The following is a 143,021-nucleotide window of genomic DNA, read 5'->3' as shown; positions in this document are numbered from 1 at the left end:
TGGGGGGGGGGGGGATGGAATGGCTTCGTTGTTGCCTAGTTAACCCTTGAGCTTTGGCCAAAGACTCAACCCCCCCAGCCCTGGGTCAGCAAAGTTGTTAAGTCGTTATTCTTGTTCCAAATCACTTTCTGCTTTGGCTCCTGGCCCCAAGCAAAGTTCTCTAACGAAACAGACGGAAATTACGTTTTGCACAAAACAGCTAGCTCAGGTTGACTGAGATGGCAAAAAGCCTGTCAACTTCAATGGGTGATGGAGGGGTGGAGAATTTCCATTACTTGCATGGGTAAAAAGCAAAGTTATCATTTGGGGCACCGAGAGAGGGGGTGGCAGTGATTTTATTTGTTTTACTTATTTCATCTGTATGCTTCTCCCCAGTCAGGAATCAAAGGGCACCAGATCCTACTTCGACACTCTAGTTATTATAACACCCTGGGTAACTGTAATGTGTACAATTCTGCACCTCAAAAGAGATAATAGAGTACTGGAAAAGATGCAGAAAAGGGGCAACTAGCGCCCTGTGGCGCAGAGTGGTAAAGCTGCAGTACCGCAGTCCGAACTCTCTGCTCACGACCTGAGTTCGATCCCGGCGGAAGCTGGGTTCAGGTAGCCGACTCAAGGTTGACTCAGCCTTCCATCCTTCTGAGGTCAGTCAAATGAGTCCCCAGCTTGCTGGGGGGGGGGGGAATGTAGATGACTGGGGAAGGCAATGGCAAACCACCCCGTAAAAAAGTCTGCCGTGAAAACCACCCCGCAAAAAAGTCTGCCGTTGTGATGTGACGTCACCCCAGAGTCGGAAACAACTGGTGCTTGCACAGGGGACTACCTTGACCTTTTTAGAATGTTTAAAGGGATGGAACCCTTTCCCTATGAGGAAAGGCTGAGACCTTCCCCTGATATTGCATCCTCCCAAGGCTTTTTTTGAGCAGGAACGCACAAGAACACAGTTCCGGCTGGCTTGGTATCAGGGGTGTGGCTTAATATGCAAATGAGTTCCTGCTGGGCTTTTTCTGCAAAAAAAAGCCCCTGTGCAAAACACTGGCGACGTCAGGGGTGTGGCCTAATGTGCTAATGAGGTCCCGCTAGGCGTTTTCTACAGAAAAAGCCCTACTCCTGGCTCTGGGATTCAGAGTTTGACTGCCCCTGGCCTGAACACGGAGGTTTCCCCCAGTCACCATGGCTAGTAGCCATGAACTGTCTTCTCCACATGTCAATCGAATCCCCTTTGAAAGCTGTTTATTCTTGGAGGCCATCACTAGATCCTCTGGCAGCAAATCCCATATTTGCATCACTCTGTGTCCAAGAAAGACCAAGGGCAGCAAAGTTTTAATTGCCGTGAATGATTTAAGCACCGGCTGAGCTTCTGAGGAACCACCTGAGCTGCCCAGAACGCAGGGCGGGGGAAATGGCACGTTTCTGAGATGCTGTTGCGACCTACCTTTGCCATGCGAGCTTTCGCACACCCCCTGCAGCTGGTCCAAGTCTTGTGCGTTTGCATGTAAATGGCATTTTCTGGGCTGGGGGCGCTCATCTCTATGTCCCCGCCTCCAATAGTTTCCCCTTCCGCCCCCCCTCCTCTGGAGTTGATGACTTTCGGCAACAAAAAAGAGATGCATAATGTTCTATCCAAACAGCCCAAAGTCATAAAATATAATTTAATTCCTCGAGGAGGGTGAGGTTGTAAGTGGTAATTATCACAAATGTTCTGCTATTTTTATGCTAACACACACTCTCTCTTTCTGGGCGTGTGTGTGTGTGTGTGTGTGTGTGAATGAGAGAAAAAGAGATAGAGAAATTGTCACTGCGGCAAAATATTCCTTTTTCTCACCAGCTTCAAAATGGAGGAGGTGGGGGGTGGGTGGGAGAGTATTCTGATACCCTGCGGGCCTCCAGACCCAGACGACAGATGAGTGGGTGAATCCACAGAGAGGGGGGAGTGAAATCTGGCTAGCCCCTGAGAAGTGGGAGATGAAGGAGGGACATTTCCCTGTGGACTTTCTCTTCTGAGCAGTTCTAAGACATTAAAGTGTTACATAAAAGTGGTCCATCTAGTTTAGCATCTTGTCTCACACAGTGGCCAACCAGTTCCCCTGGAGGGCCAACAACAGGGCAGAGAGGCTGAGGCCTTCATAAGAACACAAGAAGAGCCCTGCTGGATCAGACCAGGGGTTCATCTAGTCCAGCATTCTGTCTCACACAGTGGCCAACCAGTTCCCCTGGAGGGCCAACAACAGGGCATAGAGGCCAAGGCCTTCATAAGAACATAAGGAGAGCCCTGCTGGATTAGACCAGTGCTCCATCTAGTCCAGCCTCCTATCTCACACAGAGGCCAACCAGTTCCTCTGGAGGGCCAACAACAGGGCATAGAGGCCAAGGCCGTCATAAGAACATAAGAAGAGCCCTGCTGGATCAGGCCAGTGGTCCATCTAGTTCAGCCTCCTGTCTCACACAGTGGCCAACCAGTTCCTCTGGAGGACCAACAACAGGGCCTAGAGGCTGAGGCCTTCATAAGAACATCAGAAGAACCCTGCTGGATCAGACCAGTGGTCCATCTAGTCCAGCATCCTGTCTCACACAGAGGCCAACCAGTTCCTCTAGAGGGCCAGCAGCAGGGCAGAGAGGCTGAGGCCTTCATAAGAACATCAGAAGAACCCTGCTGGATCAGACCAGTGGTCCATCTAGTCCAGCATCCTGTCTCACACAGAGGCCAACCAGTTCCTCTGGAGGGCCAACAACAGGGCATAGAGGCCAAGGCCTTCATAAGAACATAAGAAGAGCCCTGCTGGATCAGACCAGTGGTCCATCTAGTCCAGCATCCTGTCTCACACAGTGGCCAACCAGTTCCTCTGGAGGACCAACAACAGGGCCTAGAGGCTGAGGCCTTCATAAGAACATCAGAAGAACCCTGCTGGATCAGACCAGTGGTCCATCTAGTCCAGCATCCTGTCTCACACAGAGGCCAACCAGTTCCTCTGGAGGGCCAACAACAGGGCATAGAGGCTGAGGCCTTCATAAGAACATAAGGAGAGCCCTGCTGGATTAGACCAGTGGTCCATCTAGTCCAGCCTCCTATCTCACACAGAGGCCAACCAGTTCCTCTGGAGGACCAACAACAGGGCCTAGAGGCTGAGGCCTTCATAAGAACATCAGAAGAGCCCTGCTGAATCAGATCAGTGGTCCATGTAGTCCAGCATCCTGTCTCACACAGGAGCCAACTAGCTCCTTTGGCGGGCCAACGACAGGACAAAGAAGCCAAGGCCTTCCCCTGATAAGAAGTGTTATGTACTGAATTTACTGCTTTGCGATAGCTTTCGCGGGCATCCAGGCTACCACAGGAAACGCTTTAGACTCAGATAGATGTGAACTCTGAACTGCAACCTATGAGTGGTCTTGGTGCGAAACTTGCCTACCGTGATTTGGTATGGGAATCCTGTGTGTGTGTGTGTGTTTCTGTTGCATGAATATAAGCGGGGTCTCAGCCCTGCCATGTTGCCTTAGTATGTTGTAGCTAATAAAGTATGTTCCTGGTTGAACTCCTACGTGTTGAACCCAGTATTTAACAAGAACATAAGAAGAGCCCTGCTGGATCAGACGAGGGGTCCATCTAGTCCAGCCTTCTGTCTCGCCCAGGGGCCAACCAGTTCCTCTGGAGGGCCAACAACAGGGCATAGAGGCTGAGGCCTTCCCCGAGGGTTGCCAATCCCCAGGTGAGGGAAGGGGATCCCCCGGTTTGGAAGCCTCCCTTCCGCTTCAGGGTCATCCTAAAGCGGGGGGGAGGGGAGGGAAATGTCTGCTGGGAACTCCGTTATTCCCTATGGAGATTTATTCCCATAGAAAATCATGGAGAATTGATCCGTGGATATCTGGGGCTCTGGGGGGGGCTGTTTTTTGAGGTAGAGGCACCAAATTTTCAGTACAGCATCTAGTGCCTCTCCTCAAAATATCCCCCAAGTTTCAAAACGATTGGACCAGGGGGTCCAGTTCTATGAGCCCCAAAAGAAGGTGCCCCTATCCTTCATTATTTCCTATGGAAGGAAGGCATTGAAGAGGTGTCCCTTCCCGGCTCCAACCCCAAAGTCTCCTGGCTCCACCCCCAAAGTCCCCAGATATTTCTTAAATTGGACTTGGCCACCCTACCTTCCCCTGATGCTGCCTTCTAGCTTTGGGATTTCGAGGCTTAGTGCCTTAGAATGTGGAAGTTCCCCCCCTAGTCCAAACCCATTCATTTCCTCCACGGCAACTGATCTCTGTCGCCTGGAGATCAACCATAACCCCAGGAGATCTCCAGCCACCAGCTGGAGGTTGGCAACCCTTGTTCAGCCCTTGTTGCCCTCCCCTCCAAGGGTCCCAAGAGGCCAAGTTGGAGAAAGGGGGGAGTGCCTCGTCGTGATCTTGTGTGCTCGTGGGCCCTCTTTGGGGACGAGGGATGGGGGGGGCGGAGGGAGGGGTGGGGGGAGATCGTGCTTCATCCTCATCAGGAAGGGGGGGGAAACTGTCAAAGCAAAAGTGGGGGTGTAATCTCCGCAGATATATATTTTTTTGCAATTTCAAAAATTCAAGGAAATATTATCTAATAGCGCTTAAGCCGAGACACGTGTGATCATACACACCACTTGTTGCCGTGACAACTGTGCATTCCGCCCTCCCCCCCCTACCCGTGCAAGCAGCGTCTCATAGAAGAGCTTATTTCAAAGTGGTTAAGAAAGTTTGCTGCTCAATACCTAGGGTTGCCAATCCCCAGGCGGGGGCAGGGGATCCCTTGGTCTGGAGGCCCTCCCCCCGATTCAGGGTCATCAAGAAGATGAAGAAGAAGATATTGGATTTATATCCCGCCCTCCACTCCAAAGAGTCTCAGAGCGGCTCACAATCTCCTTTACCTTCCTCCCCCCACAACAGACACCCTGTGAGGTAGATGAAGATATTGGATTTATATCGCGCCCTCCACTCCGAAGAGTCTCAGAGCGGCTCCCAATCTCCTTTATCTTCCTCCTCCACAACAGACACCCTGTGAGGTAGATGAAGATATTGTATTTATATCCCACCCTCCACTCCAAAGAGTCTCAGAGCGGCTCACAATCTCCTTTCCCTTCCTCCTCCACAACAGACACCCTGTGAGGTAGATGAAGATATTGGATTTATATCCCACCCTCCACTCCAAAGAGTCTCAGAGCGGCCTACAATCTCCTTTCCCTTCCTCCCCCACAACAGATACCCTGTGAGGTGGGTGGGGCTGAGAGGGCTCTCCCAGCAGCTGCCCTTTCAAGGACAACCTCTGCCAGAGCTATGGCTGACCCAAGGCCATTCCAGCAGGTGCAAGTGGAGGAGTGGGGAATCAAACCCGGTTCTCCCAGATAAGAGTCCGCACACTTAACCACTACACCAAACTGTCTCTCCAAGAAAGTGGCGGGGGGAGGGAAATGTCTGCTGGGCGCTCCATTATTCCCTATGGAGACCGATTCCCAAGGGGATAATAGAGAATTGATCCACAAGTATCTGGGGCTCTGGGCGGGGGGACTGTTTTTTTGAGATAGAGGCACCAGATCTGCAGCATAGCGTCCAATGCTTCTCCTCCAAGTTTCAACAGAATTGGACCAGAAGGCCCAATTCTGTGAGCTCCCAAGGTAGGTGCCCCTATCCTTCATTATTTCCAATGGAGGGAAGGCATTTAAAAGGTGTGCAGTCCCCTTAAATGTGATGGCCAGAACTCCCTTTGGAGTTCAGTCATGCTTGTCCCACCCTTGCTCCTGGCTCCACCCCCCCCCCCCAAACTCTCCTGGCTCCACCTCCAAAGGCCCCAGATATTTCTTGAATTGGCAGCCCTAACACACACACCCCTTTCCCAGTTGTGGGTGCAGTCTGGTCTTTCCATCATAAACATACGAAGCTGCCTTCTACTGAATCAGACCCTCAGTCCATCAAAGTCAGTATTGTCTACTCAGAGTGGCAGCGGCACGCCAGGGCCCTAAGCTGTGGTTTTTCACGCCTATTTCCCTGGACCCTTTTTAGTTGGAGATGCCAGGGATTGAACCTGGGACCTTCTGCTTACCAAGCAGATGCTCCACCCCTGAGCCACAGCCCCATTCATGGCTCTCCAGGGTCTCAAGTTGAGGTTTTTCACACCTATTTGCCTGACCCTTTTTAGTTGGAGATGCCGGGGATTGAACCTGGGACCTTCTGCTTACCAAGCAGATGCTCCACCCCTGAGCCACAGCCCCATTCATGGCTCTCCAGGGTCTCCAGCTGAGGTTTTTCACACCTATTTGCCTGGACCCTTTTTAGTTGGAGATGCCGGGGATTGAACCAGGGACCTTCTGCTTACCAAGCAGATGCTCCACCCCTGAGCCACAGCCCCATTCATGGCTCTCCAGGGTCTCCAGCTGAAGTTTTTCACACCTATTTGCCTGGACCCTTTTTAGTTGGAGATGCCGGGGATTGAACCAGGGACCTTCTGCTTACCAAGCAGATGCTCCACCCCTGAGCCACAGCCCCATTCATGGCTCTCCAGGGTCTCCAGCTGAGGTTTTTCACACCTATTTGCCTGGACCCTTTTTAGTTGGAGATGCCGGGGATTGAACCAGGGACCTTCTGCTTACCAAGCAGATGCTCCACCCCTGAGCCACAGCCCCATTCATGGCTCTCCAGGGTCTCCAGCTGAGGTTTTTCACACCTATTTGCCTGGACCCTTTTTAGTTGGAGATGCCGGGGATTGAACCAGGGACCTTCTGCTTACCAAGCAGATGCTCCACCCCTGAGCCACAGCCCCATTCATGGCTCTCCAGGGTCTCCAGCTGAGGTTTTTCACACCTATTTGCCTGGACCCTTTTTAGTTGGAGATGCCGGGGATTGAACCAGGGACCTTCTGCTTACCAAGCAGATGCTCCACCCCTGAGCCACAGCCCCATTCATGGCTCTCCAGGGTCTCCAGTTGAGGTTTTTCACACCTATTTGCCTGGACCCTTTTTAGTTGGAGATGCCGGGGATTGAACCAGGGACCTTCTGCTTACCAAGCAGATGCTCTACCCCTGAGCCACAGCCCCATTCATGGCTCTCCAGGGTCTCCAGCTGAAGTTTTTCACACCTATTTGCCTGACCCTTTTTAGTTGGAGATGCCAGGGATTGAACCTGGGACCTTCTGCTTACCAAGCAGATGCTCCACCCCTGAGCCACAGCCCCATTCATGGCTCTCCAGGGTCTCCAGCTGAGGTTTTTCACACCTATTTGCCTGGACCCTTTTTAGTTGGAGATGCTGGGGATTGAACCTGGAACCTTCTGCTTACCAAGCAGATGCTCCACCCCTGAGCCACAGCCCCATTCATGGCTCTCCAGGGTCTCCAGCTGAGGTTTTTCACACCTATTTGCCTGGACCCTTTTTAGTTGGAGATGCCAGGGATTGAACCTGGGACCTTCTGCTTACCAAGCAGATGCTCTACCCCTGAGCCACAGCCCTATTCATGGCTCTCCAGCTGAGGTTTTTCACAAATATTTGCCTGACCCTTTTTAGTTGGAGATGCCGGGGATTGAACCTGGAACCTTTTGCATACCAAGCAGATGCTCTACCCCTGAGCCACAGCCCCATTCATGGCTCTCCAGGGTCTCCAGGTGAGGTTTTTCACACCTATTTGCCTGGACCCTTTTTAGTTGGAGATGCCAGGGATTGAACCTGGGACCTTCTGCTTACCAAGCAGATGCTCTACCCCTGAGCAACAGCCCTATTCATGGCTCTCTAGCTGAGGTTTTTCACACCTATTTGCCTGACCCTTTTTAGTTGGAGATGCCGGGGATTGAACCTGGGACCTTCTGCTTACCAAGCAGATGCTCTACCCCTGAGCCACAGCCCCATTCATGGCTCTCCAGGGTCTCCAGCTGAGGTTTTTCACACCTATTTGCCTGACCCTTTTTCGTTGGAGATGCCGGGGATTGAACCTGGAACCTTCTGCTTACCAAGCAGATGCTCTACCACTGAGCCATCAGCCCCTCCTCCATCTCTACAGAGGCTTCAGCCTTACTCATCTCCAATCCTCATCTCTTCCAGGGCCTACCAGGCCTCCTTAGGGCTGTTCATTTCTGGATAAAAGCCCTTGACCTTTTTTAAAATCGCGCGACCTAATCCTGTATCTGTAACAGACTCAGCTGGCATTTCTCTCCAAGTGACTCATTTCTGACTGAACACAGCAAGAAGTCGGGGGGCAGAGCGAGCCACCAGCTGACGGATTACCATCCATCTCAGGACCCTCTGCGGTCACCCAAGCCGACGTGAAAGTAAAACCAGAGGTCACCGAGTGGATCCCCTGACGTAAAAGTGATCCACAGAAAGTAGAAAATGGGGGAATGGCCCACATAAATCGGAACGGGGAGACAGTGGAAATCACAGGGGAAATGATTCTCCAGAATTGTTTTCTTGATACGAAACAGCTTCCCCAGGCTGCTTTTAGCTCCTGTAATGAGAAAGGGAAGGTTGTGAAATTTAAAATGCCCCTTAGAAGGGGGAAAAGACAACCAGGGAAATGGTGATTAAAGGATTGGAACACTTTCCCTATGAAGAAAGGTTAAAACGCTTGGGGCTCTTTAGCTTGGAGAAACGTCGACTGCGGGGTGACATGATAGAGGTTTACAAGATTATGCATGGGATAGAGAAGGCAGAGAAAGAAGGACTTTTCTCCCTTTCTCACAGTACGAGAACTCGTGGACATTCCATGAAATTGCTAAGCAGTCGGGTTAGAACTGATAAAAGGAGGTACTTCTTCACCCAAAGGGTGATCAACACGTGGAATTCACTGCCACAGGAGGCGGTGGAGGCTACAAGCATAGACAGCTTCAAGAGGGGATTGGATAAGCATATGGAGCAGAGGTCCATCGGTGGCTATTAGCCACAGCGTATTGTTGGAACTCTCTGTCTGGGGCAGTGATGCTCTGTATTCTTGGTGCTTGGGGGTGGGGGGCAACAGTGGGAGGGCTTCTAGTGTTCTGGCCCCACTGGTGGACCTCCTGATGGCACTTGGGGTTTTTTGGCCACTGTGTGATACAGAGTGTTGGACTGGATAGGTCATCAGCCTGATCCAACATGGCTTCTCTTACGTTTTTATGGTGTTCTGGAGAGAATCCCTCCTTACCCCCTTAGATAGCAGGGGACATGAGGGATTTTCTGTTAGCCCATCCACATCATTTCTGTCGCATAATTTTCATCCAAGGAACGCTGGCTGGTAATTATAGTAATTTCCCCCTTCCTGATTTTTATCCTCACACCCAATGCTCCCTCTAAGCCAGGGTGCCAAACATGCGGCCCAGGGGCCGTATCAGCCCCCCAGAAAGCTCCTGTCAGGCTGGTGAGTGACTCACAGTTGTCTGCTTCCTTCTGCCTCTCTCTTGCTTCCTTCTGCATAACAGCTTGCTTTGCAAGGCTTGCTCAATCGTACAGGAGCTACAGAGCAAAGCCTCTATTTTCTCCATTGGCTGAGGCTCCTCCCTTGGGGAGGAAAGGGGGAGGAATGGCTTGCTCTGCCAGACTCTCTCAATCGCACAGCAGAGTTACTGAGTCAAGCCTCTCTTCCTTCTATTGGCTGAGGCTCCCCCCCCCCTCCTGGTCCCCTGAGGAAGGAAGGAAAGAGCCCGAGCTTCCTTGGCCCGGTTCCCTGAATCCCATGGGAGAAATACAAAGAAAGTACCTTTAAGACCAACATGCAGCCTGCTGGGTGACTTTGGGCCAGCCGCAGTTCTTTCAGAGCTGTTCTCTCAAGAGCAGTTCTTGAAGAGCTCTCTCAGCCGCACCAACCTCACAGGGTGTCTCTTGTGGGGAGAGGAAGGGAAGGAGATTGTAAGCCACTCTGAGATTCTGAGAGAATCCAGTTTCCTCCCCCTCTTTCTCAACCTCCTCCTTCTCCTAACTGATGATCAATGGAACTAGACCTTCCATGCCGAGACTACAGTTGAGAGCCGGTTTGGTGTGGTAGTTAAGTGTGCGAACTCTTATCTGGGAGAACCGGCTTTGATTCCCCACTCCTCCACTTGCAGCTGCTGGAATGGCCTTGGGTCAGCCATGGCTCTCACAGAGTTGTCCTTGAAAGGGCAGCTGCTGTGAGAGTTCTCTAACCCCACCTACCTCATGGGGTGTCTGTTGTGGGGAGAGAAGACATAGGAGATTGTAAGTCGCTCTGAGTCTGATTCAGAGAGAAGGGCAGGGTATAAATCTGCAGTCTTCTTCTAAAAGACTCAAATTACAACACCGAAAAGCTAAAAGCCCACCTCAAGAAAAACCAATGGTTTGAGGACCTCGGAACTCTATCGACATCTGAACGCATGGCGTACGGGCGGGAGTTGCATATAGACCTATTTTGAGATACTTGAAAATTATAGAAACGTGTAGCTCCAGCACCATTCTAGTTACAGTTTTGTCTTGCCTTTATGCATACCCCCCTCCCTTTAAATAAAATCTATTGGATTCTCCCCCCCCCTAGGGTTCCCAGTCCCCATGTGGGGGCAGGGGATCCCCCAGTTTGGAGACCCTCCCCCCGCTTCAGGGTCATCAGAAAGCGGGCGGAGGGGAGGGGAATGTCTGCTGGGAACTCTATTATTCCCTATGGAGACTTATTCCCATAGGAAATAATAGATAATTGATTCGTGGGTATCTGGGGCTCTGGGGGGGCTGTTTTTTGAGGTAGAGGCACCGAATTTCCAGTATAGCATCCAGCACCTCTCCCCAAAATAATTCCCAAGTTTCAAAAGGATTGGAATAGGGGGTCCAATTCTATGAGCCCCAAAAGAAGGTGCCCCTACCTTTCATTATTTCCTATGGAAGGAAGGCATTTAAAAAGGTGTGCAGTCCCTTTAAATGTGATGGCCAGAACTCCCTTTGGAGTCAATTATGCTTGTCACACCCTTGCTCCTGGCTCCATCCCCACTGTCTCCTGGCTCCACCCCCAAAGTCTCCTGGCTCCACCCCCAAAGTCCCCAGATATTTCTTGAATTGGACTTGGCAACCCTACACCCCCCCTTTTGTTCTTTTCATTCTGTTTTGTGGAAAGAGAGAATTTTTTAAACAACAGAAGCGGGCTAGGGGGCCTTGGGCCAGTCACACACCCTCTCTCACAGCACTGTTGTGAGGAGAAAACGAAGAAGCAGAGAACAACTTAGCACCTGGTGGTGGTGGTGGAAGGGCCCGATGTCACAGCTAACTGATGGTAACCCTGTAGTAGCGTTGCCAATCCCCAGGTGGGGGCAGGGGATCCCCCGGTTTGGAGGCCCTCCCCCCGCTTCAGGGTCATCAGAAAGCGGGGGGAAGGGAGGGAAATGTCTGCTGAAAACTCTATTATTCCCTATGGAGATTTATTCCCATAGAAAATTATGGAGAATTGATCCATGGGTATCTGGGGCTCTGGGGGGGGGGCTGTGTTTTTGGGTAGAGGCACCAAATTTTCAGTATAGCATCTAGTGCCTCTCCCCAAAGTACCCCCCGAGTTTCAAAAAGATTGGACCAGGGGGTCCAATTCTGTGAGCCCCAAATGAAGGTGCCCCTATCCATTATTTCCTATGGAAGGAAGGCATTGAAAAGGTGTGCCGTCCCTTTCAATGTGAGGGCCAGAACTCCCTTTGGAGTTCAATCATGCTTGTCACACCCTTGCTCCTGGCTCCACCCCCAAAGTCTCCTGGCTCCACCCCCAAAGTCCCCAGATATTTCTTGAATTGGACTTGGCAATCTTACCCTGTAGAGTATTCAAGGCAAGAGATGTCCAGAGGTGGCTTGCCATTGCCTGCTTCTGTGCGACAGCCCTGGTATTCCTTGGGGCTCTCCCATCCAAATACTAGCTGGGGCTGACTCTGCTTAGCTTCTGAGATCTGACAAGACTGTTAGAGCAGTTCCTCAGTGGAACAGGCTTCCTCGGGAGGTGGTGGGCTCTCCTGCCTTGGGGGTTTTTCAGCAGAGGCTAGACGGCCATCTGACAGCAATGCGGATCCGGTGACTTTAGGGGGAGGGGTTTGTGAGTTTCCTGCATTACGCAGGGGGTTGGACTGGATGACCCTGGAGGTCCCTTCCAACTCTATGATTCTAAGACTGGGCTAGCCTGGGCCATCCAGGGCAGAGGCTGCCAAACACAGTGTCTCTAACTCAGTGCTTGACCTGCCGAAGGTCAAGTTCTGTTTCAGGCATCTCTAGTGGGAAACAGGATGCTGGAGTCTAGATGGGCCTTTGGTTCTTGATTTCCTCTGGGTTCCTAAATTCTGGCTTTTGACTAAATACAAAATCCTCCTACTGGTCCAGAGGTCAAAAAGCTGGCTCTCTTGGCAGGGCCAATGCTGTTCTGTTCTGTTCCCCCAGGGTTGCAAGAAGAAGAATGGATTGGATTTATACCCCCACCCTTCTTTTGGAGTCTCAGAGCGGTTTACAACCTCCTTTCCCTTCCTCTCCTCACAACAGATACCCTGTGAGGGAAGTGGGGCTGAGAGATCCCTTCGAGAACAGCTCTGAGAGAACTTGCAACTGACCCAAGCTCACACCAGCGGCTGCACGTTGAAGAGTGGGGAATCAAACCCGGTTCTCCCAGATTAGAGTCCAGCTCTCTTAACAACTACACCAATCGGGCTTTCTAAGGGGACCTCAGCACTACCCTTATTTAAAGAACATTCACTGTGCCAAAAAACCCACAGTCCTTTGACCCAACAGGACCATAACATAACTTTTATGCTGTGCCTCTTGCTCTAAGCTCACCTGTACATATGCAGAGATGCTACCTGTGTGCCTTCTCAAGTGTCTCTCCAAAGCCACGTGGATTGTATAACCGCGCAGGTTTCATCGGCAGGCACTCTCTTCCACCTCCACCTTCCGTGCCTCTCCAGAGGACTCCAAGGTGACTCACGGCTCACTCTGGCAGCTGGGAATCTGATGTGCCCGCCTGCACCAAATTCTCCGGGCTCGGCCGATGGAAAAGCTCTTTGGAAAACAGAGAGCGTTCCTCCTCCGTGGAAAATCAAGATCGTCCATCAAAATGGGTGGGTGGGGTGGGATTGAGGCCAAGCCAAGCGGCAGTTCGGACAGGTGTTTATGACAAAGCCTGTGGCAGACGATCTTGATTCTTCAGCTTAGGGGCTCTACCGTTGAGGGGCTACAAGATGGGCAGCAACCCACAGGTACCAGTTCCTGACATCCTGGTACATCTGTTCTGAGAGCAAGCTGCACCTGTTGGATTCCTGCCTTTTAAGGTCAAGGTAGCCCCCTGCGCAAGCACCAAGTCGTCACCGACCCATGGGATGACATCACATCATGACGTTTTCCTGGCAGACTTTTTACAGGGCGGTTTGTCATGGCCTTCCCCAGTCATCTACACTCCCCCCCCCCCCGGCAAGCTGGGGGCTCCTTTTACTGACCTCAGAAGGATGGAAGGCTGAGTCAACCTCGAGCCGGCTACCTGAGCCCAGCTTCTGCTGGGATCGAACTCAGATCGTGAGCAGAGAGCTCGGACTGCAGTACTGCAGCTTTACCACTCTGCACCACAAATCTTGCCTTTTACACAGCTGTTAAAAGCACAGGGGCCCTACTGGAGGAAAAGGACCAACCCCAGAGAAGGCAGGGTGTTATATCGAGGGGAGCTGTGAATTAGCTAACATTCCATCACTGTAGTATTTTAACATGGTAAAAACCCTTTTAGTTTCACTTTTCGCTTGTGCTGTTGGCTGCTGACTGCAGGGGGTTACAGCCTAGCGGGGTACAGACCAGGCCTTGGTAATGTTCAAAAAAAACCTCTGCTCTCTTTTGGTTCTGGGTGGAGTTATTATAAAGGTAAAGAGAGAAAGAGGACAGAAGCACGTTGAAGACTAGCAGAATTTCTGGCAGGGTAGAGCCCCGTGGCGCAGCGCGCTAAAGCTGCAGTACTGCAGATCAAGCGCTCTGCTCACGACCTGAGTTCGATCCCAGGGGAAGCTGGTTCAGGTAGCCGGCTCCAGGTTGACTCAGCCTTCCATCCGTCCAAGGTCAGTAAATTGAGTACCCAGCTTGCTGGGGGGAAAGTGTAGATGATTGGGGAAGGCAATGGCAAACCACCGCATAAAAAGTCTGCCAAGAAAACGTCGTGATGTGATGTCACCCCAGAGTCAGAAATGACTGGTGCTTGCACAGGGGACTACCTTGACCTTTAGACTACCCTTGGCGCAGAGTGGTTAAGCGGCTGTACTGCAGTCCTAAGCTCTGCTCACGACCTGAGTTCGACCCCGATGGAAGCTGGGTTCAGGTAGCCGGCTCGAGGTTGACTCAGCCTTCCATCCTTCCGAGGTCAATCACCCAGCTTGCTGGGGAGAAAGGGTAGATGACTGCGGAAGGCAATGGCAAACCACCCCATAAAAAGTCTGCCAAGAAAACGTCGTGATGCGACGTCACCCCAGAGTCGGAAATGACTGGTGCTTGCACAGGGGACTGCCTTGACCTTTTTAGGAGCTTTCAAGAATCACTGCTTGCTTCTTCAGATACAGCGAGAACGTGTATCCATCTGTCCTTATATCTTAAAGAACGGAGCGATTTCAGATGCCGAATAGCAATACCAGGAAAAAATAAGCAAACTGTGTAGCACTATAATAGCGATTATATTGTCAGAACAACCAAGCCCTTAAAGGGAAATGTCCATATCCAATTAGAAATATGTGTCATCTTGTTGCATAAAGAGTCTCATTACAAAGGTGGTCTTCTTCCAGGACAACAGCAGGCAAATGGCAAGTGTGATTGAAGGAGGGGGGATCATGCAGAGAGGTTTTAAGCATAGAGAAACTGGCATCGGTAATGAGATAGGAAACCGAGGTCTGGATTCGTTCCAGGGGGATGCACCGTCGTGAACATCGTTACCCGTTGCAATTCAACAGTTTCTCTTCCTAAGCAGGAAGGGAGGGAGAGCAAAACCTCATCCTGCTCTCTATTAAGAGAGAACGCTGTACTGTGATGCCCACCGAAGTGGGTAAGTGTCAGGTCGTGTTTCATTGAAGTTGCATTGGCTTTCTGAATTTATTAATTACTGCTTACTAACATGAATGCCTAATAAATCTATATGCTACTAACCAAAGTGCCCGCATAGCACAAGGGGAGGGGGTGAGAACTGTTGTTACCAAAGTTCTAAGAAGTCAGGCGAGCCTTTGAAGTGCAGAATGCCCAGCCAGCTTCCCAGGCGCCTCCTGAACGGAGCAAGGCCATCACCGGGGGGGGGGGGGGGGGATGTAACCATCACTGAGAAAGATAAGCGGGCATGTGAAAGTGTTCCTTGCGGGGACATACTGTAGTTTTATTATGGGAAGTAGTTTAAAGCACTAATCCTTTGAAGTGTATCCATAAATGCCCATGGTTCAAGCAATGCGTTATTAGTTCCAATGAATCCATGTAGAGTGTAACATTGTAGTTATCAATAAAGTCAACTTAGGGCGTTTTCGCACTGACCTTAATCGGCAGCGACGTCCCTCTTAACCGTGCAGGATCTGCGCGGATTTCGCACCAATTGCTGCGGAGCACCCGGAAGAGCCACAAAGTCCCGCGGCTTTTGCGTCGCAAATGTAAAGTTGTTTTTCGGCGAAAACCATTTGCGACGCAAAAGCCGCGGGACCTTGCGGCTCTTCCGGGTGCTCCGCAGCAATTGGTGCGAAATCCGCGCAGATCCTGCACGGTGAAGAGGGACGTCGCTGCCGATTAAGGTCAGTGCGAAAACGCCCTTATTTTTTAATCAAAGACAAGTCTGATCATTTTGAAACTTCAACGAACCCTTTGCTGACAGTAAGCATGAGGCTGGCGTCGCTCCTCTGAGTGCGGGGGTGGTGGTGGGTGAGGTGGCCTGCTCACAGCCCCCACCGCCTAATTGCTGCCGTCAGCCAGTGAGCCAGCGACCACGGCAATTAGGCATTTGTCTTGGAGGCCGGGGTGGGGAGAGCCCAATTTGGTGTCCCCTGGCACCCTACGCAAATGCCTAATTTGCCTAGAGGGTGGGCTGGCCCTACAAGTGACTAACACAGGAGGAGAAGGAGGAAGAAGAAGAATTGGATTTATACTTTGCCCTTTATTCAGTCTCAGCTTACAATTTCCTTTTCCCTTCCTCGCCCCACAGCAGACACTCTGTGATGTAGGTGGGGCTGAGAGAGCTCTGAGAGAACTGTGACTGACCGAAGGTCACACCAGCAGCTGCATGTGGAGGCGTGGGGAATCAAACCCAGTTCTTCCGGATCAGAGTCCGCTGCTCTTAACCACTACACCAAACTGACTCTCGGGCACTTGATGTGCCGACCTATTTAGACACGGCGACGGACAGCTTCGGCATCTTGAAACTGAAGCTCTATGAACCGCGCAGAATGTGAGCGCTTCATGCGGACGGAATCCACTTTGCGCGTGACCCTGTGGTGTGGGCGCCTCCCTCTTGCCCCGTGGAAACTGCCTGCTCCCCTACCTCACCCATCCTGACCTTCACTGACCACGCCTGTCTCATCCTTCCCCTTTCTAGGGTCTCCGTTACCAAGGAGTTCGGGTGCGCCTGCCTGGTTTTCTGCCCATCTGCCATGAGCAACATAATATATTGTACCGAGATGCAGATGTGCTGGATTAAAGCCACAACTCTTTTTCTTGCGGGGGGGGAGGAAGATTTCTGTAATTCTGAAGCACGCCCTGAAGGATAACAAATACATAAAGTTAGCGGGAACATTGAGTGCTTCTACCTAGTAAATCACTGTCCTCCTTTTTTTGCATTTTGGGAAAGTCTTGTGTAAAAGGGGCGAGTGTGGGCATGTGCAGCTGTGAGTCCTTCAGGGTCCAGCCTGTCACCCTCAGTCTGTAGAACAGGGCATCCAACTCTTTGCCATGCCGGGACACAGGATCAGAAATCCAGATGTGTGCTGGGTGCATGCGGGGCTTGAATTCAGCGGGAGCTCACAGGAGCACAGCTCCTGAACCTTTCAGAGGGTTCCCCCTCCTCCTCCCCACTGACCTTGTCCATTGAATAGGAGGTGCAGCTGCATAACAATCCCTGGATTAGGAGAGCGGGCAGCCAGCCAGCCAGCCAGCCACCAGGGGCTTTGCCACGCCACCAGCAGCCCTCATTAAACCCTGGAGAAGCCCGCACCACCCTTTCTCCACTTCTTATGTGATTTGGGGCAGTGGGTGGCTTGCTGGTCATTTGACTATGGGGGGGGGGTGGCCAAGGAGAGCCCCGGGTGAGCGAAGCCTGCTTGGGCTGGCTGGATCTCTAGCTAGCCCAAGCAGGCCTCGCTCGCCCGGGGCTCTCCTTTCTTGCTCCGGGTTGCTTTTGGCTGGGGGGGGCGGCATACAATAATGAGTTATGCTAATGAGCTCCACCACCTATTTTTCTACAAAACGACCCCCAGTAGCATGAAATTGTCAAGAGGGTCTCTTGCCATGATTTTTCATTTGCTCGCTGGCCTTATGCTGCGCTGCTACCTCTTCTAGTAATGAAATGAAGCGTGCTTCTGTCTAGTCTCAGAGACAGTCAAGGTCAATAGTCTATCTACTGGGGATTATGTGTGTCTGGGAACGAACTTTGGCGGGAGCAGGGGTGGAATTCTAGCAGGAGCTCCTTTGCATATTAGGCCACACACCCCTGAGGTAGCTAATCCTCCAAGAGTTTACAAAGAAGAGCCTTGTAAGCTCTTAGAGGGTTGGCTATACTAGGAGGGCGTGGCCTCATAGGCAAAGGAGCGCCTGCTAGAATTCCACCCCTGGGTGGGAGGGACGGTTTGCTTGGCGCCATTTTATTCCAACGTGTAACCATCTGTTACCAGAGTGGAGGTTACCAGCATCGAGGCACTGCTGCTGAAGACGCAGATGCGCTGGGCAGGGCATATTTCTAGGATGGAATACCACCGCCTTCCCAAGATTGCCCTGTATGGCGAACTCTCCACCGGCCATCGAAATAGAGGGGCACCAAAGAAGAGGTACAAGGACTCCTTGAAGAAATCCCTTGGCACCTGTCGCATCAACCATCACCAGTGGTCTGACCTAGCCTCAGATCGCAAAGCATGGAGGCACACCATCCACCAGGCTGTCTCTTCCTTTGAGAACGCACGCATAGCTGGTCTTGAGGACAAAAGGAGATTGAGGAAGAATCGCCCTGCTACAGCACCAACCCCAAATCAGACTTTTCCCTGCAGCCACTGTGGCCGGACCTGCCTGTCCCTCATTGGTCTTGTCAGCCACCAGCGAGCCTGCAGCAGACGTGGACTATTGCACCCTTCTTAAATCTTCGTTCGTTCGCGAAGCCAAGCCAAGAGAGAGTAACCATCTGTGAGAAGGGTATAAGTGTAGGACAAGTGCCTGCCATTCTCAGTTTTCGCAAGAGCCGTCTTGCCCTAGGAAAGTCAGTATTTCAATAAAATCGTCTTTAACCGATGCCTGGTCTTGATAGCTGAACTGTCGGGGACTCGACAGAAATGCACTCCAGATAACAAGGGTTGCCAGCCTTCAGGTAGGGTCTGAAGGTCTCCATGGATTTCAGCTGATCCCTGGGTCAGTTCCTCTGGGGTAGGATTGCAAAGTCCAATTCAAGAAATAGACTTTGAGGTTGGAGCCAGGAGGCATTGGGGGTGGAACCAGGAGCAAGGTTAAGACAAGTGTAATTGAACTCCGAAGGGAGTTCTGGCCATCACATTTCAAGGGACCGCACATCTTTTAAATGCTTTCCCTCCACTGGAAATAATGAAGAAGAAGAAGATATTGGATTTATATCCCGCCCTCCACTCCAAAGAGTCTCAGAGTGGCTCACAATCTCCTTTCCCTTCCTCCCCCACAACAGACACCCTGTGAGGTAGATGAAGATATTGGATTTATAGCCCGCCCTCCACTCCGAAGAGTCTCAGAGCGGCTCACAATCTCCTTTACCTCCCTCCCCCACAACAGACACCCTGTGAGGTAGATGAAGATATTGGATTTATAGCCCGCCCTCCACTCCGAAGAGTCTCAGAGCGGCTCACAATCTCCTTTCCCTTCCTCCCCCACAACAGACACCCTGTGAGGTGGGTGGGGCTGGAGAGGGCTCTCACAGCAGCTGCCCTTTCAAGGACAACCTCTGCCAGAGCTATGGCTGACCCAAGGCCATGCTAGCAGGTGCAAGTGGAGGAGTGGGGAATCAAACCCGGTTCTCCCAGATAAGAGTCCGCATACTTAACCACTACACCAAACTGGCTCTCCAATGAAGGCTAGGGGCTCCTTCTTTGGGGGCTCATAGAATTGGACCCCCTAGTCCAATCCTCTTGAAACATGGAGGGTATTTTTGGGGAATGACACTGGATGCTATGAGGCAACTGTGGTGCCTCTGACTCAAAAAACAGCCCCTCCAGAGCCCCAGATACACACTGATCAATTCTCCGTTATATTCTATGGGAATCGGTCTCCATAGGGAATAGAGTTTCCATGTTCCCCAGACTTGGAAGAAATAGCAAGTTCAGAGGGCAGACTCTCTGGCAACACTTCTCTGCTAACCCTAACCGGGCTGCTTTAGTGATGATGTCACTTTCCAGGTCATGCTGGAAGTGATGTCATGGCATTGGCAGACACGGAAAAAAGGAAGTCCCTCCCCACAATCTTATGCTAGTTGGCAACCATAATTCCAGGTGCACATAGTTTGTTTTCAGCTCAGTCAGTTCCTCTTGGAAGAGAGCCACAGTGATGGGGCAGAGTCTTCATAATGCCCCAGTTTCAAGAGGAGATTGTTGGGGATTGAAACCTGAGCAGTTCATAAAACAAATAGCGAAAAAGTCCTCCGGTGATTTACAGGCTGCACCCTGGAACCAGTCAGGAGGCACACAGGTTGCACATTAGACACCCGTTACCAGATGTCCTCTTTTTAGAAGACATGCAGGGCATCTCCAAAAAAAGGGTCCAGGCAAATAGGTGTGAAAAACCTCAGCTTGAGACCCTGGAAAGCCGCTGCCAGTCTGAGAAGACAATACTGACTTTGATGGACCAAGGGTCTGATTCAGTAGAAGGCAGCTTCATATGTTCAAAGACCTGTGCTGATGTCAGGGGTGTGGTCTAATATGCAAATGAGCTCCCGCTGGGCTTTTCTGCAAAAAAAGCCCTGTGCAAAACAACAGCAAAGCCAGGGTGTGGCCTAATATGCAAATGAGTTCCTGCTGTGCTTATCCCCTCAAATAAAGCCTCATGCAAAACAATGGTGATATCAGGGGGTGTGGCCTAATATGCAAATAAGTTCCTGCTGAGCTTTTTCTACAAAAAAGGCCCTGAAGACATGTCCTCTTTTTTGGGTGTCCATCCTCTTTTGGGGTCTATTAAAAAGATTGATGGAAATGTCCTCTTTGTGGGTTAGAAATCTTCCTGGTTAGTAGGAAATGTCACAGCTTAAACAGGAGGGGTTTTTAAAATGACGTTTATCATAGTGATCGCTTGCTTGAAGCAGTCAGTCAGGAAATATGTCCTCTGTTTTGCTTTTCAAAATATGGAAACCCCAGAACCAGGGCAGGCCCTAGACCAGGGATGTCAAACATGTGGCCCTGGGGCTAAATCAGGCCCCCAGAGGGCTCCTATCAGGCCTCCAAGCAACCATCTGTTGTCCGTTTCCTTCTTTGTCTCTCTTGCTTCCTTCTGCATCACAGCTTCTTTTCCAAGGCTTGCTCAATCGCACAGGCGCTACAGAGCAAAGCCTCTATTTTCTCCATTGGCTGAGGCTCCTCGCTTGGGGAGGAAGGGGGGGGAGGGAGAGCTTGCTTTGCCAGGCTCTCTCAATCGCACAGCAAAGCTACCGAGCCAAGCCTCTCTTCCTTCTATTGGCTGAGGCTCCTCCTCCTTCTGGTCCCTTGAAGAAGGAAGGAAAGAGCCCGAGCTTCCTTTTCCCAGTTCCCTGGATCCCATGAGAGAGATACAAAGAAAGCATCTTTAAGACCAACGAATGTTAATGTTTAAAGAATGTTTTGTTTTAAGGTCTCATTTATGTCAGATCCGGCCCTCATAACAAATGAGCTTGACACCCCTGCCCTAGGCTGCCTGGCACCCTAGGCAAGGCTGACTTCTCCCCCCCACACACACACACCAATAACATCACTGAGTCATGGTGTGCACCCAATTTGGCACCCCCAGAAGGCCAGCGCCCTAGGCAATTTTCTTACTTTGCCTAGTGGAAGGCCAGAACTTAAAACTCAGAGTGGCATGTTCATAGTGGAGTCCAGAGCGCAGGCATCTCAGCCCAAGATCTTGAACTCCGAGCACCACTCGCTTGTCCAGACTGTAAATGTTTGCTAAATGTGTTTGCGTTTCAGCGCTTTCTTATAGGGAAGTCAAATCAGATCCATGACAAGATTAAACATCCTTAAAGAGCTTTTCCCCCTGAGGGAGTGTACTAATACACCCTTCTTCAGAAAGCAGGACGGGCAGAGTTTGGTGTCTTTCCAGTCTGTATAAGACTGTCTGTCCTTATATCTGGGCCAAGGATTGCCAAGGATTCACCTGATCCCAGTCGCTCTGCCTTCAGTCTTTATAGTAACAGCTTTATAGTCCTTGAAGTAGCCATCTTCCAGGTGGGGCATGGAGAGCCAGTCTGGTGTAGTGGTTAAGTGCGCGGACTCTTATCCGGGAGAACCGGGTTTGATTCCCCACTCGTCCACTTGCAGCTGCTGGAATGGCCTTGGGTCAGCCATAGCTCTAATAGAGAGCCAGTTTGGTGTAGTGGTGTAATGCACGGACTCTTATCTGGGAGAACCAAGTTTGATTCCCCGCTCCTCCACTTGCACCTGCTGGAATGGCCTTGGGTCAGCCAGAGCTCTAATAGAGAGCCAGTTTGGTGTAGCGGTGAAGTGCACAGACTCTTATCTGGGAGAACCAGGTTTGATTCCCCACTCCTCCACTTGCACCTGCTGCAATGGCCTTGGGTCAGCCAGAGCTCTAATAGAAAGCCAGTTTGGTGTAGTGGTGAAGTGCACAGACTCTTATCTGGGAGAACCGGGTTTGATTCCCCACTCCTCCACTTGCAGCTGCTGGAATGGCCTTGGGTCAGCCATAGCTCTCTTATCTGGGAGAACCGGGTTTGATTCCCCCACTCCTCCACTTGCAGCTGCTGGAATGGCCTTGGGTCAGCTGTAGCTCTTGTCCTTAAAAGGGCAGCTGCTGTGAGAGCCCTCTCAGCCTCACTCACCTCACAGGGTGTCTGTTGTGGAGGAGGAAGACAAAGGAGACTGTGAGTTGTTCTGAGACTCTGAGTGGAGGACGGAATATAAATCCAATGCCGTTGTCATTTTCTTCTTCTTCTTCGTCTACTTCTTCTTCTTCTGAAATGAAAACTGATCTCCAGGCTACAGAGATTGCTCCCGCAGAGGAAAGCACAGCTTCAGAAAGTTGACCATGTTGAAATGATAGCTCTTACTCCCTCTAAGCTGTGGAGTCTTGTGAGCAAAGATTCTGCTTCGTGAGTTACTGGCGTTAAACTTGTGAGCTACTGCATAGATTAGCTTGCTCTGGAGCCGTTTTCTCTGCGCTGAGACTAAAGTGTGTGAGCTGGAGGCTAAAAAACAGTGAGCTAGCTCACACTCACTCAGCTGAAAGGGAACACTGCTGCTGAGCCCCCTCCCCAAATGCTGCTTTCCCAGGCTCTACCCCCACCTACCCCAATCTCCAGGAATTTCCCAAGTCATAGTTGGCAACCCAAAGTCCTACCTTAAGCAGACTCACACCCTTCAAAGCCTGCTGCCCTCTAGGGACATAGAAGGGTATAATTTTGCTAAGAATGGTACAGTTAAAGTCGGGGTGTTGGGAGGTGTTGGGGAGGGACGGTGGCTCAGTGGTAGAGCATCTGCTTGGGAAGCAGAAGGTCCCAGGTTCAATCCCTGGCATGTCCAAAAAAGCGTACAGGCAAATAGGTGTGAAAAGCCTCAGCTTGAGACCCTGGAGAGCCGCTGCCAGTCTGAAAAGACAATACTGACTTTGATGGACCAAAGGTCTGATTCAGTATAAGGCAGCTTCATATGTTCAATAATATTTACCTTCCTGCTTGTGGAAAAGTTGATTTCTGTACATCAACAGTTGCTAAAAACACAACAGTGGGCAAGGTCAATTCCTCCCCCCCCCCAGTCAGTTGGCAATTCAAGGTCAAGTGCAAGGGTTGCCATTCTCCAGGTGGGCAGAAAAGGAAGGCCCAAGAACCTCTGTGACAAACCAGCCTCGAAATTATACCAAACTCAAAACAACAGTAAACAAATTCAGCACAACGTATGTTATAAATATCTGAGTAATGATCGAGTCATTTATTGTCTAAAATATTAAAGTAATTTATTATCTAATGTAATAAATAGAATGTCCAAAAAACCTAGACCCAAAGTCACGGAGGTTCTTGAACCTTCCTTTTCTGCGCACTTTCCTTGATTCTCTGCTTGGTTACACGCAATCCCCAGGTAGGAGCAGGGGATCCCCTCAACCGGGGATCCCCCTGTTTGGAGGCCCTTCCTCCATGACAAGGTCATCAGAAAGTAGGGGGATGGGAGGGAAATGTCTGCTGGGCACTCCATTATTCCCTATGGAGACTGATTCCCCTAGGAAATAATGCAGAACCTTTGGGTGAAGAAGTACTTCCTTTTATCCGTAACCCAACTTCTCAGCAATTCCATTGAATGCCCACGAGTTCTTGTATTGTGAGAAAGGGAGAAAGGTACTTCTTTCTCTACTTTCGCCATCCCATACATAATCTTGTCATCCTCTATCATGTCACCCTGCAGTCGACGTTTCTCCAGGCTAAAGAGCCCCAAGCGTTTTAACCTTTCTTTATAGGGAAAGTGTTCCAACCCTTTAATCATTCAGTTGCCCTTTTTTGGACATTTTCCAATGCTATATCGTTTTTGAGGTGCAGTGACCAGAATTGCACACGGTATTCCAAATGAGACCGCACCTTCGATTTATACAGGGGCATTACGATACTGGGTATAACAGCATAGAGACCAGAGTAGTCATTTTCTCAAGGGGAACAGAACAGAGCCAATTTGGTGTAGTGGTTAAGTGTGTGGACTCTTATCTGGGAGAACCGGGTTTAATTCCCCACTCCTCCACTTGCAGCTGCTGGAATGGCCTTGAGTTAGTCATAGCTATTGCAGGAGTTGTCCTTGAAAGGGCAGCTGCTGTGGGAGCCCTCTCAGCCCCACCCATCTCACAGGGTGTCTGTTGTGGGGGGAGAAGATAGAGAAGATTGTAAGCCGCTCTGAGACTCTGATTCAGAGAGAAGGGCGGGGTATAAATCTGCAGTCCTCTTTTTCTTCTTCTCTTCTCTGGAGAATCAGTTGTAATTCTGGGAGATCTCCAGTTTCCACCTCCAGTTCCCATCCTATCAGCCGCTCCCTTTTGTGTCAGCTTTTGTGCTGATTTTACTCTCTTGGTTTTACCGTCTGTTGATTCAAAATACTGAAGGCTGATTTGCTGTTTTTCTTTGTTTAATTTACTGGGGTTTTTTATATATATGATTTTTATTGTTCTATATTGTTAGTTGCCTTGGCAGGTTCTTGAGAGGACAGGATGTAAATCTTTTAAATAAGTAAATAAAGTCACTCCGGCAAGGGCGAATTCCAGCAGAGGGCCGTTGGGTGTTGCGTCATTCCTGTTGAAGGAAGGAACCGTCTTTTGCACTCATGCAGCGACCGACCAACTGAGGAGTAAATATAGCCTGAGATTGACTCCCAAGCAAATATACCTAGGGTTATAGGTAAAAGGTAAAGGTGCAAGCACCAGTTGTTTCTGACTCTGGGGTGATGTTGCTTTCACAAAGTTTTCACAGCAGACTTTTTACGGGGTGGTTTGCCATTGCCTTCCCCAGTCATCAGGGTTATAGGATAGGTCTGCAAATAATATTAGCCGTGAATTGAAACCTTCGGCTATAGAAAGCGTCCACTCCTATGGCGCAGAGTGGTAAGCTGCAGTACTGCAGTCCAAGCTCGGCTCACGGCCTGAGTTCGATCCCGGCGGAAGCTGGGTTCAGGTAGCTGGCTCAAGGTTGACTCAGCTTTCCATCCTTTCAAGGTCAGTAAAATGAGGACCCAGCTTGCTGGGGGGAAGGGGTAGATGACTGGGGAAGGCAATGGCAAACCACCCCGTAAAAAGTCTGCCGTGAAAACGTTCTGATGCAACGTCACCGCAGAGTCAGAGATATAGACAAGCTGGAACGGGTCCAGAGGAGGACAACGAAGACGGTGAGGGGTCTGGAGACCAAGTCCTATGAAGAAAGATTGAAGGAGCTGGGGATGTTTAGCCAGAAGAGGAGGCGGCTGAGGGGCGATAGGATCATCATCTTCAAGTACTTGAAGGACTATTATCTAAAGGATGGTGTGGAATTGTTTTTCTGTGGCCCCAGAAAGTAGGACCAGAACCAAGGGGTTGAAATTAAATCAAAAGAATTTCCAGCTCAACATTAGGAAGAACTTCCTGACCGTTAGAGTGATTCCTCAGTGGAACAGGCTTCCTCGGGAGGTGGTTAGAGTGATTCCTCAGTGGAACAGGCTCTCCTTCCTTGGAGGTTTTTCAACAGAGGCTAGATGGCCATCTGACAGCAATGAAGATCCTGTGAATTTAGGGGGAGGCTTTTGTGAGTTTCCTGCACTGTGCAGGGAGTTGGACTAGATGACCCTGGAGGTCCCCTTCCAACTCTATGATTCTGTGATCCTATGAGTCAGAAACGACCGGTGCTTTCACCTTTACCTTTAGTCCCTTTAAATGTGATGGTCAGAATTGCCTTTGGAGTTCAACCCTGCATGTCACACCCTTGCTCCTGGCTCCACCCCCCAAATCCCCAGCTATTTCCTGAATTGGACCTGGCAACCCTACTGGGTTACCCATCTGGAATTATTATCAGAGGTAGCCTCTGCTGAAAACAGGATGTTGAGCTCAGTGGTCCCTTGGTCTGATTTAGCAGGACTTTTCTGCGTTTGCATATCTTTATGACGGCAGCTTACATCTTCTTCCTGTTTTGATCCAAGCAGTTTTCTGGCAGATTTCTAATGCAGCCCAGTCCACGGCCTTGAGCTCTCTGAAGTATTTACGGTCTTCGAAAAAGACCTAGAGAAAGAGACTGTGTGGATTTGCTTCCCTGACAGACACACACATTTTTATTTTTTTTGCTCAAAGCAGTACAGGTCTAAATAAGACAGCACGGAACTCCTGGCTGGATGTTCTGTTAGGGTAAATATTTTTCCTCTTGCTGGAGAGGCTGGAAGCTGGCCACGGAGGCGGCCGAGTTGCCTCAACATTCCCAGAGTTTCATCTACAGAGGCCTCCCGTTCCTCCCTCCCGAGCCAGCCTAAACGTTCTGTAATGAATCGTGTCCGCCAAATTACAGGATTTTGTCACAGGCCCAAGACTCTCTTGGAAAGAGAGGTGAGATTCAGAGTTCCATCTTGTCTAGTGTCTTTTTTTTTTTTTAAATGCACATATACACAGCTTCTCTTAAATACAAAATAGATTCACTGGGGCGCTGCTGCCGTAGGGAATTTTTTAAAAAAACTAAATTGGCCATGGGGAGGAGAAAGTGGGCAAAGAGAACCTTTTCTCTCTCTCCTGAAAGACTAGAACTTGAGGGCATCCGATGAAATTTATGGGCAGCAGGTTCTGAATGGACAAAAGGAAATACAACTTTCCACAGAGAGTGATCCAAGTATGGAATTTACCGCCAGAGGATATAGCGATGGCCGCAGGAATAAGCAGCTTGAAAAGGGGATTAGGTAGACGCATGGAGAAGAAATCTATCAATGGTACTAGCCAGGGGTGGAATTCTAGCAGGAGCTCCTTTGCATATTACCCCTGATGTAGCCAATCCTCCAAGAGCTTACAAGGCTCTTTTTTGTTAGCTCTTGGAGGATTGGCTACATCAGGGGTAATATGCAAAGGAGCTGCTGCTAGAATTCCACCCCTGGTACTCGCCACATTGATTGAGGAAAATCTTCACTTTCAGATAGGGTTGCCAATCCCCAGGTGGGGGCAGGGGATCCCCCCGGTTTGGAGGCCCTCCCCCCACTTCAGGGTCGTCAGAAAGTGGGGGGAAGGGAGGGAAATGTCTGCTGGGAACTCTTTTATTCCCTGTGGAGATTTATTCCCATAGAAAACCATGGAGAATTGATCCGCGGGTATCTAGGGCTCTCAGGGGGCTGTTTTTTGGGGTAGAGGCACCAAATTTTCAGTATAGCATCTAGTGCCGCTCCCCAAAATATTCCCCAAGTTTAAAAAAGATTGCACCAGGAGGTCCAATTCTATGAGCCCCAAAGAAAGTGACCCTATCCTTCATTATTTCCTATGGAAGGAAGGAATTGAAAAGGTGTGCCGTCCCTTTAAATGTGATGGCCAGAACTCCCTTTGGAGTTCAATTATGCTTGTCACAGGCTTGATCTTGGCTCCACCCCTAATGTCTCCTGGCTCCACCCCCAAAGTCTCCTGGCTCCACCCCCAAAGTCCCCAGATATTTCTTGAATTGGGCTTGGCAACCCTGCTTTCAGAAGCACAGAGCTAGGAGGTAACATGACAGGAATGCCTTGGCCTCTATGCCTTTTGCCCAGCAGGGCTTTGGATTGTTTGTTGGCATTCTGATTGGCTATTCAGACTTTTAAGGCCCTACTTTGGCAGCATGGATTTGGGGGCGGACCCTGGAGACTGACAATGCTACTTCTAGGTGCACGTGTGACAGAGTTATTCCTGGAAGCAGAGCAGGCATCGTGAAGACACGCTGCTTTGCACAAGAGTGAAAATTTGTGCAAATCGACTTTTTTGCAAAATGTGTCGCTTTTCATGGCAAGGGTTAACACCAGGCCTCAGTTTCAGCAGGTGCTCACAAGAGCGCAGCTCCTGAACCTTTCTGATGCCCCCCTCCTCCTCCCCACCTACCTCGTCCACTGAATAGTAGGTGCAGCTGCATAACAATCCCTGGATTAGGAGAGCGGGCAGCCAGCCAGCTACTAGGGGCTTTGCCACACCCCCAGCAGCCCTCATTAAACTCTGGATAAGCCCACACCGCCCTTTCTCCACTTCTTATGTGATTTGGGGAGGTGGGTGGCTTGCTGGCCTTTTGACTGGAGGGGGGGGGGCAACAGCCGAGGAGACCCCCAGGTGAGTGAGGCCTGCTTGGGCTGGCTGGATCTCTAGCCAGCCCAAGCAGGCCTCGCTCACCCAAGGCTCTCCTTTCTTGCATCGGGTTGCTTTTGGCTGGGGGGAGCATCTACTAATTAGTTATGCTACTGAGCTCCACTACCTATTTTTCTACAAAACAACCCCTGGTTAACACAAATAAGAAACTTGTTATCAGCTGCCCCGAATGCACCCAAAGCTTGGTGAGTTCACTTTGAAACCGCAGCCGGGAAAAGCTCATCTTTATGTTGCAGGAATAGTAAACTGCATTGTTCAGCTGGACACTATCAAAAAGGTGATAGGATTGTAGTTCATTGCATCGTTTCTTGCATGTCTTATCTCATTTGTACTGCATTGTTTTCTAGATTTTGTAGTCCAGTTGTGTTATCTATGGTACGTCTTTCACTCGTTTTCTAATCTTACAATCTCCTTTAAGTCTCAGCAAGAAGGGCAGGTTGCGGGGGTCGTTTTGTAGAAAAATAGGTGGTGGCGCTCGTTAGCATAACTCATTAGCATATGCCACACCACCAAAGGCAACCTGATACAAGAAAGGAGAGCCCTGGGCTAGCGAGGCCTGCTCGGGCTGGCTAGAGATCAAGTCAGCCCAAGCAGGTCTCGCTCGCCTGCGGCTTTCCTGGACTGCATTCCCACTCCAGTCAAAAGACCAGCAAGCCACCCGCCATTCAAAATCACATAAGAAGTGGAGAAAGGGTGGTATGGGCTTCTCCAGGGGTTAATGAGGGCTGCGGGAGGCATGGCAAAGCCCCTGGTGGCTGGCTGGCTGCTCGCTCTCCTAATCCAGGGATTGTTATGCAGCTATACCTACTATTCAATGGGCAAGGTAGGTGGAGAGGAGGAGAGGGAACCCTTAGAAAGGTTCAGGAGCTGTGCTCCTGTGAGCTTCTGCTGAATTCAATGCCTGGAGGGTCGTAATTGTTATTTTAATTTATTGAACACACTCACCATTTAAGTAGGGTGGTCAGCTCTGGTTTGGGAAATACCTGGAGATTTTAGGAGTGGAGCTGGGGGAGGGCAGGCTGTGTGGAAGGGAGAGGCTTCGGCAGGGTACAATGCCATCGACTCCACCCTCCAAAGCAGCCATTTTCTCCAGGGGAACTGATCTTGGTTGTCTGGAGATCCCTTGTAATAATCGGAGATCTCTGGGTACCACCTGGAATCTGGCAATCCTAAACCCATCTCCCTGCAAACAGAGATTTCTCCACACGCCCTCACCAAACTACAATTCCCAGCAGGGTTTAAAAAAAAAATAGCAGGAATTTATTTGCATATTAGGCCACACCCTCCTGATGTAGCAAATCCTCCTAGAGCTTACAGTAGGCCTGTAAGAAGAGCCCTGTAGAAGAGCCACGTAGAATAAACATCAGATGTTTGAGAGCTGCAAGACATAAACGTCAGAGGTTTGAGAGCAAGAAGACGAAGGAAGGAAGGAAGGAAGGAAGGAAGGGAGGGAGGGAGGGAGGGAGGAAGGAAGGAAGGAAGGAAGGAAGGAAGGAAGGAAGGAAGGAAGGAAGGAAGGAAGGAAGGAAGGAAGGAAGGAAGGAAGGAAGGGAGGGAGGGAGGGAGGGAGGGAGGAAGGAAGGAAGATTGGGAGGGGATAGAGGGAGAAGTGGAAAGAAAGCAACTTTAACTTTAAATGTATTCTCCAAGCCAGCAGCTGGCTTGACTCGGAGAAGTGATTTAAAGAGACAAACGTCTTCTCCAAGCCAGCTGATGGGGCAGTGGGGGCTTCAAGAGCCACACAATATGTGTGAAAGAGCCACATGTGGCTCCCAACCCACAGTTTGGCCACTCCTGGCTAAACAGCATCCCTGAGGAGTGTTTATCCAGCCACTGCTTGTGAAGACTGCCAACGAAGGGGAGCTTGCCACCTCCCTAGGCAGCTGATTCCACCGCTGAACAAGTTTTACTGTTAAAAAAAATAATAAACTCTATTATCCAGTTGTTACAATTCTGCCAGTAATTTCAACCTATTATTGTGAGTCCTGCCCTTTGCTGCCAACAGAAACAGCTTCCTCCCCTCCTCTAAGCAACAGCCTTTTGGATCCTTCAAGAGAGCAAACTCTCTCTCTCAGCCACCCCCCCCCCCCACACACACACTTTCTCCAGACTGAACATTCTCAAGGACCTCAGCCTTTTCTCCTAGGGCTTGGTCTCCAGGCCCCTGATCTTTGGGGAGAGAGAAATGCAATCCAAACCTGTGTATAAGGGCTTTTTCTGAGCAGGAATGCACAGGAACACAGTTCCGGTTGGCTTGGTGTCAGGGGGTGTGGCCTAATATGCAAAGGAGTCCCTGCTGGGCTTTTTCTACCAAAAAAAAGACCTTTGTGAAACGATGGTGATGTCAGGGGGTGTGACCTAATATTCAGGGCTTTTTTTGAGCAGAAACGCACAGGAACACAGTTCCGACTGGCTTGGTGTCATGGGATGTGGCTTAATGTGCAAATGAGTTCCTGCCGGCCTTTTTCTAGGGAAAAAAAAAGCCCTGTGTGAAATAATGGGGATGTCAGCAGCGTGGCCTAATATGCAAATGAGTTCCTGCTGGGCTTTTCCTACAACCCCCCCCCCGGTGTATACTAATTCAGAAGTGCTGCTTCTGTGTCCAACAGAATCTGCTTCCAAATAAACGTTCAGCCTAAAGCATGCACTTAACACTAGTACTGAAATTAAGGGGACTTTATGTGTTTATTTAGATATTTATACCCTGATTTTCTCCCCGGTGAGTTCAAAAAGCTTACGGCGTCATTCTCCTCTCCTCCTCCATTTCCTCTTGCTCTCCTATTTCTGATATTCTGTTGCAGTTGTCCAGATATTTCTGAGGTTAAGTTATTTGGCCAGAAGAGTTTTCTGCTGGGTCATGCCCAGTTCCTGGTGTTTTCTTGATCATTTCACGAGCTTCCAGAATAAATATGCAGGCCAGCTGGGGAACGATGCATCTCCTGAGCAAAAGAGATTAAACTGGAGTCTGTGAGCTGCCTTCTCTCAAAGCCAACATTCTCCAGTTACCTTCGTGCCTCCAAAATTGACGTCCTGTCCTGAACTGTTTCTTGCAAGCCATTGGCAGGGGTGGGGGGTGGAACAGCCGTCAGTTTTCCTTTGACGTTGGTAATGTGCAATGTAGGGTTGCCAGCCTCCAGGTGGGGCCTGGAGATCTCCGGCTCTTACAACTGAACTCCAGCTGGCAGAGATCAGCTCCCCTGGAGAAAATGGGACAAATAAGGGAAAAGAACATGGAAAGGTCGAAGACTATCAGATAACCGTGTTTAAAACGTTTAAGCGACAAATGATATTACTCAAGGGTATCACCATATGATTTATATCATAGTAATTCATCAAATTACAATACTTCTTTATGAACATACATATAATGGCTGTATAATCATACAAACATTCATCAGGATAAATATTAAAGTGCAATTGACTCAATACAAGGTCCACTGACACAAACTATAATCATATTCGCACAATTGTGTACGTGAGTGCCAGAGTCTCTTTCCAGAATATTCAGTTGTGACACACTTCCGGTAAAAGTAGGCGTGTTTCGAAGGCGATTCTTCTGGAACCGCAGCTCAATTCATTGTGAGTATAATTCAGGTCAATTTCACAAGGCAAGAGTTCTCTTTCGTGGCCCGGTTTGCTGCAGTCTGGTGATGATTAAATAACCTGGAATCAGTGCTCTATATGTTGCGAACACCATATCTCTGGTCAAGTACTCTGAAGGAAATGGCTGCTTGGAAGGGTGGACTCTAGGGCATTGTGCCCTGCTGAGGCCCCTCCCCTCCCCTCCCCAAGCCCCGCCCTCTCCCAGATCCACCCAGGTATTTTCCAACACTGACCTGGCAACCCTAGTGCAAGATAGGGTTGCCAATCCCCAGGTGGGGGCAGGGGATCCCCTGGTTTGGAGACCCTCCCCCCGCTTCAGGGTCATCAGAAAGCGGGGGGAGGGGAGGGAAATGTCTGCTGGGAACTCCTTTTATTCCTTAGGGAGATTTATTCCCATAGAAAATCATGGAGAATTGATCTGCGGGTATCTGGGGCTCTGGGGGGGGGGCTGTTTTTCGGAGCAGAGGCACCAAATTTTCAGTATAGCATCTAGTGCCTCTCCCCAAAATACCCCCCCCAAATTTCAAAAAGATTGGACCAGGGGGTCCAATTCTATGAGCCCCAAATGAAGGTGCCCCTATCCTTCATGATTTCCTATGGAAGGAAGGAAATGAAAAGGTGTGCCGTCCCTTTAAATGTGATGGCCAGAACTCCCTTTGGAGTTCAATGATGTTTGTCACAGCCTTGATCTTGGCACCACCCCTAATGTCTCCTGGCTCCACCCCCAAAGTCCCCAGGTATTTCTTGAAGTGGACTTGGCAACCCTAGTGCAAGGTGCTGTACGTGAATGAATGAAACTGCTGCAGTCTCTGTCCCTAGAGGAACCCTAAGCAGGTCTAATCAAAACTCAGTCCTGTTTTGTTCAGTGGGACTTGCCCTCGGGAATGTGCGAGTAGGAGGCAGCCGCATAATTGAAACGGAACAAACAGGACGGGCGAAATAGATTTGCGTTGCCAATCCCCAGGTGGGGCCAGGGGATCCCCCGGTTTGGAGGCCCTGCCCCCACTTCACGGTCTTCAGAAAGAGGAGGGGGGGGAATGTCTTCTGACCACTGCATTATTCCCCTTGCAGACCAATTCCCATAGGATATAAGAGAGAATTGATCCCTGGGTATCTGGGGCTCTTGAGGGGGACTGCTTTTTGAGCTAGAGGTGCCAGATTTGCAGCTTAGCATCCTGTGCCTCTCCTCAAAATATCCTCCAAGTTTCAAAAGGATTAGACCAGGGGGTCCAATTTTATGAGCCCCCAAAGAAGGTGCCTCTATCCTTCATTATTTCCAAAGGAGGGAAGGCTTTTAAAAGGTGTGCGGTCCCTTTAAATGCGATGGCCAGAACTTCCTTTGGAGTTCAATTATGCTTGCCACAAGCTTACTCCTGGCTCCACCCCAATATCTCCTGGCTCCACCCCCCCAAAGTCTCCTGGAGATCAGCTCTCCTGGAGAAAATGGCTGCTTTGAAGAGTGGCATTGTACTGTGCTGAAGCCCCTCCCCTCCCCTTTCCAGGATCCACCCCCAAAGTCTCTAGGTATTTTCCAAACCAGAGATAGCAACCCTATTGCAAGCTTTTGTCCTCTACCACAGAGGTTGCCTGGAGACCTAAAGCAGGGAAAGAGAGTGCAAGAGCTGAGGGAGCCACTGGAAAGAGGGACGGAATTAAAGAGGGCAGCTCAGGGTTCCCCCTCAGTTTCATAGCTCCTGTAGGAGCTGTATTTACTAACCTTGGTGTCAAGGCAAAGGGAGTTGCATAACGAGGCAGACAGTGGTCAGCAGTGATTTATATGGTACAGGTGTGTTTCCTTCTCTCACTGGTACAAAAAATAATTCCCTAGCCCTTCCCTATGCTGGTCTTATGGGGACTGTTATTCCCAGCTTTTGTTTTTTTAAAAAAGTCTCCTTCTAGCATGGTCACGTTGCAAAGTGTATACATATGTATTTTATCTTTCTGTGGAAGGAAAATATTAAGAGTTTTAATAAATACGTGTGTGTGATACTTGTTCATGGCTAGTGGCTCTCAAACATCTGATGTTTATTCTGTGTGGCTCTTAATGTTAAGCAAGTTTGGCCGTTCTTGGTCTATTTGCTGATCAATAAACTGAAGATGCTACATGCTGTTTGTCACATCCACACGAGGCTGTGGCTTTGGTGGTAAACTTTCTCTCCTTTGTTCTCTTACTCAGAAGCCAAGTGAAGTGAAGCCCTTGAAGAAGGCAAGATAATAAGAGCTAGATCTAGGAAAGTTAGGCTGTTTGTTTGTTTTCTTCTGTGTAACCTTTCCCTAATTTTCTTTTCTTTTTTTTTAGTAAACTAGTTATTAGAACCTAATCACACCCATGTCTGTGGCTGCTTATTTCCACTGTGCAACATTACTCACTTTCTTAGCTGGTCTTTTCTCTTGTTGCTCTCTTGTTCTGCATGTGGATGTTGTTTGGCTCAAAAAGGTCGCTCATCCCTGGTCTAGGATTTCCCAGAAGAGCCTGGCAAACCTCAAATTCTGCCACCTCAGATTTTGGGTTGCCAAGTCTATGGAGCTTTGGGTACTGAGGACGGAGTTTTGGAGATTGATGGTGGAGCCTGCTTAGGGTTTCCAATCCCCAGGTGGAGGCAGGGGATCCCCTGGTTTGGAGACCCTCCCCCCGCTTCAGGGTCGTCAGAAAGCAGGGGGAGGGGAGGGAAATGTCTGCTGGGAACTCTGTTATTCCCTATGGAGATTTATTCCCATATAAAATCATGGAGAATTGATCTGCGGGTATCTGGGGCTCTGGGGGGGATGTTTTTGGGGGTAGATGCACCAAATTTTCAGTATAGCATCTAGTGCCTCTCCCCAAAATACCCCACAAGTTTCAAAAAGATTGAACCAGGGGGTCCAATTATATGAGCCCCAAAAGAAGGTGCCCCTATCCTTCATTATTTCCTATGGAAGGAAGGAATTGAAAAGGTGTGCTATCCATTTAAATGTGATGGCTGGAACTCCCTTGGAGTTCATTTATGCTTGTCACACCCTTGCTCCTGGCTCCGCCCCTAATGTCTCCTGGCTCCACCCCCAAAGTCTCTTGGCTCTACCCCCAAAATCCCCAGGTATTTCTTGAATTGGACTTGGCAACCCTAAGCCTGCTGGACTGGGGCAGGAGTAAACTGGGCATTGAATTTATTGGGGAAGTTCTTTGAGAAGGAAACCCCAGCCTACTTGAGCTTGTTGGTACCTTCAGAATTGTGACACGATGTGGTGGGCATAGTCCAAAAACAGCTGCTGTGGGAGGTGGAGTCAGCCACAAAATGGCTGCCCCAGGAGGTGGAAGCCAGCCACAAAATGGCTGCCCCAGGAGGTGGAGCCAGCCGCAAAATGGTTGCCCAAGGAGGTGAAAGCCAGCCACAAAATGGCTGCCCCAGGAGATGAAGCCAGCCACAAAATGGCTGCCACAGCTGACCTTCAGTCCCGCAGTGAAGATCCTTGCCCTGTGGTGGCAGCTCCTATTGAGGCAACATTTTTAAGAACCTGCAATCAAATCTCCAATGGCCACTGAGAAGTCTTGCTGGACAAAAGCCCCACTTGGCTCCACCCACTTTCTAATAACCCTTGGCGAGCACCACCAGGAAAGGTATGCGTGGTGCCAGGTACAAAATGGTTGCCCCAGGAGATGAAAGCCAGTCACAAAATGGCTGCCCCAGGATGTGGAGCCAGCCACAAAATGGCTGTTTGCAGGAGGTAGAGCCAGCCTCCAAAGCAGCCATTTTCTCTATGTGAATTGAACTCTTTTGTTTGGAGATTGGTTGTAATGGTTGATAACAGCAGGAGATTCCCAATGTAATGTCCCCCCTTGGCTGTGGGTTCCGGCACCTGTTCTTAGTACCATTCAGCAGAGACAAGCTGGCTCAAAACATCAGCCATTTATTTGCAAGGAGACAACTCCCACCACCAACAACTTCAGCTAGCATACAAAACTGGAAACTAAACACAGAGCTCCACTCAATAGTACCAAACTAAATCACACAGATATTAGGGGAAGAGGAGACTGTTCCATTACAGACAAACATATCTGCAATAAATATACCACCCCAGGCCCCACCTGGAAGCTGGCAACCCTACCAGAGTTAAATTCCATGCACGGAACTCCCAGAGCACATCAGTAGTCTTGGCCTGTTGGGGACGTGAGGACTTCATGATGTGTGAATAAGCAGTGCTCCCTTCAGCATGAATTGCGTTGTCAGGTCCAATTCAAGAAATATCTGGGGACTTCGGAGGTGGAGCCAGGAGACATTGGGGGTGGAGCCAGGAGCAAGGTTGTGACAAGCACCATTGAACTCCAAAGGGGGTTCTGGCCATCACATTTAAAGGGACAGCACACCTTTTAAATACCTTCCCTCCATTGGAAAAAAGGAAGGATAGAGGCACCTTCTTTTGGGGGCTCATAGACTTGGACCCCCCCCCGGTCCAATCCTTTTGAAACTTGGAGAGCGTTTTTGAGGAGAGACATCAGATGCTATGCGGAAAATATGGTGCCTCTACCTCAAAAAACACCCCCCAAGAGCCCCAGATACCAACAGATCAATTCTCCATTATTTCCTATGGGAAACAGTCTCCATAGGGAATAATGGTGTGCCCAGCAGACATTTCCCTTCCTCACCTCCTGCTTTTTGATGACCCTGAAGCAGGGGGGAGGGCCTCCAAACCGGGGGATCCCCTGCCCCCACCTGGGGATTGGCAACCCTAAGCAGGAAGGATGACGGGCCTTGGCTCACGATCAGTGTCCCCTCTAAGCTGAGTGAGTGTGAGCTAGCTTCACAGATTTTGAGCCTCCAGTTTACACTAGGGTTGCCAAGTCCAATTCAAGAAATATTTGGGGACTTTGGGGGTGGAGCCAGGAGACATTAGGGGTGGAGCCAAGATCAAGGCTGTGACAAACATCATTGAACTCCAAAGGGAGTTCTGGCCCTCACATTTAAAGGGACGGCACACCCTTTTCAATTCCTTCCTCCCATAGGAAATAATGGATAGGGGGCACCTTCTTTTGGGGCTCATAGAATTGGACCCCCTGGTCCAATCTTTTTGAAACTTGGGGGGTATTTTGGGGAGAGGCACTAGATGGTATACTGAAAATTTGGTGCCTCTACCCAAAAAACAGCCCTCCCAGAGCCCCAGATACCTGCAGATCAATTCTCCATGATTTTCTATGGGAATAAATCTCCATAGGGAATAATAGAGTTCCAGAGAGACATTTCCCTCCCCTCCCCCCGCTTTCTAATGACCCTGAAGCGGGGGCAGGGGTCTCCAAACCGGGGGATCCCCTGCCCCTACCTGGGGATTGGCAACCCTAGTTTACACATTTTTGTCTTAACTCAGGAAGGATGACCCCAGAGCACCACAATTGATGCAGGAGCTCACAACTTTAATGCCAGGAGCTCACAAAGTAGAATTTCTGCTCACAAGACTCTGCAGGGAACATTAGAGGGGGACATTGCTCACGATTTGCCTGAGGCTGTCGGCCAGGTCTGAACCAGGTGAGCCCTGCAGGACCTCCCCTCGACTAGCTCCTGAGGCCTTTTGCTTTTCTCCGTCTGTTGGAGAAAAGGAGTGTCCCCCAGAGGGTCATGCTGACGGAGGAGAGAGAGCAAACGAGCTTATCGCACCATACAGCAAATAAACGCTTTGATTCTGGCACCCGGCCCTGAGATTTTCCTCTTTTGGCTGCAGTCCTCAAAGAAAGAGGCTAATAAAACACCGGGCGGCTGAGTTGGACCCTGCAAAAGCGCTCCGGGGCTGCTGCTTGATTTTTGTCTGTTATGGGCCAGTTTGTGCCAGCCCTCTCCTCCCCTGTGAACAGTCTTGGGAAGGGCCGACCCTTCTTCCTGCACGTGACAGAACCGCACAGGTGTGTTTCGAAACAATCCTGAGCCGTTCTGACAGTGACCTATGGAATTTGGCCCAGGAAGCTGACTGCGGACAGCATAGCTTTCAGCAGTCTCCAGCTGGTTGTCGTTCGTAGCTCCGGGGCTTAATTTCTAGGGTGTCGACGGCTTCAAGGCGTTCCATCTCCCCTGCCTGCAGAGGCTTGGCTTGAACCCAGGAACAAAATGTCAGTCACCTACTGTACCAGCGTGGTGTAATGGTTAAGAGGGGGCAGTTTGGTGTAGTGGTTAAGAGTGGCACGCTGGGTGACCTTGGGTCAGTCACAGTTCTCTCGAGAGCAGTTCTCCCTCAGCCGTACTTACCTCACAGGCAATGTTCCCTCTAAGCTGTGCAGAGTCTTATGAGCAAAAACTCTACTTTGTGAGCCACTGGCATGAAAAATTGAGAGCTCCTGCATCAATTAGTGTGCTCTGGGGCTATTTTCCCCCGAGCTGAGACAAAAATGTGTGAGCTGGAGGCTAAGAATCTGTGAGCTAGCTCACGCTCACTCAGCTTGGAGGGAACATGGCTCACAGGGTGTCTGTTGTGGGGAGAGGAAGCTCTTTTGATTTAATTTCAACCTTTTGGTTCTGTCCTACCTTCTGGGGCCACAGAAAACAATTCCACCCTATCATCTATAGGTCAGCCCTTCAAGGACTTGAAGATGGCGATCCTATCACCTCTCAGCCGCCTCCTCTCCAGGCTAAACATCCCCAGCTCCTTCAACCTTTCCTCCTAGGACTTGGTCTCCAGACCCCTCACCATCTTCGTCGCCCTCCTCCGGACCCGTTCCGGCTTGTCTCGATCCTTCTTAAAATGGGGTGCCCAAAACTGAACACAAGACTCCAGGTGAGGTCTTACCAGAGCAGAGTAAAGCGATACCAACACATCGAGTGATCTGGACACTAGACTTCTGCGGATACAGCCCGAAAGTGCATGCACAAAAGGGTTAACTTAACCGAGAGAGCGGCTGGTGTCTTTTCCCTGGCATCGTTTTAATGGGCACCCAGCCGAGGGCTTCTTAGGGGCCAGCTGCAGAACCCCCGATGCCCACCTGCCTGGGGGGAAGCAAGGAGTAAATCATTCAGCTGCTGGAGAGGGGAGGGAGGGGGAGAGCCCCGGTGCCCCTCCCCTCCTCTCTCCCCCCCCCACCCCCTTCCCACCTCCTTTCCCCTCCCTCTGCCTACCTCCGCCGTCAGTTCCCCGCACAGGAGGCATGAGGTTTGCGCTCTGCCGTCTTCACTCGCTTCGCGCAGAGCCAGAAGTTGGCACAGGGCGCTTCTGCTGCTGCTAAGGGGCGAAGGGGGTCGCGGTGGGGCGCGCAGCCCGCCAAAGGAGGCCGATCCAGAGGGGGCTGAGGAAGGGAGACCCGGTGGGGCAGCCTTCTCCACCTCCCCAGCCAGAACAGAGCCGGAGACGTCCCCCCCTCCCCCAACCTTCTGCGAGTGGAAACGGGATTCCAGGATGGACCCCAAAGAGCGCAAGAAGATCCAGTTTTCGGTGCCCGCTCCCCCCAGCCAGCTGGACCCCAGGGCGGTGGAAATGGTAAGGGGAGGGGGGGTCCTCGAGGTCAAGGGATGGAGCTGGCTGCGAGGGGGCTGGTTTCTGCTGCAAGATCTTAGACTCTCGGGTGCAAAAGCAGCAGGCTTTTAACGTGTTGCATGCTTTGAAAAATATATATATATATAAGCTCAAGGGATACCTTGCACTCAGGCGCTTCAGTTCCTGCCGCACAGCGTGGAGAAAGCAACCAGGAGACCGACTTCCAGACTGCCAGGTTAAGACTGGGGAAGTCTTTAGAGGTCTCAGACACACAGGTTCTCTTATGCGGCGTCTCCCACGGCTGGAAGGCGAACTGTACGTTATTCATACAGCAGATTTGGAGAAACACGCGCGCCTCTGAAGAAGTGAAGTCCCGGGCGCTGCTGCAAACTTGGGAGCGCGCGCGCCAGAAATGCACGAATAGGGTTAGACAAGAGGGGGGGGGGGGGCGGTGGAGGAAAACGCGGACAGAGATTGTGGCGGCTTGAAAGGCCCGCGTGCAAGCCCTGAGGTGTGCGTTATTAGTGCTGTTGCCCACTCGCCCTCGAGTCCACAGATCCAATTGGGGTGACTTGTTTATTTTCTCACATGCATCTCTGTGCATTTTTTTCATGCCCACAGACGTTTCTATGTGCAGGGCCAAACTCTCCATAGTTTGCAGATGTGCAAACTCTCTCTCTCTCTCTCTCTCTCTCTCTCTCTCTCTCTCTCTCTCTCTCTCTCTCTCTCTCTCTCTCTCTCTCTATATATATATATATATATATATATATACACACACACACATACACATATACAGTGACTCTTTGTGCAAGTGTTATGTTCCAGGAGAGGTCTGGGGTATACAGCCTTGCTAAACCAAAGCAGTGTGGGCTTCTCAGCATTTGCCGGATAGATCAAGGATGGCAAAACTGCGGCTCTGTCTGGAGCTAGTGTGGCTCTTTCACACAGATTTTGTGGCTCTGGAAGCCCCCGCCACCCCATTGGCCTGCTTGGACAAGTCATTTCTCTCTTTAAAGCACTTCTCCAAGCCAAACCAGCTGGCAGCTTGGAGAATGCGTTTAAAGTTAAAGTCGCTTTCCGTCTCGACTTGCCTCTCTGTCTATTTGCCTTCGTTGCAGCTCTCAAACATCTGACGTTCGTGTCTTGTGGCTCTCAAACATCTGATGTTTATTCTAGGTGACTCTTGCGTTAAGCAAGTTTGGCCACCCCATCCTCTCTATAGGACGGCCCTTCAAGGACGACGGAGGTCAGCTCCCCTGGAGAAAAAGTGCCTTGTGCACTTTTCTCGCGTGCTTTCGGCGATTCTGTGCTCAGACCCGCAACAGCAAAGACCCCACATGCTGCTTGCTGAATTCAACTTCTTGAGCTGGGAGCTTTTTTGCTTCTGTATATAGAACCTCCCCCCCCCCCCCCCAAGAGGGGATGAGAGGAGAGGATTGCCAACTCCCGGAGGTTTGGGGAATGGAGGCTGGGGAGGACAGGGATCTCAGGGGGGTACAGCGTCATCAAGTCCAAGTATCCATTTTCTCCAAGGGGGCTGAGCTCTGTAGTCTGGAGATGAGCTGTAATGCCACTGGACCTCCAGGTCCTGCCTTGAGGCTGGCACTCCTAGAAATGGGCCACATCACTCACTCCAGAGGAAAAGAAACCATGATCCCATGAAGCTGTCTTATTCTGAATCAGACCCTCAGTCCATCCAGGTCAGAGGGGAGGGACGGTGGCTCAGTGGTAGAGCATCTGCTTGGGAAGCAGAAGGTCCCAGGTTCAATCCCTGGCATCTCCAAAAAAGGGTCCAGGCAAATAGGTGTGAAAAACCTCAGCTGGAGACCCTGGAGAGCCGCTGCCAGTCTGAGAAGACAATACTGACTTTGATGAACTGAGGGTCTGATTCAGTAGAAGGCAGCTTCATATGTTCATATGTCTAAGGGGAGGGACGGTGGCTCAGTGGGAGAGCATCTGCTTGGTAATCAGAAGGTCCCAGGTTCAATCCCTGGCACCTCCAACTAGAAAGGTGTGAAAAACCTAGTAGGTGTGAAAAACCTCAGCTTGAGACCCTGGAGAGCCGCTGCCAGTCTGAGTAGACAATACTGACTTTGATGGGCTGAGGGTCTGATTCAGTATAAAGCAGCTTCATATGTTCATATATGTTCAGTATTGTCTGCTCAGACTGGCAGCAGCTCTCCAGGGTCTCAGGCGGAGGTCACCTCCGACGCAATCCCTAGAACAGAGGTGGCCAAACTGTGGCTCGGGAGCCACGTGTGGCTCTTTCACACATATTGTGTGGCTCTTGAAACTCCCACTGCCCTATTGGCTGGCTTGGAGAAGGCATTTCTCTCTTTAAACCACTTCTCCAAGCCAAGCCAGCTGGCAGATTGGAGTATGCATTTAGAGTTAAAGTTGCTTTCTTTCCACCTCTCTCTCTCTCTCCCTCCTCCTACCCCATCTGTTTGCCTTCCTTCCTTCCTTGTCTCTCAAACATCTGATGTTCATGTTCAGACATCTGACATTTATTCTATGAGGCTCTTATGTTAAGCAAGTTTGGCCACCCCTGCCCTAGAACATAAGAGAAGCCATGTTGGATCAGGCCAATGGCCCATCCAGTCCAACACTCTGTGTCACACAGTGGCCAAAAAACCAGGCGCCATCAGGAGGTCCACCAGTGGAGCCAGAACACAAGAAGCCCTCCTACTGTTTGCCCCCCAAGCACCAAGAATTAGAGCATTACTTGCCTCAGACAGAGAGTTCCAACAATACGCTATGGCTAATAGCTACTGATGCACCTCTGCTCCAAATGTTTATCCAATCCCCTCTTGAAGCTGGCTATGCTGGCAGCCGCCGCCACCTCCCGTGGCAGTGAATTCTTGTGTTCCTCGCCCTTGGGTGAAGAAGGACTTCCTTTTATCTGTTCTAACCTGACTGCTCAGCAATTTCATGGAATGCCCATGAGTTCTTGTATTGTGAGAAAGGGAGAAAAGTACCTTTTAGCGGGAGATGCCGGGGACTGAACCGGGGACTTTCTGCGTGCCAAGCAGATGCTCCGCCAGTGAGCCGCAGTGCCTCCCCATTCATAGCAAATTATTTTGTAAGGCTTCTGCAGTTTTCGGTGTTGAGTTTGGGTTTCCCAGTGCAGACTGTATGTTTTTATTCTATGCAACATCAAAGTGTGGTCTAGTGGTTGGAATGTCAGTTTAGGAACTGAGAGATGAGGGATGCCAGCCTCCAGGCGGGACCTGGAGATCCACTGGCATTACAGCTCATCTCCTGGAATTACTACTCATCTCCAAACTGCAGAGATCAGTTCCTCTGGTAAAAATGGACACTGGAGGGCAGACTCTAGGGCCTTGTATCCCATTGGGGTCCCTGTCCTCTTCAGGCTCCACCCCCCCCAAACCTCCAGGAGTTTCCCAACCTGGATCGGGCAATCCTGCCCCCCCCCATCCCTCACCATTGGCTAGGGTACATGGCATCCCCACTCTGCCATGGAAGATGCCAAGGATTTGGGGGTGGATCCAGGAGAGGGCGGGACTTGCAGAAGGTAGGGGCCTCAGCGGCGCACAAGGCTGTAGAGTCCACCTTCCAAAGCAGCCCTTTTCTCCAGAGGAGCCGATCTCTGCCAGCTGGAGGTCATTTTTAAGAGCCAGGGATCTCCAGGCCACACCTGGAGGCTGGCAACCCTAGTTTAATCTCTCTCTCTCAAGAGCCAGTTTGGTGTAGTGGTTAAGTGTGCGGACTCTTATCTGGGAGAGCTGGGTTTGATTCCCCACTCCTCCACTTGCAGCTGCTGGAATGGCCTTGGGTCAGCCAGAGCTCTCTTATCTGGGAGAACCCAGTTTGATTCCCCACTCCTCCACTTGCACCTGCTGAAATGGCCTTGGGTCAGCCAGAACTCTCTTATCTGGGAGAACCGGGTTTGATTCCCCACTCCTCCACTTGCAGCTGCTGGAATGGCCTTGGGTCAGCCATAGCTCTCTTATCTGGGAGAACTGGGTTTGATTCCCCACTCCTCCACTTGCAGCTGCTGGAATGGCCTTGGGTCAGCCATAGCTCTCTTATCTGGGAGAACCGACTTTGATTCCCCACTCCTTCACTTGCAGCTGCTGGAATGGTCTTGGGTCAGCCAGAGCTCTCTTATCTGGGAGAACCGGGTTTGATTCCCCACTCCTCCACTTGCAGCTGCTGGAATGGCCTTGGGTCAGCCATAGTTCTCATATCTGGGAGAACCGGGCTTGATTCCCCACTCCTCCACTTGCAGCTGCCTGGAATGGCCTTGGGTCAGCCATAATTCTCGCAGAGCTGTCCTTAAAAGGCCAGCTGCTGTAAGAGCTCTCTCAGCCCCAATTACATGGGGGGGGAGTAAAGGAGATTGTGACTGCTCTGAGATTCGGAGAGTCAGATTATAGGGCGAAATATAAATCCAATATCATCATCTTCTTTTTCTTCTTCTCCTCCTTCTCTTCCTTCTCCTCCTCCTCCTCCTTCTCCTTCTCACAACCTAACCTACTTTACTGAGCTGTTGTAAAATGGAGGGGAAGGGAGAATGATATTGTCAGGCTTTGGCTCTCCACTGGGGAGGAAAGCAGGGTATAAATACCTGAATAAAGTAAATACAGGCCTAGCTGTAGACATTTTGTTAGACAGGCTGACGGCTGGTAGACTCAGCCCCCATCCCCACCCCCCAATATAAATAGCGATGTTCCAATACTGCTTCTCCACACTGGCTAGATCAAGAACAACATTATCTTCTTGAATATACAGCATCTTTTTTAAAACCTAGATAAACACAATTGACGTGTATTCGGTTGAGGCCTACGAAAGAAGAGCTGGGCCCTGCTAGTGAGATATTCCAGAGGAGCGGCTTTATTGGACTGGAACTGCAGAAGCAGCCGAGTCCTGTATAGCTTCAAAGGCCACACGGATTTATTGAGGCATAAACTTTCCCCTTTGTCCAACCCCTGAAGTGTTATCTTTCAGCTGGCAGACAGAGGTACATTGGCGCAGGGAGGGCACTGAAAGCAATGGCTCTCAAAGGCTGTGGAATGCTTCTTCCGTGTTACGCCGCTCACTGATACCCTCTTAAAGGCGGAATGGTCGTGTTCTTTAACAATTTCCCTCTGTGCTTTTTGCCTGTATATATGCCAACTAAAGATAATGCTTCACACATTGGATGAAGTAGGTGCTAGCCCAGAGGTGGCTCTTTCACACATATTCTGTGGCTCTCACCTTGTTGGCTGACTTGGAAAAGGCATTTCTCTCTTTAAGTCACCTCTCCAAGCTAAGTCAGCTGGCGGCTTGGAGAATGCATTTAAAATTAAAGTTGCTTTCTTTCCACCTCTCCTCCCCTCCTCCCCATCTTCCTTCCTTCTTTCCTTCCTTGTCCTGCAGCTCTCAAACATCTGACGCTCATGTCTTGTGGCTCTCAAACATCTGACATTCATGTCTTGTGGCTCTCAAACATCTGACATTCATGTCTTGTGGCTCTCAAACATCTGACATTCATGTCTTGCAGCCCTCAAACATCTGACATTCATGTCTTGCGGCTCTCAAACATCTGACGTTCATGTCTTGTGACTCTCAAACATCTGACATTCTTCATGTCTTGTAGCTCTCAAACATCTGACATTCATGTCTTGTGGCTCTCAAACTTCTGACATTCATGTCTTTTGGCTCTCAAACATCTGACATTCATGTCTTGTGGCTCTCAAACATCTGACGTTCATGTCTTGTGACTCTCAAACATCTGACATTCTTCATGTCTTGTAGCTCTCAAACATCTGACATTCATGTCTTTTGGCTCACAAACTTCTGACGTTCATGTCTTGCGGCTCTCAAACATCTGATGTTCATGTCTTGCAGCCCTCAAGCATCTGACGTTCATGTCTTGTGACTCTCAAACATCTGACATTCTTCATGTCTTGCGGCTCTCAAACATCTGACGTTCATGTCTTGTAGCTCTCCAACATCTGACGTTCATGTCTTTCGGCTCTCAAGCATCTGACATTCATGTCTTGCGGCTCTCAAACATCTGACATTCATGTCTTGCAGCTCTCAAACATCTGACGTTCATGTCTTGGGGCTCTCAAACATCTGATGTTCATGTCTTGCAGCTCTCAAACATCTGACGTTCATGTCTTGGGGCTCTCAAACATCTGACGTTCATGTCTTGCGGCTCTCAAACATCTGACGTTCATGTCTTGTAGCTCTCAAACATCTGACGTTCATGTCTTGGGGCTCTCAAACATCTGACGTTCATGTCTTGCGGCTCTCAAACATCTGACGTTCATGTCTTGGGGCTCTCAAACATCTGACGTTCATGTCTTGCGGCTCTCAAACATCTGACGTTCATGTCTTGTGGCTCTCAAACATCTGACGTCCATGTCTTGCGGCTCTCAAACATCTGACGTTCATGTCTTGCAGCTCTCAAACATCTGACGTTCATGTCTTTCGGCTCTCAAACATCTGACGTTCATGTCTTGTGGCTCTCAAACATGTGACGTTCATGTCTTGCGGCTCTCAAACATCTGACGTTCATGTCTTGCGGCTCTCCAACATCTGACGTTCATGTCTTGTGGCTCTCAAACATCTGACGTTCATGTCTTGGGCTCTCAAACATCTGACGTTCATGTCTTGCGGCTCTCAAACATCTGACGTTCATGTCTTGTGGCTCTTAGGTTAAGCAAGTTTGGCCACCCCTGAGCCCATAAACATTTACACTGTGACAGTGCCATCTTTATTTATATCGGCATCATTCAGATTTTATAATCCATTTTAAGGAAAGCTCCGCCCTTCTCCATCCATAGAAATCAATGTGCTAAGAAGGTGGCATCTTTGTTTCGAGGGGCACAGTGAGTGCCAAGGGATGCCAGCCTCAGGACTTTGGCCCAGGGCTCCAGAATCACTAAGTGCAAAACTGAGGCGGCCACCATTTTAAAAAACTTTTTAAAATGCCAGCGAGTGTGCACGTGCTCAGGATGCCAGCCTCCAGGTGGGACCTGGGGATCCTCTGGAATCACAGCTCATCTCCAGACTACCGAGATCAGTTCCCCTAGAGGACATTGATGCTTTGGAGGGTGAGCTCCGTGGCATTGTATTCTGTAAGGTCACAACCTTTCCGCAAATGCCACCCTTCCCTGGCTCCACCTCCCAAATCTCCAGGCATTTCCAAACCTGAAATTAGCAACTAGGTTTTATTCATATCACAGAGATTGTTTTTGTTGTTTGCATATATCCTCACAGTGATTCCCCTGTCGTTCTTATTTATTTATTTATTTATTTAAGATTTATATCCCGCCCTTCCCACAAGTGGCTCAGGGCGGCTTCCAATAGTAGATCCATCAAAATTACACATATAAAGGGATCCATATTTAAAACAGATAAAACAGATAAAACAGATAAAACCCTAGTTATTAATACACATCTTACTCTGCCTAGTTTGGGGATTAAAAAATGATTTTTAAAAAATAATAGATTGATATTAAACGTTAAAGCATATATATTGACCCATGGGTTGACTCCTACATAAGATAATAAAATTAATTGCAAAGGACGCATGAATATGAAACAAACTTTTCATGTCAGCCGATTTGTATCAAACATTAGGTTGCCTTAAAGAACTAAAGAAATCATATTAAAGTGTTCTAAATAAGTCGGCAACGCTGATTCAGGTCTGTGCACTTTTGGGGCCAAGAGACTGCATAGGCCGCTGTAAGCAATTATGGGGTACATTCGCTTGAAAAGGACCAACAGTAGGCAGTATCTTTAGAGCCTTTTTGGCAGCAATAAAGACAGACTTTGGTCCTGCTCTTAATGAATAGGGTTGCCAAGTCCAATTCAAGAAATATCTGGGGACTTTGGGGGTGGACCCAGGAGACTTTGGGGGTGGAGCCAGGAGAAATTAGGGGTGGAGCCAAGATCAAGGCTGTGACAAGCATAATTGAACTCCAAAGGGAGTTCTGGCCATCACATTTAAAAGGACGGCACACCTTTTCAATGCCTTCCTTCCATAGGAAACCATGAAGGATAGGGGCACCTTCTTTTGGGGCTCATAGAATTGGTCCAATCTTTTTGAAACTTCGAGGGTATTTTGGGGAGAGGCACTAGATGCTATGCTGAAAATTTGGTGCCTCTACCCCAAAAAACAGCCCCCCCAGAGCCCCAGATACCCGCAGATCAATTCTCCATGATTTTCTATGGGAATAAATCTCCACAGGGAATAACAGAGTTCCCAGCAGACATTTCCCTCCCCTCCCCCCGCTTTCTGACGACCCTGAAGCGGGGGGAGGGCCTCCAAACCAGGGGATCCCCTGCCCCCACCTGGGGATTGGCAACCCTATTAATGAAAAATAACTTACTCCTTATACATACTTGGTCTCATTGGTGCACAACTCAATTTATTGGAGAGCATTACGCCATACATAGAAGTGAAGGTTGGAACCTGATATATAAGTGGCTTGCTCCAAATGAAAAGAAATATATTGCAACAATGGGTGAGTGTTAAGAGTGTGTGCTCCCTGTAAAAAGCTATATTGTTTGGAGAATAAAGTTTTGGTTTCACCCTGGGTCTTTGAAATGTATCATATTAGTTCATAAACAACAACCTGTATTAGAGTTTAGTTAATTGTATTGTCACGGTAGGGTTGCCAAGTCCAATTCAAGAAATATCTGGGGACTTTGGGGGTGGAGCCAGGAGACATTGGGGCGGAGCCAGGAGCAAGGGTGTGACAAGCATAATTGAACTCCAAGGGAGTTCTGGCCATCACATTTAAAGGGACTGCACACCTTTTAAAATGCCTTCTTTCCATAGGAAATAATGAAGGATAGGGGCACCTTCTTTTGGGGCTCATAGAATTGGACTCCCTGGTCCAATCATTTTGAAACCTGGGGGGTATTTTGGGGAGAGGCACTAGATGCTATACTGAAAATTTTAAATTTTTTTAATTATTAACGGGTTTTTATAATGTTTAGATGTTTTTACTGTTAATTAAGTCTTATTACCTATTGTTGTATATGTATAGATGTTGTTAGCCGCCCTGAGCCGCCTCGGCGGGGAGGGTGGGATATAAATAAAATTTATTTTATTATTATTATTATTATTATTAAAATCTGGTGCCTCTATCTCAAAAAGCAGCCCCCCCAGAGCCCCTGATACCTCCAGATCAATTCCTCATTATACCATATGAGAATCGATCGCATAGGGAATAATGAAGTGCCCAGCGGACATTTCCTCCCCCCCCCCCCGTTTCTGGCGACTCTGAAGCGAGGGATTGGCGTCTCTACTCACAAGTTGCTGCCAACTTCTTCAAAGTAACATAGACACATAATCCCAAGAGGAATAATAACAACAACAATAATAATTTTATTTGTATCCCGCCCTCCCCGCCGAAGCAGGCTCAGGGCGGCTAACAGGACATGGTATACACCATGATTTACATAAAACAATTTTAAAATACAGTTAATAAATACATTTAAAAACAGTTACATAAAAATTTAAAACTACAATAAATTAAATTAAGGTGCTATATTCAATAGATGTGTTCCGATGGCTAGATGTCGCTTTCAGGGTTCCTTATAAGCTTGCAGAAAGAGGGTGGTTTTGCAAGCCCTGCGGAAATGATTAAAGTCTTTCAATCCGAGTCTGAAGCCTCCAGAGGTGGAAAGGCGCATGGTGGCAGTGGGGGCGGGGCTTCCCCCTGCTGGCCAGCTGACTGGGGGCGGGAAGGAGCCTGGGGGAGTGGGAGAACCCCCACTGGGGCCTGGGGACCGGCAAGCCTATTTCAAGGTGGTGCCTTTATGAAGTCTCAGTGTTTTATCCAATCTGTATGAAGAGTTTTGTGGCCAGCGACGGAGCTGAAGGCTTTGCTATGCTTCTATTGAAAGGAACTGGCTTGCTCCCGTGTAATATACAGCATAAGTGGAAGATATAATACTGATGAAGTGGGAAACACGAAACGCGTCAATTATATTATTAACCAGTTATTTGTAAGCTGTATCAGTTAATCACTATGGGCTCTGTTTATAAGGATTTAATTGTTTTTATGGTTGTCAATGTGAACTTTTGTGTTAAACATAGTAAGTATGAAGCATTTTTATAATTAAAAAGTATATAAACCTATTTCAAAAGTATTAAAAGGTTTTCAAAGATTTCAGGTTTTCACGGCTGGGTAACATCATTAGGGTTTGTAGAATCTTTCGGGCTCAAGTGCCATGTTCTACTGGAGAAAGTTTTCCTTCCAGACGTTTCGTTCTCAGCTGCGGAGAACATCCTCAGTGGCGTTGCAGCCGGAGCAGGCACTCTGACCTTCTTGGCTGCTGTGCAATGCTGCTGTCTCAATGCTGTCTCAATGCACAGCAGCCAAGAAGGGCTGAGCGCCTGCTCCGGCTGCAACGCCACTGAGGATGTTCTCCGCAGCTGAGAACGAAACGTCTGGAAGGAAAACTTTCTCCAGTAGAACACGGCACTTGATCCCGAAAGATTCTACAAACCCTAATATTAAAAGGTTTGGTAGTGTATTCATATCACAGAGATTGTTTTTGTTGTTTGCATAAATCTCCAGTTGGGAACAGGGGATTCCCCGGTTTGGAGGCCCTCCCCCGCTTCAGGGTCATCAGAAAGCAAGGGGATGGGAAACGTTTGCAGGGCACTCCATTATTCCCTATGGAGACTGCTTCCTATAGGATATCATGAAGAATTAATCCATGGGAATTTGGGGCTCGGAGGGAGGCTATTTTTTGAGATAGATGTACCAGATGTTCAGCATAGCATCCGGTGCCTCGCCTCAAAATACCCTCCACGTTTCAAAAAGATTGGACCAGGGGGTCCAATTCTGTGAGCCCCAAAAGAAGGTGCCCCTACCCTTCATTATTTCTAATAGAGGGAAGGCATTTAAAAGGTGTGCAGTCCCTTTAAATGCGATGGCCAGAACTCCCTTTGGAGTTCACCTATGCTTGTCATGTGATCAAGACTGTGATCAGGCAGGCAAAAAGGGACTATGAGGAGCATATTGCAAAAAACATAAAGACTAACAATAAAATTTTCTTCAAGGATATTAGAAGCAGGAAACCAGCCAGGGAGGCAGTGGGGCCCTTGGATGACCAAGGGGTAAAAGGATTACTGAAGGAGGATAGGGAAATGGCTGAGAAGCTGAATGCATTTTTTGCCTCCGTCTTCACTGTGGAAGATGAGAAGTGTTTGCCTGCTCCAGAACCACTTATATTGGAAGGGGTGTTAAAAGACCTGAGTCAGATTGAGGTGACAAAAGAGGAGGTTTTACAACTGATAGACGAATTAAAAACTAATACGTCACCAGGTCCGGATGGCATACATCCGAGAGTTCTGAAAGAACTCAAAGTTGAACTTGTGGATCTTCTGACAAAAATATATAATCTTTCATTGAAATCTGCCTCCGTTCCTGAGGACTGGAAGGTAGCAAATGTCACCCCCGTCTTTAAAAAGGGTTCCAGAGGAAATCCAGGAAATTACAGGCCAGTCAGTCTGACTTCAATACCGGGAAAGTTGGTAGAAATAATTATCAAGGACAGAATGAGTAGGCACACTGATGAACATGAGTTGTTGAGGAAGACTCAGCATGGGTTCTGTAAGGGAAGATCTTGCCTCACTAACCTGTTACAGTTCTTTGAGGGGGTGAACAAACATGTGGACAAAGGAGACCCAATAAATATTGTTTACCTTGACTTCCAGAAAGCTTTTGATAAAGTTTCTCATCAAAGGCTCCTTAGTAAGCTCAAGAGTCATGGAGTAAAAGGACAGGTCCCCTTGTGGATCAAAAACTGGCTAATTAATAGGAAGCAGAGAGTGAGTATAAATGGGCAGTCTTCGCAGTGGAGGACGGTAAGCAGTGGAGTGCCGCAGGGCTCAGTACTGGGTCCCATGCTCTTTAACTTGTTCATAAATGATTTGGAGTTGAGAGTAAGCAGTGAAGTGGCCAAGTTTGCAGATGACACTAAATTGTTCAGGGTAGTGAGAACCAGAGAGGATTGTGAGGAACTCCAAAGGGATCTGTTGAGGCTGGGTGAGTGGGCGTCAACGTGGCAGATGAGGTTCAATGTGGCCAAGTGCAAAATAATACACATTGGGGCCAAGAATCCCAGCTACAAATACAAGTTGATGGTGTGTGAACTGGCAGAGACTGACCAAGAGAGATATCTTGGGGTTGTGGTAGATAACTCACTGAAAATGGCAAGACAGTGTGCGATTGCAATAAAAAAGGCCAATGCCATGCTGGGAATTATTAGGAAGGGAATTGAAAACAAATCAGCCAGTATCATAATGCCCCTGTATAAATCGATGGTGCGGTCTCTTTTGGAATACTGTGTGCAATTCTGGTCACCGCACCTCAAAAAGGATATTATAGCATTGGAAAAAGTGCAGAAAAGGGCAACTAGAATGATTAAAGGGTTGGAACACTTTCCCTATGAAGAAAGATTAAAAAGCTTGGGGCTTTTTAGCTTGGAGAAATGTCGACTGCGGGGTGACATGATAGAGGTTTACAAGATAATGCATGGGATGGAGAAGGTAGAGAAAGAAGTCCTTTTCTTCCTTTCTCACAATACAAGAACTCGTGGGCATTCAATGAAATTGCTGAGCAGTCGGGTTAGAATGGATAAAAGGAGGTACTTCTTCACCCAAAGGCTGATTAACGTGTGGAATTCACTGCCACAGGAGGTGGCGGTGGCTACAAGCATAGCCAGCTTCAAGAGGGGGCTAGATAAAAATATGGAGCAGAGGTCCATTAGTGGCTATTAACCACAGTGTGTATATATATATATATATATGGGGGGGGGGTATTCAATCATTGAATTCAAGGCTTTACCTAGTGTATTGCAGCCTGAAGAAGGCGAATGAAATGGATAGTTACCTTGGCTGCTGTTGCTGTTTCAACCTTCTATTGTAATTCTGCCAATGTTGTTTTTCTGTCAATAACACAGTTCTTTTTCCCCTTTTGTTACAATACCACTTTTCTGGATAGCCATATTGTTTTCCGTGTTTTCTCCAGGGCAGCTGATCTCTGCTAGCTGCAACCTGCAACGGCAGTCGCAGAAGGAGTGTATTGCAGTTGTTTAGTCTTGGGGGTCAGAAAGGCCAAATAGATGGGTCTGGAGACATTTGAAAAGCCTGGTCTGAAAACACATGCATTGCCCACAAGAAGAGGAGAAAGAAAAAACCACTTTCCTTCTTATTCTTGTTTCAGATTCGCCGGCGGAGGCCAACCCCAGCTTTGCTGTTCCAGTTGTCCGAAACTTCATCTCCTGGTGAGTTTGGATTCTTCCTAAGAAGGCTGGAAGTGGGAAGGGGGGGAGGGGGCTTGATGTAAGGGAAGGGCCCTTCCTGGGCTGCCAATTTGAAATTTGGAATTCCTGGAGATTTGGGGGGTGGAGTCTGGTGAGGGTGGGGTTTGGGCAGGGGAAGGGTCTCTAATGCCACGGAGTCCGCTCTCCACAATGGCCGATTTCTCCAGGGGAACCGATCTCTGCAGACTGGAGATCAATTGCGATTCCAGGCTATTCCCAGGCACCACTTGGAGGTTGGTAAAGGGAGAGAGGTCACTTGTAGGATGAAGGCAGCACAACCAAAATTATAGTGACTGAAGAACTAAGAGTGCATTGAAACAAAATCCTACAAATATGTTCAACAGAGGACTAAATAGCAATAACAATTCCCCCAAAAGTTTCACAGTTCCATCAAAGTCCCAATGAACAGGTTGACTTGATTATTCGTGCTTCGACTCCTCTCCTAGCATAGGGTGCTCCAACCACATCTCTCAACCACTGCAAAGGACAGCAAAAACTCAAAAGTGTGAACTCCATACAAACAGGGATACATGACTCTAGCCAAAACCCCCTCGATGTATACTTACAAGGCAAAAGCTCAGGGAAAACACCAAAGTGTTTCTGCTACATCAATAAGTTGCAAAAAAGTTGCAAAACCCACAAGATTCTTTTTTCAGCGCGTCCGAAGACTGCACATAGCTATAAAACATAATCAGAAATCACTCAAAAAAAATAGTAGCAGTTAAAACTACTAAACCTAGAAAGGATGCTTAGTATACTAAGTGCGGTGGGCTCTGAGGAACAAGCATGCCGCTTTTGCTTTCCCGCGTCTGCAGAGACCAAGGAAGGCGAGAGCAGTGGGGTGGCATGTGCTCTCCTCATAGCCTGCCTTTCCTTACAAGGGAAGGCAGGGTCCAAGGAGAGCACATGCTGCCACGCAACCTTGCTGCTCTCGCCTTCCTGAGTCTGTGCAGACCCGGGAACGCGAAAGGGGCAGGGCAGGGGGAGGGCCCTAGGCGGTTGCCTCCTTGGCCTGCTTCAATGCACTGGCCCCGTTGGTTAGTTTGACTTTTCACAGTGTTTTCCAAATTTCCACTGGAGGTTTTTCTGCGCCTCTAAAGCAGCTTCGCTGCGGCTGGTTCCGGCTGCCTTTTCCACTTCCCTTTCCCCAGCTGATATCTCCTCAGCCAGAAGGGGGCGGTGCATCGTAGATAAGAACATAAGAGAAGCCCTGTTGGATCAGGCCAATGGCCCATCCGGTCCAACACTCTGTGTCACATAAGAACATAAGAGAAGCCATGTTGGATCAGGCCAATGGCCCATCCGGTCCAACACTCTGTGTCACATAAGAACATAAGAGAAGCCATGTTGGATCAGGCCAATGGCCCATCCGGTCCAACACTCTGTGTCACAGAAGAACATAAGAGAAGCCATGTTGGATCAGGCCAATGGCCCATCCGGTCCAACACTCTGTGTCACATAAGAACATAAGAGAAGCCATGTTGGATCAGGCCAATGGCCCATCCGGTCCAACACTCTGTGTCACAGAAGAACATAAGAGAAGCCATGTTGGATCAGGCCAATGGCCCATCCAGTCCAACACTCTGTGTCACATAAGAATATAAGAGAAGCCATGTTGGATCAGGCCAATGGCCCATCCGGTCCAACACTCTGTGTCACAGAAGAACATAAGAGAAGCCATGCTGGATCAGGCCAATGGCCCATCCGGTCCAACACTCTGTGTCACATAAGAACATAAGAGAAGCCATGTTGGATCAGGCCAATGGCCCATCCGGTCCAACACCCAGCCAAAAAACCCCAGGCGCCATCAGGAGGTCCACCAGTGGGGCCAGGACACTAGAAGCCCTCCTACTGTGCCCCCCCCCCAGCACCAAGAATACAGAGCATCACTGCCCCAGACAGAGAGTTCCAACAATACGCTGTGGCTAATAGCCACTGATGGACTTCTGCTCCAGATGTTTATTCAGATGAATTAGTCTTTTCTATTCACTCTGCCCTTTGACCCCATGACCCCATGACTAAGAGCCCTTTGAACCCTCCGCTTGTCCTTGACAGGTAGGCTCTGCCCTTGAAATTGCTGGTTCTACCCATGAGTGAGGGGGCCTTGGGCCAGGCTCCCCCCCCCCGAAGTGGAGGCCCATGCATTGGAAGATTTGTGCCTTCCACTCACAACCAAAGCCACCTCTGCTGCTTGCCAGCTGGCTTAATCTTTTTCAGAAGGATTATCCCTGGAGCTTGGTTTTCCATTCTCAAGAGTTACCTGGGAAGTAACAGTTTTCTTTTTGAAAAAGTTTTGTTCTTTAATACAGAAATTAATATCAGATTATAGAGATGAATAATAAGATTAAGGAAAATCTTGTCGGCTCACGGCTCGTTAAGATGCCTGCCTTACTTTTGGAGGCTCTCTGGAGCACAGGTGGGGTTGCCAACCCCAGGTGGGGGGGCAGGGGATCCCCTGGTTTGGAGGCCCTCCCCCCCGCTTCAGGATAATCACAAAGCAGGGGGTGGGGAGTGAAATGTCTGCTGGACACTCTATTATACCTTATGGAAACCGATTCCGATAGGGGATAACGGAGAATTGATCTGTGGGTATCTGGGGCTGCAGAGGGGCTGTTTTTTGAGGTAGAGGCGCCAACATTTCAGCATAACATCCAGTGCCTCTCCTCACAACACTCCCCAAGTTTCGAAAGGATTGGACCGGGGGGGGGGGTCCAATTCTATGAGCCCCCAAAGAAGGTGCCCCCTATCCTCCATTATTTCCTATGGAAGGAAAGCATTGAAAAGGAGTGTGGTCCCTTCAAATGTGATGGCCAGAACTCCCTTTGGAGTTCAATGGTGCTTGTCCTACCCTTGCTCCCGGCTCCACCTCTAAAGTCCCCAGATATTTCTTGAGTCGGACCTGACAACCCTAAGCAGGTTTCCCTCCCCCTAGGTTTCTAGCAGAACCTCTCTTCTCCTAGCTCTTGGTAGCTCCTTCCCCCAACAAAGACAGTGCTGTTGTGCCGGGAGCGGCATGAAGCATGGATGGAATCTCTTCTATTCCGTGGGCTGGTTGCCATCCAAGGAACATTCCCTCGCAAATCCTGCAGGGCCGTTTATGTGGCCATCAAATGTTCAGAGAAGGAACAGCGCATGTCCCACTGACTGGTTTCAGTGATTTCAGCTGACATTTTGTCTGGGGCTGGCCAGGTTACGAATTCCTTGAGAACTTAGCATGGCCTCCGTTTCTGAAATGAGGACAACTGCTATTCATCCACTCTCAGAAGTAATTTCTTCTCCTCCAGAAGTTCTACCTCAGTCCCCGGATGTTTTGTGGCTACCTCTACCCATGCTCAGAAGTAGACCCTTCTTGGTGCTTCTTTTTGGTGCACCTTTGAGGGCAGAGCCCCGGCATTGAATGCCAATGGTGAACTAAGAGGTGTGTCCCCCTGCGTAGCCAATCCCACCGGTGAAGAATGAGTGCCTCTCACTAGGTCAAGAAACCGGCAGCTGTGAGTTTCTTCTCCTTCTCCTTCTGGGGCCTTCTCTCCCGCACGATGCACAGCAGATCTAATAGGGCCCTTACTGAAAAGGAGCGAATGCTCCAATCCCGTCCATAAATCCAAGCAGATGAGTGGGTGGCCATTTGAGAAATAACTGTTGGGCGGCTGCTTTGCACAGCGAGCTGTTTGTGTGCGTGCAGCTCCTAGGGGTAATTTTTTTTTTTTTTTTGGAAGCGTGCTTTGAAATCCCTTCTTTGTACGGTTTGCAGAGGTGGTAGCATTCACATCCCCCCAAACACAGAGCTGTTCCTTCAACCCGTTTGCCATCTGGATCTGCTTGCCCCCCGTGCGGCTGTGGGGCAGAGCGGCTTGGCCAGATGAGCTGGGATGCAGCGGGGTCACCCACACAGGGCCGCTGCGGTGAAATAAAACTGGAGTGCAGCAGAACGTCAAAGGCCGACTTAAAAAAAAAAAAATCAGGTGGGTAGCTGTGTTGATCTGAAGCGGCTGTGTTGATCTGCAGCGGAACAGAATCTGAGTGAGGGTTGCCAATCTCCAGTTGGGGCAAAAGAACAGCGGCAGCACAATATATAGAATACAAAAATCACCAAGATATTGTGCAAAAACAAACACTCTTGACTAGCATGTACAAAATTAAGTAAATTATATTATCATATAATGAACAGCCTACAAAAGTGGGCATGCATTCGTACAGTAGAAATTAAAGACAAACAAGAGTCTCAAATGCAGTGTTACAGGGAGAACCCCACACAGTCTCTTAATTTTCCAAACAGAGTCCTGTGGAACTTTATTATTGAGTCCTAGTACTCTGTTTGGAAAATTAAGAGACTGTGTGGGGTCCTCCCTGTAATACTGTATTTGAGACTCTTGTTTGTCTTTAATATCTACTGGATGAATGCATGCCCACTTTTGTAGGCTGTTCATTGTATGATAATATAATTTACTTAATTTTGTATATACTAGTCAAGAGTGTATGTTTTTGCACAATATTTTGGTTATTTTTGTAATCTCCAGTTGGGGGGCAGGGGATCCCCCGCTTCGGAGGTGGGCAGGGGGGAGGGAGGGACATGTCTGCTGGGCGCTCCATTATATCCTGTGGAGACCTATTCTCATAGGGTATGGAGAATTGATCCGTTGTTTTCTGGGGGTCTGTTTTTTGAGGTGGAGGCACCGGATTTTCAGCATAGCATCTGGGGCCTCTCCGCAAAACATTCCCCAAGTTTCAAAAAGAAAAGAAGGAATCCTTATCCTTTATTATTGCCAAATGGAGGGAAGGCATTTAAAAGGCATGTGGTCCCTTTAAATGTGATGACCAGACCGTACAACATTTATTATAGGCAAATTATACAGATAAATATTCAAACAACGTTCCATTAATAGACTCAGTCCAGTCCTTGTAAATTCAATTCGCAATAATCCTATAGAATTCACAGCGCTCCTGTAGTTATCAATAGATTCCATACATGTAGTAATGTGCCATTTTTATAAATCCCATGAAAAATGTGCGATGGGACAGCCGGTATTCCAATTCCTGTTTCAATACTTTCCTCAGGCACGGGATTATAATACTCATGGGCAGGGGTGGAATTCTAGCAGGAGCTCCTTTGCATATTAGGCCACACCCCCTGGTGTAGCCATTCCTCCAAGAGCTTACAAGGTTCTAGCAGGAGCTCCTTTGCATCTTAGGCCACACCCCTGATGTAGCCAATCCTCCAAGAGCTTGCAAGGCTCTTTTTTGTAAGCTCTTGGAGGATTGGCTACATCAGGGGTGTGGCCTAATCTGCAAAGGAGCCCCTGCTAGAATTCTATCTCTGGACCCTGTACTAAGAGCCCTGTAAGCTCTTGGAGGATTGGCTCCATCAGGGGGTGTGGCCTAATCTGCAAAGGAACCCCTGCTAGAATTCTATCTCTGGACCCTGTACTAAGAGCCCTGTAAGCTCTTGGAGGATTGGCTACATCAGGGGTGTGGCCTAATCTGCAAAGGAACCCCTGCTAGAATTCTATCTCTGGACCCTGTACTAAGAGCCCTGTAAGCTCTTGGAGGATTGGCTCCATCAGGGGTGTGTGGCCTAATATGCAAAGGAACCCCTGCTAGAATTCTATCTCTGGACCCTGTACTAAGAGCCCTGTAAGCTCTTGGGGGATTGGCTACATCAGGGGTGTGTGGCCTAATATGCAAAGGAACCCCTGCTAGAATTCTGTCTCTGGACCCTGTACTAAGAGCCCTGTAAGCTCTTGGAGGATTGGCTCCATCAGGGGTGTGTGGCCTAATATGCAAAGGAACCCCTGCTAGAATTCTATCTCTGGACCCTGTACTAAGAGCCCTGTAAGCTCTTGGGGGATTGGCTACATCAGGGGTGTGTGGCCTAATATGCAAAGGAACCCCTGCTAGAATTCTATCTCTGGACCCTGTACTAAGAGCCCTGCAAGCTTTTGGAGGATTGGCTACATCAGGGGTGTGGCCTAATATGCAAAGGAACCCCTGCCAGAATTCTATCTCTGGACCCTGTACTAAGAGCCCTGCAAGCTTTTGGAGGATTGGCTACATCAGGGGTGTGGCCTGATATGCAAAGGAGCTCCTGCTAGAATTCCACCGCTGCTCATGGGAGTTGTTGACTGCTCTACACTCGCTATTTTAGTGTGCAAACGGCTTAAGGGACTGGAAAATGAACAAACTTCTGGGCTTCTTCCCTTCTCTTCCCTTTCAACAGGTTTGTGGTTTCTGTAATAAATGCTGTATTATTTTATAGTGATTTTGGTCACAGTAGCCTTTGGGTTTATGTTGCCAGTTTCCTAATTGTGACCTCTCTCATTGTACCCTTGGAGAAAATGGCTGCCTTAGAGGCTGGACTCTGTGGGGTTATACTCTGCTGAGGTCACTCCCCTCTCCTCCTCAGGCTCTACCCCCAAAATCTCCAGGTATTTCCCCATCTAGAGTTGACCACCCTAGACAGGGGTGGGATTCTAGCAGGAGCTCCTTTGCATATTAGGCCACACACCCCTGATGTAGCCAATCCTCCAGGAGCTTAAGAAAAACAGCCTTGCAAGCTCTGGGAGGATTGGCTACATCTGGGGTGTGTGGCCTAATATGTGGAGAGTTTTGCAGAGTTCTACAGAGTTCTAGAGGGGCATTCTTTAAAAACACGGGAGACAATGCCGGACTGTGGGAGCTGTCCAGGTTAGTTGCTTTGACTGACCATACGATCTTTTCTTTCCCTTGTTTCCTTGGCCGCCTTCCCTGCAGAAGATGAAGCGTCTCCGTACCAGGTTAGTACCTCGCAAAGCCTCTTAATGGTGGGCTAAAGGGGAGGGGGAAATGCATGAAAAAGGCTGTGTCTAGAGAGCAGATGTAAGCAGCTTTCGGTAGCCACATTCTCTCTGTAGGGCAGGAGTGACACTCTGTAGTGACACCCAGTGGCTTGGGGCCCACACGCGTTTCTTCGACAGGGCTCCTGTGGTTACCGTTCGGTGTAGTGGTTAAATGTGTGCACTCTTATCTGGAAGAACTGAGTATGATTCTCCATTCCTCTACATGCACCTGCTGGAGTCGCCTTGGGTCAGTCACAGTTCTTAGAAGAGCTGCTCTCTCAGGAGCAGTTCTCAGAGATCTCACAGCCCCACCTACCTCACAGGGTGCCTGTTGTGGGGAGGGGAAAGGAAAGGATTGTAAGCCCTTCTGAGACTCCAAGTGAAGGGCAGGGTATAAATCCAGTTGTTTCTTCTTCTTCTTCTTCTTCTTCTTCTTCTTCTTCTTCTTCTTCTTCTTCTTCTTCTTCTTCTTCTTCTTCTTCTTCTTCTTCTTCTTCTTCTTCTTCTTCTTCTTCTTCCCCAGTGTTACACCTGCCCCATACTCCCCCATACTGAGAGCCAGTTTGGTCTAGGGGTTAAGTGTGTGGACTCTTATCTGGAAGAACCGGATTTGATTCCCCAATCCTCCACTTGCAGCTGCTGGAATGGCCTTGGGTTAGCCATAGCTATCTCAGGAGTTGTCCTTGAAAGGACAGTTGCTGTGAGAGCGCTTTCAGCCTGACCCACCTCACGGGGTGTCTGTTGTGGGGGGAGAAGATATAGGAGATTGTAAGCCACTCTGAGTCTCTGATTCAGAGAGAAGGGCGGGGTATAAATCTGCCCCCACCTCACAGGGTGTCTGTTGTGAGGGGAGAAGATATAGGAGATTGTAAGCCGCTCTGAGTCTCTGATTCAGAGAGATGGGCAGGGTATAAATCTGCAATTCTTCTTCTTCTCCAGGAAAACTGGCAAAGCCGATGCTTGGTGGGGCTTTTAGTAATCTCCATTGGAGGAATGGATAAGCTACAAACCTCCCTGAGGTATAGTCCTCCTTTCAGGGACGGAAGTAAATGTGAGGCTGATTTCACACTCACCTTACGCCGCTCTCACGTCCGTCTTTTCCGTGCGGCATCCCCCCTATTTCCCACTATTTGCGTCGAGGCTGCAGCAAAGATCACGGTTTTCGCGCAGCAAACGGAAACTGGTTTTTAGCGGTTTTCTGTTTGCTGCACAAAAACTGTGACCTTTGCTGCAGCCCTGGGGCAAACAGTGGGAAATCGGGAGGACACCATGCTGAGAAGACGGAGATGAGAGTGGCGTCAGGGTGAGTGCGAAATCGGTCTGCGTCTGTTTGTTGAGGTTTATTGCAAATGCAGCTCTGTGATCGATAGAAGGAGTACCCCCGCAGGAGGGCATCTTGGGAACTGTTCTGTGAGGCACCTCTGAGTTTCTTTGAATACCACTGGAGAGAAAGGTGGGAAATAAACGATGTCCTCTGGACACCCGGTGCAGAATCTCAGTGCCTCAGGCCCAGGGCTAATTTTGTAGCAGGAGCTCCTTTGCTTACTAGGCCACATACCCCTAACGTAGCCAATACTCCAGGAGCTAACAGGGCTCTTCGTACAGGGCCTACTGTAAGCTCCAGGAGGATTGGCTACATCAGAGGGCATGGCCTAATATGCAAAGGAGCTCCTGCTATATAAATAAAAGCTCTGCTCAGGACCAATGCTCCCTCGAAGCTGCAGAGTCTTGTGAGCAAAAATGCTACTTTGTGAGCGACTGGCCTTAAAGTTGTGGGCTACTGCATCAATTAGTTTGCTCTGGAGCCATTTTTCCTGAGCAAAGACAAGAATGTGTGAGCCGGAAGCTAAAGAACTGTGAGCTAGCTCACACTAACTCAGCTTAGAGGGAACACTGCTCAGGATACTCCTCTAGAAGTCCTGCTCTGGCTTGGGCTCCTGTGCGTCTGGGAATTAAGCTTCGGCATGAAGATATGAAGCTGCCTTCTACTGAATCAGACCCTCTTTGGTCCATCCAAGTCAGTCTTGTCTACTCAGACTGGCAGCGGCTCTCCAGGGTCTCAAGCTGAGGTGTTTCCCAGCTGTTTGCCGGGACCCTTTTTAGTTGGAGATGCCGGGGATTGAACCCGGGACCTTCTGATTACCAACCAGACGTTCTACCATTGAGCCACCGTCCCTCCCCAAGGGAGCACCCCCAGAGCATGTCTGGTTGATTGTAGTGTCCTGTCATTGTCCTGTAGTGAAACCCTCAGAGGTGGCAAAATGAGTCACTGTTCCGAGCTTGTCATTTTCCAATCAGGAGCGGCACTCGCATCCGTGACTCATGGAAGAAACAAGGGGAGGGCAGTCTCTTTGGAAAGCAAACAATCCTTCCTTTAATGCACCCTTAAAAGCCAGCCTTTTTGCAGGGAGTCGAAGACTGAAAAGAGCCTGCAGTTTGAATTTAGAAAAGAAGTATGGATTCTTCACAAAGTGACTTGTAAATTTCATGCGTCTCCACGCCCCCCCCCCCCCCCCACCATCACCAAGTTTGTAGGCTTTGCCTTGAGATTAGCCAGTTTCAGTCTTCAGGCAGTGGGAAGGCTGATCCCCACCCCCGGGGTGTTATTTTATTTTATTTAGTAGATTTGTAGTCTGCCCTTCCCCATAATGGACTCAGGGCAAATCACAAGCACGATAAAACAATAAAGCAGTAAAATCCAACAATAAAATCAAAAACTATAAAACAATCAAATGATGCAGCATGGATGGTACAGCGTGTATTATAGGTTACAATACAGATATCCTAGGTGTCACAGATCAGAATTGTAGGCCCGATATCTAGCAGTCTTGAGTAGAGAGGTCTTCTAGATGAGGTCAGCAGTAAAGTTAACATTTCTTTTACTTACACCATTTATACCCTGCCTTTCTTCCAAATGGGGACCCAACGCGGCTTACGTTATTCTCACATTTTTCCTTTTTGTCTGCACCACAATGATCCAGCAAGGTGGGCTAAGGCTAAAATAGGGTGACTGGCCCGAGATCACCCAGCAAACTTCCATGGAGGAGTGGATAACTGAACCCAGCTCTCCTAGAACCTAGTCTGCCACTGGATAAATCAATAGTGCAGCCTCATTTGGAGTACTGTGTACAATTCTGGTTGCCACACCTCAAAAAAACATATTCTAGCATTTGAAAAAGTGCAGAAAAGGGCAACTTAGAATGATTAAAGGGTTGGAACACTTTCCCTATGAAGAAAGGTTAAAACGCTTGGGGCTCTTTAGCTTGGAGAAACGTCGACTGAGGGGGGTGACATGATAGAGGTTGACAAGATTATGCATGGGATAGAGACGGTAGAGAAAGAAGTCCTTTTCTTCCTTTCTCACAATATGAGAACTCATGGGCACTCAATGAAATCGCTGAGCAGTCGGGTTAGAATCGATATAAGGAAGTATTTCTTCACCCGAAGGATGATTAACACATGGAATTCACTGCCACAGGAGGTAGTGGCGGCTGCAAGCATAGACAGCTTCAAGAGGAGATTGGATCAACATATGGAGCAGAGGTCCATCAGTGGCTATTAGCCACAGCATATCGTTGGAACTCTGTTTGGGACAAGTGATCCTCTGTGCTCTTGGTGCTTGCGGGGGCAACAGTAGGAGGGCTTCTAGTGTCCTGGTCCCACTGGTGGACCTCCTGATGGTGCCTGTTTTTTTTGGCCACTGTGTGACACAGAGTGTTGAACTGGATGGGCCATTGGCCTGATCCAACATGGCTTCTCTTATGTTCTTCTGTGACACAAAGTGTTGGACTGGATGGGCCATTGGCCTGATCCAACATGGCTTCTCTTATGTTCTTATGTGACACAGAGTGTTGGACTGGATGGGCCATTGGCCTGATCCAACATGGCTTCTCTTATGTTCTTATGTGACACAGAGTGTTGGACTGGATGGGTCATTGGCCTGATCCAACATGGCTTCTTTCATGTTCTTATGACATTGTAGGCATTATAACACACATACGGGTAGTACCAACAGTCCATACCAGTACTCCAGAACCACTGAGTTTACCAGTCATAGCTGGCCTCACCCAACCAACTATCTCTGGGCTCCTTCCCACCCTCTGCATTCAAGCCCCACCCCTCTCCTCAAGGCATTCTCTCATTGGCGGTAGATAAGTCAGTCAGCATGGACTGACAGTTCCTCCTAAGGAAATCCACTTCCTGAGATCGCTTGTTCTTGAGCCACAACACAGGTTTCTGGAGCTCTACCAGCATTAGTAGTTGTTGGCAGGGCTGGATTAACAATTAGGCCAAGTAGGCACTTATCTATGAGCCCCCATGCCTTTAGGGGCCCTGGGCCAGCTCCCCCCCGGCCCCGTTTCCCCCCTGCTTGCAGCCCTCCCAGCCTGTACATGCAGCCAGCAACTGAGCTGCTCTTTGCCCAACTTGCCTGGTGTGACTTAGGGCTGCCAATCCCCAGGTGGAGGCAGGAGATCCCCCGGTTTGGAGGCCCTCACCCTGCTTCAGGGTCATTGGAAAGCAGGGTGAGGGGAAGGGAAATGTCTGCTGGGCACTCCATTATTCCCTATAGAGACCGATTTCTATTGGGTATAATAGAAAATTGGTCCATGGGGCTCTGGAGCAGCTGTTTTTTGAGGTAGAGGCCCCAAATTTTCAGCAGAGCATCTGGTGCCTCTTCTAAAAAAATCTCCCCGAGTTTCAAAATGATGGGACCAGGGGGTCCAATTCTATGAGCCCCAGACGAAGGTGCCCCTATCCTTCATTATTTCCAATGGAGGGGAGGCATTTAAAAGGAGCGTGGTCTCTTGAAATGTGATGGCCAGAACTCCCTCTGGAGTTCAACTGTGCTTGTCACACCCTTGCTCCTGGCTCCACCCCCAATGTCTCCTGGCTCCACTCCCAAAGTCTCCTGGCTCCACCCCCAAAGTCCCCAGATATTTCTTGAGTCGGACTTGGCAACCCCGGTGCAGCAGCTGCTGCTGGTGTCATCGCCAAGTTCGCCTCTCTCTGCCTCTCCCCACAGCTTTGTCAAAGGGGTTTTTGAGAAGGTGCCTGCAAGTTACAGCAGGGGCCATGAGCAGTGGGGCAGGCACTGAGATAATTTGCGAGGAGGCCTGCAAGATTTCGACTGCGTAGGGGCCTCCACGGGGTTTAATCCGGCACTGCAGTGGGAGACCTCCGCATTTGCCCTGACGCCAGCAATCCAAAGTGTCCGCTACACAGAGCCAAACTTGCTCACTCATGCCCCCCTTCCCACAAACATCTACCCCACCTGCAGAGCAGGTTGATTTCTGCCGGGCATTGTCCCCCAACTTCTCCTTGATCTCCAATCCTATTAAATTCCTCTGTAATGCCTGGCGAAATACTACCACGGAATGGGACCCTGAGGGGGGTAGCGAGTCGGGAGCCAGAGGCTTAGAGCCTTTGAGAGAGCCTGGCTGCATTTCAAGCTCTCCCCAGGACTTGTCTGTTGTTTTATCAGATTATCCTTTTAATTGGCCTGGGGAAACTTGCCTCCCCACTGCTAATTTCCCATTTGGCAGTTGCTTTAAAAAAAAAAAAAAAAGGTAACGTCCTTGGCAGAGGTCAGACAGAACAGAGAATGTTTCCCACCCACCCATCAGTCCAAAATAAGGATTTAAAGAAAAAGAGAGAGAACATAATCTGTATGATATAGGAATAAATCAGGGCTTTTTCTGTAGCAGGAACTCCTTTGCATAGTAGGCCACACACCCCTGATGTAGCTAATCCTCCAAGAGCTTACAGGGCTCTTCATACAGGGCCTGCCGTAAGCTCCAGGAGGATTGGCTACATCAGGGGTGTGTGGCCTAATAGGCAAAGGAGGTCCTGCTAGAATTCCTTACCGGGCTCTTAGTGCAGGGCCTGCTGTAAGCTCCAGGAGAACTGGCTACATCAGGGGTGTGTGGCCTAATAGGCAAAGGAGGTCCTGCTAGAATTCCTTACAGGGCTCTTCTCACAGGGCCTACTGGAAGCTCCAGGAGGATTGGCTACATCAGGGGATGTGGCCTAATAGGCAAAGGAGGTCCTGCTAGAATTCCTTACAGGGCTCTTCGTACAGGGCCTGCTGAGAGCTCCAGGAGGATTGGCTACATCAGGGGTGTGTGGCCTAATAGGCAAAGGAGGTCCTGCTAGAATTCCTTACAGGGCTCTTAGTACAGGGCCTACTGCAAGCTCCAGGAGGATTGGCTACATCAGGGGTGTGTGGCCTAATAGGCAAAGGAGGTCCTGCTAGAATTCCTTACAGGGCTCTTCGTACAGGGCCTGCTGTGAGCTCCAGGAGGATTGGCTACATCAGGGGTGTGTGGCCTAATAGGCAAAGGAGGTCATGCTAGAATTCCTTACAGGGCTCTTAGTACAGGGCCTGCTGTAAGCTCCAGGAGAACTGGCTACATCAGGGGTGTGTGCCTAATAGGCAAAGGAGGTCCTGCTAGAATTCCTTACAGGGCTCTTCGTACAGGGCCTGCTGAGAGCTCCAGGAGGATTGGCTACATCAGGGGTGTGTGGCCTAATATGCAAAGGAGGTCCTGCTAGAATTCCTTACAGGGCTCTTCTCACAGGGCCTACTGTAAGCTCCAGGAGGATTGGCTACATCAGGGGTGTGTGGCCTAATAGGCAAAGGAGGTCCTGCTAGAATTCCTTACAGGGCTCTTAGTACAGGGCCTACTGCAAGCTCCAGGAGGATTGGCTACATCAGGGGTGTGTGGCCTAACATGCAAAGGAGTTACCAAAAAAAAAGCCCCCTATAGGATCATAAAAACACAGAGTTGGAAGGGGCCCTTCAGGCCATCTAGTTCAGGGGTGGCCAGACTGTGACTCGGGAGCCGTAGGGGGCTCTTTCACACATTGTGGCTGCGATCCCACATGCTAGATAACGCCATTTCAATCCACTTCCACTTCCCTTGCCAACTGGATGTTACTGTGTGAGCTGGCAAAATCCAGTTTGAAACGGCACTGAAAGCGGATTGAAACTGCAGGATTTAGTACGTGTGATCGCAGCCGTTGTGTGTCTCTCGAAGCCCCCGCAGCCCCATCAGCGGCTTGGAGAAGGCATTTAAAGCTGCTTTCTTTCCACCTCGCCATCCCTCCCTCCCCCCCCCCAATCTATTTGCCTGCTTGCCTTCCTTCCTTCATGCGGCTCTCAAACATCTGACGCTCATTTCTTGCTGCTCTCAAAACATCTGACGTTTGTTCAATGCGGCTCTCCTGTTAGGCAAGTTTGGCCACTCCTGATCTAGTCCAATCCCCTGGACAATGCATTGTGGTCCAACCCCCTGATCAGCCTAGAGCAGGGGTCCTCAAACTACGGCCCGCGGGCCAGATGCGGCCCGCTGAGGACGTTTATGCGGCCCGCCGGATTATGGCAAAATCAGACCGGAAGTGACGTTCGACCTAATCTCGCGTTAGCAACGCACACTTCTGGCACTGGGCTGAGGCGGCCGAGACAGAGTGTGAGGTGATACCGAGGTGAGGTGAGTTCCCAGGCCGGGGTGTGTGGTGTGGGGAAGGCAGAGAGATGCAGAAGACGGAGAACTGACGGCCCGCGGCCTTGTACAGTAACGGCAGTCCGGCCCTCCAACAGTCTGAGGGACAGTGAACTGGCCCCCTATTTAAAAAGTTTGAGGACCCCTGGCCTAGAGCATCCCCGACGAGTGTTTGCTCAGCTGGCTGCTTAAAGACTGCCAGAGAGGGGGAGCTCACCACCTCCCTCGGTTAGCCGATCTTTTGCTGGAACCAGCTGCGTGACACAGATCGGTGCACAACACGCAAGCTTTGCGTTCTCCCGAATTTCTTTCAAACTAAAGAGGGCGATTCACGGCCTCCAAAAAATGTAACAAGATCTGGGGCGCTTAGCAGTGTTCCCTCTAAGCTGAGTTCGCGCGAGCTTGCTCACTGATTTTGAGCCTCCAGCTCAGACGTTTTTGTCTTAGCTCAGGAAGGATGACCCCAGAGCAGAATAATTTATGCAGGAGCTCACCACTTTAAGGCCAGGAGCTCACAAAGTAGAATTTTTGCTCATAAGACTCTGTAGCTTAGAGGGAACATTGGTGCTAATATGGGTGCCAACCTCCCGGTGGGACCTGGAAATCCTACGGCATTACAGCCAATGCCGGATTAAACCCTGTGGAGGCCCCTAAGCAGTCGAAATCTCGAGGGGGGGGGGTGTTGCAAATTGTCTCTGTTGGAATGCCCACCCTGCAGCCCCCCACAGCAGCCTGCAGGCAGCTTCTCCAAAGTCCTTTTGACAAAGCTGCAGGGGAGAGGCAGAGAGAGGCAAACTTGGCAGCTACGCCAGCAGCTGGACCAGGCAAGTCGGGCAAAGAGCGGCTCAGTCGCTGGCTGGGTGTGCAGGCTGGGAGGTCTGCGAGCAGGGAGAAAACCGGGAGGGGGAGGAGCCTGAGGCCCCTAAAGGCGTGGGGGCCCATAGGCCAGTGTCTACTTTGCCTAATTGTTAATTCGGCCCTGATTACAGCGCACCTTCAAATGACAGAGATCAGCTCCCTTGGTGCAAATGTGTCTGTTTAGGAGGCACTGTACCCCGCTGAGGTTCTGTGAGTCACTGTGGTAGGGTTGCCAATCCCCAGGTGGGGGCAGGGGATCCCCCGGTTTGGAGGTCCTCCTCCCGCTTCAGGGTCATCAGAAAGCGGGGGGAGGGGAGGGAAATGTCTGCTGGGAACTCTATTATTCCCTAGGGGGATTTATTCCCATAGAAAATCATGGAGAATTGATCCGCGGGTATCTGGGGCTCTGGGGGGCCTGTTTTTTGGGGTAGAGGCACCAAATTTTCAGTATAGCATCTAGTGCCTCTCCCCAAAATACCCACCAAGTTTCAAAAAGATTGGACCAGGGGGTCCAATTTTATGAGCCGCAAAAGAAGGTGCCCCTATCCTTCATGATTTCCTATGGAAGGAAGGAATTGAAAAGGTGTGCTGTCCCTTTAAATGTGATGGCCAGAACTCCCTTTGGAGTTCAATTATGCTTGTCACAGCCTTGATCTTGGCCCCACCCCTAATGTCTCCTGGCTCCACCCCCAAAGTCTCCTGGCTCCACCCCCAAAGTCCCCAGATATTTCTTGAATTGGACTTGGCAATCCTACTCTGTGGCATTGTACCGTGATGAGCTTCCTGTCCTCCCTAGGCTCCACCCTCAAATCTCCCGGAGTTTCCCAACCCGGATCTGGCAACCCTACCCCCTTGCTCTTCTGCCAGTGACCAAGAGGGACCTAGCAACCTCAGATGCAAAGCCAGAGTAGACCCATTAAGAAGAGACGGAGAACAGCTAACTTACCTATTAGCTAGTTGAAGGGTGCTTAATTTAATTACTCAGCCACCTTTTCAACCGACCCATTCCATAATTAACAGATTCTATTGAAGATGACTTGCGCGTTGCCAGAAGCCGCTGTCTATTTTTAGGCGTGGAAAGAAGTGTGAGAACTTGCAATTTAGCACACAAAAGCTAATGCGCTCATTGTTAAGAAGGGAACATGTCATTCCCTGTTCCTTTCCCTGCTCAAACGTTTTCCTCTTTATCCCCCATGAGAGCAGAAATGAACGAGCTCTCAAAAATCAAAAAGACATGGGCGTACTCAGTTCTTTGCCCCACCGACTGAAAGTTGAAGATGATGATGAAGAAGAAGATATTGGATTTATATCCCGCCCTCCACTCCGAAGAGTCTCAGAGCGGCTCACAATCTCCTTTCCCTTCCTCCCCCACAACAGACACCCTGTGAGGTAGATGAAGATATTGGATTTATATCCCGCCCTCCACTCCGAAGAGTCTCAGAGCGGCTCACAATCTCCTTTCCCTTCCTCCCCCACAACAGACACCCTGTGAGGTAGATGAAGATATTGGATTTATATCCCGCCCTCCACTCCAAAGAGTCTCAGAGAGGCTCACAATCTCCTTTACCTTCCTCCCCCACAACAGACACCCTGTGAGGTAGATGAAGATATTGGATTTATATCCTGCCCTCCACTCCGAAGAGTCTCAGAGCGGCTCACAATCTCCTTTCCCTTCCTCCCCCACAACAGATACCCTGTGAGGTGGATGAAGATACTGGATTTATATCCTGCCCTCCACTCCAAAGAGTCTCAGAGCGGCTTACAATCTCCTTTACCTTCCTCCCCCACAACAGATACCCTGTGAGGTAGATGAAGATACTGGATTTATATCCCGCCCTCCACTCCAAAGAGTCTCAGAGCGGCTCACAATCTCCTTTACCTTCCTCCCCCACAACAGATACCCTGTGAGGTAGATGAAGATACTGGATTTATATCCTGCCCTCCACTCCAAAGAGTCTCAGAGCGGCTCACAATCTCCTTTACCTTCCTCCCCCACAACAGATACCCTGTGAGGTAGATGAAGATACTAGATTTATATCCCGCCCTCCACTCCAAAGAGTCTCAGAGCGGCTCACAATCTCCTTTCCCTTCCTCCCCCACAACAGATACCCTGTGAGGTAGATGAAGATACTGGATTTATATCCTGCCCTCCACTCCAAAGAGTCTCAGAGCGGCTCACAATCTCCTTTACCTTCCTCCCCCACAACAGATACCCTGTGAGGTAGATGAAGATACTGGATTTATATCCTGCCCTCCACTCCAAAGAGTCTCAGAGCGGCTCACAATCTCCTTTACCTTCCTCCCCCACAACAGATACCCTGTGAGGTAGATGAAGATACTGGATTTATATCCTGCCCTCCACTCCAAAGAGTCTCAGAGCGGCTCACAATCTCCTTTACCTTCCTCCCCCACAACAGATACCCTGTGAGGTAGATGAAGATATTGGATTTATATCCTGCCCTCCACTCCGAAGAGTCTCAGAGCGGCTCACAATCTCCTTTACCTTCCTCCCCCACAACAGATACCCTGTGAGGTGGATGAAGATACTGGATTTATATCCTGCCCTCCACTCCAAAGAGTCTCAAAGCGGCTCACAATCTCCTTTACCTTCCTCTCCCACAACAGATACCCTGTGAGGTAGATGAAGATACTGGATTTATATCCTGCCCTCCACTCCAGAGTCTCAGAGCGGCTGTGTCACAGAAGAACATAAGAGAAGCCCTGTTGGATCAGGCCAGTGGCCCATCCAGTCCAACATTCTGTGTCACACAGTGGCCAAAAAACCAAGTGCCATCAGGAGGTCCATCATTGGGGCCAGGACACCAGAACCCCTCACCCTATTGCCCCTCCCAAGCACCAAGAATGGCATTACTATTATTATTATTAGTTTATTTATATTCTGCCCATTCCTCCATAGGGGGACATAGTGGAGTACAACATAAATAATAAAATCACAATAAAATCACAACAGCATGACAATAAGAACCAATTACAATATTCAGTGCAACAGAATGGTTCAGCAGGACAATATAATAAAATGGTGTAGCAGGACAGTACAGCAATTCAGCGCAGTAGGACAGTACAGTAGGGGATGCCGACCGATCTAATGGATAGATGCCCACTACCTCACTCGAAAACCTGGCAGAACAGCTTCCATTTTACAGGTCCTACGAAAGGCCAGCAAGCCAGGTAGTCAGGTTTTAGGGGCTGAATTTTGCTTCTAGCCTATTTTGAACCCAGGGTGGCAAGATTTAATAGATGAACTAATCAAAACTCTGTTTTGGTTGCCTCAGAAGAACGTGTCCCTTAACAAAATGGCAGATTTCCTCCCCCTCCACAACGTGTGAGTACTTAGCACTTACTGATGGTTTGTGCTTTCTTTAACAGCTACCCCCCCCCTTTTCTCCCACTTATTTGGGAGGGGGTGCCTCTCCTCAGGAGGTGCCCGCAAACACATACTCGCAAACGAAAGAAATGGTGCGCCTGGACTTCAAGGTGTTATTTTTATGGATATGGAAACGTGTGCTGACTTTAGGGATTCAGGGTTACCAATCCCCAGGTGAGGACGGGATCCTAGGTTTGGAGCCCTCCCCCACCCCCGAACACACACTTCAGTGTTAGCAGAAAGCAGGGCGGGGGGGGGGTGGAGGAAATGTCTGCTGGGCATTCCATTATACTCTATGGAGACCACTTCCTGTAGGGTATAATGGAGCGATCCATGGGTATCAGGGACTCTGAGGGGGCTGTTTTTTGAGGTAGAGGCACCAATTTTTCAGCACAGCATCTGATGCCTCTCCTCAAAACACCCCCCACCAAGATTCAAAAAGATTGGACCAAAGGGTCCAATTCTATGAGCCCTAAAAGAAAGTGCCCCCGTCCTTCATTATTTCCAAATGGAGGGAAGGCATTTAAAGGCACATGGTCTCTTTAGCCCAGGGGTATCAAACATGCAGCCTGAGGGGCAGATCAGGGCCCTGTAGGGGTCCTGTCAGGCCCGCAAGCAACTGATTGTCATCGGCTTCCTTCTCCCTCTCTCTTGCTTCCTTCTGTATCACAGCTTGCTCAATCACACAGCAGCTATGGAGCAAAGCCTCCATTTTCTCCATTGGCTGAGGCTCCTCCTTTGGGGAGAAAGAGGGGGGGGGGAGGGAGAGCTTGCTTTGCCAGGCTCTCTCAATTGCACAGCAGAGTTACTGAGCCAAGCCTCTCTTCCTTCTATAGCCTGAGGCTCATTAGAGCAAGAGTTGTCAGTTATCAGAGACAGTTAAATAAACGAAACATTTTCCTTTATAAAGTTTATATCATTATACCACAGTGTGTGTGTGTGTGTGTATATATATACATACACACACACACACACACACACATATACACACTGTGGTATAATGATATAAACTTTATAAAGGACAATAAATTTTTGGCCACTGTGTGACACAGAGTGTTGGACTGGATGGGCCATTGGCCTGATCCAACATGGCTTCTCTTATGTTCTTCTGTGACACAGAGTGTTGGACTGGATGGGCCACTGGCCTGATCCAACATGGCTTCTCTTATGTTCTTATGCGACACAGAGTGTTGGACTGGATGGGCCATTGGCCTGATCCAACATGGCTTCTCTTATGTTCTTCTGTGACACAGAGTGTTGGACTGGATGGGCCACTGGCCTGATCCAACAGGGCTTCTCTTATGTTCTTCTGTGAAACAGAGTGTTGGACTGGATGGGCCATTGGCCTGATCCAACATGGCTTCCCTTATGTTCTTATGTGACACAGAGTGTTGGACTGGATGGGCCATTGGCCTGATCCAACATGGCTTCTCTTATGTTCTTCTGTGACACAGAGTGTTGGACTGGATGGGCCATTGGCCTGATCCAACATGGCTTCCCTTATGTTCTTATGTGACACAGAGTGTTGGACTGGATGGGCCACTGGCCTGATCCAACATGGCTTCTCTTATGTTCTTATGTGACACAGAGTGTTGGACTGGAGGGGCCATTGGCCTGATCCAACATGGCTTCCCTTATGTTCTTATGTGACACAGAGTGTTGGACTGGATGGGCCATTGGCCTGATCCAACATGGCTTCTCTTATGTTCTTCTGTGACACAGAGTGTTGGACTGGATGGGCCATTGGCCTGATCCAACATGGCTTCCCTTATGTTCTTATGTGACACAGAGTGTTGGACTGGAGGGGCCATTGGCCTGATCCAACATGGCTTCCCTTATGTTCTTATGTGACACAGAGTGTTGGACTGGATGGGCCATTGGCCTGATCCAACATGGCTTCCCTTATGTTCTTATGTGACACAGAGTGTTGGACTGGATGGGCCACTGGCCTGATCCAACATGGCTTCTCTTATGTTCTTATGTGACACAGAGTGTTGGACTGGAGGGGCCATTGGCCTGATCCAACATGGCTTCCCTTATGTTCTTATGTGACACAGAGTGTTGGACTGGAGGGGCCATTGGCCTGATCCAACATGGCTTCCCTTATGTTCTTATGTGACACAGAGTGTTGGACTGGATGGGCCATTGGCCTGATCCAACATGGCTTCTCTTATGTTCTTATGTTCATTATCTGGCATTATTTTTTATGACACACATGGACTGGCCCCACAAAGTCCCATTTATGTCATATCTGGCCCTCATAATAAGAAGAAGATACTGGGTTTATATGCTCCCATATACTCTGAATCTCAGCGTCTCAGAGCAGTGATAATCTCCTTTCCCTCCCCCTCCCCCCCAAAAAACCAGACACCCTGTGAGAAATATTCCCTCTAAGCTGTGGAGTTTTGTGAGCAAAAACTCTGCTTTGTGAGATACTGGCATTAATGTTGTGAGCTACTGCATCAATTATTGTGCTCTGGGGTCATCCTTCCTGAGAGAAGACAAAAATGTGTGAGCCGGAGGCTAAAAAACTGAGCTAGCTCACACCAACTCAGCTCTAGAGGGAACACTGCCTGTGAGTTAGGTGTGGCTGAGAGAGCTCTCACAGAAGCTGCCCTTCCAAGGCTATTCCAGCAGCTGCAAGCGGAGGAGTGGGGAATCAACCCCCCCGGTTCTCCTAGATAAGAGTCAGCGCACTTAACCATTTCACCAAACTGGCTCTGAGTTCAACACCCCTGCTTTAAAGCCAGATCTCCCTTTGGAGTTCAGTTGCGCTTGTCACCCCCTTGCTCCTGGCTCCACCCCTAAAGTCCCCAGATATTCCTTGAGTTGGACCTGGCGATCCTATTCATCGATCAAGATGTCATAAGAACATAAGAGGAGCCATGTTGCATCAGGCCCATGGCCCATCCAGTCCAACACTCTGTGTCACACAGTGGCAAAAATTTTTATACATACACACACACTATGGCTAATAGCCACTGGTGGACCTCTGCTCCATATTTTTATCTAAACCCCTCTTGAAGGTGGCTATGCTTGTGGCCGCCACCACCTCCTGTGGCAGTGAATTCTTCACCCTTTGGGTGAAGAAGTACTTCCTTTTATCCGTTTTAACCTGGCTGCTCAGCAATTTCATCGAATGTCGTATTAATCAACAGTGGTTTCTTTCGTTGGGTTGCAGCACTTATTTGGAATCTGGCATTTCAGAAGCCACTTCCAAGGTGGAATGTGGAGGAGCAGCTGTTACCGAAAAAATAAGCAACCCATCCAGCATTATGCATGCGAAATCCACACTCACAAAAGAGCACTTTGGATGAAAGCCAGTCTCTTAATTTAACCAACTCTTCTGATTGCTTTCTTAATTTTTGTCACACTTCGAGTCACATCCCCCAACCTTCAGCTCCTCTGGGAAATCTTCAGAGACTTGGTCTGCCTTTGAACCACTAACTCTGTTTCCTCTCCTGTGTTTCTTTCTCCTTCCAGAGAGCTCTGGGTGAAGGCTATCACCTGAAGAACAAAAGGAACGCTCCCTGTGTCTACACACCCCCTTCTCTTAAAGGTAAGGGAGCCTGGCAAGGAGAAATGTTGAGATGTAACTGGAACTCTCCAGGGGTCACCTTTTGCAGGATTGGTTCTGCTTTATACTGGGCCAGGTAGCCACCCAAAACTGGCCAGAGCTTTTGTGGAGTTTAGGAAGCCCGATTGCTTATTCAGCAGGCAGCTTTTCCTTTTTACACAGGGAGTGATTAAAACGTGGGATTAAACAACAGAGAATGGAGTGTTGGCTAAGGCACAGACAGCTTTAAAAAGGGGATTCAAGATATATATATATATATATATATATATATATATTTGGAGGAGAGGTCTGGCTACCAACCATGGTGACTGAGGGGAACCTCCACGTTCAGAACTTCAGAGGCGCTGAGCCTCTGGATTCCAGAGCCAGGAGGTAGCATCAGGAGAAGGCCTGGGCCTCTGTCAGAAAGCCAGTTTGGTGTAGTAGTGAAGTGTGCGGACTCTTATCTGGGAGAACCGGGTTTGATTCCCCACTCTTCCACTTGCAGCTGCTGGAATGGCCTTGGGTCAGCCATAGCTCTCGCAGGAGTTGTCCTTGAAAGGGCAGATTCTGAGAAAGCTCTCTCAGCCCCACCCACCTCACAAGGTGTCTGTTGTGCGGGGAGAAGATAGAGGAGATTGTGAGCCACTCTGAGATTCGGAGTGGAGGGTGGGATATAAATCCAATATCTTTATCTACCTCACAGGATGTCTGTTGTGTGTGTGTGGGGGGGAGGAAGGTAAAGGAGATTGTGAGCCGCTCTGAGACTCTTCAGAGTGGAGGGCAGGATATAAATCCAATATCATCTTCTTCTGCGCTGTTGTTGGCCCTCCAGAGTAACTGGTTGGCTGCTGTGTGAGGCAGGATGAGGGACTAGATGGACAGCTGGTCTGAGACAGCAGGGTTCTTATTATGTTCTTATCATGGGAAGGCCTTGGCCTCTCCACCATGTTATTGGCCGACCAGAGGAACTGGTTGGCCCTGTGTGAGACAGGAGGGTGGAATAGATGGACCGCAGGGCTCTTCATGTTCTTATCAGGGGAAGACCTCAGCCTCGATGGCCTGTTGTTGGCTCTCCGGCAGAACAGGTTGGCCCATGTGGACTAGATGGACTGTTGGTCTGATGTTCTTATGAAGGCCTCGGCCTCTCTGCCCTGTTGGTGGCCCTCCAGAGGAACTGGTTGGCCCCTGTGTGAGACAGGATGCTGGACTAGATGGACCACTGGTCTGATCCAGCAGGGCTCTTCTGATGTTCTTATGAAGGCCTCAGCCTCTCTGCCCTGTTGTTGGCCCTCCAAAGGAACTGGTTGGCCACTGTGTGAGACAGGAGGCTGGACTAGATGGACCACTGGTCTGATCCAGCAGGGCTCTTCTGATGTTCTTATGAAGGCCTCAGCCTCTCTGCCCTGTTGGCGGCCCTCTAGAGGAACTGGTTGGCCACTGTGTGAGACAGGATGCTGGACTAGATGGACCACTGGTCGGATCCAGCAGGGCTCTTCTGATGTTTTTATGAAGGCCTCAGCCTTTCTGCCCTGTTGGTGGCCCTCTAGAGGAACTGGTTGGCCACTGTGTGAGACAGGATGCTGGACTAGATGGACCACTGGTCTGATCCAGCAGGGCTCTTCTGATGTTCTTATGAAGGCCTCAGCCTCTCTGCCCTGTTGGCGGCCCTCTAGAGGAACTGGTTGGCCACTGTGTGAGACAGGATACTGGACTAGATGGACCACTGGTCTGATCCAGCAGAGCTTTCCTTGCATTTTTATGAAGGCCTCTCTGCCCTGTTGTTGGCCCTCCAGAGGAACTGGCTGGCTGCTGTGTGAGGCAAAATGCTGGACTAGACGGACCCCTGGTGTGATTCAGCAGGGCTCTTCTGACGTTCTTAAGCAAATGCATGGTGACTGAACAGTTTCAGGCTTTGTTGGAGGAGATGGATCTTTTGGAACCATTTCAGTTCAGTTTTGGGATAACCTTCACTAGAAGGGACGTGGTGAACTGTAACCCTGCTGGATTCCTCCTGCTTAGGGCTGACTGGTTAGCGAAGGGAGAGTGGGGACCAGCTGTTCAGCCCTCTGGCCATTGTGCTGTGGCATCCTCAAGCATTATTTCTTTCTCCCCTGCCATTCAACACCTTCTGAAAGAGAATATCAAAAGCGAAAGAAAATGGCCAACTGTTTCCTTTTTTATTGTGTGAATTACTTGAGACAGTGAATGAGAGCATGAAGTAGGGTTGCCAAGTCCAATTCAAGAAATATCTGGGGACTTTGGGGGTGGAGCCAGGAGACTTTGGGGGTGGAGTCAGGAGCAAGGGTGTGACAAGCTCCAAAGGGAGTTCTGGGCATCACGTTTAAAGGGACCACATGCCTTTTAAATGCAGTATCCCTGAATGAAATGGCAGCTTTGAACATATGAACTTATGAAGCTGCCTTATACTGAATCAGACCCTCGGTCCATCAAAGTCAGTATTGTCTTCTCAGACTGGCAGCGGCTCTCCAGGGTCTCAAGCTGAGGTTTTTCACACCTATTTGCCTGGACCCTTTTTTGGAGATGCCAGGGATCGAACCTGGGACCTTCTGTTTCCCAAGCAGATGCTCTACTACTGAGCCACCGTCCCTTTGGAGGGGGAGACTCTTTGATACCATACCCAGGGCTTTTGGGGTAGAAAAGCCCTGCATGGACTAATTTGCATATCAGGCCACACCCTCTGACATCACCATTATTCCATACGGGGCTTTTTTGTTGAAAAAACCTAGCAGGAATTCATTTGCATATTAGGCCAAACACCCGATGGCACCTGATGGTTGCCAGATCCAGGTTGGGAAACTGCTGGAGATTTGGGGATGGAGCCTGGGAAGGGCAAGAGCTCAGTTGGGTCCAAGGCCACAGAGTCTGCCCTCCAAAGAAGCCACATTCTCCTGGGGAACTAATCTCTGTAGTCTGGAGATGAGCTGGAATTCCCAGGTCCATTCAGTGGACTCTCCTGTTTTGCTGTTGGCATTTTTAAGGAGAAAAGGTCATTTTAAAAAATATTGAGGAGAAGATGACTGCAGATTTATACCCTGCCCTTCTCTCTGAATCAGTCTCAGAGCAGCTTTACTTTCCTCAACAGACACCCTGTGAGGTGGGTGGGGCTGAGAGGGCTCTCACAGCAGCTGCCCTTTCAAGGACAACCTCTGCCAGAGCTATGGCTGACCCAAGGCCATTCCAGCAGCTTCAAGTGGATGAATGGGGAATCAAACCCGGTTCTCCCAGATAAGAGTCTGCACACTTAACCACTACACCAAACTGGCTCCTTGTTTAAACTCATTTTTCTGCAAAGCCATCTATGTCAGAATGGGATCTAGGCTAATTCATCTCAGCCTAAATCAGGGGAAGGCAGATAAACTGTTTCAAGGATGGCACCAGGATCTTGAATACATATTCTGTGCCTTGAAAGGAAATGCTTTTGAGGAAGAAGAAGAAAAAGAAGACCATAGATTTATATCCTGCCCTTCTCTCTGAATCAGAGTCTCAGAGCGGCTCACAATCTCCTCTATCTTCTCCCCCCACAACAGACACCCTGTGAGGTGGGTGGAGCTAAGAGATCTCTCACAGCAGCTGCCCTTTCAAGGACAACCTCTGCCAGAGCTATGGCTGACCCAAGGCCATTCCAGCAGCTGCAAGTAGAGGAGCGGGGAATCAAACCCGGTTCTCCCAGATAAGAGTTTGTGCACTTCACCACTACACCAGACTGGCGATAACTGGGGGAGCGTGACCCAGAGGCGAATGGCAGCTGCATGAGCCAGCAAGGCGCCTTTTAAAGGCAAGCTGCAACTCCCCTCCCTGACCCCAGAGACAAGCTAATCCCCTGTACCTTCTCAAGTTAGATCCTAGTAACAAAAGACGGGTCAGTTTATTCATTCAGGATTAAATCCTGGATAAGGGTTGTTTCTTTTCCTATTTACCAACATGACATTGTTACAGCAGCCCCTTTAACACCCCAAGAGTTATTGATGTGGCATTTGCGAAATCCTTGCTTGAAAAGAGGTCTGAGAAAGCCAATAACCAAAATAAATGTGAAGCTTTTCCCCCCCTCGTCAATCTTCTACCGTTATCTCCTCCAGAATTCCTCATTGTAGTACCTTCTCCTCCCACCCACTGTAGGTACAACTAATCCAGCTACCCACATGCATAACAGCCAAGTAAAAGAAGATAAAGGCAGTCCCCTGTGCAACTCTGGAGTGACGTCGCATCGTGACGTTTTCACGGCAGCCTTTTTTTTTTTTTATGGGGCGATTTGCCATTGCCTTCCTCAGTCATCTACACTTTCCCCTCAGCAAGACAAATACTCAGGAGAGCCAGTTTGGTGCAGTGGTTAAGTGTTAAGATAAGGTTCTCTTCTCTTATCTGAGAGAACCGGGTTTGATTCCCCACTCCTCCACTTGCAGCTGCTGGAATGGCCTTGGGTCAGCCATGGCTCTGGCAGACGTTGTCCTTGAAAGGGCAGCTGCTGTGAGAGATCTCTCAGCCCCACCCACCTCACAGCTGAGGATGAAAGAGGAAAGTGCAAAAGTAGGCTTGAAACTCAATATCAAAAAAACAAAGATCATGACATCTGGTCCCATCACTCCTTGGCAAATAAAAGGGGAAGACGTGGAAGTAGTGACAGACTTCACATTTCTGGGATCCAAGATCACTACAGATGGTGACTGTAGCCATGGAATTAAAAGACGTTTGCTCCTTGGGAGGACAGCTATGGCGAACCTGGGCAGTATAATAAAAAGTAGAGACATCACCCTGCCAACAAAAGTCCGTATAGTCAAAGCGATGGTATTCCCAGTAGTAATGTATGGCTGTGAGAGCTGGACCATAAGGAAGGCTGAGCGCAGAAGAATAGATGCTTGCGAGCTGTGGTGCTGGAGAAGAATCTTGAGAGTCCCTTGGACCACAAGAAGATCAGATCAGTCAGTCCTAAGGGAAATCAACCCAGACTGTTCCCTAGAAGGTCAGATGCTGAAGCTCAAATACTTTGGCCACCAAATGAGAAGGGAGAACTCTCTGGAGAAGACTCTTGAGAGTCCCTCGGACTGCAAGAAGATCCAATCAGTCAGTCCTCAGGGAAATCAACCCAGACTGTTCCCTAGAAGGTCAGATGCTGAAGCTGAAGCTCAAATACTTTGGCCACCAAATGAGAAGGGAGAACTCCCTGGAGAAGACTCTTGAGAGTCCCTTGGACCGCAAGAAGATCCAATCAGTCAGTCCTAAGAGAAATCAACCCAGACTGTTCCCTGGAAGGTCAGATGCTGAAGCTGAAGCTCAAATACTTTGGCCACCAAATGAGAAGGGAGAACTCTCTGGAGAAGACTCTTGAGAGTCCCTCGGACCGCAAGAAGATCCAATCAGTCAGTCCTCAGGGAAATCAACCCAGACTGTTCCCTAGAAGGTCAGATGCTGAAGCTGAAGCTCAAATACTTTGGCCACCAAATGAGAAGGGAGAACTCTCTGGAGAAGACTCTTGAGAGTCCCTCGGACCGCAAGAAGATCTAATCAGTCAGTCCTCAGGGAAATCAACTCAGACTGTTCCCTAGAAGGTCAGATGCTGAAGCTGAAGCTCAAATACTTTGGCCACCAAATGAGAAGGGAGCACTCACTGGAGAAGACCCTGATGCTGGGAAAGACAGAAGGCAAAAGAAGAAGGGGACGGCAAAAGATGAAATGGCTGGACAGCATTGCTGATGTGACTAACATGAATTCGAGCGGATTTCAGAGGATGATGGGAGACAGGAGGGCCTGGCGTGACTTGGTCCATGGAGTCGCAAAGAGTTGGACTCAACTGTGCGACTGAACAAAAAATAATGTCTCCAAGCTAGGGATGCCAGACCCCTGGTCTGGGCGGGGTTTGCCCTGATTTTGGGTACTTCAGCCCACCGCTGGCCAGCTGCCTAGCGGGGAAGACCTGCCCCCAAACAAAAGCGATGTCATCACATGGGGACATTGTGCAGTGATGTTTAGGAGCTGCAAGTAGGGGGTGATGTGACTGGCCTCTGCTTGCAACCCTGGAAAGCTGCTGCCAGTCTGAGCGTACCGATCTTGATGGGCCCAGGGCCTGATTCAGTAGAAGGCAACTTCTAGGGTTGCTAAGTCTCCCGCAGCCTCTGGCAAGCGACATCATCGTGCTGGTGACATCGTGTGCCGGCCGCTCTAGGACCTTCTGGAAAAACTCTATGTTTTTCCCAGATGCTCTAGCAATTTGGGAGGGAAAACTCTATGGTGCAATAGGTACCATAGAGTTTTCCCTCCCAAATTGCGAGAGCATCCGAGAAAACCATAAAGTTTTCCCGGATGCTCCTAGAGCGGCCAACACGCAATGTCACCGCCATGATGACGTCCCTGCGTGTGACGTCATTGCGCCGGCAATGTCAGGGGAGGATCGGAGGGCTGCGGGCTAGCAGGTTGGGAACATCCCGGGTAGGGGAGCCCCCGCTCGACCTGGGAACTTGACAGCCCTAGCGGCTTCACAAGTTCATGTGACAACCTCCTCCTGCCTCCTTCCCCCCCCCCCCCCGGGCTCCATGAAGAAAAGGAAGGAACGTTGATGCACAGCCAGAAAACGTGCCGAACTGATTTGAAAGGCAGAATTCCGGCTTTATAAGTGGGAAGTTCTGCTCTGCTCCCTTGCAAATGTGAACCCGAAATGCCACCCTCGCGGTAACCAGCTCTTCTCAGACCTGCATGGCACACCCTGGCTGCCGAATTTCTGCAGGCTGTCTTGGAACGCCAAAGGAATCGGTCCCTCCGGCGCTGAATGTGGATGTGTTAAGTGCCCCCTTCTTCCCACCCCACACTTTTATTTTTATATTTCCCACAAGCGGTTGACAACGCCATCTGTTTGAGAGCTAGCCGTTCTGCAGGAACACAGCTAACCCGGGGTGGGGCTGGGCTGGGTCGCGAGAGGGCGTGAATGCGCGTGGGCTGCTGCGTTCGCGTACCAGACTTTGCACCGCCGCACGTTAACCAAAGTCACTCCGGATTGAAAGAACCAAGATGCCAGGGAGATGAGCTGACTCACAGCCGTGCCTGCGCGTCAGCCTTCTCCCCAATTGTATCCTTACAACAACTATGGCCTGGATCCAAAAGAACAAAGCTACAGTTGCAGCTTCTGTTTCTCAAAGCGCAGTCCCCCATGCCAACGTGGTAAGCCACTTCTGAAACTTGTGGAAACCGGTGGAAGAGCTTTGCATGCAGGTTTGGTGTAGTGGTTAAGTGTGCAGACTTTTATCTGGGAGAACCGGGTTTGATTCCCCACTCCTCCACTTGCAGCTGCTGGAATGGCCTTGGGTCAGCCAGAGCTCTCTTATCTGGGAGAACCAGGTTTGATTCCCCTCTCCTCCACTTGCAGCTGCTGGAATGGCCTTGGGTCAGCCATAGCTCTAATAGAGAGCCAGTTTGGTGTAGTGGTGAAGTGCACAGACTCTTATCTGGGAGAACTGGGTTTGATTCCCCACTCCTCCACTTGCAGCTGCTGGAATGGCCTTGGAGTCAGCCATAGCTCTTGTAGGAGTTGTCCTTGAAAGGGCAGCTGCTATGAGAGCTCTCTCAGCCCCACCTACCTCACAGGGTGTCTGTTGTGGGGAGGGGGAGGTAAAGGAAATTGTGAGCTGCTCTGAGACTCTGAGATTCAGAGCATAGGATGGCGTATAAATCCAAAATCATCATCCCCTTCCCCTCCCTCCCTATTATCCTTCCTTCCAGCTCTCAAACCTCTGACATTCATGTCTTGTGACTCTGAAACATCTCACATTTATTCTATGCCGCTCTTAGGTTATGCAAGTTTGGCCACCCCGCACTAGGCTAAGACTTCCAGCTATATATTAAGGCAGGGGTGTCAAACATGCAGTTTGGGGGCCGAATTAGGCCCCCGGAGGGCTGCTATCAGGCCCCCGAACACCTGGCTGTCATCTGCTTTCTTCTCCCTATATCTTGCTTCCTTCTGCATCACGGTTTGCTTTGCAAGTCTTGCTCAATTGCACAGCAGAGCTACTGAGCCAAGCCTTTCTTCCTTCTATTGGCTGAGGCTCCCCCCCTCCCCTCCCAGTCCCCTGGGAAAGAAAGAAAAGAGCCAGAGCTTTCTTTGCCCAGTTCCCTGGATCCCATGGGAGAAAGACAAAGAAAGCATCTTTAAGACCAATGAGTGCTAACATTGTAAGCATGTTTTAAGTTTATATATATGTGTGTGTGTGTGTGTGTGTGTTTGTTTGTTTGTGTCTAGGCTTCCCAACCCTCCCGCCCTGGCGGGGGGACCCCAGGATTTCCAGCCTCTTCCCCCGCTCCCCAAAAAAATGGAAGCGGGGGGAGGGGGGAAACAGCGCCAAAGAGCGCGGCGAGCCGCCCCATCTCGGAGCGGGCGACGCCGCTGCACGGCTGCCGCCTCTTCTCTGCTCACCGTAGCTGCTCCTCCAAGATGGGCTCAGGCTGAGCCATCTTGGAGGAGCAGCTAAAATGAGGCTGAGGAGAGCCGGCAGCAGCGGCATCGCCCGCTCCGCTCCGCCTCTGAGGTAAAATCAGAGAAGGGGAGGGTGGAGGCAGGCCAGGAGCGTGGCGAGCCACGAATCTGGGTCCTTCTAGGACCCGGACTCGCGGCTCGCCACGCTCCTGGCCTGCCTCCACCCTCCCCTTCTCTGATTCTACCTCAGAGGCGGAGCGGGCGATGGCGCTGCGCTGCTGCCGCCTCTTCTCGGCTTCATTTTAGCTGCTCCTCCGAGATGGGCTCAGCCTGAGCCCATCTCGGAGGAGCAGCTAAAATGAAGCCGAGAAGAGGCGGCAGCAGCGCAGTGGCCGCCCGCTCCGAGATGGGGCGGCTCGCCACGCTCTTGGTGCCATTCCCCCCCCCAGCTCCACCCCAGTGTCTCCTGGCTCCACCCCCAAAGTCTCCTGGCTCCACCCCCAAAGTCCCCAGATATTTCTGAAATTGGACTTGGCAACCCTATTTGTGTCCTTTATAGCATTTATATCTGTGCTACCTAATCTTAAATAGGCACACACATGGCGCATCCCGACATGGTCCAGCCCAACAAGGTCTCATTTATGTCAGATCAGGCCCTCATAACAAATGAGTTCGACACCTCTGCATTAAGGTGTCTCAGCCTGCAGTCGTAGAACAGAATTTGAGTCCGGTAGCGCCTTAAAGACCGAGGATATTTCCCAGGGTGCCAGTTTTTGTGAGCCCTGCTCTGGATCTCCCAGGCTGGCCTGCTCTGCTCAGAAGCTAAGCAGGGCGGTCCCTGGTCCGTATTTGGATGGGAGACCACCAGGGGTAGAATTCTAGCAGGAGCTCCTTTGCATATTAGGCCACACACCCCTGATGCAGCCAATCCCCTGAGAGTTTACAAGGTTTTCTTTTGTAAGCTCTCGGAGGATTGGCTACGTCAGGGTTGTGTGGCCTAATATGCAAAGGAGCTCTTGCTAGAATTCCATCCCTGGAGACCACCCGAGAAGGCCAAGATCCCTACACGGAGTCAGGCCATGGCGAACCCCCTCCAAACGTCTCTTGCCGTGAAAAGTCCACAGGGTCACTATAAGTCAGCTGCGACTTCCCACCAGCAAGCTATTGTGACTCAAAGCGGATTGAATCGATAATCTGAAAATGTGAGCTTTGACTCACAAAAGCTTATCCCCTAGAAAATTTTTCTCGGTCTTTAAGGAGCTACTAGACTGGAATGCTATATTGATTTTAGAAAACCTTTGCATGTTCAGCAGCCAGGGGTGCATTATGGGGGGTGGGGTGGGCTTTCATCTCTGCCCCCCTTGAACAGTCGTTAACAGTAGGAGAGGGAAAATAGGGATACCTGTTAACAGGACTTCTTTTTTAGAAAAAGCCCAGCAGGAACTCATTTGCATATTGGGCCGCACCCCGTGACATCACCATTGTTTCACGCAGGGCTTTCTTACATGAAAAGCCCAGCAGGAACTCATTTGCATATTAGGCCACACCCTGACGTCACCATTGTTTTCACACGGCTTTCTTACAGGAAAAGCCCAGCAGGAACTCATTTGCATATTAGGCCACACCCCCTGACATCACCATTGTTTCACACAGGGCTTTCTTACAGGAAAAAGCCCAGCAGGAACTCATTTGCATATTAGGCCACACACCTCAACATCACCATTGTTTCACGCAGGGCTTTCTTACAGAAAAAGCTCAGCAGAAACTCATTTGCATATTAGGCCACACCCCCTGACATCACCATTGTTTCACGCAGAAATTTCTTACAGGAAAAGCCCAGCAGGAACTCATTTGCATATTTGGCCACACCCTGACACCACCATTGTTTCACACAGGGCTTTCTTACAGGAAAAGCCCAGCAGGAACTCATTTGCATATTAGGTCACACCCCCAACGTCACCATTGTTTCCCACAGGGCTTTCTTGTAGGAAAAGCCCAGCAGGAACTCATTTGCATATTAGGCCACACACCCCTGACATCACCATTGTTTCACACAGGGCTTTCTTGTAGAAAAAGCCCAGCAGGAACTCATTTGCATATTAGGCCACACACCCCGACATCAACATTGTTTCACACAGGGCTTTCTTGTAGAAAAAGCCCAGCCGGAACTCATATGGCCGCTTTGGAGGGTGGATTCTATGGCATTCTGTCCTGCCGAGGTAGTGGCTTTCCGAGTATAACTGACTAACTAGTGGTGTTGGAAAATTATTCCAGGTTTAATCCTTATCAGACCGCGGCCGGCCAGCCGCTTAAAGAGAACTGCTGCCTTGTGAAAAATTGACATATACTCATAATGAATTGAGCTGTGGTTCCAGAAAAACTAGCTTTTGTCGGACGAAAAGAATCGCCATCGAAACGTGTATTTTTACCGGAAACGTGTTACATATTGCATTTTCTGCATAAGAAACTCTGGCGCCTTTGAAATTAATTGTGTGCAAATTGTCATTCCCATGCCAGCGGACCTTGTATTTATATGCCTGTATGAAATTTTGTACAGTTCACAGAGCCATTGTTTGTATGTTGCAAAGAAGTAATTGTACACAGTTTTACTTCATGATTGTGAGTAATAGTTACGTTATAAAGCCTATGATGATACTTCTGAGAAACAGTAATTAGTGGTATAACTTTAATTCTCCAAACACGGTTTTCCTTTGGTCTTCTACCCTCCATGTTTTCTCCCCCCCACCACCACCTTTTTACAACCCTCTTGCTAAAGCAGTCCTGATAACTAGATCCACGGCTTTTTTTGTCGCAGGAACTTCTTTGCATATTAGGCCACCCCCACTCCCGATGTAGCCAATCCTCCAAGAGCTTACAGGGCTCTTCTTACAGGACCTACTGTCAGCTCCAGGAGGATTGGCTACATCAGAGGGGTGTGGCCTAATATGCAAAGGAGTTCCTGCTACAAAAAAAGCCCTGGCCAGATCTGCAAAAGAAAAGAAGTCCAAAGAAATGCAAAAGGAAACCTTTCAGCCGTGTTTGCCCTGACTTTATGCAGTGAGCCTCTTTGCAGAGGAAGGGGCACAGGAACCCAGATCTCCCCATCTGACCCTGCCCCACTTGGACTCTCAGCATTCTTTGTAGTTGTTTGATGTGTTCGTTAAAAATCTACAAAAGCGTGCAGTGTGCAAATGGCCAGCAAACAAGGGAGAGGAAGAAACAAGGAGATTAAAGAAGCACAAAGACAAAATAGATTTTCATTCTCTTTGGCCAAGCTAGCTGAGGAAAAACTGGGTTAGGCGCTGGCGCACGGTCCCAACGTCCGGTCCTTCGTCTAATCTTGAACAACAACGGGAGGTCAAATTGTCTCCCCGTCTTTCCAGAACTAGTGCGGTTTGATGTCAGGTCTGCCCTTAATAAAAACAATAATAATTCCGTTTGATCCTGGGCGAGGGAGGGAGGTGAGCTGGCAGGCAGGAAATCGCCGCTCCCGTCTGGCCATGGCGGCTGCCAGCTGGCCACTCAGGGCAGCTTCCAGCACGAGGAAGGTGGGACAGGTGTGTGATCCGGCCATTGTCCCCATAGATTCCATCCAGGCCGTGCAACACAATTGGCCCACTGATGAAGCATCTGTAGGGAGAAAGAGACCTGGCTGTGGTCTTCTGTGTTCCCCGTGGCCTCCAGGCTAGACTACTGCCCTGTAGTCTTCATGGATCTCCCCTTGAAGATGTTTTGGAAATGGCAGCTGGAGTGAAATGCTGCAGCTAGATTGATGCAACGCAATTGGCCCACTGAGAGTCAGTTTGGTGTAGTGGTTAAGTGCGCGGGCTCTTATCTGGGAGAACTGGGTTTGATTCTCCCCTCTTCTACCTGCAGCTGCTGGAATGGCCTTGGGACAGCCAGAGCTCTAAGAGAGAGCCAGTTTGGTGTAGTGGTGAAGTGAGCGGACTCTTATCTGGGAGAACTGGGTTTGATTCCCCACTCCTCCACTTGCAGCTGCTGGAAGGGCCTTGGTTCAGCCGTAGCTCTAATAGGGAGCCAGTTTGGTGTAGTGGTGAAGTGTGCGGACTCTTATCTGGGAGAACCAGGTTTGATTCCCCACTCCTCCACTTGCAGCTGCTGGAATGGCCTTGGGTCAACCATAGCTCTGGTAGAGTTCTCCTTGAAAGGGCAGCTTCTGTGAGAGTTCTCTCAGCCCCACCTACCTCACAGGGTGTCTGTTGTGGGGGAGGAAGATAAAGGAGATTGTGACCGCTCTGAGATTCTGAGATTCAAAGTATAGGGCGGGATATAAATCCAATATCTTCTTCTTGATGAGGCATCTGTAAGGAGAAAAGAGACCTGGTTGTGGTCTTTCGTGTTCCAGTGACCTCCAGGCTGGACTACTGCCCTATATTCTTCATGGGTCTCCCCTTAAAGATATTGTGGAAATGTAGCTGCAGCTACATTGATATTGAGTATTAACTAGGGGGGCGGGGAACCCACATCATGCCTATACCCTACAGTGGCTACTAATGAAGATATTGGATTTATACCCGAATCTCAGAGCGGCTCACAATCTCTTTTACCTCCCTCCCTCACAACAGACACCCTGTGTGGTAGGCAGGGCTGAGAAAGTTCTCCCAGAAGCTGCCTTTTCAAGGACAACCTCTGCGAGAACTTGTGACTGACTCAAGGTCACATCAGCAGCTGCAAGCGGAGGAGCGGGGAATCAAACCCGGATCTTCCAGATAAGAAGAATTGCAGATTTATATCCCGCCCTTCTCCCTGAATCAGAGACTCAGAGCGGCTTACAATCTCCTATGTCTTCTCCCCTCACAACAGACACCCTGTGAGGTGGGTGGGGCTGGAGAGGGCTCTCACAGCAGCTGCCCTTTCAAGGACAACCTCTGCCAGAGCTATGGCTGACCCAAGGCTATTCCAGCAGGTGCAAGTGGCGGAGTGGGGAATCAAACCCGGTTCTCCCAGATAAAGAGACCACACACTTAACCACTACACCAAACTGGCTCTCAAACTGATACACTTCTAGATGCAAGATTTGCAAATGCAAGGTCTCCCCATCTAGCTGCCATACTTCCCAAACTGTTGTCGGCTTCTTTGACTCACATCTCTCTCTCTCTCTCTCTCAACTTCAAACCGCCACTTCTTACTCCTCCTCTCTCTGACTAAATCTATCTTTATGGCTTTGACGTCCTGCCAGGTAGAGATGAGTGACAGCGGCGTAGCGCACGGGCTCACTCCCGCACAGGGGCTGCAAGCACCTTCCCAATTTAGCATCCGCGTCACCCAGCAGCATCCCCCCCTTTCCTCTCCCGGTGGCAATCGGGAGAGCCACTCCCCAACGGAGGCTGGAAGCGCCAAGGTGGCTGCAGCCCAGAGCATGTTTGACAACAAAAGCCCTATTTAAAGACCTCCTTTTGCCGCTGTGTGCGCCTCCACAATCTGCTTGTTTGCATGGGGAGGGCTGCCAATTATTACTGGAACGTTTCCTGCAGAGCGCAGCAGCCCACGGTAAAGCCGTGGGGACGGGGCCATCGGCAGGATTCTCGGCTCTGTCCTGACTTCCTCTCGAAATCGGAGACTGGAGCTGTTTTCTTGAGCGCCGCTTGGGATAGCCTGGTCCCCTCCCCCTGCCCCGGCTGGGGATGAAGGAAGGTTGCCAGGCCCAGGTTGGAAAAAGCCTGGAGATTTGGGGGCTGAGGCCTGGGGAGGACAGGGAGAGCTGGATTAACAATTAGGCCAAGTAGGCACTGGCCTATGGGCCCCCACACCTTTAGGGGCCCCAGGTCAGCTTCCCCCCCCCCCAGTTTCCCCCCTTATTGCAGCCCTCCCAGCCTGCATGGGCAGCCCCACCTACCTTGCCCATTGAATAGGAGGTGCAGCTGCATAACAATCTCTGGATTAGTAAGAAAGAGAAAACTGCAGATTTATACCCCGTCCTTCTCTCTGAATCAGAGACTCAGAGCGGCTCACAATCTCCTATATCTTCTCCCCTCACAACAGACACCCTGTGAGGTGGGGGCAGATTTATACCCCGCCCTTCTCTCTGAATCAGAGACTCAGAGCGGCTCACAATCTCCTATATCTTCTCCCCCAACAACAGACACCCTGTGAGGTGGGTGGGGCTGAGAGAGCTCTGAAAAAGAAGACTGCAGATTTATACCCCGTCCTTCTCTCTGAATCAGAGACTCAGAGCGGCTCACAATCGCCTATATCTTCTCCCCCAACAACAGACACCCCGTGAGGTGGGTGGGGCTGAGAGAGCTCTGAAGAAGAAGACTGCAGATTTATACCCCACCCTTCTCTCTGAATCAGAGACTCAGAACGACTTACAATCTCCTATATCTTCTCCCCCCACAACAGACACCCCATGAGGTGGGTGGGGCTGAGAGAACTCTCACAGCAGCTACCCTTTCAAGGACAATTCTTGCCAGAGCTATGGCTGACCCAAGTTCATTCCAGCAGCTGCAAGTGGAGGAGCGGGGAATCAAACCCGGTTCTCCCAGATAAGAGTCCACGCACTTAACCACTACACCAAACTGGAGGCCAGCCAATGGGCAGCCAGCCAGCCACCAGTAGCTTTGCTCATGGGGGTGCAGAGGAGGGGCACCAGAAGTGCCAGACAGTCTATGACTGGCCCTGATTGCATGCGGATCTCATTTTAGGCAGGAGCTCACAGCCGTGGACCTCCAGAACCTCTAAATTTTATTGTGCTCTTTCTTTCTTACCCCCACTCCAGCCATATACTTGCTTCTGGGCTCCGCCATTCAAACCCCCTGGGAGAATTTTGCTGAACAAACTTTCTAATATTTTTTCCCTACCAAAAAAAGAGGAAATTACCAAAACATTTAAAGCAGAGAGATGGAAATCTTCACCGTGCCACTTTGGCCAAATAGGAGAAAGTAATTTAAGAAGTAGGATGGGAGTAAGGTTTTAGGATGACGATTATAATTCAAGAAACATTTTTAAAGCAGATGCAGAGCGGATCGAATTTAGTCTGCCTTCTGGTGAAGGCAGGGGGTGTGCGGCATGTGCAAAGGAATTGTGCTAACCAGCTCCGGCACCTCTTTTTCTACAAAATGCCCCCCTGGTTGTATGCCTTTTGCATGGTTCCTATAGCGTACCACTACGACACACTGTGATTTACACCCAGGTCCCTCTTTTTTTTGTAGGAAAAGCCCAGCAAGAACTCATTTGTGTATTAGGCCACGCCCCCTGATGCCAAGCCAGACGGAACTGCGTTCCTGCTAACCCCCCCCCCAAAAAAAAAAAAACCTTCTTTACACCAGTGTTTCCCAACTTGTGGGCTGAGGCTCAAAAGTGGGTTGCAAAGCCACTGAAAATGGGTGGTGGGCCAGACGACCCTAATGGCTGCCATCTGCTCTTTCCGTTGGTCGCTTTGTTATTTTGGAAACCAAGATCTGACCCTGGAAACAGGACCTTGCGTGTCATACATTAGCTGGTATTTTTCACCCCTGCATGTGCAGGCGAATCAAGTAAAACATGTCCTGATGGTTACCTCTCCTTGCCCTGTTGTTGGCCCTCCAGAGGAACTGGTTGGCCACTGTATGAGACAGGATGCTGGACTACATGGACCACTGGTCTGATCCAGCAGGGCTCTTCTGATGTTCTTATGAAGGCCTCAGCCTCTCTGCCCTGTTGTTGGCCCTCTAGAGGAACTGGTTGGCCACTGTGTGAGACAGGATGTTGGACTACATGGACCACTGGTCTGATCCAGCAGGGCTCTTCTGATGTTCTTATGAAGGCCTCAGCCTCTCTGCCCTGTTGTTGGCCCTCTAGAGCAGGGGTCCTCAAACTTTTTAAATAGGGGGCCAGTTCACTGTCCCTCAGACTGTTGGAGGGCTGGACTGCCGTTACTGTACAAGGCCGCGGGCCGTCAGTTCTCCGTCTTCTGCATCTCTCTCCCTTCCCCACACCACACACCCCAGCCTGGAAACTCACCTCACCTCGGTATCACCTCACACTCTGTCTCCGCCGCCTCAGCCCAGTACCGGAGTGTGCGTTGCTAACGCGAGTTTAGGTCGAACGTCACTTCCGGTCTGATTTTGCCATAACCCGGCGGGCCGCATAAACGTCCTCAGCGGGCCGCATCTGGCCCGCGGGCCGTAGTTTGAGGACCCCTGCTCTAGAGGAACTGGTTGGCCACTGTGTGAGACAGGATGCTGGACTAGATGGACCACTGGTCTGATCCAGCAGGGCTCTTCTGATGTTCTTATGAAGGCCTCAGCCTCTCTGCCCTGTTGTTGGCCCTCTAGAGGAACTGACTGGCCACTGTGTGAGACAGGATACTGGACTAGATTGGCCACTGGTCTGATCCAGCAGGGCTCTTCTGATGTTCTTCTCAGGGGAAGGCCTCGGCTCCTATGCCCTGTTGTCAGCTCTCCAGAGGAACTGGTTGGCTGCTGTATGAGACAGGATGCTGGACTAGATGGGTTCTTAGTCTGATCCAGCAGGGCTCTTCTTATGTTCTTAGCGGGGAAGGCCTCGGCCTCTCTGCCCTGTTGTTGACTCTCCAGAGGAACTGGTTGGCCACCGTGTGAGACAGGATGCTGGACTAGATGGACCACTGGTCTGATCCAGCAGGGCTCTTCTGACATTCTTACGCATGTGCATGAGCAACGAAACAATGGCTTAGCCCAGGGGTGTCTAACTCGTTTGTTATGAGGGTCAAATCTGACATAAATGAGACCTTGTCAGGCCAGGCCATGTCAGACCGGGCCATGTGTGTACCTATTTAAGATTAGGTAGCAGAGACGTACATTTTATAATGGACACAGACAAACACAATTAAATGTTTGTTTTTAAACTTAAAACATGAGCACTCATTGGTCTTAAAGGTGCTTTCTTTGTAGCTCTCCCATGGGATCCAGGGAACTGGGCAAAGGAAGCTCTGGCTCTTTCCTTCCTTCCCCAGGGGATGAGGAAGGGGAAGAACCTCAGCCAATAGAAGGAAGAGAGGTTTGACTCGGTAGCTCTGCTGTGCGATTGAGAGAGCCTGCCAAAGCAAGCTATCCCTCCTCCCCAAGGAAGGAGCCTAAGCCAAGAGAAAAGAGAGGTTTTGCTCTGTAGCTCCTGTGCAATTGAGCAAGTCTTGCAAAGCAAGCTCTGATGCAGAAGGAAGCAAGAGACAGGGAGAAGGAAGCAGATGACAGCTAATTGCTCGAGGCCCTGATAGGAGCCCTCCGAGGGCCTGATTTGGCTCCCGGGACGCATGTTTGACACCCCTGGTTTAGCCTTTCTGTATGACCTGAGCCCAGATATGACAGCCAACTGAGCCACAAGTCCATAAACTCAGGATCTGAACCCAGCGCTTGAAACAATGTAGAACTCTGGAATAGTTGATCTAGGAGAGCTGTTGGTGCAGACCATTTCGCTGGCTTCAAAGAAATGCGGTTCTTATATAGATGCTTCATTTCCTGCCATGGGTTGAGCGTGAACATTCTCTGTTAATGGTATGAGCAATTAATCTGTGGTATAGCAGGGCCAGTTCTGGGGGGGGGGGGGCAGAGGGGGGTGCTTGCCCTGGGAGCCGACGGAGGGGGGGTGTCAAATTGGGTATGGAGTCCATTCTATTCTATGGGACCATAAGATAGAATGGCCCATAAGGGGGTGTCATTTTTTAATTTTGCCCCCCCCCCTTAAAAAACATGTAGATCTGGTCCTGGTACATAGAGCCCGGGATCATGCAAGGAGGTGGCTAGCTCATGAGAAAACCCAGAACTAGAAATTCTGGAGCAGAGGTGGCCAAACTTGCTTAATGTAAGAGCCACACAGAATAAACGTCAGATGTTTGAGAGCCGCAAGACGTGAACATCAGCTGTTTGAGAACAGGGAGGGAGGGAGGGAGGGAGGAAAATAGATGGGGAAGGAGGAGGGAGAGGTGGAAAGAAAGTAACTTTAACTTTAAATGCACTCTCCAAGCCATCGGCTGGCTTGGCTTCAAGAAGCGATTTAAAGAGAGAAATGCCTTTTTTCCAAGTTGGCTGTCAGGGCAGTGGGGGCTTCAAGAGCCACACAATACGTGTGAAAGAGCCACAAGTGGCTCCCGAGCCACAGTCGGGCCACCCCTGTTCTGGAGACTAGCTGTGCCGTAGCCATTTCCTCAAGAGAGTCGAGTGCATCATCTAGCACTGGAATCAGTCTGTGTCTCAGAATGAATGTGAGAATCGCCCCTCGCCCTCTACGCACGGCTGCTCAGGCACACGGAAACCCTTTCTTTTTTTCTGACACAAAAGCACCGAGGCTTCTTCGCTCATGGAAGACAGCACTCATCCATTTCCTATCATCCCGCACTGCCATCCTCTCTCTCTCTCTTTCTCCCCCGCAACTATTGTTCACACCTGTCTTTCGGCAGTTCTTTTTTTCTCCCCTGCAGCTATTTGATCTTCTGGAGGGGGGCTGGCGCTTTGCCTTCCCACACCTGCCTACCATTCCCCACTCCCCCCCCCCCGCAAAGTTCCGCAGCTGTTGCTGTAAAATGTGCTCTCGTACAAAATCCAGGGGGGAGGAAACTTTGTGCTGTCTTACACTGTATTCCCACCCCCCCCGATAGGAACATAAGAACATAAGAGAAGCCATGTTAGATCAGGCCAATGGCCAATCCAGTCCAACACTCTGTGTCACACAGTGGCAAAATATACACACACACACACACACACTGTGGCTAATAGCCACTGATGGACCTCTGCTCCATATTTTTATCTAAACCCCTCTTGAAGGTGGCCATGCTTGTGGCCGCCACCACCTCCTGTGGCAGTGAATTCCACATGTTAATCACCCTTTGGGTGAAGAAGTACTTCCTTTTATCCGTTTTAACCTGTCTGCTCAGCAATTTCATCGAATGCCCACGAGTTCTTGTATTGTGAGAAAGGGAGAAAAGCACTTCTTTCTCTACTTTCTCCATCCCATGCATTATCTTGTAAACCTCTATCATGTCACCCCGCAGTTGACGTTTCTCCAAGCTAAAGAGTCCCAAGCGTTTCAACCTTTCTTCATAGGGAAAGTATTCCAGCCCTTTAATCATTCTAGTTGCCCTTTTCTGGACTTTCTCCAATGCTATAATATCCTTTTTGAGGTGCGGCGACCAGAACTGCACACAGTACTCCAAATGAGACCGCACCATCGATTTATACAGGGGCATTATGATACTGGCTGATTTGTTTTCAATTCCCTTCCTAATAATTCCCAGCATGGCGTTGGCCTTTTTTATTGCAAACGCACACTGTCTTGACCTTTTCAGTGAGTTATCTACCACGACTCCAAGATCTCTCTCTTGGTCAGTCTCTGCCAGTTCACACCCCATCAACTTGTATTTGTAGCTGGGATTCTTGGCCCCAATGTGCATTACTTTGCACTTGGCCACATTGAACCGCATCTGCCACGTTGACGCCCACTCACCCAGCCTCAACAGATCCCTTTGGAGTTCCTCACAATCCTCTCTGGTTCTCACCACCCTGAACAATTTAGTGTCATCCGCAAACTTGGCCACTTCACTGCAATAGATTACAAGGGTGGCCAATGGTAGCTCTCCAGATGTTTTTTGCCTACAACTCCCATCAGCCCCAGCCATTGGCCATGCTGGCTGGGGCTGATGGGAGTTGTAGGCAAAAAACATCTGGAGAGCTACCATTGGCCACCCCTGCAGTAGAACAAAGTAGCAGTCAAGTGGCACCTTTAAGACCAACAAAGTTTTATTCAGAACGTAAGCTTTCGTATGCATGCAGACTTCTTCAGACAAGGGAACAGGGTACCGTGGGCTGAAATACATGCCGTTGATGGGTTGAGAGTGTAAACTGATACAAAGTTAGGATCAAATGGCAAAATAGTGTAATCAGGGGTCATTTTGTAGACAAATAGGTGGTGGATCTCATCCAGGGATTGTTATGCAGCTGCATCTACTGTTCAAAGGACAAGGAGGTGGAACTCTCAGAAGGAGGAGAGGGAACTCTCAGAAGGAGGAGGTGGAACTCTCAGAAGGAGGAGGAGGAACTCTCAGAAAGCTTCAGGAGCTGTGCTCCCGTGAGCTCCCGCTGAATTCGAGGCCTGAGTGTAATAAATTGGAAGACCATTTGGTCTGGATAGCAATAAAAGGTAATAAAAGATGCCTGTTGTTTCCTTTTATTTCTCCTAGACTTGCAGCAATAGCAATTAACAGGCAACTTTCATTACCTTCCCTTGCTATCCAGACCAAATGGCCTTCCAATTTATTACACTATTTCGCCATTTGATCCTAACTTTGCATCAGTTTACGCTCTTAACCCAGCAACTACATGTATTTCAGCCCACCGTACCCTATCCTCTCATTTGAAGAAGTGTATATGCATATGAAAGCTTCCATTCTGAATAAAACTTTGTTGGTCTTAAAGGGGAAACTTGACTCCTACTTTGTTCTACTGCTTCAGTCGGCTGCCCCCTTGGATCTATCTAAAAGGAAGAAATGCCATTTGGGAAGGCTGCTTTCAAGGGGGGAGACAACAAGAGGAGAAAGGGTGACGCCACTCTCTCCCTACTCCAAAATCCAAATGCACAAATTCTCTTGTCTTTCATTTTAAAACATTGGGAGACTGAAGGTCAAGGTAGTCCCCTGTACAAGCACCAGTCATTTCCGACTCTGGGATGACATTGCTTTCACAACGGTTTCACGGCAGACTTTTTACAGGGTGGTTTGCCATTGCCTTCCCCAGTCATCTACACTTTCCCCCCAGCAATTTGGGTACTCATTTTACCGATCTCGGAAGGATGGAAGGCTGAGTCAATCTTGAGCTGGCTACCTGAGCCCAGCTTCCCTAATATACAAAGGAGTCCCTGCTACAAAAAAAGCCCTCGTCGTGATCAAGGTTATCAGGGCTTTCTTGCATATTAGGCCACACACCCCTGATGTAGCCAATCCTCCAAGAGCTTACAGGGCTCTTAGTTACAGGGCCTATTGTAAGCTCCAGGAGGGTTGGCTACATCAAGGTAGGCTTCCCAATCCCCAGGTCCCAGCGGGGGATCCCCCGGTTTTACAGGCTTCCTCCCTCCCCCAGCCAGCTGGCCAACGGGGGAAGCCCCGCCCCCACAGCCATCATGCACCTCCATGAACGATTCCCATAGGGAATGATGGGGAATTGATCCACGGGTATCAGGGCCCCTGGGGGGGGCTGTTTTTTTAGGTAGAGGCGCCAAGTTTTCAGTATAGCATCTAGTGCCTCTCCCCAAAATACCTCCCAAGTTTCAAAAGGATTGGACCAGGGGGTCCAATTCTATGAGCCCCAAAAGAAGGTGCCCCTATCCTTCATTGTTTCCTATGGAAGGAAGGCATTTTAAAAGGTGCACTGTTCCTTTAAATGTGATGGCCAGAACTCCCTTTGGAGTTCTATTATGCTTGTCACACCCTTGCTCCTGGCTCCGCCCCTAATGTCTCCTGGCTCCACCCCCAAAGTCCCCTGGCTCCACCCCCAAAGTCCCCAGATATTTCTTGAATTGGATTTGGCAACCCTACATCAAGGGGTGTGGCCTAATATGCAAAGGAGTTCCTGCTACCAAAAAAAAAAGCCCTGACCACGACACGAGCCTTGTTGGGAAAGCGGTCCCCTGTTCTAGAATGAAATTATGGTATACATTCCATGAAAAGCAGCAATGCCGTCTTCAGGGAGTGTCTTTGGTAGGAGAAAGGGGGACATGCAGTCACAGGCTGGGCACCTTCAGAATGATCACTGGTCGATTTATACATCAGCTAACAGGAAACAGCTTGTGCTTGCTTTGAATGCGGGAACTGCACCTTTAACATTCGGCTGCGTTGGAAAATGCGCTGGGAGACGGTGTTGCACGTGTTTGCTGCGTAATGCCTGACCTTTACTGTGAGGCCTCCCACTGTGATAGAGCTGAAGTCTGTGGCAGGATCTGTCTCATGTGCGCTTAGTTTTTTCCCCGTTTAAGAAGAGACTCTGCATGATTCTCCGGAAGTCTCCCATCCAGGCGCTTTGCTCAGATCCAGTCGCTGGGCTCCCTCTATTGCCAAACTTGCTTGACGTTAGAGCCACATAGAATAAACATCAGATGTTTGAGAGCTACAAGGAAGGAAGGGAAGGAGGGAGGGAGGGAGGGAAATAGATGGGGAGGAAGGAGAGAAAGGTGGAAAGAAAGCAATTTTAATTTTAAATGCGTTCTACAAGCCACCAGCTGGCTTGAGACAAGATATAAAGAGAGAGATGCTTTTTTCAAGTTGGCCAATGGGACAATGGCTTGGAGACAAGCAACTTTAACTTTAAAGCTGCCAGCTGGCTTGGGGAAGAGATTTAAAGAGGGAAATGCCTTTTTCAAGTCAGCTGACGGGGCAGTGGGGGCTTTGAGAGCCAAACAATATGTGTGATCAGGGGTCATTTTGTAGAAAAATAGGTGGTGGAGCTCATCCAGGGACTGTTCTGCAGCTGCACCTACTATTCAATGGACAAAGAGGTGGAACTCTCAGAAGGAGGAGGTGGGAGTCCCAGAAAGGTTCAGGAGCTGCGCTCCTGTGAGCTCCCACTGAATCCGAGGCCTGTGTGTGGAAGAGCCACATGTAGCTCCCGAACCACGGTTCGGCCACCCCTGCTCTAGTGGGAAATTTAATTAATACAGCAGAGCTCGCCCAGTCACTGTGAGCAGTAAAGAAGTACACTGCAAAACAGGTAAACGTAACGTTTCTTCGATTGAGTTCACATTCAGGTTGCAGTCAAAAGGAGAGAGAGACACCTAATGTAGAGTTGCCAATCCCCAGGTGGGGGCAGGGGATCCCCCGGTTTGGAGGCCCTCCCCCCGCTTCAGGGTCGTCAGAAAGCGGGGGGAGGGGAGGGAAATGCCTGCTGGGAACTCTGTTATTCCCTAGGGAGATTTATTCCCATAGAAAATCATGGAGAAATGATCCGCTGTTATCTGGGGCTCGGGGGGGGGGTTGGGGTAGAGGCACCAAATTTTCAGTATAGCATCTAGTGCCTCTCCCCCAAAATACCCCCCAAGTTTCAAAAAGTTTGGAGCAGGGGGTCCAATTCTATGAGCCCCCAAAGAAGGTGCCCCTATCCGTTATTTCCTATGGAAGGAAGGAATTGAAAAAGTGTGCCGTCCCTTTAAATGTGATGGCCAGAACTCCCTTTGGAGTTCAATGATGCTTGTCACACCCTTGCTCCTGGCTCCGCCCCTAATGTCTCTTGGCTCCACCCCCAAAGTCCCCAGATATTTCTTGAGTTGGACTTGGCAACCCTAGCCTAGTGTAATACTGCAAGACTCTGCCAGCACCTGAAAGACTCCCCACTCCTCCACATGAACAAAAGTTGCGGCTCCTCCACATGAACAAAAGGGTATGCGGTTTCGTGAGTAACTGCAAGATGTGAGCAGTTACTCACGAAGACTCATCCCTCCCCTGACACAAATTTTGTTCATCTTTAAGCTGCTGCTGGATTTTCTCTTTTCTACTGCTACAGACAAGCTGACACATCTGTCTCTTAAGAAAATACTGTCTCTAAAGAATACTCAGGGCTTTTTTTTTGTAGCAGGGGCTCCTTTGCATATTAGGCCACACACCCCTGAGGTAGCCAATCCTCCAAAAGCTTACAGTCGGCCCTGTAAGAAGAGCCCTGGAAGCTCCAGGACTATTGGCTACCTCAGAGGTGTGTGTAGGATTGCCAATCCCCAGGTGGGGACAGGGGATCACACGGTTTGGAGGCCCTCCCCCCGCTTCAGGGTGGTCAGAAAGCGGGGAGAGTGGAGGGAAATGTCTGCTGGGAACTCTGTTATTCCCTATGGAGATTTATTCCCACAGAAAATAATGGAAAATTGATCCGCGGGTATCTGGGGCTCTGGGGGGGCTGTTTTTTGTGATAGAGGCACCAAATTTTCAGTATAGCATGTAGTGCCTCTCCCCAAAATACCTTCCAAGTTTCAAAAAGATTGGACCAGGGGGTCCAATTCTATGAGCCCCAAAAGAAGGTGCCCCTATCCTTCATTATTTCCTATGGAAGGAAGGCATTGAAAAGGTGTGCCGTCCCTTTAAATGTGATGGCCAGAACTCCCTTTGGAGTTCAATTATGCTTGTCACAGCCTTGATCTTGGCTCCACTCCTAATGTCTCCTGGCTCCACCCCCAAAGTCCCCAGATATTTCTTGAATTGGACTTGGCAACCCTAGGTGTGTGGCCTAATATGCAAAGAAATTCCTGCTACAAAAAAAGCCCTCACAAGTGGCTAGATAACCTGGTGTCCCCTATTTGGATGTATGAGGACACTGTTTGTGCAGGAGAGGCCTTTAGAGACTTGTGACTCCATGAAGAGCCGGCAGAGAACAGGGGAAAACGAAGTGCAAACACGTGAGGGGTCGGAGGGCAGTTTCCAAGTTAAGATAAAGAAATGCACCTAATTCAAGGTGATAACACTTGTACACACTGAGAGCAATATAGAATTTCCCAAGGACCACCAGGCATCGGGTGTCTTTGGATCAGCCCACAAAGGGTTGCCAACCTCCAGGTGGTAGCTGGAGATCCCCTGGGATTACAACTGATCTCCAGCTGTCAGGGGTCAGTTCACCCGGATAAATTGTTTTGCCAGGTCTAATTCAGGAAATATCCGGGGGGCTTTGTGGATGGAACCAGGAGCGAGGTTGTGAAAAGCATGATTGAAGTCCAAAGGGAGTTCTGGCCATCACATGAAAAGGGACTGCACACCTTTTAAATGCTTTTCCCTTCGTTGGAAATAATGAAGGATGGGAACACCTTTTGGGGGGGGGGGGCAATTTTTGTGAAACTTGTGGGGGGAGTTTGAGGAGAGGCACCAGATGCTATGCTGATCATTTGGTGCCTCTGCCTTAAGAAAGAAGAAGAAGAAGATGAAGAAGATATTGGATTTATATCCCGCCCTCCACTCCGAAGAGTCTCAGAGCGGCTCACAATCTCCTTTCCCTTCCTCGCCCACAACAGACACCCTGTGAGGTGGATGAAGATATTGGATTTATATCCCGCCCTCCACTCCGAAGAGTCTCAGAGCGGCTCACAATCTCCTTTCCCTTCCTCCCCCACAACAGACACCCTGTGAGGTGGATGAAGATATTGGATTTATATCCCGCCCTCCACTCCGAAGAGTCTCAGAGCGGCTCACAATCTCCTTTCCCTTCCTCCCCCACAACAGACACCCTGTGAGGTGGATGAAGATATTGGATTTATATCCCGCCCTCCACTCCGAAGAGTCTCAGAGCGGCTCACAATCTCCTTTCCCTTCCTCCCCCACAACAGACACCCTGTGAGGTAGATGAAGAGATTGGATTTCTATCCCGCCCTCCACTCCGAAGAGTCTCAGAGCGGCTCACAATCTCCTTTCCCTTCCTCCCCCACAACAGACACCCTGTGAGGTGGGCGGGGCTGGAGAGGGCTCTCACAGCAGCTGCCCTTTCAAGGATAACCTCTGCCAGGGCTATGGCTGACCCAAGGCTATTCCAGCAGCTGCAAGTGGAGGAGTGGGGAATCAAATCTGGTTCTCCCAAGTAAGAGTCCGCACACTTAACCACTACACCAAACAGTTCCCCCAGCCCCAGATACCCACAGATTGATTCTCCATTATACCCTACAGAGACCAGAAGAAGACAGACACCCCAAAAAAGCCCATGTCCTTTGAAAAGAGGCCATCTGGTAACCCTATTTTAGGCAATCTCAAAGTCTTCATTCTTCTTGGGTGCCTTTTCAAACAGCAATGTTAAATATCAAATTCTTGATTTTTTTTAACACCTCGGGTTTTGTTGTCATTTCCCCCCCCTAAATAGCCGAGATTCAGCACAGCCATACTTGGAAGTGCTGAATATAATCAGATCAGGAGAATATACTTCTGAATGTTCGCAAGCTATTGGAGATAGGAAAAATTGCTTTAAGAATCCCTACCACCACCACCCATTTCTCCCATAGACACTTCTCTTTGGGTGTTTTTACACTGACAGTTTGCGACTCTCGTATCACCGCATTGGAAACTCACCTCTTACATTACCTAATGTTCTCGCAACTGTTTTGCATTGTTGCTGCCCGAAGATCTACATTCGTTTCGGTGAGATGAGTTTCGGATCTGCTGCTGCAACGTTTTTCTCCACACTAGTTTTGATCTGGTCTTTTCTCTACGGGCGTTTCAAACTTGTATTGTAGAAGTTTCCATGCATTTTAAAAGGCTCCTCCAAAAGCTACCACAAGGTGCAGTAATTGGTATGAGAACTGACAGCACTTGAAATTTTTACATATCATTGCTTGCCTCATCTAGAGTTGACAGGATTTCCAAGCAATTGTATACATTTAGCGAAGCACTGGCATTCTGGCCGCCCTCTGATCAGAAACATTCCCTCTCCCCCTCAAATTGAAACGCTTAAATGTAAAAGGAAAATAATTAAAGTGGAACAGTGGCAGGCGATTTGAAGACTAAAACTCTGGATCAAACTGAATGTAAAAACACCCTTTGACTCAACGGAATGTTTCCCAGGGTGTCTTGTTAGAGCTGGCACCTGTATATTTTTTTTTGCCTGACCTTGTTTCTGTCATCTTAACAACAGCCTCGTAACCCTGAACACAGTTTCGTAAGCCATTGTTTAAAAACAGGGTTGCCAGATTCCACCCCCCCCCCCGGCTACCAGTGGGGAAAAGGGGGGTAAGGATGCCAACTCCGGGTTGGGGAACTCCTGGAGATTTAGGGATGGAGCCTGAGGAGGAGAGAGACCTCAGTGGGGGTCCAAGGCCACAGAGTCCACCCTCCAAAGCAGCCATTTTCTCCAGGGGAGCTGATCTCTGTAGTCTGGAGATGAGCTGTAATTCTGGGGGATGCCCAGGTCCCACCTGGAGGCTGGCATCCCTGTTAAAAAATGTGGAGAAAACATCTCCCCTTGAGCCTTGCTACTGTTAAAGGAGCCATGAAAACACTTGGCAATGTGTGTATGTTAGGGTTGCCAAGTCCAATTTAAGAAATATCTGGGGATTTTGGGGGTGGAGCCAAGATCAAGGCTGTGACAAGCATCATTGAACTCCAAAGGGAGTTCTGGCCCTCACATTTAAAGAGACGGCACACCTTTTCAACGCCTTCCTTCCATAGGAAATAATGAAGGATAGGGGCACCTTCTTTTGGGGCTCATAGAATTGGACCCCCTGGTCCAATCGTTTTGAAACTTGGGGGATATTTTGGGGAGAGGCGCTAGATGCTGTACTGAAAATTTGGTGCCTCTACCTCAAAAAACAGCTCCCCCCAAAGCCCCAGATACCCACGGATCAATTCTCCATTATTTTCTATGGGAATAAATCTCTATAGGGAATAATAGAGTTCCCAACAGACATTTCCCTCCCCTCCCCGCGCTTTCTGACGACCCTGAAGCGGGGGGAGGGCCTCCAAACCGGGGGGTCCCCTGCCCCCACCTGGGGATTGGCAACTCTAGTGTGTGTGTGTGTTTTTCTATCTGTCTTTCGGAATCCATGTTGTCTTGACTCCTCGTCCCCTTTGCTCCATCCTCTAAAAACAATAAACAAAAGAAACTGTGTTCAAAATACGCTATACTCAAAGTTGGGCACCGCTATAATCAGAAGAATTATTGTACATAATCACAAAAGGCAATTAACACATGGAAACAACACTGATACAGAAGCTCCACTGTGTGCAGACGACGTCCTTGCAGTAAAGTAGTTTCCTTCAAATGCTTAAGAAGTCAAGGAAGTCTTCCTCAAAATAATACTATCTTCAAATGAGAGAATATCCTTGTAGAGCTAGTACGATGTAGAATAGACTCCGTCCTCTAAAAAGACACCGCTACTCAGAATCCTATTTGGTGTGTCTGGGAAAGGCTGCATTTAAGGAAGGAATCTGACCTGATAGTTGTAAATCTATGGGCCCTCTGACCCCTCAAAAAAAAATAACGTAAGCCAGGGGTCCCACAACCTTTTTTGAGCCTTTAGGTATTTTTATTTTTGACGGGTACAGTCACAAAATGGCTGCCCCAAAATGCCTGCCAAAGAACAAGAAATTGGATTTATACCCCCCACCCACCCTTCACTCCAAGTCTCATAGTGGTTTACCCTTCCTCTCTCCACAAAAGACACCCTGTGAGGTAGGCGGGGCTGAGAGAGCTCTGAGAGAATTGCTCAAGAGAATAGCTCTGAGAGAATTATGACTGACTCAAGATCACTCAGCAGGCCTCACATGTCTTCAAACGACTTACAATCTCCTTCCCTTCCCCTCCCCACAACAGACTCCCTGTGAGGTGGCGGGGAGCTGAGAGAGCGCTGAGAGAGCTGTGACTGACCCGAGGTCACCCAGCTAGCTTCATGTGGAGAATTGCGGAATCAAACCTGGTTCTCCAAGATTAGAGTCCATGCTCTTAACCACTACACCACAAAATAGCTGCTGGACTTTCCTTTAGTCACCCAGTGAAGATCCTTGTGCTGTGGTGGCAACTGCTTGTTAGAGCTGGCACCTGTATATATATTTTTAAAATGTACACAGTCAATCAAATCCTGAAATCAGAACTGGTACCACCCACTTTCTAAAAAACACTTGGCAGGTGCCAGGAAAAGTATCAGTGGGCACCACCCCGAGACACCTGACATAAAGCAGTTGCAAGAGTTTTCCAACTTGGAGAAATAACAGAAGCCATGTTGGATCAGACCAATGGCCCATCCAGTCCAACACCCTGTCACACAGTGGCCAAAAAACCTTAAGTGCTTTCAGGAGGTTTCACCAGTGGGGCCAGGACACTAGAAGCCCTCCCACTGTGACCCCCCCCTCCCCCCAAGCACCAAGAATACAGAGCATCACTGCCCCAGACAGAGAGTTCCAACAATACGCTGTGGCTAATAGCCACTGATGGACCTCTGCTCCATATGCTTATCCAATCCCCTCTTGAAGCTGTCTATGCTTGCAGCTGCCGCCACCTCCTGTGGCAGTGAATTCCACGCGTTAATCACCCTTTGGGTGAAGAAGTACTTCCTTTTATCCATTCTAACCTGACTGCTCAGCAATTCCGTTGATTGCCCATGAGTTCTCGTATTGTGAGAAAGGGAGCAAAGGACTTCTTTCTCTACCTTCTCTGTCTCGTGCATAATCTTGTAAACCTCTATCATGTCACCCCCTCAGTCGACATTTCTCCAGGCTAAAGAGCTCCAAGCATTTTAACCTTTCTTCATAGGGAAAGTGTTCCATCCCTATAATCATTCTAGTTAATCTTGTTGAAATTTGTCTTAAACGTCCATTCTGTCCTTAAACCAAGATTTCTTCTTCCCATCCTCCAACTTTCTAAACACTTCGCCAGATAAACATGTATTTCCCCCTCTTTTTAAATCGGTGACCTTAAACGTGCAGAAACAGCAGTGAGATTTCCACTTTAGCAGGGTTAATAAACTTTGTGACTAAACATTTTTTTTTCTTTTGCCCTAAATAGATTCATGGAAAAGTCCCCCCCCCCGCCCCCGCAAACAAGCCTGTACTTCATAAACGTGAAGCAGCCACCACCCCCCACACCTTTTAAATGCCAAAATAGAAACAGATTTCTCTTGTGTATAATTAATATTTTCCGGCTTACAAGGTGAAGGCTGGCCCTGAGTCGTCCTGAAATTCTGGCACTCCTGGGGAAAACTGAGCAAAGCTGCTTTTTTTGGAAAAGAAAGATTCAAAGGATTCTGGGAATATTGACACGAAGGATTCAAGACATCTAGATAGGGATGACCAAACAAGAGACCTCAAAAAACAGACATTTGCATGTGCTAATTTAATAAAGTCTTAGATTCCCCTATTTTAATCTTTCCCATGTCTTTAAGAGCTGCTGTAAGAGCTCTCTCAGGGTGCCTTCCTCACAGGGTGTCTGTTGTGTGTGGGGGGGGGGAGAGGGAAAGGAGAGTGTGACCGCTTTGAGACTCTGAAAGTATAGGGTAGGATATAAATCCAATATATCATAATCTTCTTCTTCTTCATCTTCATCCTACCTTCTTTTGCCCTCAATAGATTCATGGAAAAGAGTCCCCCCCACCCCCGCTGTTATACTATTTTTTTGGTGCTCTTGGTTTTACTGGCCACTGGATTTCTTTGCCACCTGGGTTAGTTTTATTTCGATTTGATTTTTTTTCAATTGCATTTTAAATTTTTCTGGGAAGCTTCCTGGAGCCGTTGGTTGGAGAGGCGGCATCTGCGTGTACAAAATTACGATATAAAGCGAAAGGTGACGTCTTGAACTAACAGGACCCTGGTGGGAGGGGCAGGGGGTGGGAGTGGTTTAAAAAAAGCTCAGTACTAATTTTAACACAACTTGATGCTCTTCCCACTCCTGTTCTAGATGGTTCAGTTTGCACTAATAATTTAAAATAGCAATGGAGATCAGTGCCGCAGTTAAGTTGCTTATTCTGAAAATGAAAACCATTGGCACGCCACCTAACTGGAGGCAAAGGAGAACTGTGTCTTTCACAGCCGGCCAGCAGAGAATATTGTTCAAAAGTTATGCTCTCTGCACCCCTGAAATAGCAAACCTGACCTGCCAATATTCTTTTTTCAAGAGCCTTCTTTGCCCCTGGTCAAGGGTGGAATTCTAGCAGGAGCTCCTTTGCATATTAAGCCACATCCCCCGGATGTAGCCAATCCTCCAAGAGCTTACAAAAAAGAGCCCTGTAAGATCTTGGAAGATTGGCTACATCAGGAGGGTGTGGCCTAATATGCAAAGGAGCTCCTGCTAGAATTCCACCCTTGCCCCTGGTCATTCTCTACTTGGCACAGGCTCCGCTGGTCACTGATGGCTCCTGAGACTTGCCAGGTCCCGGCGGAAGGTAGGGGCATTGGGTTGCCAGCTCCAGGTTGAAAAACAGAGATTTGGGGATGGAGCCTGCGGAGGACAGGGACCTTAATGGGGCACTCTGCCAGAGAATCGACCCTCCAAAAGCAACCATTTTCTCCTGGGCAACTGATATGGCCAGGGACCTACATACCTTAGGGACCGCCTTTCCCCACATGGACCCCAGAGGGCACTTCGGTCAGGGTCTCAGAACCTGCTCTCGATCCCCGGCATCAAAGAGGCCAGGCTCAAGAAGACCAGAGCGAGGGTCTCTTCTGTTGCGGCTCCTTACTGGTGGAACGAGCTTCCGGAAGAGGTTAGGGCCCTGCGAGAGCTCAGACAATTCCGCAGGGCTTGCAAAGCGGCGCTCTTCCACCAGGCATTTCTGAACTGAAATTTGTAACGACAGATATTATACCATCCGGCCCCAACAGACACCGATCGGCCCACCTCGAATACTCTGTTGTTACCCTGAGACAATAGGACAGCTAGTATCGATTGTAGGGTTGCCAATCCGCAGGTGAGGGCAGGGGATCCCCCGGTTTGGAGGCCCTTCCCCCGCTTCAGGGTCGTCAGAAAGCGGGGGAAGGGGAGGGAAATGTCTGCTGGGAACTCTATTATTCCCTATGGAGATTTATTCCCATAGAAAATCATGGAGAATTGATCTGTGGGTATCTGGGGCTCTGGAGGGGCTGTTTTGGGGGGTAGACGCACCAGATTTTCAGTATAGCATCTAGTGCCTCTCCCCAAAATACCACCCGAGTTTCAAAAAGATTGGACTAGGGGGTCCAGTTCTATGAGCCCCAAAAGAAGGTGCCCCTATCCTTCATGATTTCCTATGGAAGGAAGGCATTGAAAACGTGTGCCGTCCCTTTAAATGTGAGGGCCAGAACTCCCTTTGGAGTTCAATTATGCTTGTCACAGCATTGATCTTTGCTCCACCTCTAATGTCTCCTGGCTCCACCCCCAAAGTCCCCAGGTATTTCTTGAATTGGATTTGGGAACCCTAATTGATTGAAACGCCAATATATTCTGTTACTAGATCGAAACAGAGCACCTGACATTGTTTTACGATACGTTTAATATATCTTATCTTTGATGTATTCTTATTTTTTATGCTTGGCTTATATTAATATTGGTTTTTATGACCTTGAATGTGAGCTGCCCTGAGCCTGCCTCGACGGGGAAGGCGGGATATAAGTCTAATAAATAAATCTGTGTAGTCTGGGAGATGAGCTGTCATTTCAGGAGATCCCCAGGCCTAGGGTTGCCAATCCCCAGGTGGGGGCAGGGGATCCCCTGGTTTGGAGACCCTCCCCCCGCTTCAGGGTCGTCAGAAAGCGGGGGGGGGGGGGAGGGAAATGTCTGCTGGGAACTCTATTATTCCCTATGGAGATTTATTCCCATAGAAAATCATGGAGAATTGATCTGTGGGTATCTGAGGCTCTGGGGGCGCTGTTTTTTGGCGAAGAGGCACCAAATTTTCAGTATAGCATCTAGCGCCTCTCCCCAAAATACCCCCCAAGTTTCAAAAAGATTGGACCAGGGGGTCCAATTCTATGAGCCCCAAAAGAAGGTGCCCCATCCATTATTTCCTATGGAAGGAAGGAATTGAAAAGGTGTGCCGTCCCTTTAAATGCGACGGCCAGAACTCCCTTTGGAGTTCAATTCTGCTCGTCACAGCCTTGCTCTTGGCTCCACCCCCAAAGTCTCCTGGCTCCACCCCCAAAGTCCCCAGATATTTCTTGAATTGGACTTGGCAACCCTACCCAGGCCCCACCTGGAGGCTGGCATGCAGGGCCAGCCCTAGACCGTCTGGCACCCTAGGCAAGGTTAACTTCTGGCACACACACACCCCGCACTGATAACGTCATCGAGTCACGTGGGGAGCGCCCGATTTGGTGCCCCCAAAAGGCCGGTGTCCTAGGCGATTGCCTAGTTGGCCTAGTGGCCAGGCCAGCCCCGCTAACATGGCTGTCGTATGAACTTATTTCAATTTCCTCTTCCTCATATTTTGTGAAATCTCAAGGATGGGGTGGGTAGGCTGTAGCAAATCATGCCATTTGAAGCAGGGTTAATCTGGGGTTAAATAAATAGAAGCAGGGCTTTGAGAAAAGGAACCCAGGAGCAAGGCACGGCTACAAAGAAACCAGAGGCTGTTGGAGAGAGAAGTTGACAGATGTTACCTGATGCAAATCTCTCCATCAACAAAGAAGATATTGTCTTTCTCTCTCTTGCTCCGGAGGCTGTTGTTTTTCTTCCTCAAACCAGGCGAATCACATTCCTCACTGAGGACTAGGTCACTGCCAAGTCTAACAAACAAGGAAATGATTTTTCACTGGTCTCGTTTCTGGTGGTGTGAGAAAATTTGTGCCTTGCCTGTACTTTCTCAGAGCAGCTGGTCTGTTTATTTGGGGGCTGGGGGGGTTGGTTAAGATGTCTTCTGTTAATATTCTGGTCACCCCTTTCTTGAGCACTGGGTTGGGCATGGGTGTTTGATGTGGTTTCCTGCAGAAATTGGCTGCAAAAGGCCTTACGATGATTTTTAAAACCTTGCAGGTGTTTGCCCCTCCTAGATAATGCCCCTGAATGTTCATTGACATTCCAATTGTTCTGAGTGAAGGTGTCAGCTGCATAATGCTAACGATCTGTATGCATGCGTGAAAGACCGGTTTGGCTACGGGAAATGACTGAAGAAGAGCTGCATACTTCCGGCAGGAGGGCATGGCCCTCAACAATGGCCCCCCGATGGTGGAATCAACTTCCAGAGGTGGTGCGAGCCCTGCGGGACCTGAATCAGTTTCGCAGGGCTTGCAAAACCTCCCTCTTTCAGCTCACTTTTAAGATAGAACCCGGCTAAATTGACTTCTAGCCATCTTATATATGTCTGTGAATTGTAGCACCTTAATTACTAACACATAATGGCTGTCTTATTTAATTTTAACCTAATTTATAAATGTAATTTAATTGTATTTTAATTTGTTTTATTGTATTGATTGTATTTTATTGAAATCATGGTTGTACCATGCCTGTGAGCCGCCCTGAGCCTGCCTTTGGCAGGGGAGGGTGGGATACAAAAATAAATTTATTATTATTATTATTATTATTATTATTATTATTATTATTATTATTATTATTATTATTATTATTATTATTATTATTATTATTATTGTATACTTCCAGCAGGAGGGCATGGCTACGGTTGATTAGCAGACAGGAATATGTGGGTTTGGTTGGTTTTTTTTTTTAAATCTATCACTGTGAAGCAGTTTTTCTTCCTCTCCCAAAAGACTAGAAGTCGAGGGCATTCAATGAAGCTGATGGGCAAGTAGGCTCAGGATGGACAAAAGGAAATACATCTTTACACAGCAAGTGATTCAAATGTGGAATTTGCTGCCGGAGGATGTCGTGACAGGAATAAAGCAGTGGACAAGTGCACCTTTTAAGACCAGCTAAGTTTTATTCAGAATGTAAGCTTTCGTGTGCTCTTACATTCCGAATAAAACTTAGTCTTAAAGGTGCATTTGTCTACTGCTTTGTTCTATTGCTTCAGACCAACACGGCTGCCGACTGGGATCTGTCCACAGGAATAGACAGCTTTAAAGGGGGATTACATAGATTCACAGAGGACAAGTCTATCAACGGCTACTAGCCATGGCGGCTGAAGGGAACCTCCATATTCAGAGGTACTAAATATCTGGATCCCAGAGCCAGGACGCATAACAGGAAGGCCTTGGCCTCTGTGCCCTGTTGTTGGCCCTCCAGAAGAACTGGCTGGCCACTGCGTGTGTGACAGGATGCTGGACTAGATGGATGCTCACTGGTCTGATCCAGCAGGGCTCTTCTTATGTTCTTATGAAGGCCTCAGCCTCTCTGCCCTGTTGTTGGCCCTCCAGAGGAACTGGTTGGCCACTGTGGGAGACAGGATGCTGGACTAAATGGACCACTGGTCTGATCCAGCAGGGCTCTTCTGATGTTCTTGTGAAGGCCTCGGCCTCTATGCCCTGTTGTTGGCCCTCCAGAAGAACTGGCTGGCCACTGCATGTGTGACTGGATGCTGGACTAGATGGATGCTCACTGGTCTGATCCAGCAGGGCTCTTCTGATGTTCTTATGAAGGCCTCAGCCTCTCTGCCCTGTTGCTGGCCCTCCAGAGGAACTGGCTGGCCACTGTGTGAGACAGGCGACTGGATTAGCTGAACTACTGGTCTGATTCAGCAGGGCTCTTTTTATGTTTTTATAAAACAAGATGCCTTGGTGGTTTCCCCTATCTATATTGGGGGGGGGGGGTTAAAACCCTTTCTTCCTCTAAAGAGCACAGAGAAGTAGACATGGTTCTGTCCTCTCCCGTTTTATCTTCACAACGATCCTGTCAGGTAGTTTAGTGCGAGAGACTGACTCAAGATCAGTCTAGATGAGGAACAGAGATATTTCAAAGAGGGACAGAAATATTCCCTACACCCTTGGTTTTGCAAATTCTTGCATTTTATAAGATCTGTACCACCGCTTTCCTGAAATTCTTTTCTAGACGACATCAGACTAGAATTTGGGAGATCCAGGTTCAAATTCCAACTCTGCCGTGAAAGTTTCCGGGCAGCGTTGGAGCATTTGCTTTCTCTCAGCTGACCCTACCTCACAAGGTTGTTGTGGGGATAAGACAGAGGAGAGGAAATGTGTGCTGCCTCCCTGTGTTCTTTGAGGAGTGAGAAGGATAAAAATATGCCAGGCGGATAGAGAGATTCTCCCCACACGCTACAGTTTCATTCCTGTTTTAGTCATAGGGTTGTCAATATCCTGGTGGACTCTGGATTTACAACAGCTCTTCAGAGGTCGGGTCTCCTGGATAAAATGGCTGCTTAGGGGGATGGACAGCATGGCATAAGGTTGCTAGGTCACCCCTGGCTGCAGGCAGGGGGATTGCCCTCACTTGCGCAAAGTGACGTCAGCATGCTGGGGACACTCTAGGATTTACAGTAAAAACGTTATGGTACCATAGAGTTTTACCGCAAACCCGAGTGTCCCTGGCATGGAGCTCTAGGATTCATGGTAAAAACTCTACGGTATCATTGAATTTCACTGTGAATCCTAGAACATCCCCAGTGTGACGTGCCTGGCACAATGATGTCACTTCCAGGTGACATCATCACACAGGGCATGTCATGCAGTGACAGGGATGGGGATCCCCCGGCGACCTGCTCCATGCTGGCCAGCCAGGCCCCAGGGAGGCTGCCACACAGTACATCTGGGCCCTGTGATCCCTGCCTGGCCCTGGGGAGGCTGCTGCACAGCGCAGCTGGGCCCCACGATCCTTGCTGGCCAACCAGGCCCCAGGGAGGCTGCCATATGGCTCAGTTCGGCCCAGTAATCCCCGAGGGCCACACCAAGTGACCTCGAGGGCTGCATGCAGCCCTCGGGACAGAGGTTCCCCACCCCTGTTCCAGGGGATCACCAGGTTTCACCTGGAGACTGGCATTCCTACCTAGGATGGCCAGAGCAGCTGAAGAACCGGGGGGAGGGGGGGAGAGAGATTCTGTAGGAAGCCTTGCCCTCGATACCAAGAAAACAGGCGTAGGGAAGGAAGTTTTGTTTCTTTGCCCTTGGACAAATTTTTTTGCTCTGGCTGAAGGTCTCATCCGGAAGCCTTGGAACCACCACGATAGCCGGGAAGTTGCAAGAAATCTGCCAAAAGTCTGTGGGAAGCTCAGTGGGGCGGGACCGAACTGGAGCACAGGCCGTGGGAGGGCTCGAGCTGCCCAAGCTGTTGTGACCAGGGCTTTTTTTGTAGCAGGAACTCCTTTGCATATTAGTCTACATCCCCGCGATGTAGCCAATCCTCCAAGAGCTTACAGCAGGCCTTGTAAAAAGAGCCCTGTCAGCTCCAGGAGGACTGGCTGCATCAGGGGTGTGTGGCCTAATAGGCAAAGGAGCTCCTGCTACGAAGAAAGCCCTGGTTGTGTGACCCATAGAATAGGGTTGCCAACTCAAGAAAAATCTGGGGATTTGGGGGATGGGCCAGGTGACTATGATTTCTTCTTGAACTGGAGATTCCATGTTAGTTTCAGATCTGCTTTACTCAAAGTATCCTTTAAGGAACCTGGTAAAATACAGAGCACCTTAGTCTACAGGTATGCTTACGGAGAATTTTCCACAGTCAGTCTTCCAGCGTTCCATTACCCTAATGCCCAAATTTCTTTATTGCGTTTAAAAAGCACACACACAAAAAACACAGACACAAAAAAATCCGATCAGAAACCTGCCTTCCATGTTTTGCCTCTCCCAACACTTATCATTAAACCTGTAAATTTATTTCCACCTGTACAGAATTAAGCATCGCTGATCTGTCACTGTAAGCTCTCCTTCCTTGGAGGTTTTAAAGCAGAAGCTAGAATGAATGAAGATCTTGTGGATTTAGGGGGAGGTATTTGTGAGTCCCCTGCATTGTGCAGGGGGTTGGACTAGATGACCCTGGAGGTCCCGTCCAACTCTATGATTCTAGCTTGACTTTTAAACAAAAAAATAAATTTCTGCAGCTAGTAACCCTGGGAAAGAATTATGCCGAATTCAGCTCCATTTATTGGTTATGTGAATTTATAGATCGTTGTCACCAAACCTTTTTTTTGTGTGTGTATTTGTGCATTTGTGTGTGCGTGTGTGTCTGTACCTGGAAGTCATGGCGACCTCTGGTTACTAACCCTTACTGGAGGCCTGGAGGTATATTCAGAGAGGTGGCTGAATAAAGCCTGCCCCTGCCCTCCCGACTGCTGGTATCCCAAGGAGGTCTCCCATCCAAGTACTTGCCAGAGTCGGTCCTGCTTCCGACAGGGGTGGAATTCTAGCAGGAGCTCCTTTGCATATTAGGCCACACACCCCTGATGTAGCCAATCCTCCAAGAGCTTATGAGGTTCTTAGTGCAGGGCCTACTGTAAGCTCTTGAAGGATTGGCTACATCAGGGGTGTGTGGCCTAATATGCAAAGAAGGTCCTGCTAGAATTCCTTACAGGGCTCTTAGTGCAGGGCCTACCGTAAGCTCTTGAAGGATTGGCTACATCAGGGGTGTGTGGCCTAATAGGCAAAGAAGGTCCTGCTAGAATTCCTTACAGGGCTCTTAGTACAGGGCCTACTGTAAGCTCTTGAAGGATTGGCTACATCAGGGGTGTGTGGCCTAATAGGCAAAGAAGGTCCTGCTAGAATTCCTTACAGGGCTCTTAGTACAGGGCCTACTGTAAGCTCTTGAAGGATTGGCTACATCAGGGGTGTGTGGCCTAATATGCAAAGAAGGTCCTGCTAGAATTCCTTACAGGGCTCTTAGTACAGGGCCTACCGTAAGCTCTTGAAGGATTGGCTACATCAGGGGTGTGTGGCCTAATAGGCAAAGAAGGTCCTGCTAGAATTCCTTACAGGGCTCTTAGTACAGGGCCTACTGTAAGCTCTTGAAGGATTGGCTACATCAGGGGTGTGTGGCCTAATAGGCAAAGAAGGTCCTGCTAGAATTCCTTACAGGGCTCTTAGTACAGGGCCTACTGTAAGCTCTTGAAGGATTGGCTACATCAGGGGTGTGTGGCCTAATATGCAAAGAAGGTCCTGCTAGAATTCCTTACAGGGCTCTTAGTGCAGGGCCTACTGTAAGCTCTTGAAGGATTGGCTACATCAGGGGGGTGTGGCCTAATATGCAAAGAAGGTCCTGCTAGAATTCCTTACAGGGCTCTTAGTACAGGGCCTACTGTAAGCTCTTGAAGGATTGGCTACATCAGGGGGGTGTGGCCTAATATGCAAAGAAGGTCCTGCTAGAATTCCTTACAGGGCTCTTAGTACAGGGCCTACTGTAAGCTCTTGAAGGATTGGCTACATCAGGGGGGTGTGGCCTAATATGCAAAAGGAGCTCCTGCTAGAATTCCACCCCTGGCTTCCGTGATCTGACGAGATCAGGCTTGCCTGGGCCATCTAGTTCAAGGCGCATTGCTGAAACGTCTTGAAAGATACCAAGCTAGGGAAATGGAGGTCCCGTGTCTTCAAAACCACTTTGGGCGATCCTGAATGATCCTGTCTTTACATATTCCCTGCAGCTGTGCAGCGGCTGGCGCAGAGCCATTTGGAATCCAACAGTTCTTGGATGGAGGAGGACTATGCTGAGGACGTTGAGGAAGACGAAGAAGATGAAGAGGACGAAGAAGAGGCTCAGGACTCAGACGACACCGTCCGGGAGATGCCGGGCCTGTGCCAGCCAGAAGGTAAAGTGATTTCATGAGCCAAGGACCGGAGAGGTGGGGAGGGGGCAGTTGGGGCCAGCAGGGGGCAGCAGAGAACACAGATGCACTCCTCTGCCTCGATTTTTGACAGGTTTCTTTGCTAATTAGTCTCATAGTACAGAGTTTGAGAACAGGGTAAGATTGGCAGGTCTGACTCAGAAAATATCTGATGGGACTTTGAGGGTGGAGCCAAGAGACTTTGGGGGGTGAAGCCAGAAGCAAGGGAGGGACGGTGGCTCAGTGGTAGAGCATCTGCTTGGCAAGCAGAAGGTTCCAGGTTCAATCCCTGGCATCTCCAACTAAAAAGGGTCCAGGCAAGTAGGCGTGAAAAACCTCAGCTTGAGACCCTGGAGAGCCACTGCTGGTCAGGGAAGGGACAGTGGCTCAGTGGTAGAGCAGCTGCTTGACATGCAGAAGGTCTCAGGTTCAGTCCCCGGCATCTCCAACTAAAAAGGGTCCAGGCAAGTAGGTGTGAAAAACCTCAGCTTGAGACCCTGGAGAGCCACTGCTGGTCAGGGAAGGGACAGTGGCTCAGTGGTAGAGCATCTGCTTGGTAAGCAGAAGGTCCCAGCTTCAATCCCCGGCATCTCCAACTAAAAAGGGTCCAGGCAAAAAGGCGTGAAAAACCTCAGCTGGAGACCCTGGAGAGCCGCTGCCAGTCTGAGTAGACAATGTTGACTTTGATGGACCGAGGATCAGATGCAGTATAAGGCAGCTTCATACGTTCACATGTTCATATGTTGTGACAAGTACGATTGAACTGCAAAGCAGAGTTGCCAAGTCTGGGTTGGAAAATACCTGGAGACTTTGGGGAGGTGGATGCAGGAGACAGCAAGGTTTGGGGCAGTTCAGGATTTGCGGTCTGCAAAATGTCTTTGGAGTCCATGGTTTGGATTCAGCTGGAGAGGGCTGCAGGCACCCCAAATCTAATGTCTACAGTTGACCCTCAGATTCAGTGGGAGCTCACAGGAGCACAGCTCCTGAACCTTTCTGAGAGTTCCACCTCCTCCTTCTGAGAGTTCCACCTCCTTGTCCATTGAATAGCATGTGCAGCTGCGTAACAATCCCTGGATGAGCTCCACCACCTGTTTTTCTACAAAGCAACCCCTGGTTGCAAGCAATACTCCCTCTCAGCTGTGGAGTCCTGTGAGCAAAAATTCTACTTTGTGAACTACTGGCTTTAAAGTTGTGAGCTGCTGCATCAATTAGTTTGCTCAAGGCAGGGGTGGAATTCTAGCAGGAGCTCCTTTGCATATTAGGCCACACCCCGCTGACGTAGCCAGTCCTCCTTGTAAGCTCTTGGAGGACTGGCTACATCAGGGGTGTTTGGCCGAATATGCAAAGGAGCTCCTGCTAGAATTCCACCCCTGGCTCTGGGGCTGTTTTTTCCTGAGCTATAAGACAAAAGTGTGTGAACTGGAGGCTAAAAAGACTGTGAGCTAACTCACACTAACTCACCTTAGAGGGAACACTGGTTGCAAGTCTTCAGTAGTGGCTGGAGATCTCCCGGAATTACAACTGGTTTCCAGGTTACAGAGATCAATTCCCCTGGCTGCTTTGGAAAGTGAATTCTATGGCATTACACCAAATTTTCAGCATAATATCTGGTGCCTCTCTTTTATTAAATAATAAAAACACCAGATTTCAAAAATATTGGACCAAGGGGTCCAATTTTATGAGCCTCCAAAAGAAGGTGCTCCCATTCTCCATTATTTCCACTGGAGGGAAGGCATTTAAAAGTTGTGTGGTCCTTTTAAATGTAATGGCCGGAACTCCCTTCGGAATTCAATCGTGCCTTTCACACCCTTGCTCCTGGCTCCACCTCCAAAGTTCCCAGATATTTCCTAGAGTTGGACCTGGCAACCGTAGTGCCAGGAAAGGTATGGGCGGGCACCATCTTTAGGGCCTCTGGGCTAGCAGATTATGGGGTGGGGGGGGGGGCTGCCTTTTAACAATATCTGATCCCTATAGTGATTTGCAATGCAGTTTAAAAACCAAAATATACCATCAGAAACCTTTGCAATTATTCCTAGCCTGTATCAAGGAGGCCACTCCCTTCCCTCCATTTTGGCATATAGAAGTGTAGCCCACCCTCAGCCCCTCGGTCTACATCCAGACTCTCATTTTGAGGACAGAATGCTGGACTAGGTGGACCTTTGGTCTGATCCAGCAAGGCGCTGAAGCACAAGGCCCACATTCGTACCAAGAAGTACAACGAACAGTGTTCTAAAAACTTTGGGGCAGAGGTTTCACTGCACATTCCAGTGAATTCCGGAGTATTGTTCCCGGGGGTAGAATTGTAGCAGGAGCTCCTTTGCATATTAGGCCCTACCCCCTGATGTAGCCAATCCTCTTAGAGCTTACAAAAAAGAGCCTTGTAAGCAATCATTTGATTGTTCCAAATGAACAATTTGGTCCAGTGGCACCTTTAAGACGAACAAAGTTCAATTCTGGATAAAAGCTTCTGCGTGCATGCACACTTCTTCGGATATCTGATGAAGTGTGCATGCACATGAAAGCTCATACTCAGAATTAAACTTTAGATCCAGGGGGGCAGCCGTGTTGGTCTGAAGCAGTAGGACAGATTTTTTAGTCCAGTGGCACCTTTAAGACCAACCAAAGTTTATTCAAGGTATTTAAGGCACACAAAAGCTCCTACTATAGGTAATTTTTTTGTTTTTTTTTAAATACAAATTAAATTAAAGGTACTACCGGACTCCAAATCACTTCTAGAATTAAACTTTCTTGGTCTTAAAGGTGCTACTGGACTCCAGATCTCTTCTAGAATTAAACTTTCTTGGTCTTAAAGGTGCTACTGGACTCCAAATCTCTTCTAGAATTAAACTTTCTTGGTCTTAAAGGTGCTACTGGACTCCAAATCTCTTCTAGAATTAAACTTTCTTGGTCTTAAAGGTGCTACTGGACTCCAAATCTCTTCTAGAATTAAACTTTCTTGGTCTTAAAGGTGCTACTGGACTCCAGATCTCTTCTAGAATTAAACTTTCTTGGTCTTAAAGGTGCTACCGGACTCCAGATCTCTTCTAGAATTAAACTTTCTTGGTCTTAAAGGTGCTACCGGACTCCAGATCTCTTCTAGAATTAAACTTTCTTGGCCTTAAAGGCACTACCGGACTCCAAATCTCTTCTAGAATTAAACTTTCTTGGTCTTAAAGGTGCTTCTGGACTCCAAATCTCTTCTAGAATTAAACTTTCTTGGTCTTAAAGGTGCTACTGGACTCCAAATCTCTTCTAGAATTAAACTTTCTTGGTCTTAAAGGTGCTACTGGACTCCAAATCTCTTCTAGAATTAAACTTTCTTGGTCTTAAAGGTGCTACTGGACTCCAGATCTCTTCTAGAATTAAACTTTCTTGGTCTTAAAGGTGCTACCGGACTCCAGATCTCTTCTAGAATTAAACTTTCTTGGTCTTAAAGGTGCTACCGGACTCCAGATCTCTTCTAGAATTAAACTTTCTTGGCCTTAAAGGCACTACCGGACTCCAAATCTCTTCTAGAATTAAACTTTCTTGGTCTTAAAGGTGCTTCTGGACTCCAAATCTCTTCTAGAATTAAACTTTCTTGGTCTTAAAGGTGCTACTGGACTCCAAATCTCTTCTAGAATTAAACTTTCTTGGTCTTAAAGGTGCTACCGGACTCCAGATCTCTTCTAGAATTAAACTTTCTTGGTCTTAAAGGTGCTACCGGACTCCAAATCTCTTCTATAATTAAACTTTCTTGGTCTTAAAGGTGCTTCTGGACTCCAAATCTCTTCTAGAATTAAACTTCCTTGGTCTTAAAGGTGCTACCGGACTCCAGATCTCTTCTAGAATTAAACTTTCTTGGAGTTAAAGGTGCTACCGGACTCCAGATCTCTTCTAGAATTAAACTTTCTTGGTCTTAAAGGTGCTACCGGACTCCAGATCTCTTCTAGAATTAAACTTTCTTGGTCTTAAAGGTGCTACCGGACTCCAAATCTCTTCTAGAATTAAACTTTCTTGGTCTTAAAGGTGCTTCTGGACTCCAGATCTCTTCTAGAATTAAACTTTCTTGGTCTTAAAGGTGCTACTGGACTCCAGATCTCTTCTAGAATTAAACTTTCTTGGTATTAAAGGTGCTACTGGACTCCAGATCTCTTCTAGAATTAAACTTTCTTGGTCTTAAAGGTGCTACTGGACTCCAAATCTCTTCTAGAATTAAACTTTCTTGGTCTTAAAGGTGCTACCGGACTCCAAATCTCTTCTAGAATTAAACTTTCTTGGTCTTAAAGGTGCTTCTGGACTCCAAATCTCTTCTAGAATTGAACTTTCTTGGTCTTAAAGGTGCTACTGGACTCCAAATCTCTTCTAGAATTAAACTTTCTTGGTCTTAAAAGTGCTACTGGACTCCAAATCTCTTCTAGAATTAAACTTTCTTGGTCTTAAAGGTGCTACTGGACTCCAAATTGGTTCTAGAATTAAACTTTGTGGGTTTTAAAGGTGCTACCGGACTCAAACTTTGTTCTGCTGCTTCAGACCACCACAGCTGCCCACCCGAATGTATCGTCCCCAATGTTTCTCTGCTCTGAACGTCAGGAGTCACTGATAAATCCCTGGATTTTGATTCCTTCCCCTTTGGAATCCTTCCTCCCTGTTTCTTCCGGCAAATATGTATTCATGCTCTTTAGCCTGGGGTGACATCCCCGAGGGGTGTGGCGTGCGCAGTCGATGCCCGCGGTTGATGCTTCCTGAGGTCAAGCGGTTCTGGAGGACGTCGGCTGTTACCTTGGTGACGCATTGCTATTTAAAGGGCTTCCTCCCGCTGCCTGCCACGGATCCCACTCGCTGGGGGTGCACGGCGTGTACGGAATATATTTGCCTTTGTTTAGCACCTCTGCTGTCAGGGAGGGACCTGTAAATGTCCGCAGATACCCATATGCACAGACACAATGCTGCTGCTGCGCCCACTGCAGGGAGATGCTGGTCTCCTAGGAAACCATCTCCCATCCCCAGCAGGAAGGAGGGCGAAGACGAGAGTGATGGCATCTCTAGGAGGCATTCTTCTCTCTCCCGCCCCCAGTCCCTCTGTCCCCGTTCGCACTTTTTCTTGCTTCTCAGGAGCAAAGGTGTGGATCGCAAGAAGGGACGTGAAGTGCTCTAGGTGAGATATTGGGGAATCTGAAGAGCGATCAGAATCTAGGGTTGCCAACTTCCAGGTGACCTTCAATACAACAGTAGGCCGTGGCTAGATTACTAATGGCAAAGGAAAGGTCCCCTGTGCAAGCACCAGTCATTTCCGACTCTGGGGTGACGTTGCTTTCACAAGGTTTTCACGGCAGACTTTTTACGGGGTGGTTTGCCATTGCCTTCCCCAGCCTTTTACACTTTCCCCCCAGCATGCTGGGGACTCTTTTTACCGACCTCGGAAGGATGGAAAGCTGAGTCAACCGTGGGCCGGCAACCTGAATCCAGCTTCCACCGGAATCTAACTCAGGTCGTGAGCAGAGAGTTCAGATCACAGTACTGTCTGCCATGAAAACGTCATGATGCGACGTCACCCCAGAGTCAGAAAAGACTGGTGCTTGCACTGGGGACTAAAAAGGTCAAGGAAGTGCCCTGTGCAAGCACCAGTTGTTTCCAACTCTGGGGTGACGTTTTGCTTTCCCAATGTTTTGACGGCAGACTTTTTTTCGGGGTGGTGTGCCATTGCCTCCCCCAGTCATCTACACTTTCCTCCCAGCAAGCTGGGTTCTCATTTTACCAACCTCAGAAGGATGGAAGGCTGAGTCAACCTTGGGCCCGCTACCTGAACCCAGCTTCCACTGGGATCGAACTCAGGTCGTGAACAGAGCTTAGGACTGCAGCTTTATCACTCTGCGCCATGGGGCAAACCACCCCGTAAAAGGTGTGCCGTGAAAACGTCGTGATGCGACGTCATCCCAGAGTCAGAAACGACTGGTGCTTGCACCTTTATCTTTAGATTACTAATAAATTGAAAGAATTTCTTGCAGCAATATTTATACAGATTTCATTAAAAAAAAGTCATATGGAAATATTCTTACAAAATTCACGTCACATATAACGGAACTGTTTCAGTCCAATAAGTGCTTGCACGAATACATTTCCTTCTGTTGGTTCTGGAATAATGGAAATATGTGTAGAACTCCCCTCAAACAGCCAGTGTGGCATAGTGGGGAAGAGCTGTGCGCTTGGATCTGGCACAACCGGGTTCGATTCCCCGTCTCCCACCCGTGAAACCTGCTGGGTGACCCTAGGCCAGTCACATTCTCTCAGCCCCACCTACCTCACAGGGTGCTTGTTGTGGGGAGAGGAGGGGAAGGTGGTTCTGACCTGCTTTGAAACTCCTGTCAGCAGCAAAAAGTGGGGTACAAGGACCGACCCTTCTTCTAGAGAGATCCAATTTGGTGTAGTGGTTAAGTGTGTCGACTCTTATCTGGGAGAACCAGGTTTGATTCCCCTCTCCTCCACTTGCAGCTGCTGGAATGGCCTTGGGTCAGCCATAGCTCTCGTAGGAGTTGTCCTTGAAAGGGCAGCTGCTGTAAGAGCTCTCTCAGCCCCACCTACCTCACAGGGTGTCTGTTTTGGGGGTTTGTGACCGCTCTGAGATTCAGAGTACAGGGTGGGATATAAATCCAATATCTTCTTTACCAAAGCTACCAGCGTACTCATTAACTGATGAGATGTTTCAGTAACCCTTTCCTCAAGGAGGAGTTGGTAAGAAGCCTGCAAATTCAATAGGTTCCACACCACTGCATCATATTCAAATCCATGCCAAGCAGTCTTGGTGATTCAGTTGTATGAACTGGCTATCGATGCGTCATCATTACTGCATAAATGGATTATCTATTTCCAATACATTGTGCAAAGCTTGTTAGTTATCTTACCACCATCTATTTTTGTATAAGTCATTTTCTCCGGGGGAGCTGATCTCTGCCGGCTGGAGAACAGTTGTAAAAGCAGGAGATCTCCAGGCCCCACCTGGAGTCTGGCAACCCTAGGTTCACCCTCTGAAGCAGCCACCGAACCCAGGAGAACTGACCTCTTTCAGGTGGCAAGCAGGTGTAATAGTGGGAAATCTCAAAAAGGATATTATAGCATTGGAAAAAGTGCAGAAAAGGGCAACTAGAATGATTAAAGGTTTGGAACACTTTCCCTATGAAGAAAGGTTAAAACGCTTGGGGCTCTTTAGTTTGGAGAAACGTCGACTGCGGGGTGACATGATAGAGATTTACAAGATTATGCCTGGGGTGGAGAAGGTAGAGAAAGAAGTACTTTTCTCCCTTTCTCACAATACAAGAACTCGTGGGCATTCGATGAAATTGCTGAGCAGTCGGGTTAAAACGGATAAAAGGACTTACTTCTTTACCCAAGGGGTGATTAACATGTGGAATTCACTGCCACAGGAGGTGGTGGCGGCTACAAGCATAGCCAGCTTCAAGAGGGGGTTAGATAAAAATATGGAGCAGAGGTCCATCAGTGGCTATTAGCCACTGATTATATATATATAATTTTTTTGGCCACTGTGTGACACAGAGTGTTGGACTGGATGGGCCATTGGCCTGACCCAACATGGCTTCTCTTATGTTCTTATGTTCTCCAGGTGCCACCTGTGGTTGGTGGCGTGCTCTACTGCTACGATGTAGCTATACTGCTACAAGGCGGCATGCTATAGTGCTACAATGGTTTCCTATTTTATTTAGTAACAGCAGTGTGCCGGGCACTGAGGAGTAATCTTGGCCTTCTCTTTCCTAGCTAAGGTTGCCAACACTGGGTTGGGAGATTCCTGGAGAGTTGCAGGTAGACTTAGGGAGAGCAGGGTTTGCGGGGGGGGCGGGGTTGAAAGGACTTCAGCAGGGTTGTGAGGTAAGTGGGGCTGAGAGAGCTCTCACAGCAGCTGCCCTTTCAAAGACAACACCTATGAGAGCTATGGCTGAGCCAAGGCCATTCCAGCAGCTGCAAGCGGAGGAGTGGGGAATCAAACCCGGTTCTCCCAGATAAGAGTGCACACACTTAACCACTACACCAAACTGGCTGCCTCTAGAAGAAGGATTGGTGCTTGTTCCCCACTTTTCACTACCGATAGGAGTATCAAAGCAGGTCACAACCATCTTTCCCTCTTCTTTCCACAGCAAACACCCTGTGAGGTAGGTGGGGCTGAGAGAACATGACTGGCTTGGGGTCACTCAGCAGGTTTCACGGGTGGGAGATGGGCAATTGCACCCGGTTGCACCAGATCCAAGCCCACAGCTCTTCCCCACTACGCCTCGCTACCTCTTTTGGGGGAGTTCTGCACAAGTTTCCATTATTCCACAACCAACAGAAGAACATGTAGTCATGCAAGCACTTATTGGACTGGAATAGTTCTATGCCAGAGAGTCCAACTTCCAAAGTGGCCCTTTTCCTCCAAGGAAATGACCTCTGTTTTCTAGAGACCACTTGTAGCTCCAGGAAACTTCCAGGCCCCGACATGAGGTTGGCAACCCTGTGACTCCCAGCTCACATGTTTTCCTTACATATTGCAGGATCTCAGGGGCAGAAACAGCCAGGCTCCGGCACCAAGGCAGCCTTGCTCAGACAGTGCACAGGTAAGAATGCGACTTCTTCTCACCGTGCGGACAGCATTTGGAATCCTTGGTTCTGGAGAGTAACACGATGTGAAATGCAGTAGGCAAATCAGAGTCGGAAGGGGCCGTAAAGGCCGTCTTGTCCAGCCGCTGGTTAAAGACTGACACTTCCCTTGTTAGCTGATTGCACTGCTGAACTACTCTTACTGTAGAAAAGCTTTCCCTTGTATTAGGGTTGCCAGTCCCCAGGTGAGGGTGGGGGAATCCCCCGGTGCGGAGGCCCTTCCCCCATTTCAGGGTCCTCAGAAAGCGGGAGGGGGGGGGGAGGGAAATGTCTGTTGGGCTCTCCATTATCCTCTATGACTGATTCTCTTGGAGAACTGATCCGTGGGTATCTGGGGCTCTGGGAGGGCTCTGTTCTTTTAGGTAGAGGCACCACATTTTCAGCATAGCATCCAGTGCCTCTCCCCAAGATACCCACCAAGTTTCAAAAGGATTGGACCAGGGGGTCCAGTTCTATGAGCCCCAAAAGAAGGTGCCCCTATCCTTCATTATTTCCAATGGAGGGAAGGCATTTAAAAGGTGTGCGGTTCCTTGAAATGCGATGGCCGGGACTTCCTTTGGAGTTCAGTTATGCTTGTCGCAAACTTGTTCCTGGCTCCACCCCCAAAGTCTCCTGGCTCCACCCCCAAAGTCCCCAGATATTTCTTGAATTGAACTTAGCAACCCTGCCTTGTATCCAGCCGGTACCTTCCCATCCTTAATTCATGAGTGGGAGTCCTCTCCTCTTCTGCCAACAGGACCAGCTCCCCGCCCTCCTCTAACTGACAGCCCTTCAAATACGTCAAGAGAGCCATCCCGTGTCCCTCCCCCCACCTCCTCTTCTCCAGACTGAACCTTCCCCTGTGCCTCAGCCTTTCCTTCCAGGCCTCATTTTGGGTGAAAAAGCTGCCCTTCAATTTTCTCTCTTCTCCCCATTCTCTCCCAATTCTCCATCGCCATCTCCCCGGGAAGTCTTGGAAAATAAGCCCAAAGAATCGGAGTGCCCCGTCTATCCAGCTGTCTCCAAATCACAGAAACGGAAAGGTAAATTTGGGGGCCAGGGGGTCGCATTTTAAGAGGGATTGATGGGGGTAGATGGCTTGGATTGGGAACAGGGGATACCCATATTGTCTGGACGATAGAAATAATTTTAAAGAGCATCAAAGGAGGGCGATAGGGTGGAATTCTAGCAGGAGCTCCTTTGCATATTAGGCCACACACCCCTAATGTAGCCAGTCCTCCGAGAGCTTACAAAAAAGAGCCTTGTAAGCTCTTGGAGGATTGGCTACGTTAGGGGTGTGGCCTAATATGCAAAGGAGCTCCTGCTAGAATTCCACCCCTGGATAGCACTTTTGCTGTTTGTGTGTGTAAAGTGCTATAAAGTCACGGCCGATTTATGGAGACCCCAGCTAGGGGCTTTCAGGACAATTGAGACGCAGAGGTGGTTTGCCATGGCCTTCCCCTGCACAGCCTTCCTTGGTGGTTCCCCCAAGCAACTGGCTGTCATTTGCTTCCTTCTCCCTCTCTCTTGTTTTCTTCTGCATCACAGCTTGCTTTGCCAGGCATGCTCAGGAGCTACAGAGCAAAACCTCTATTTTCTCCATTGGCTAAAGCTCCTCCCTTGGGGAGGAAGGGGTGGGGGAGGAAAGGCTCTCTCAATTGTATCGCAGAACTACTGAGCCAAGCCTCTTTTCCTTCTGTTGGCTGAGGCTCCTCCCCCTCCTGGCCCCCTGGGGAAAGAAGGAAAGAGACAACTTCCTTTGCCCAGTTCACTGGATCCCATGGACGAAATACAAAGAAAGCACCTTTAAGAGCAGGAGTGGCCAAGCTGCGACTCGGGAGCCGCATGTGGCTCTTTCGCACATATTGTGTGGCTCTCTAAGCCCCCACTGCTCCATTGGCCAGCTTGGAGAAGGCATTTCTCCCTTCAAATCGCTTTGCCAAGCCAGCCAGCTGCTTGGAGATTGCCTTTAAAAAGCTAAAGTTGCTTTCTTTCCATCTCTCCCTCTTTCCTCTTCCCATCTATTTCCCTTCTTCCCTCCCTCCCTCCCTCAGACCTCTGACATTCACGTCTTGTGGCTCTCAAACATCTGACATTTATTCTTTGTGGCTCTTACATTAACCAGGTTTGGCCGCCCCTGTTTAAGGGCAACAAGTACTAACGTTTTAAGCATGTTTTAAGTTTTTTTTAAAATCTTTGCATTTGTCTGTGTCTTTTATAAAGTTTATATCTCTGCTACCTACTGCATTTTTCGCTCCATAAGATGCACCTGACCATAAGACGCACCCCTTTTTTGCCCACTGGCGTGCGATCTCTGGCTTTTTTTTTTTGGAACGTTGGGCTATAGCGTTATAGCGCTATAGCGACTTCTCACAACAGCACACCATAGGGATGCATTGGTGGTGCTGTTGTGAGATGTCGCTATAGCACTATAACGCTATAGCCTGACGTTCAACCCCCCCCCCCCAAAAAAACCGGAGATCGTGCGCCGGCAAGAGAAAACGGCTGGCGCTGGTGGAAGCGAGATAACGTGCACTCTTTTTTTGCAGTATTCGCTCCATAAGACACACACACTTCCCCCACACACACTTTTTTTTGGGGGGGGGGGGAGTGCGTCTTATGGAGCGAAAAATACGGTAATCTTAAATAGGTACACACATGGCCTGGCCTGACATGGCCCAGCCCAACAAAATCTCATTGATGTCAGATCCGGCCCTCATAACAATTGAGTCCAACACCCCTGCATAGAGCTTTCAAGGCAAGGGGTGTTCAGAGGCGGTTCGCCATTGCCGGCCTCTGCGTAGCAACCACAGGATTCTGTGGAGGTCTCCCATCCACCTACTGACCTAAGCCGACCCTGCTTAGTTTCAGAGATCTGCCAAGTGGAGGCCAGCCTGGGCTATCCAGGTCTGTGTGCAGTTTTGTTACCTATAATCTCCACCCATTAGACATGGCCTACTCTGGTCAAAATGGATTTGCGGGTTTCTAATTCCGCAAAGTCTCACAAAAGCTGCGAACCGAGACACGCGCGCGGGGCGCAGCACCCCGGTCCAAAACGCACCTGCGATATCAGCTTCAGTTCTCTGCAAAAGCAAAAACGGGGAGAGAGAAAACTCTCGATTGTCTCCGGTTATCATTGCCATGGAAACAGAACTGTACTGAGGGGGTTGCGGATCTTCCCCGCGTTTGCACAGCCTGGTACAGCTCTTTACCTTGCTAGAGGCCGATTATGCAAAACCGGCAAATATATGCAGGTTTCAATAGTTTGCTAAGTTATACGGGTCACAGATTTCAGTTCTGGGAGGCGGAGCTGGATTTCTTCAGTGCAACGTTTCCAAAATGTGCCTCTACATCCCTTTTGTTTGTCCTCTCCACACACATGCGTGTGCGCGCGCGCACACAAACACACACGAATTGCAAATTATGCAAGCGAACTCACATGTTGCATATTCTGCCATGGCAATTGTTGCTTAGAAATGGTACAGTGAGAGTGGGCATATGAAACCCATTTAGGGCCTTCCTTCCTTCAGCTATGGGAGTCCCATGGTGCAGAGTGGTAAAGCTGCAGTACTGCAGTCCAAGCTCTGCTCATGACCTGAGTTCGATCCTGGTGGAAGCTGGGTTCAGGTAGCTGGCTCCAGGTTGACTCGGCCTTCCGTCCTTCCAAGGTCGGTCAAATGAGTCCTCAGCTTGCTGGGGGGGAAGTGTAGATGACTGGGGAAGGCAATGGCAAACCACCCTGTTAAAAAGTCTGCTGTGAAAACATCGTGATCCAATGTCACTCCAGACTCGGAAACGACTGGTACTTGCACAGGGGACTACCTTTACCTTCCCCCCCCCCCTTCAGCTGTTCATGCAGCATCTCTGCAGGAGTTGCAGTTTGCCTCTAGAACCATTAGTCTCTCACCCGTCAGATTTCTTAGCTTTGGGCATAAAACCCACAAAACCCAACAGCCCTATAGTTGACTGAACTGCCAGAAGGGGCCTTGAAAAACACTTTGCAGTCATTCCTTTGGCTGCCAGCAGGTGTCGCTCTTGCTTTGTCAACACAACTGCAACCAATGTGAATGAGAGAATTGCTCCCTTGCATGGACTCCCGAAACAGAAAGAGTGAGAAGGGGACCTAAGTCTGTAGCAGAGGTGGCCAAACTTGAATAAATGACAGATGTTTGAGAACTGCAAGACACGAACGTCAGATGTTTGAGAACAAGACAGAAAGGGAGGGGATAAATGGGGAGGGAGGAGGATGTGGGAAGAAAGCAACTTTAAATGCATTCTCCAAGCAGCCAGTAGGCTTTGCTTAGAGAAGTGATTTGAAGAGACAAATGCCTTCTCCAAGCTGGCTGATGGGGTGATGGGGGCTTTGAGAGCCACACAATATGTATGAAAGAGCCACATAAGGACATAAGAGAAGCCATGTTGGATCGGGCCAATGGCCCATCCAGTCCAACACTCTGTGTCACAGAAGAACATAACAGAAGCCCTGTTGGATCAGGCCAATGGCCCATCCAGTCCAACACTCTGTGTCACAGAAGAACATAAGAGAAGCCATGTTGGATCAGGCCAATGGCCCCTCCAGTCCAACACTCTGTGTCACAGAAGAACATAAGAGAAGCCATGTTGGATCGGGCCAATGGCCCGTCCAGTCCAACACTCTGTGTCACAGAAGAACATAAGAGAAGCCCTGTTGGATCAGGCCAATGGCCCATCCAGTCCAACACTCTGTGTCACAGAAGAACATAAGAGAAGCCATGTTGGATCAGGCCAATGGCCCATCCAGTCCAACACTCTGTGTCACAGAAGAACATAAGAGAAGCCATGTTGGATCAGGCCAATGGCCCCTCCAGTCCAACACTCTGTGTCACAGAAGAACATAAGAGAAGCCCTGTTGGATCAGGCCAATGGCCCATCCAGTCCAACACTCTGTGTCACAGAAGAACATAAGAGAAGCCATGCTGGATCAGGCAAATGGCCCCTCCAGTCCAACACTCTGTGTCACAGAAGAACATAAGAGAAGCCATGTTGGATCAGGCCAATGGCCCCTCCAGTCCAACACTCTGTGTCACAGAAGAACATAAGAGAAGCCATGTTGGATCAGGCCAATGGCCCCTCCAGTCCAACACTCTGTGTCACAGAAGAACATAAGAGAAGCCCTGTTGGATCAGGCCAATGGCTCCTCCAGGCCACAGTTTGGCCACCCCTGGTCTGTAATATGAAATTAGGATAAGGATTGTTCGGCTGGTGATGAGGTGGGGATACTCATGCCTGAGGTAGTCATCAGGTAGGCTGGAGAAGGCCTGAGGGGTCAAGAAGGTGCTGCTTTTTAACTTGTTTGGCACTGAAGTTTGGTGTGAGAGCCAGTTTGGTGCACTGGTTAAGTGTGAGGACTCTTATCTGGGAGAACCGGGTTTGATTCCCCACTCCTCCACTTGCAGCTGCTGGAATGGCCTTGGGTCAGCCATAGCTCTGGCAGAGGTTGTCCTTGAAAGGGCAGCTGCTGTGAGAGCACTCTCCGGCCCCACCCACCTCACAGGGTGTCTGTTGTGGGGGAGGAAGGGAAAGGAGATTGTGAGCCGCTCTGAGACTCTTCAGAGTGGAGGGCGGGATATAAATCCAATATCTTCATCTACCTCACAGGGTGTCTGTTGTGGGGGAGGAAGGGAAAGGAGATTGTGAGCCGCTCTGAGACTCTTCGGAGTGGAGGGAGGGATATAAATCCAATATCTCCATCTACCTCACAGGGTGTCTGTTGTGGGGGGGGGGGAAGGGAAAGGAGATTGTGAGCCGCTCTGAGACTCTTCAGAGTGGAGGGCGGGATATAAATCCAATATCTCCATCTACCTCACAGGGTGTCTGTTGTGGGGGAGGAAGGGAAAGGAGATTGTGAGCCCCTCTGAGACTCTTCGGAGTGGAGAGTGGGATATAAATCCAATATCTTCATCTACCTCACAGGGTGTCTGTTGTGGGGGAGGAAGGGAAAGGAGATTGTGAGCCGCTCTGAGACTCTTCAGAGTGGAGGGCGGGATAAATCCAATATCTTCATCTACCTCACAGGGTGTCTGTTGTGGGGGAGGAAGGGAAAGGAGATTGTGAGCCGCTCTGGGATTCAGAGTCAGGATACAAATCCAATATCTTCTTCTTTGGTGATGTTATCAGAGGGTGGAATATAAATCCAATGTCATCACATATCATCATCATCTTCTTCTTCTTCTTCGTCCCTTTAGGTGGGCAGAAAGTGTCCTTTGCCGGATCCATAGAGGAAGTCCGCGAGGAGCCCACCTGCCCCGGGGAACCTGAGAAACCAGACGGTGCCGAAGGAGGGGAAGAGAAGGACCAACAGAAGCAGGAAGCAGAGGAGGAGGTGGAGAAGGGGGACCCACCACCTGCAGGTAAAGCTGCGGAAGGGAAGGCTCTTTCTGTCCTGGGCATTGGCAAACCGATTTAAGAGGCTGCCTAGTCCTTGGCTGTTAATAGTTTAGATCAGGGGTGGAATTCTAGCGGGAGCTCCTTCGCATATTAGGCCACACACCCCAGACGTAGCCAATCCTCCAAGAGCTTACAAAAAAAGAGCCCTGTAAGCTCTTGGGGGATTGGCTGCATCAGGGGGTGGGGCCTAATATGCAAAGGAACCCCTGCTAGAATTCTATCTCTGGACCCTGTACTAAGAGCCCTCTAAGCTCTTGGGGGACTGGCTACATCAGGGGGCGTGGCCTAATATGCAAAGGAGCCCCTGCTAGAATTCCAAGCTCTTGGAGGATTGGCTACACCAGGGGCTTGTAGCCTAATATGCGAAGGAGCTCCTGCTAGAATTCCACCCCTGGTTTATATAATATATTGGGGCTTGGGAGCGAATGTTCAGACTGGAGAAGAGGGCACGAGTGCTCTCTTGAAAGATGTGAAGGGCTGTCACTTAGAGGAGAGCAGGAAGCTGTTCCCGCTTGCAGCAGAGGACAGGACTCACCGTAATAGGTTTAAATTACGGACAGAGATGTACTAGCTGGATACTAGGGGGGGGGGGGGGAATGTACAGTACGAGTTGTTCAGCAGTGGAATCGGCTGCCTAGGGAGGTGTGGCGCTGCCCCTCACTGGCAGCTTTCAAGCGGCAGGGATGCTGTGGATAGATCCAGGTGTGCAGCCGTGTTGGTCTGAAGCAGCAGAACAAAACAGGAGTCAAGTGGCACCTTTAAGACCAACCAAGTTTGATTCAGAACGTAAGCTTTCGTGCGCTCCAAGCGCACTTCATCAGACGAGGAATCAGGCACAGCGAGCAGGGTTATAACATAACTAGTAGGCAATGGTTTAGAATGCAAAATGGTACAAATTTAAGAACAGTCAAATGAACAAATTGAGCAAACCTTTGCTCTGGGTCGCATGAGCGTGCGAAAGCAATAAAACAGTAAGAAGTCAAAATGTGAGAATGTCCGTCAGCCACTCCATTATATAAGCCTGGGTCCAAAAGAGGGCATTACTTTCTCAGGAGTTTTCCCCATCTAACTAATTTACCTTTTAACGCGTAACATACCGTGTTTCCCCGAAAATAAGACCCTGTCTTATATTTGTTTTTTTCTCAAGAAGACACACTAGGGCTTATTTTCAGGGGATGTCTTATTTTTTATTAAGTAGAAGAAGATATTGGATTTATATCCCGCCCTCCGCTCCGAAGAGTCTCAGAGCGGCTCACAATCTCCTTTCCCTTCCTCCCCCACAACAGACACCCTGTGAGGTAGATGAAGATATTGGATTTATATCCCGCCCTCCACTCCGAAGAGTCTCAGAGTGGCTCACAATCGCCTTTCCCTTCCTCCCCCACAACAGACACCATGTGAGGTAGATGAAGATATTGGATTTATATCCCGCCCTCCACTCTGAAGAGTCTCAGAGCGGCTCACAATCGCCTTTCCCTTCCTCCCCCACAACAGACACCCTGTGAGGTGGGTGGGGCTGGAGAGGGCTCTCCCAGCAGCTGCCCTTTCAAGGACAACTCCTACCAGAGATAAGGCTGACCCAAGGCCATGCCAGCAGGTGCAAGCGGAGGAGTGGGGTATCAAACCTGGCTCTCCCAGATAAGAGTCCGCACACTTAACCACTACACCAAACTGGCACTCAAATTGTTGATACAACAATCTACATTTATTCAAATACAGTTAAGTCATCTTCTGGAACATTGTCATAACTCTCCAGACCCGGAATTCCATCCATCACTAGGTCTTATCATCGGGGTAGGGCTTATATTTAACAAATGCATAGAAATCCTGCTAGGGCTTATTTTTGGAGTATAGCAGAAGATGGGTTTAGTATACGCAATGAGATAAACAGCCAATATCCCTATTTGAGTATGTCAATACAGCTAAAAGAGAAATACATTGGATAGTGATGTTCTTGTGATTGTGATGCGAAAGACAGGGATGCTGTAGGTTGATCTTGCATTGAGCGGGGGGGGGGGGGTGGACTACATGTCCTGTATGGCCTGTTCCAACTCTACGTTTCTACAAGCAGGGGACCCACAAGGATCAACGGTAGGGGCTGATTTGGGAAGCCTCAACCCACTCACCCCCATATCCTACCCGCCATTATTATATAGTCATCAGCAGTGTTCCCTCTAAGTTGAGTTAGCATGAGCTGGCCCATGGATTTTTAGCCCCCGGCTCACACGTTTTTGTCTTTGCTCAGGAAGGATGACCCCAGAGCACACGGATTTATGCTGCAGCTCAACACTTTAATGCCAGTCGCTCACAAAGTAGAATTTTTTGCTCACAAGACTCTGCAGCTTAGAGGGAGCATTGGTCACCAGTGGCTTCAGCAGGTCGATTCACCCCCTTCCCCTACAAACCCTTTTCCCATTTATCAGGGATGGCCAAACTCGCTTAACGTAAGAGCTGCATAGATGAACATCGGATGTTTGAGAGCCACAAGACATGAATGTCGGAGGTTTGAGAGCCACAAGGGAGGGAGGGAGGGAGGGAGGAAGGAAGGAAGGAAGGAAGGAAGGAAGGAAGGAAGGAAGGAAGGAAGGAAGGAAGGAAGGAAGGAAGGAAGGAAGGAAGGAAGGAAGGAAGGAAAATAAGTGAGGGGAGGGAAGAAGTGAAAAAAAATCAACTTTAACTTCCAGTGCATTCTCCAAGCTGCTAGCAGTAGGGGCTTCAAAAGCTGCACACTATGTGTGAAAGAGCCACATGGGGCTCCGGAGCTGCCATTTGGCCACCCCTGCCATTTATAAAACAGGTGGATTTTTTTTTCTTTTTTTGAGCTAATTTATAAAATCATCTTTTTCTGCATACCCAGGGAGTCCCTCAAATCTGTGCCCAGCCTCGTTCTGCTGGTTTTCTGATCTGCACAAGCACCAGCCAGCTGCTTGATGTATTTATTTAGAATCACAGAGTTGGAAGGTACCTCCAAGGTCATCTAGTTCAACCCCTTGTACAATGTAGGAAACTCACAAATTCCTCCTCCCAACACACACACCCAGTAACCCCTGCTCCATGCCTAGAAGATGATACACACACACACAAAAAAAACCCCTCCAGGATCTCTGGGAAAACTGGCCTGGAGAAAAATTGCCTGACCCCAAACTGCCTCGCAATTTCCCAGAGGGCCAGTTTGGTGTAGTGGTTAAATGCGTGGACTCTTATCTGGGAGAACTGGGTTTGATTCCCCACTCCGCCACTTGCAGCAGCTGAAATGGTCTTGGGTCAGCCATAGCTCTCGCAGAGCTCTCCTTGAAAGGGCAGCTGCTATAAGAGCCCTCCCAGTTCCACCCACCTCACAGGGGGAAGAAGATAAAGGAGATTGTAAGCCGCTCTGAGTCTCTGATTCAGAGAGAAGGGCAGGATATAAATCTGCAATTCTTCTTCTTTTCATCTGTCTTGGGGCCAGCAGTGGGTGGGGGAGAGCAGAGTCAGCCAATGCCACACAAGAGCAGTTGATTGATGGTCTGACGGGCCAAAAGTTGATGCACCACAGTCCCACCCAGTTCCATCCAATGAGGAAGCTCGGATTTGCAAAGTCAAAAGGGGAATTATATATAAAAGACACCCTGGCAAAGAGCAGTAATAAAAACCTCTTTTGATTAGCTATGCAGATCAGTGGCAAATCAGAAGCCCTATTAATATAGAGCCGGACCTGGCCCACTCCATTTCAAAAAGCGCTTACTATGACCTGCTTTCTGGCTTAGTTCTGCAAAGGATAAAATGACCATAAAGCAACAAAGGGCAGAGTCCAATGCCAGCACAAAAATGACACGCACAAGAGCAATAAAGCAAGCAGAAGAGAAGAATTCTGCCTACCTGTTGGGGTTGCCAATTCCTAGGTGGGGGCAGGGGATCCCCTGGTTTGGAAGCCCTCCCCCCGCTTCAGGGTCATCAGAGGTGAGCTGAGTGGGGCTGGGAGAGCTCTGACGAAGAAGACTGCAGATTTATACCCCGCCCTTCTCTCTGAATCAGAGACTCAGAGCGGCTTACAATCTCCTATATCTTCTCCCCCCACAACAGACACCCTGTGAGGTGGGTGGGGCTGAGAGGGCTCTCACAGCAGCTGCCCTTTCAAGGACAACCTCTGCCAGAGCTATGGTTGACCCAAGGCCATTCCAGCAGCTGCAAGTGGAGGAGTGGGGAATCAAACCCGGTTCTCCCAGATAAGAGTCTGCACACTTAACCACTACACCAAACTGGCTCTTAGTTTGAAGGGTGGAGTCTATGACATGGTTCCATGCTGAGGCCCCTCCCCTCCCCAAACCCCACCCTCTCCTTAGGGTTACCAATTTCCAGGTGAGGGCAGGGGATCCCCTGGTTTGGAAGCCCTCTCCCTGCTTCAGGGTCATCAGAAAGCGGGGGGTGGGTGAGGGACATGTCTGCTGGGCACTCCATTGTTCCCTATGGAGACCAATTTCCATAGGGGATAATGGAGAATTAATCAGCGGGTATTTGGGGCTCTTGGCCGGGGGGGGGGGCTGTTTTTTGAGATAGAGGCACCAAATTTTCAGCATAGCATCCCGCGCCTCTTCTCAAAACACCCTCCACGTTTCAAAAATACTGGGTCCAACTCTATGAGCCCCAAAAGAAGGTGCCCCTATCCATCGTTATTTCCAAAGGAGGGAAAGCATTTAAAAGGTGTGCGGTCCCTTTAAATATGATGGCCAGGACTCCCTTTGGAGTCCAATCATGCTTGTCACACCCTTGCTCCTGGCTCCACCCCTAATGTCTCCTGACTCCACCCCCAAAGTCCCCAGATATTTCTTGAATTGGACCTGGCAACCCTACTACCTGTTGAAGAACGAAACAACAGATAGTTATGTTTTAGGTGAAAGTTTCCTCTATAACTTTTCTCTCTCCTCCCCCCGCCCGCTTTATAGATAACATCACGGAACTGAGTCAGTCCGGATGGGAAGAGAGACCTCCTTGTGCCGTCGACATGGAAACGTGTTCCTCCCCGCCCCCTATCCGTACCACCACCTAGCACAAGAGGTGAAGAGCAGACACACGGGGAGTCCTTCTGTCAAGCTGAAAACTCCCTTTTCCCACCAAGACAGATTGGATCGTCTCTTTCTCTTTTATTATCCTTTTACTTCTGTTCGGAACTTTGTATTTCATTTGGCCGTGCTTGGTTTGTGTTCAGTGAATTATTTCGCATGGGGGGAGGGAGAAGGAAGGGCATCCAGAAGGTACCGTGAGCGGGGTCAGAGGCAAGCTACCTTGGGTGTTCAGTTCAGCTTTATTACAATCAGTTTGGTGGAAGAGCCAGTTTGGTGTAGTGGTGAAGTGCGCGGACTCTTATCTGGGAGAACCGGGTTTGATTCCCCACTCCTCCACTTGCACCTGCTAGAATGGCCTTGGGTCAGCCAGAGCTCTCTTATCTGGGATAACCGGGTTTGATTCCCCACTCCTCCACTTGCAGCTGCTGGAATGGCCTTGGGTCAGCTAGAGCTCTCTTATCTGGGAAAGCCAGCTTTGATTCCCCACTCCTCCACTTGCAGCTGCTGGAATGGCCTTTGGTCAGTCAGAGCTCTCTTATCTGGGAGAACCGGGTTTGATTCCCCATTCCTCCACTTGCAGCTGCTGGAATGGCCTTGGGTTAGCCAGAGCTCTCTTATCTGGGAGAACCGGGTTTGATTCCCCACTCCTCCACTTGCACCTGCTAGAATGGCCTTGGGTCAGCCAGAGCTCTCTTATCTGGGATAACCGGGTTTGATTCCCCACTCCTCCACTTGCAGCTGCTGGAATGGCCTTGGGTCAGCTAGAGCTCTCTTATCTGGGAAAGCCAGCTTTGATTCCCCACTCCTCCACTTGCAGCTGCTGGAATGGCCTTTGGTCAGTCAGAGCTCTCTTATCTGGGAGAACCGGGTTTGATTCCCCATTCCTCCACTTGCAGCTGCTGGAATGGCCTTGGGTCAGCCAGGGCTCTCTTGTCTGGGAGTACCGGGTTTGATTCCCCACTCCTCCACTTGCAGCTGCTGGAATGGTCTTGGGTCAGCCAGAGCTCTCTTATCTGGGAGAACCGGGTTTGATTCCCCACTCCTCCACTTGCAGCTGCTGGAATGGCCTTGGGTCAGCCAGGGCTCTCTTGCCTAGGAGAACCAGGTTTGATTCCCCACTCCTCCACTTGCAGCTGCTGGAATGGCCTTGGGTCAGCCAGAGCTCTGGCAGAGGTTGTCCTTAAAAGGGCAGCTTCTGGGGAAAGTTCTCTCAGCCCCACCCACCTCGCAGGGTGCTTGTTGTGGGGGAGGAAGATAAAAGAGATTGTGAGCCATTCAGAGTCCCTGATTCAGAGAGAAGGGCGGGGCATAAATCTGCAGTCTTCTTCTTCTTCAAGACCAGAACTTAAAATACCCATGGGTAGGCTGCCTTGGGTGGCCAGACAGCAGTGGCAAATGACAATGGGGAGCCGACACTCCTCGTGGCTTACTTGTGGACTTCCAGGCAGTGTCTAGCTGGCCACCGGCCGAGGCTCAGTGCTTGTCTAAATGGACGCTTGGTCTGATCCAACGTTGCGATGTCCTTATGCTTTCACGCACTTCCATTCAGACAGGGCTTCCAACCTCCGGGTGCGGCCTGGAGTTCTCCAGCGATGAAAAACGCTCTCCGGACCCCCAGAAATCCGTTGCCCCAGAGAAAACGACAGCTTTGGAGGTGGGGGTGCCAGGCTTCTGGCGGGGCCCGGCGGGACCAGCTTTGCCGCTAGGCAAACTAGGCAGCTGCCTAGGGCGCTGGACTCCTGGGTGCGCTGAATTGGGCACCCCCTCTGTGACTTGGTGATGTCGTCAGTGCAGGAAGGGGGGCACCAGAAGTCAGCCTTGCCAAGGGCTTTTTTTTTTGTAGCAGGAACGTCTTTGCATATTAAGCCACACCCCGATGATGTAGCCAATCCTCCTGGAGCTGACAGTAGGCCCTGTACGAAGAGCCCGGTAAGCTCTTGGAGGAGTGGCTACATAAGAGGGGTGTGGCCTAATATGCAAAGGAACTGCTGCTAGAATTCCACCCCTGATGTAGCCCATCCTCCTGGAGCTGACAGTAGGCCCTGTACGAAGAGCCCTGTAAGCTCTTGGAGGATTGGCTACATCAGAGGGGTGTGGCCTAATATGCAAAGGAGCTGCTGCTAGAATTCCACCCCTGATGTAGCCCATCCTCCTGGAGCTGACAGTAGGCCCTGTACGAAGAGCCCTGTAAGCTCTTGGAGGATTGGCTACATCAGAGGGGTGTGGCCTAATATGCAAAGGAGCTGCTGCTAGAATTCCACCCCTGATGTAGCCCATCCTCCTGGAGCTGACAGTAGGCCCTGTAAGCTCTTGGAGGATTGGCTACATCACAAGGGTGTGGCCTAATATGCAAAGGAGTTTCTGTTACAAAAAAAGCCCTGCCCTTGCCTAGGGTACCGGACAGTCTAAAGCCAGCCCTGGGGCCTGGAGATCTCTCATAACTACACCTTATCTCCAGATGACAGAGATCAGTTCCCCTGGAGAAAAGGGCCTCTTTGGAGGATGGACTCTGTGGCATGATACCTCGCAGCAGAGCGTCCTCCTGTCCCCAGGCTCCACCCCCCAGATCTCCAGGAATTTACCCACCCTGAGCTGGCAACCGCTATTTGAGGGGTGAATTCTATGGCACGACATTCCTGCTTTGCTCTCTCGCCACACTCTGTTATTTCCAGTCTCTGCCTTCAGATCTCCAGGAATTTCCCTAACCAACAGGGGTGGAATTCTAGCAGGAGCTCCTTTGCATATTAGGCCACACCCCCTTGACGTAGCCAATCCTCCAAGAGCTTACAAAAAAAAAGCTTTGTAAGCTCTTGGAGAATTGGCTACATCAGGGGGTGTGGCCTAATATGCAAAGGTGCTCCTGCTAGAATTCCACCCCTGCTAACCAGAGTGGGCGGCCCTTGGAATTATGCAACCATGGTTTGCGAGGCCATTGGCCAGTGGTCTCACTAAGTCCATAAATCTTAAGTGAGTCCAGGGGGCAGTCTGCTTGCAGCAAAATAAAGAAGGTGCCACCTTAAAGACAAACAGAATTTATTCCAGGCGGGTCGCTGTGCCGGTCTGAAGCGGCAGAACAAAGTTTGAGTCCAGTGGCACCTTTTAAAGACCAACAAAGTTTAATTCTGGGCAGGTCCACAGGAGTTCAATTCTGGGCAGGTCCAGAGGCGTTCCATCAAAGCTCAACAGAAACGTCTGAAAAAACAAAATCCGAGGGGAAGCTGCAGAATTGGAATTCACAGGCCTCAGATTCAGCAGGAGCTCACAGGAGAGCAGCTCCTGAACCTTTCTGGCGGTTCCCCCTCTTCCTCCCCGCCTACCTACCTTGTCCACTGAATAATAGGTGCAGCTGCATAACAATCCCTGGATTAGGAGAGCGGGCAGCCAGCCAGCCACCAGGGGCTTTGCCACGCCCCCAGCAGCCCTCATTAACCCCTGGAGAAGCCCACGCCCCACCCTTTCTCCACTTCTGATGTAATTTGGGGCAGTGGGTAGCTTGCTGGCCTTTTCACCGGGGGGGGGTGGCCCAGGAGAGCCCCAGGTGAGTGAGGCCTGCTTGGGCTGGCTGGATCTCTAATCCAGTCCAAGCAGGCCTCACTCACCTGGGGTTCTCCTTTCCTGCATCGGATTGCTTTTGGCTGGGGGGGGCGTATGCTAATGAGTTATGCTAATGAGCTCCATCTATTTTTCTATAAAACAACCCCTGGGAATTCATATGTACATTTGACTCAGTCAGACTTGGATTTAAGAGGGACTTTGGATGGTTATTTCCGGGCTTTTTTTTTTTTTTGTAGAAAAAGCTCAGCAGGAACGTATTTGCATATTAGGCCACACACCCCTAACATAGGGTTGCCAAGTCCAATTCAAGAAAAATCTGGGGACTTTGGGGGCGGAGCCAGGAGACTTTGGGGGTGGAGCCAAGAACAAGGATGTGACAAGCAGAATTGAACTCCAAGGGAGTTCTGGCCATCACATTTAAAGGGACAGCACACCTTTTAAAATTCCTTTCTTCCATAGGAAATAATGAAGGATAGGGGCACCATATTTTGGGGCTCATAGAATTGGACCCTCTGGTCCAATCGTTTTGAAACTTGGGGGGTATTTTTGGGAGAGGCACTAGATGCTATACTAAAAATTGGTGCCTCTACCTCAAAAAATAGACCCCCCCAGAGCCCCCAATACCCATGGATGAATTCCCTATTATTCCCTATGAGAATCATTCTCTATAGGGAATAATAGAGTGCCCAGTAGACATTTCCCTCCCCACCCCCACGCTTTCTAAAGGGGGGGAGGGCCTCCAAACCAGGGAATCCCCTGCCCCCTCCCTCTCTCACACACAAATACTTACCAGATCTTCTTCCGGAGAACTCTTGCTGTGAAAACGATAGCAAAAGAAAGGGAGGGGCCGTTCTCCCAAGCCCTTCCTGCTTCCTGCCCAGCCTTAAAGGGGCATACATTTTACAAACGGCTCAGGAGCTCTATAATAACATGAAGCCTACAGGTATGTTCTCCCCCCCCCCACCCCCTGCTTCCCGATTTTTGAACACCGGGAGATGAAGCTGCGAACCCAGGGGTCTCCCGCCAGAGCGGGAGGGTTGGGAAGTCTACCCTAACACCAAGCCAGCTGGAACTGCATTCCTGCTCCAAAAAGCCCTGGTTTCTAAAAAGCATATAATAAAAACTTGAGAGGGAGACTGTAAACAATTTGCACCTAAACTGGGTGACACATGAAACATTTAAAATTTTCTTTTTAAATTAGGGCAGTTTCACAAAGGCTTTAGAAGCAGGCCGGCGGGGGAGCCTCCTACGTCTTTCTGGATAGCCATTCCAGAGGACTGGGCCCTAGCTGATTGTAATATAGGCCAGACATAACCGCCTTTTCCCTTTCAGATATTCCAGAAAGATATTCCTTTCAGATATTAGAGAGCCAGTTTGGTGGAGTGGTTAAGTGTGCGGACTCTTATCTGGGAGAACCGGGTTTGATTCCCCACTCCTCCACTTGCACCTGCTGGAATGGCCTTGGGTCAGCCATAGCTCTGGCGGAGGTTGTCCTTGAAAGGGCAGCTGCTGGGAGAGCCCTCTCCAGCCCCATCCACCTCACAGGGTGTCTGTTGTGGGGGAGGAAGGTAAAGGAGATTGTGAGCCGCTCTGAGACTCTTCGGAGTGGAGGGCGGGATATAAATCCAATATCTTCTTCTTCATCATCTTCATTCAGATTCATCAATAGAAGGAAACGGTCACGCTCAGCCTGGATTGTGCATTCGACCTTTTTCATGACTTCTGCGACTGTGTTGCATTTACCTGGCACTCACTTCCTGCATCCACTCCCCCCTCCTCTTTCCACCCATATATCTCCGGCCAGCTTCTACATACCCTCTGGGCAATCCGATGAAGAGAGCTGTGTTTCTCAAAAGCTTACGCTGCAACCAATTTGTTAGTCTTAAAGGAGCTACTGGACTCTTTACTAATTCTGGGTATACACTTTCGTGTGCATTCAAAGAAGCGAGCAGCATGTACCCGAAAGCTTATAGCCAGAATTAAACTTTGTTGTTGTTAAAGGTGCCACTGGACTCAAACTTTGTACAATGTATTCCAGTAGAAGTTTTCCTTCCTCAGAGGCAGGGGTGGAATTCTAGCAGGAGCTCCTTTGCATATTAGGCCACACCCCGATGTAGCCAATCCCCCAAGAGCTTACAGGGCTCTTCGTACAGGGTCCAGAGATAGAATTCTAGCAGGGGCTCCTTTGCATATTAGGCCACACACCCCTGATGTAGCCAGTCCTCCAAGAGCTTGCAGGGCTCTTAGTACAGGGTCCAGAGATAGAATTCTAGCAGGGGTTCCTTTGCATATTAGGCCACACCCCCTGATGGAGCCAATCCTCCTGGAGCTTACAGGGCTCTTAGTACAGGGTCCAGAGATAGAATTCTAGCAGGGGCTCCTTTGCATATTAGGCCACACACTCCTGATGGAGCCAATCCCCCAAGAGCTTACAGGGCTCTTAGTACAGGGTCCAGAGATAGAATTCTAGCAGGGGCTCCTTTGCATATTAGGCCACACACCCCTGATGGAGCCAATCCTCCAAGAGCTTGCAGGGCTCTTAGTACAGGGTCCAGAGATAGAATTCTAGCAGGGGTTCCTTTGCATATTAGGCCACACACCCCCGATGGAGCCAATCCTCCAAGAGCTTGCAGGGCTCTTAGTACAGGGTCCAGAGATAGAATTCTAGCAGGGGTTCCTTTGCATATTAGGCCACACACACCCCGATGGAGCCAATCTTCCAAGAGCTTACAAGGCTCTTTTTTGTAAGCTCTTGGAGGAATGGTTACATCAGGTGGGTGTGGCCTAATATGCAAAGGAGCTCCTGCTAGAATTCCACCCCTGCTTAGAGGTGTCCACCCACAGCAATTGGGTATGTCTGATGACGTGACTTCTGCCTCGTGAGCCCTTGAAGGTGCCTTTTACTGAATCAGACCATAGGCCCATCGAAGTCAGTATTGTCTACTCAGACTGGCAGTGGCTCTCCGGGGTCTCAGACAGAGAGGTCTTTCACGTCACCTACTGCCTCTGATCCTTATGAACATATATATGAACATATGAAGCTGCCTTCTACTGGATCAGACCTTCGGTCCATCTACTCACACTGGCAGTGGCTCTCCAGGGTCTCTGGCTGAGGTTTTTCATGCCTATTTGCCTGAACCCTTTTTAGTTGGAGATGCCAGGGATTGAACCTGGGACCTTCTGCTTACCGAGCAGATGCTCTACCACTGAGCCACTGTCCCTCCCCAACATATATAAACATATGAAGCTGCCTTATACTGAATCAGACCCTGGGTCCATCTAAGTCAGTCTTGTCTACTAAGACTAGCAGCGGCTCTCCAGCTGAGGTTTTTCACACCTACTTGCCTGGACCCTTTTTAGATGGAGATGCCGGGGATTGAACCTGGGACCTTCTGCTTACCGAGCAGATGCTCTACCACTGAGCCACCATCCCTCCTTTTTAGCTGAAGATGCCGGGATTTGAATCGGGCGGGGGGGGGGCTTCTGCGTGCCAAGGAGACGCTCTAACCGCTGAGCCACAGCCCCTCCCCAGTCCTAGGCTGGAACAAATTGTGTGGTGTCTGCAGGCGGCTGCCTGTTTCACTTAGCAAAGGCAAGGAATCCAGGCATCTGGAGGAGAGTTTGCCATTTCACTTCCTGGAAACCGACCTTAGGAATGTACAAACGGAGGGGTATCTTGCTGCCGGATTGGGATTGGCAGCATAGACAGGACTGGCCCACTTCCAGCCTTCTTCTCCCATGCTGCCCCCCTCCCCCTCCATATTCCATTCATAGCTCCCGAAGCAGAAGACTCAAGATCCAATCTACTTGTATAGTTGTTTTCTCTCTCTCTCTTTCTGGGCCCTTCCACCGATCCCCTGGCACACACCTGCGCCCCTCCCTGCCTGCCTCTCTGCTCTATTAAAGCTTTGTAAATAAAGTGCGATGACTGAGGAGTGTGTTTTTACGGAGGGGGGAATGGGGAAGGGAGGCTGCCCAGGGATGAGGTGACTCAGCGGCTCTTCCTTATTGCAGTGGCCAAGACGATCCACAGAAGCCCTGCAGGTAGGGTTGCCGAGTCCAGTTCAAGAAATATCTGGGGACTTTGGGGGTGGAGCCAGGAGACTTTGGGGATGGAGCCAGGAGGAGCCAAGATCAAGGCTGTGACAAGCATAATCGAACTCCAAAGGGAGTTCTGGCCGTCACATTTCAAGGGACGGCACACCTTTTCAATTCCTGCCTTCCATAGGAAATCATGAAGGATAGGGGCACCTTCTTTTGGGGCTCATAGAATTGGACCCCCTGGTCCAATCTTTTTGAAACTTGGGGGGTATTTTGGGGAGAGACACTAGATGCTGTACTGAAAATTTGGTGCCTCTATCCCCAAAAACAGCCCCCCCAGAGCCCCAGATACCCACGGATCAATTCTCCATTATTTTCTATGGGAATAAATCTCTATAGGGAATAACAGTTCCCAGCAGACATTTCCCTCCCCTCCCTCCGCTTTCTGACGACCCTGAAGCGGGGGGAGGGCTTTCAAACCGGGGGATCCCCTGCCCCCACCTGGGGATTGGCAACCCTACCTACAGGACGGGACCACGCATAGGCCCTAAACCAATTGTAAGTACATGACCTGAGAAGTACCGCCAGTGAACTGAGCAGAACTTTGTGGGCTGGGGCTCAGTTTGGTGTCGTGGTTAAGTGTACGGACTCTTCTCTGGGAGAACCGGGTTTGATTCCCCACTCCTCCACTGGCAGCTTCTGGAACAGCCTTGGGTTAGCCAGAGCTCTTGCAGGAGTTGTCCTCGAAAGGGCAGCTGCTGTGAGAGCCCTCTTGGCCCACCCACCTCACAGGGTGTCAAAGTCAAAGTATTTTATTGTTGTAGCCATAGGCCATAACCACTCAGCAAACCCCGCCCCCCCCCCCAAAGTATACAGTTTACTTCTAGCCATAAAAACTAAAACATTAAAAAAATAGTAAAATACAGAACTATGAACAAGATTTAAAACATAAATAATAAAACAACGTGACAGAATGAGTCTAACTTGGCCAAAATTTTTGTATGGGTGGCTGTGGTAATCTTATTTTTGATGCTAAAAAGATGAAAGTAGCTGTCAAGAGTCACTCCATTTTGTTTTATTCTATTTTCTTCTTCTTGCCATATGTATCCAATTATTCAATGCTAATGCGGTGCTTTGCTATGCTAGCTTCGAAGCTTCTTGCTACTTATCTGAAGAGAGGGTGGCATGTATGGGAACTCGCTAGTTACTACGCAACCACGGTCAAGAGAGCTGGAGAGATGTAACCAGGGGGCTGGTAATGGACACCTGGGGTGATGAGAGAATAGCAGAGAACCTGTGCAAAATTCCCCACTTTAGCTTGGAGCGCTTGGCTTGAATTATAATGGTCAAGTCAAAGGTTTATAAGGGTGGGGGAACTGGCGGGCTAGCC

General features: G+C 49.4%; 1 protein-coding gene across 1 annotated transcript; it reads left to right on the top strand.

The window, feature by feature from the left end:
- Positions 1 to 39,012: 39,012 nt before the first annotated feature.
- On the top strand, positions 39,013 to 134,160 carry PPP1R1B (protein phosphatase 1 regulatory inhibitor subunit 1B). Its single transcript, XM_060255961.1, has 9 exons — positions 39,013 to 39,097; positions 52,300 to 52,360; positions 59,147 to 59,169; positions 74,440 to 74,515; positions 113,784 to 113,948; positions 122,483 to 122,545; positions 123,539 to 123,610; positions 128,792 to 128,956; positions 133,916 to 134,160. Exons 1-9 carry the CDS (start codon positions 39,017 to 39,019, stop codon positions 134,017 to 134,019), a joined length of 810 nt encoding a protein of 269 aa, XP_060111944.1. The 5' UTR covers positions 39,013 to 39,016; the 3' UTR covers positions 134,020 to 134,160.
- Positions 134,161 to 143,021: the final 8,861 nt, after the last annotated feature.

Source organism: Heteronotia binoei, chromosome 15 (assembly GCF_032191835.1).
Source record: "Heteronotia binoei isolate CCM8104 ecotype False Entrance Well chromosome 15, APGP_CSIRO_Hbin_v1, whole genome shotgun sequence".
Taxonomy (NCBI): Eukaryota; Metazoa; Chordata; class Lepidosauria; order Squamata; family Gekkonidae; genus Heteronotia; species Heteronotia binoei.
Note: the sequence above shows the minus strand (reverse complement) of the source record. Positions and strands in the feature narration are given on the sequence as shown.

Coding starts and splice junctions, on each gene's coding strand:
- PPP1R1B (XM_060255961.1), top strand. CDS start 39,017: ATGGACCCCAAAGAGCGCAAGAAGATCCAGTTTTCGGTGCCCGCTCCC. Junction 52,361..59,146: donor GTCCGAAACTTCATCTCCTG/GTGAGTTTGGAT, acceptor CCTTCCCTGCAG/AAGATGAAGCGTCTCCGTAC. Junction 113,949..122,482: donor GGGCCTGTGCCAGCCAGAAG/GTAAAGTGATTT, acceptor TACATATTGCAG/GATCTCAGGGGCAGAAACAG.